Source organism: Cyrtonyx montezumae, unplaced genomic scaffold (genome assembly GCF_038088225.1).
Source record: "Cyrtonyx montezumae isolate F1298 unplaced genomic scaffold, pur_monq_1.0 scaffold_7, whole genome shotgun sequence".
NCBI classification, from domain to species: domain Eukaryota; kingdom Metazoa; phylum Chordata; class Aves; order Galliformes; family Odontophoridae; genus Cyrtonyx; species Cyrtonyx montezumae.
The window spans coordinates 2,996,905-3,116,231 of record NW_027072078.1 but is presented as its reverse complement, the minus strand read 5'-3'; the positions used below and the strand labels follow the sequence as shown (position 1 = coordinate 3,116,231).

At 44.4% G+C, this 119,327-nt stretch overlaps 2 protein-coding genes across 5 annotated transcripts; one reads left to right on the top strand and one right to left on the bottom strand.

The window, feature by feature from the left end:
- Positions 1–16,812: 16,812 nt before the first annotated feature.
- On the top strand, positions 16,813–32,878 carry ATIC (5-aminoimidazole-4-carboxamide ribonucleotide formyltransferase/IMP cyclohydrolase). Its single transcript, XM_065750269.1, has 16 exons — positions 16,813–16,900; positions 17,034–17,160; positions 17,668–17,744; positions 18,550–18,616; positions 20,330–20,418; positions 22,646–22,797; positions 22,931–23,087; positions 24,262–24,387; positions 24,532–24,639; positions 25,175–25,260; positions 26,024–26,113; positions 27,640–27,768; positions 28,492–28,584; positions 31,470–31,652; positions 32,256–32,411; positions 32,516–32,878. The coding sequence occupies exons 1-16, from the start codon at positions 16,879–16,881 to the stop codon at positions 32,633–32,635; spliced, it is 1,782 nt and encodes a 593-aa protein (XP_065606341.1). The 5' UTR covers positions 16,813–16,878; the 3' UTR covers positions 32,636–32,878.
- A 1,875-nt stretch (positions 32,879–34,753) lies between these two features.
- On the bottom strand, positions 34,754–80,009 carry FN1 (fibronectin 1). Of its 4 annotated transcripts, XM_065750967.1 has the most exons (46): positions 79,807–80,009; positions 79,521–79,649; positions 78,026–78,163; positions 76,716–76,847; positions 76,469–76,606; positions 74,747–74,905; positions 73,271–73,471; positions 72,638–72,817; positions 70,990–71,166; positions 70,327–70,479; positions 68,385–68,513; positions 66,700–66,843; positions 64,609–64,730; positions 63,281–63,458; positions 62,971–63,147; positions 61,700–61,828; positions 61,499–61,588; positions 60,775–60,969; positions 59,325–59,597; positions 56,202–56,468; positions 54,684–54,778; positions 54,066–54,234; positions 53,733–53,819; positions 52,990–53,181; positions 51,665–51,937; positions 50,485–50,667; positions 49,472–49,561; positions 48,632–48,901; positions 48,333–48,449; positions 47,907–48,071; positions 47,026–47,181; positions 46,664–46,777; positions 44,916–45,185; positions 43,196–43,383; positions 42,115–42,202; positions 41,748–41,927; positions 41,337–41,426; positions 40,958–41,137; positions 40,321–40,410; positions 39,032–39,498; positions 38,394–38,532; positions 38,060–38,224; positions 37,403–37,528; positions 36,813–36,919; positions 36,521–36,631; positions 35,811–36,158 (listed from the first exon to the last, which is right to left on the bottom strand). In XM_065750967.1, exons 1-46 carry the CDS (start codon positions 79,958–79,960, stop codon positions 36,084–36,086), a joined length of 7,452 nt encoding a protein of 2,483 aa, XP_065607039.1. In that variant the 5' UTR covers positions 79,961–80,009; the 3' UTR covers positions 35,811–36,083. The 4 variants fall into 4 exon arrangements, with proteins under 4 accessions (XP_065607036.1, XP_065607039.1, XP_065607035.1 ...); XM_065750964.1 differs by lacking the exons at positions 35,811–36,158; positions 51,665–51,937 and adding an exon at positions 34,754–35,235; XM_065750963.1 differs by lacking the exon at positions 51,665–51,937.
- Positions 80,010–119,327: the final 39,318 nt, after the last annotated feature.

Below are 119,327 nucleotides of genomic sequence, written 5' to 3'. Positions count from 1 at the left end.
CCAAGTAGGCATTAACAGATACAACACATGGTAAACTTTGCTCAAGAGCCTTGCTTTGAAAGGGCATGCAGATGATACCTCTGCCAGTTTCATTACCATGTCCTTTAACCTTTCTTGCTGATTACTAACAATGTTCAGATCAGATCTAATACCAAGGCTTGCAATGAGACATTAGACAGCTACCAGCATCCAAATTCTGTGACATTTCCCATTTGTTTTCAAGCACTCGGCCAGCTTCCAATCTGCGTGGTGATGCTCAAGTCCAGTCACGTGAACCTGGACAGCTGACAGATGGACTAATTAGAGCCCACAGAATTTAAGGAAAGACAGACAGCAAGGTCAAAGCAAGGTCGCTATGAAAAATGGATTTGACTTCACCAAGAACAATGGGTATTTCTGAGGCTGGGAACAACCGAGCTTCCAAATTAAAATATCTAAAGACAGGCTGCAAGGTTAAGGAAATAGAAGAGGCAAGATATGCTTATGACAACAGCTGCAACATGGCTGTGCTGCTCTGCAGGCAATGGAAATGGTCATTTTCTGAAAGATGCAAATTATATAAAGTTAAAAATTAACTGTGGTTGTCTGCACACGATGAGAAGCTCAACTCATAATCATGTGAATTAAGAAAAGGCTTTAGCTCTGTTCCATAAGAAATGCAGGGCTGGCTTAAAACACTGGAAAGAGATAACACTAAGAACGTATTTCCTGACAGATAATGCAACACAGAAAGTGATGCCAGTATCAACAGAGCAGAGATTACTAGTACTGTCTGGCTTATCCAATATCAAGGTGGAAACAACTAGTGAGCGTGCTTAGATAAAGACAGACAGCCTTCAAACAGTATTCAATGGCTTTGACTGTGTGAAAGTCCAGACCAAAGGGCACAACTGAAAAAACAAACGTGATCAATTTACAACAAAACAGAGATAAAGCAAAAGTTGAACCTGCACTTGATTTTATTGAACTATTTAAAAGGCAACCAACCTGCTCCATGTTATAAAAGCAACCAAAGCAAAGCCTTGTCTTGTTCCAAACAGGCTTTGGTTATAGAAGCCTGACTGTACCTGATCTCAAACCCTGTGAAGTCCTTGCCCAAGCTCATGCCTTTCTGGTAAAAGCCTTGAGACTTAGTTGACGTCTGCTGAAGAGCACAGGAGACCAGGAAAAGGTAAGATATCACTAAGCTGCTTTGGTAGGAGATCTTCAAAGTGGCAACAGAAAAATACAAGCTAAGTTTATCACGAGATAACAAAACACATACATAATCTAGTTTGCTCAGATCTAGCAACTGAGTTGTGAGCAATGTTTTTTCCTCATACCATGGATATTCACGCATGCTTCTTTCCATGTGGACTTTCTGTCTCTTACACAAGCATAAGATTACCAGTAAAGGCATTTAAACTATTCTTACTCTCCTACCAGGCTGCACGTTTTTATGAAACGGGCCAATCATTTCTGTGGGATTTATCCATCAGCATAACCTAGGTGAATTTATTCAACAGATTTAGAAGCTATTTGGGTTGGATGGACACAAAAAAATCCCAAAGACTCAATTTCTAGAAGCAAACATCAATACAAAAGAGTATTCCAAGGACAAGCAGTCACTACGCTCCTATTTAATAAGTTTCTAGGATGTCTATCCCTCACCAAGTCACTTGGGTGTTGTTACAAAATCAGCTAATTAGGACCACACCCTGAGATCCAAATGAGTACTGGGAGTGCTGATGAGTAACAACAAATTACACAAGGCCTGTCAGCCTCCTGTAGCTGGGAACTTGCTTGCTTTGGAAGAAAAATATGTGTTGAAATAATCTCACACAAGTACTGCAGTGATGGAGGAGCATGGACAGGAGAGACAAGACAGAGGACGGAGTACAGACAAGTAGGGCTTGCTCCCCTTCGGACTGTGGTTTTGACAGCTCCTTAAGCTCTAGCAAAGCAAAGGTTAAATAACCCCTTTCTCTCTCCAGGTCACTTAGACATGACAGATGTCTTGTCAAAGTGAGGTCGATCCCCTGACTCATACGATGGAAATGGGCAATCTTCACTGAATGGGAGAAGGAATGTGCCTCATCCCTGAGGCTTCAGCCGTCAGCCTGGGAGAGAGTGCCCAGCCCTCCTTTCCCTAATGACAAGCACCCCAGCGTCCTCCATAAGAGTAAACAGTGTAGTCCTTCACAAACAATTCTGGTCTGATTCCCCAAGCTGAAGGCAGCACGATGCACACGAGAAGAACTTAAGATAAGGCACGTGCAGAGATTTGGGCTTGTATTTCTAGATCTCTACACACAGTGTGCACAGTGGGCAGGCAGAGCAGCAGGCGTGGTACACATGCTGGGAAACATAGCAGCTCCCTGGGAGTTGCCATAGGATGCACTGCCACGTACCTGGGCTCAATTGGAGACCTAGAATTTGCAATTACCCAGGAGCCTGCCACCAGCACGCCCTCACTGGCAGTTGCACCATGATCCCTTATCTTGGGAGTTGCCCTGGTTACACACGGAGCTCCTGAGCTACAGCACACCCATCCCTGGGTGACCAAATGGGCAAGATCTCAGGATAGGTTATGCCTCAGATAGCTGTCACTGCTGGATTTATCTATCCACATGCTACAGCTCTAGTTTTCCAAACAGAAATGGTAGAAAGTTAAAGCCAAGAGTGGATATTGTGCCTGTGTTGTCACGTGAAAGCTTTCTTTAGTATGGAACAAATACTGCTGGGCAGCTGCACTAAGGGCACAGCAAAAGGCCCATGGCTATTAACAAGGCTTTTTGATAACCATATTCTGGGTTTCTTTGTTCCAAGTCCAAGATATCCCCCAAGGGATGTGCTGAGTTTTGCAGCAAACAAGTTACAAAACTGGGCCAGAATTCTGGTCACTTCCAGACTGGACATCTGGAAATCCCAAATAAATGACTCTGTTGCTTCTTCTTCACACAGACCAAATTTTATGTGTAGAAAATTTTTGAGAAGATCAAAAAACCCAGCAGATGTGTGTCCTTTTGGGTGTCATTATAACCATCACAAGAAGCATGCTCTGTGAGAAATATACAGCCATGAAATGCAGCTGGACCAGTGCTGAGAGAGGAGACACTGCCTGAGTGTAAAGACAAATGCCTTTTGGCAGGAAGACACAGTCTGGATAGGAAGAGCCTTAAATTTATGGATTCAGAAGTGTTGTTTATGGATAGGAGTGTTATTTAAAATCCATAGGTCTGCCCATTTCCTTCAGGTTGTTTCAACAGACATCAAGGGAGGATCACTGTCTTCCTCTCCACTGCCAGAAGGTAGTAGTAATAATAATAATAATCAGGATTCAAAATGCTTATAAAAACCACTTTCTGATTACTTAATAACAAAACATTTGATGATGCACTGGAAACAACATTCACAGTCTCCAAGAAGACAGAAGTAGGACCAGATGTCTGCTTGAAGAAAAATACCGTGGAAGAGCCACTCTGTAGACACCAATCTGTGTAACCCTTTTAAAGGAGCCAGCTGATGCCTTCTTTTCCAAAACAAGTCTCAGGGCAGACTACCATATACACATATATGTGCATTTCACTTGCAACGGCCAAAAGAGCCTCAGTTTGTGCTCTTCTGATAGTTCAGAGATAGCAGCAAGGACTTCTGAAGGGGAAATGGGATTGTAATACCTATCTGGGATATAACTTCTTCCTAGAAGTTAAACCAGAGCACAAACTGCTCTGATGATACCCAGTGTCAGCCAGATGACATAGCAAGGCATAAACGTTCTCACCAGCACAGGCTGTTTAACATGTATGAAGAAACCTAGAATGCACAAATAACATCTCATGCAATAGCAGAAGCCATCAACCAACAGATCAACCTTCTCCCATAGGAAACAATTCTTCCAGCACAAGAACAGCAATATTGAGGACTCTGTATTATCTTGACACTGGCTTACATGACATCCTCAGTTAATCTGTCTTTCCCCCAGATCAAACCAATGCTTTGTCTCCTGCATTTCCACACAAAAAGCTAGGAAAAAAGCCAGCTGTGGAATAAAATATCATAAGCAGTGCTGTTCTGCATTACTATTTTCATATTGCTTTGGGTACAGAGGTTGACAAAGAACACATCATTCTGAGCCAGGCAAGAGCCATGGGGCTCTGTTAATGTAAAATGCTGTGTTTCTATACCACTGGTATTTACAGAGACTTATTTAGTCCCATATTCTCATGTCACTAAGGTAGTTCAGCCATGGCTGGCATCTGATGATGGACACATCCACACTGCTGAGGTTTAGGTTGGAGCACAGGGAGGTCAAACTTGCATCTGCCTACAAAGGAAGTTAAACCTTAATATAATCATTAGTTAGAACTATTTCATTATTTAAATCTCTGGAAAGCTATGCACTCAGGGATCTTCTTTTTACATGAGAAAAGTTAAAAAATAAAAACCCACACTGCTTTCCTCCTCTGCCCTGGACTGGAAGTTGGGGACTTTCAGACAAGATGCTGCTGCACAGATTGGCTTTGAGCCTTTTTTCCTCATTTTCCAGGACACACAACAAGCATCGCTTGCAGTTATTTTTTTCCAGAGAGAACAATCAAGAGCTATAAAACCAATTCCAAATGCAGCCTGGATCAAGTTTCAAAAAGCCCTAATGCTCTGTGTGTGTATGTGCACAATTTAATTTACTGTGGCTACAGAACTGTATTCGTAGGACTATATTTAATTTTTTTAAACTCCAAGGCAGTTATCTATTGCAGTGAGTGTGTCATAAGGCAAGATCACTTGCAGCAATTGCACAAATAAGCCTCCAGCCCCTTGCCTTAACAAGCTACGCGACCCAGTGATCTTCATGACACTCCTTGCATTTTATTGCTGGCTGGAAAGATTTGTTTTGAGTCTCTTTAAGTGCCAGAGGTCTTTATTGCTAAATAGCCCTGGCTGTTGAGTAATATGAGAATTTAATGTACTCATACTGGAATGCCCACTTGGAAAGTAGTGGCAATTCAGCTTAAAATATTTCCATTCTCTGAGCTTTCCCTTTGCTGTTTGTAAACTGCTTCATGAGCACGCTCTTTATGAAGCAGAGTGTCACCTCAGCCCTGCTTGGGGGGCACATGAAAGAGATGACTGAGAGGAGAGAAGGCAGCAGCAAGTCTCATAAAAGCAGCATCCTACTTGTGCTGCTTTGACAAGACATGAAATAGTCCCATTCTCACTGACCATCTTATGAATAATCAAAATCCATCTGCAGTACAAAGCACTGCTGGTAACATTTCAGCTGTCACTTTGGCAAGATGCACGTGGGGAGAACAGGGGAGAATCTTAAGAAGGACATTGAAGCCTATGTGGAACTGTTTCATGCCTGGAATAGGTCAGGGGAGGTTTTGGGTGGCCAGGCTTTGGAGTAGAAAAGAAATCATGCTTTTGAACATCCAGCATCAGAGTTCTCTTGAACATACCACTGTTGCCTCTGGTACTTCCAGCCATGAAACAGAAAGCTTCTGTGACAGCTACCTGCACTTACAAGACCGGAGCTACATTACTTCTGGCAAAAAATAAAAGAAGTCCCAAGTCCATCAATACATATCTAAATTTTTAAACAAGTCTTTTTGCTGCTTTGCATGGTGCTCTTCAGCAAGCACACTGTGCTTCCAGCAGGAGCTCTGACAGTTTACTGGGAGCAAATCCTGTGCTACTATAAAAGAACATTTGTAGTTTGGTGCTCTCAGGTATTTCATTTTCTCCCTCACATTTCTAGTTATGGGGTATAATTGGGAATATCTTCTTCCCTTAAAACAAAAGCTCTCCACGTAGCCCTAATGACTGAAAAAAATAAAAGATAAGAGGCTGAAAAACGTAAAGTCTACAGACACCAGCATCAGAAAGACTACAACGCAAAGATATCACCATTTTTTTGCTGGTTTGGGGTAGTGAAACTGAGCTTGTGGTTGTCCGTCTGTCCTTTGCACACAAGAAACTCAATTCTAGAAGTTACACTGCCACAATCAGGGGAGAGAAGCACACTAAGCAGCTATCTATCCAGTTAATGCTCTGATTTTGGCCTCTGAATAGCGCAGCAAGCTGCTCTCAAACAAGTCACAGATTCAGTATTATTTGCAGAAATAATAACAACCAACCATTTGGCATCCTTGGAGAAAACTCCTTGTGGTTCACAGTGACCCCAAACAGCCCAAATTAACCTAATAAGGTATTTATGCATCATTTACCAGCATGTGCAAATGTCAGTTCAAGAATGCAAGTCCACACCTGACTTTTAAAGACACTTTTTTTTTTTCTAACAGCTACTTTCTATCAGGCTACACTGGAAAGCAGCTTACTTTTCATCCCTGGGACTGATGAAAACATCCCTCTCCCCCTTAGAACTGAGCATCCTGTTCTGTTAAGGCTCAGCTGCCTGAAAATAGTTCATTTCCCCAACACACATCACACCCGTTGCTAAGCCCTGTTCCTGTGATGAACAACAGGAGGAACACTGTGTCTGCTGAGGCCTCTCAGAACATCCAGCACAGAACTCATCAAGCAGTGGACCACTATTGCAAGGTGATGACAGGAGCTGGCATCTCTGGCAGGTCAGCACGTGTCAGGATGTCACATCTACGTCAAAGCCCATGGATCAATGTGAAAACCAGACATTCCCCAGGTCAGTGCCCTGACGCTGGTGTACTGATGCAAGCAACTGTAGCTGTTAAAATGTTACTGCCTGCCCCACCCCTGCAAAAGGGTTACCATCCCTAGCTATGAGCCAGCCACAGTGCCTCTGCGCACACCAATGGCACCCGCCTCCACAGGCAACCCGTGTGCACTGTCCAGTCTGCAAATTAGGGGCTAGGGCACTGAGATATGCTCCACATGAAAAGGCAGATCACCCTTGGTGCCTGCTCTTGGCAAAATGGGATTATAAATGACCAGCAATGAACCCGTTGTCTGTGAAAGCAGTTTCATTACCCATACATACTGGGACCAGCACATGCAAGGTGGAGGATGTTTTAGTATGGAAGGCCTTTTTCTTTGGAGTATAGCTTCCTCTCACTTAAAATCAATGATCATTTGTTGCATTAATTCAGAGACAGAAGTCAGCTACACCTCATTTATGCTCTTTAATTGTCCAGCTGGGGAAATCAATGCTCTTATTGAATTTACTGGTTGACACTGCAAGCTTTGTTTGATTTCTAAGGTTCCCATGAAATCAGTAGGACACTGTCATTGCCTTTAAGTGGAACAAAGCTGATCCCAAAGTCACACTTGGTGGATGAATCACAGAATCAAGGCTGGAGAAGACCACTAAGACCATCCAGTCCAACCATCAACCCACCCCTACCACGTCAAATGTTGGTGTTACATCCCCATGCTTCTGGAGCACCTCCAGGAACAGTGAGCCCACCACCTTCCCTTCATGAAGGTAATCATCATCATTGCTGTTTTCCAGCCTCCCCATAAAACCAGCCTTATTTTTTTATTATCAGCACAGCTGGCTGGGAAAGCATGATTCAGACATAAATTACCACTTCTATTGCATTCCTTCCCTTTGTCAGCCCTTTTGCTGTCAGCTACATGGGCCAGGACCATTATTCTTCATTGTTTAGCAAACACTCTACACATAATGGGCGATAGTGTAAATAAATGAAAATAAAACCTGAAATCAAACAAAAGCTGACTGACATGACTTCTGTGAAACCACCTGAGTTCTGCAGGTCTTTAATCAGCCGTGCTGCACTGTGCTACGTGGCACTGACAGTGCCTCTGCCTTACTTCTGTCACATCAGACAGGATCACAGGGAGATGTCAATGGAAATCAGGCCTTTAGCTACTTCATCTGTGGCTCTCTTCAATCAATTAAGAGTGATCTGTGCCTCAAAGGCTGAGAAGCATCTCATAGGCATAAGATGATGGAGAGCCCAGCATTTATTGCCTAATCAGAAGTTCTTCCCAGAAAATGGAGGGCAGTGATAGAAATGGATTCTGAGGAATGGCAGTTTGCAGGTGATGTCAAAGGGCACGATTGATGAGGGGGGAATTTCAACAGACAAGTTGGCCCACAGCTAGTGAATGCAGAGGTCCATAAAAATCCCGTGCAAACAAAATTTCATCACATTATAGAGAAGAGAACACGGGGAAAAGACAAGGACAGCAGAGATGAGTAAACGCTGATCTAAGCACAACTGAAAATCAGGGGAAAACATTAACACAAGATCAGAGGGCTGCAGTATTTCAGCTGCCACATGGATGTAAAAAAATAAAATGGCAAGATGAAAACAAAACTGGTGCAGAGTGTAACACAGCACAAACTGGGATATTAAACTAGCCAGGATAATATTACATGGAGACTTGTAGGAGAAACAGAAGGGTTTCTGTGGGGCTAGTGATGAAAGGATGATGCAAGATGTGCCTGAAATCGATAATGTTTGTTCTGTACTGCTTAAACCAAATGCTCAAAACCTTCCAGTTAGACTGAAACTAGCTTGAAAACTGATGAGTTTATAAAAGCACTCCGTGTATTCTAAACATCTGCCTTCTAGTTTTCATCCTTCAGGCAACTTTTCAGTTTTCTTCAGTAACAGAAACTGAAGCCTCATTTTCTGGAAGAAGAAATAAAACCAAAACAACACCAAGAGTCCCATCATATACTCAAAAAAAAAATACCCAAGCCAGTAATTATTGCAAGACCTGCAATCAACGAAAGCTGGCTGCAAACCAAGTAACAATGAGCTGTGCAAAGGTGAAATCCAAAGATGGGGAAGGACTGGAGGGAATCTAGAGCTGGCTGGCTCAGATCAAGAGCTTTGGGTCATGTAACAAAAACGATTCCAGGAAGAAAGGTGAATAACGTGGAAACTTCTTTATGGATTAAACTGGGAAGGCTAAATCTACTCTCTGCTACAGCCACAGGTTATTTCTGTTGTGCTAGGTTACAACCTGCTCCAATTGTCACAGTGGAGATCTGTGATAGAGCTGGAGATCAGACTTCAAATGCTCAGCTTCCTACAGCCCTGTCTTTAATCCTTGCTTCTTTGGGAATACATGGAACCCCATGAAATTCACTATGCAGGGTCTTCTCCATGACCAAGATACTTACAAGATTATCTCCTTGGCCTAAAGTACCTCTAAAGAAAAGATGTGCCCTCTTTCCAGAGGGTGTGATGCTGATAATCTAGTGAAATGAGGGACAATTTAACAGCAGAGGGTTGACTTGGGCAGAGAAATATCAGAAGTGAACAGAAAGGCAGGATAATTAATTTTCCACATCGTTTCTCCAACCTCTAGGACCAGATACAAGTCTCTAAAATTAACCCAGTAAAAGTAAAAACCATTTCACAGGATTCAGTCAGTCAGATGTATTCTTAATGTAATGTGCCCGCTGCCATTCTTTATGACATCACAGGGATTTGAAGCAGCCCAACAGCAAGATTTCAGCCCCTTGCAGGAATTAATATCTTAATCAAGAATTCCCCGTGTTCTATTTAGAGAACACTTATCTGACCTACTGTGATTAAACAACCTCTGGCCTGAAGAAATTGTCCTTCCCCAGTGTGCTTGTCCTAACACTGGTGTGTGCTTGTGGGAACAAAATGACTTAAATGGACACGATCAGATCCAAACAAGTTTTTCTCCAGGGTCTGACAGTGGAAAGCAGTGTAAATAAAGAACTAATCCTATTCCTCAGCTCTCCAGAAACAGCTAGATGTTGCATATTGTCAGCAAAATTTCATGTTTTGGAGATTCTCCTCCCAGCATACTTGCTTTTTCTCAACTACATTAAATTAGCCAATAAAACACAGCAGAATAAACTGAAGCCCTTATTAGTTACCTAAGTCTTACGAGGATGGGATGAGCCCATAATTATGTGATTAATGATATTATCATTAATTAAAAGCCAGTGTTGTAGAAAACATTAGTTAGGTAAAGAATACAGCTGGAAGTCTGTAGCAGTGTTTTGCAGGAGCCCCCATTACATTACTGTAACTGCTCCCTCCACCCTTGCTGCCTCACACAGAGTCCCAGGCTGTTTATACCACTGAACTCATACAGAGCCAAATATTTCATTCCCATGCACTTGTTAATTCCGCCCAGGAAAAGAGCCTTGACTATCTGGCATCATTTGACTGCCTGCTTCTATGGTGCAGTGGTGGATTTTAGAGGCCTACTTCTCCCAACTAGCAATAAAGCCAGTGGTTCCCTCCCATTGCCCAGAGCCATAGTGCAGTGGGAACCAGGTGATGACTAACCTGAGCTCTGCCCTCCAAAAGTAGCTGTCAGCCGTCAGTCACACTTCCTGCCAACTGATCCATGTCACAGTAAAACTTGGTGATAACAGCTGCTTCCTGAGAGCCTGGATATCCACTCCTGCTCCTGCTTGCCACTGGAATTTTGAGTGCCTGTGAGTACAAAACAGCAAAGATGAATTCACTTTGAAAAAGCCAATAACAAATAACCTTTAAAAGAACATTATAAATGCTTCCCCAGGCCAACTCTCCTCCCAGTCAAAGCGTAACTGATGGCCCCAGTGACTCTGGAAAAAGAGGCACACAGCAGAGATGGGCACGGTCACAGTTACAACATCTCTCCACCACACTCAGTTCAGAAGCACTTCTGCAAAGCCAATGCTAATCCTGTTTTCTCCCCGGAGGGGTCGGATGCAGGTTTCTTCTGTGCATCCGAGCTGCAGAAATCAACAAGCAAGGCAGGACACAGCTTGTGCACAGGCAGGAACTGTGAGCATCGCAGCTCTGCAGCTCCAGGGTAATTAGCTGCATGACTAAATCCTATTTTTCTCAAAAATATTATCTGGAAAATTCTATTCTTTATTCCCCAACCAGGAAATATTAATTTTAAGGCCTATTGATCATTTTCAAATGCTTGGTTGTTGCTTTTTTTTTTTTAATGAAAAGTTTGGCTTTGATTTAGGTGAAAAAAAAGAAGGAGGGCTGTTTCAGTGATGTTTTCTAGGGAAATAAACTTCCTTCTCCGGTCATTCCTTGCTGTAGCACTTCAGAGAGACAGTTTTGAAAAGCCAGAATTTGTCTTGTTGTGCCTGGAGACCCGGAGCAAGGAAGGCCAGAAGCAAAAGACAGAGTCACAGCTGATTATGAATGCAGGGCATACAGGATAAAAGCATTTCAGAAAGCACAAGACACTCCTGAGGAATCAAAAGCCACTGAGTTTTGAACATTAAAAAGAAGAAACATCGTTTGGTTTTTGTGGTATTTTTTTCCCTTTGCTAAGGATGTTACTCATGCTTCTAAAGCCAAAATGCATTGACCTGGTCCAGTTTCCTGGGAGATTAAAAAAATAAAGGTGATTTATGAAAATAAAGCTTCATTCTCTCTCCATCCTCCTGCTTACATGCAAAATCAGCTAAATCTGAAAAAATGGAACTAAAAACATCTATTATAAAAGCATCTGCCAATTACAGACTGCTCCTGGTTCTCAGCAGCTGTGGCACTGACTGCTATATGATGCTGGACACGACACACATACGACTGTCCTCTCCCATCCTGCTTAGCCATGTTTCTATTGAGACCACAAGGCACCGTGGCAAGACCTCCTTACACTGTATCCCAGCTCTCTGGGGTCCAGATCACAGCTAGCTCTATCTAGCACAGCACACATCAGCAGCCTCCTATGGCTGCATCTACAGGGCAGCTTCCTGCTGCCTTTGGCCAGCTGATCTCCATATGCTTCCTGACACTTTACAACCAGCCCTGACACTATTTGTATTGTGTGCTAAGAAGTCCCTCTGTGACAATCTGCTTTGCTTTTTGCTGCACATCCCCCTCACTCTACTGCAGACGATGCAGGGTGGACAGAACTGTCACCTCTGCCTTCAGGCTCTCACCTCACCATCTCCCAGATCATGTCTGAGCAAATTCCAAATATCTCAGGAACCACAGGGAATTAGCACACCAACTGAATCCTAGACCAAGATTTATCCACTGTCATCTGTATGTACTGGATTGTAGATCATGGAACAAATTATACTCCAGCAAGCTGATTAACTAAACATGGAACAAACTAGGTTAGTAAACAAGGGCTAGCATATAAGAGACCTTGGTTCAAGTATGGGCTGAGGCAGAAAATTCTTGTGTGATGCTGGGAAAGTATGCTAGGGGCAGTTCTGAAAGGCACAGAAGATAACAAGAGGCATGAATGAGACCTTGAGGTGGACTCCTGTCCTTGTTGACATACACAGGGCTCTACAGACTTGCTCCTCCACAGAGCAATAAACTAAAAGAAGGTGACTGTGAGAGGAAACAGATTAAATAAAAGGCTCGTGAACACCTCCCTGCCACCACTGCGTGGGCTGCAGCCTCCCACAGGATCCACAAACCCAAACCTCAGCACACTCAGGCAGCTACTCTGAGTGCTGGCTTTGCAGCGTGCTTCACCCTCTCCCAGGTGAAAAGCTGCAGCCAAAAGATGGGGAAACTAATCACACCCTCAGGTTTAAAAGCAAAGGTGCCGTTTCTTACAGGCATATTTACTGCTTCCATTCTGATCCCAGAACACCGTCCCCATTTTAACTGCCCTAGCGCGCCCTAGTGGGAACCCACACCCTGCACACCTCCGCAGCAACCCTGCAAAAAGCAACTCAGCTCTTCTGTGAGACACTGCTTTGCCCCTTTGCTTACACATCACAGGCTGCTTCCTCGCTCTCTTGTGCTCTGGGATTCATTGTCTCACTGCATGGGAGTTCCAGACAATAGAATACACAACAATTTGCCAACAGAAGAAACCATTTCTTACTCATTTTATTATTATTATTCTTTCTATGCTTCGATGGGAACAAACCACTGCAAGGAAAGGAATGGGAACATTCAGAAAATAAATTGTTGTTTGGTTTATGCACCTTTGGGCCTCATTCATAATCCAGGGCTTTATGAGAATAACTCAGGCTGAAATCTGCAAAATTTGTTCTATTATGAGGAAATTGTTTCTTTGCAGGAAAAGCATTAGAAAGTAATAGCAAAGCTTTGGGAAAACCCAACAACTTATGTTGGTGCTTGAAATGGAGACATAACCTTTAAAAGCCACTGTGCGTGCAAAGCTCTTTGGTGTCTCTGAAACTTAGCATCAGCTCTGCATCTCTATGAGACAGTGATGATGGATTCACAGACAGCACGCCCATCACCAGGTAGGTGATTTAAATGGGACCTCCAAGGTGCACAGCTAAAGAAGAAGCACTCAGGGTTCACAGATTCACAGCATGGCTTGGAAGAGAACTTAAAACCAATTCAGTTCCCCCCCTTGCTGTAGGCTGGCTGCCACCCACTAGACAGGACTGCCCAGGGCCTCATCCATCCCAGCTCTGGCTACTGCCAGGTATAGGACACCAACAGCTTCTCCAGGCAGCCTGGGCCAGCACAAGGGTTGAAAAAGCAACACAAAATGAGAGCTCTTGAGTCATTGCAGAATGCCCCCAGCTAGTCCATTCATCAGCTCAGCTCACAGATTTTGTAAATGGTGGCAAGTGCCCTGGGCAGTACGACACAGCTTTCGATCACGATTCAACACAGCAATACTTAGCAGCTCTTTTTCTCCTGGAATACCCCAAAAAGAATTCACCCTGCAGGTCTCACAAGCTCTTAAAGCAAAAAATGTAGGCAAACAAAAGAAAATGGATATAGTACTAACCACTGAAAAACAACCTCTATTATGCATTCCATTCCCGTCTCTGCTGTTGTGTTATATTTGAGACAAGGCATTAGAAGCCTGCTTGAGCAATCACTTTCATGAGTTCTTAACTCCATGATATGTAATCTCATAACACTGAGCGTAGGGATATGTACAAATACTAGCAAAAATAAGGTCTCTGATGGTAAGGCACCTGGAGAAACTGGGGTCCAACATATGGCAAAAAGGATCTCAAAGCAATATACCAAATACCAGGACAAGGAAGATAGCAAGAGGGCTACTTTGGATGCAACACCTTCCTCACTTACATTTCCGTAGCGTGATGGAAAGCAGCAATAACAGCAAAATAGCAAGGTCCCAGGGTACAGCAAGCAAGGATTTACCCACATACAACAGCAGCAGGCACAAAAAATAAAGAAGCTACTTACCTTCAGAAGGCCTCAGGCGTGCAGAGATCTCTAGCACAATACCCTTGCCACTTATCACTGTACCCTTACCACTGCCAACTCTTGAGGAAGGGTTGCATGGACTCACACTTTGGTTCCTACACTCGGATCAGGCCTTTCCTAGTTTGCTGCCAGGCCAAGCCCACTCTTCAGCCAGCCCCCAGGCAGCTGCAGTGATAGCTGGAGAAACCCAGGTTGGCCTCCTAGACTAACAAATTAACATACGGCCAAATTAAACCTGCTTTCTCTATACTCTTCTCAGCATAGATAAAGTAACAACAGAGAATGAGCTTACAACAGGGACTCACAGCCAAGATGGTGTATGGGAACTGCTGAATCATGGCCTGAACCACTGACTGGTCACCTGAGGTGAGCACCAAATCAGCCCTAGGCCACAGGTGAAGGTGATATACCTGTGTGAGTGGAAGGGGTGGAGCCTGGTTCCACCTCTCCCAAACCCCATTTAAGGGCTGACCACCACCAGGGAAGGATCTCTTCTTGGAGATCCCTTCCACATGGAGTCCCCTGTGAGCCTTGTCATCCTAAAGGTGAGTCATCCTAAAGGTGAGCCATTTTCTCTTTTGTATTATCTGTATACTGTTTATATAGAACTACTTAAAATATACCATCCCCTATACTATCTCTTTGCAGAGTACCATCCTTGGGAGCTATTTACCTCACAGACAGAAAGCATTGCTATTATTCCCTATGGTCTCAAGAGAAGGGAATCTAGGGTAGAATCTAGGGTACTGTCCTGACAACAGCAAAACCAGGAATACCATCCCTTTTGTATGACTCTATTCAACTTCACCTTCCTTTTATTCCTCTTTACTAACATAGCAGAGTGCATTGCTAATTAAGCTTGAATTTTTCTCTCCTGGATGTTGTCCTGGCACAATTTAGAAGTAACCTTAATTTAGTATCTCTAATTTTAATAATTAGGTATTATTTAATTATTTATCTAATTTTAATATTTAGGTAGTATTTACCTCTTCCTGTGATTTCCAGTATGATATTACTGCACTCTTGGCTCAAGGTGAACTTCTGTAATGGTGTGTAACACCAGAAAAACTTCAGTCAGACATCTCTCCAGACATCTCTCCTATCAAATAAATAAAGGAACGTGAGCAGAGCACAAGATATTTGAATATCCCGTAAATATCACCAAAGAAAAACCACCCCAGTTAATTAGTTAGGCTCTATGAAGCAAAATTAAGCATTTTGGGAGGCAAGTGATTTATTTTCTCTGTGCAGCCACCCCAAAACCAGGATGCTTCTGTCACATCCAAATCCACACACAAGAGCACACAACCAGGACAGCCCTTCTCAGACATCAGTCCAAGGGGACACAGTGTAAATTCAAACCTCCCCCAACTCCTACATACAGGAGCTTCACCTCAAGGCAAGGGACAGCAAACTGCTGGACTAGCAAAAAACCCCAAATGCCAGTATTTATGCTGATAACATTCCTCTGTTTGTCTGAAAGTAGTATCAGCTCTGTCTTCCTGTGCATAGGCTGACATGGCCACCTGCTTGCACCTACAGCATCTCTCCAAACACCCTGCTTTGCAAGCAGCAAGCGCAGCGGTCCGTGGTGTCTCAGATGCTGCCTCAGAATATGCAATTGCTCTCCAACCCCAGATAAATATGCAGAACCCCATCAGATTTTTCATTTTCACATCCATTCATCATCCCCAAAGCCCACCTCGGCTGCATGGCTCTGCGCTCCATGTACAACTGCAGTTCTCTCCAAGGTATGTATTTTCATAATGATGGTGCTCATGTACCACTTAGCAGTATATTTTCATTTGGCCCCAGCCACACTCCTGAGCAGTAATTTATTACTGCTTGTCACTAGCTGCTACTCACAGTAATACATACACCAGCTTTATTTAGTGTTCTGTATGTCTTGCTTGACTCTTTCTTACACAGACAATACCGCCTGAGCCCAGAATCACAGGGGTTGGATGGGACCTCTAGAGATCGAGTCCAAACCCCCTGCCAAAGCAGCTCCCTACACCAGGTCGCACAGGTAGGTGTGCAGTCAGGTCTTGAATCTCCCTGCTGAGCTCCTCTCCAGCAACTCATCCCCCAGCCTGTACTGGTGCATGCAATTATTCCTGCCTAGGTGCAAGACTCTACACTTGCTTTTGTTAAATTTCATCCTACTTCTGACTGCCCAGCTCTTCAGCCTGTCCAGGTCTTGCTGAATGGCAGCACAGCCTTCAGGCATGTCAGCCAATCCTCCCAACTTCGCATCGTCAGCAAATTGCTGAGGGTGGCCACTATCCCCTTATCAAGGTCACTGATGAAGACCGGACCCAGCACGGACCCCTGGGGGACCCACAAATCACAGCAGCCCAGTTTTCTGGGTGCACTTCTCGGCAGCATCAACAAACTCGCTCTGATCTCTTTCCTGCTCGCAGGGCACGGCTCTTTGGGAGATCAAAACCCAACAGACGATCAAAACCTTGGGCTAAGAGATAACGGCCTTAAGCTGCTCCAGCGTGAGGCTCAGCGATGATTTCTCCTCACCAAGAGCGGTGAGGCCGCCATCTGTGGAGGGGCTCGAGATGTGTTGGCACTGAGGGACGCAGAACTCCACGCGATTGGGGCCACGCGTGCAGGTTCAGGCCCGGCTCCCTGCAGCAATGTTTAACCCGAGCTCGGCCCCTTCCTCCCCGCCCTCCCGGCCCGGGGTGGGGCGGAGGCTCCACGTGGTGCTGCTGCGGGAGCCCAAATCCCCTCAGGCCGCCTCTGATCGCTCCTTTCCTTCTGTGCTCCGCCCGCAGTGCGCGCCATGGCCGCCCGGCAGCAGCTCGGTAACGCCGGGCGGGAAAATGGAGGAAGTGGGGGGGGGGGAGGCGACATGGCGGCGGGTCCGTGCTGCGGGGTGGGCTTGTACGCTGTGCAGCTATGAAGGGCTCCTCTCACCCCAGCGTGGCCTTTCCGCAGCTTTGCTCAGCGTCTCGGAGAAGACGGGCTTGGTGGAGTTCGCCAGGAGCCTGAACGCGCTCGGCCTGGGGCTCATCGCCTCGGGAGGGACGGCCAAAGCCCTGAGGGATGCGGGGCTGCCCGTCAGGTACGCGCGCATCTCGTGGGGATGCTTACGCTTTCTCTGCTCCTCAGCGAAATAAGAACGTGAGGTGAATGCCGTGGGCCCCGTGCACGTGGGCTAAGTGAGCTGGGGGATCCTTTCCAGTGCTCTCTCTGCCCCAAAACACCTGACCCCGGTGCAGGCTTTAGGGTCTTCTTATCTGGAAGGTGCCAGCTGTGCTGGAGATGTCCATGTCCTAAACCATGAAGCACTGATGCTCAGTACTCCTGTCCATATTTGTTTGGGCCAGGAAGGCTTTCAAAGCTTGCCATTGCTCTAGCACTACAGTCTGAACTTTGGTGAAGGTCTGCAACCTTCTGCTCCCTGAATAAAGCTGAGAGGTGCAGCCGTGACCCAAAAGGTCGCATCTGAATGATGTGTCTTGTCAGCGTGGCCAGTAGGTCTAAATTTCCCCTAATGGTAATTAAACACTGAAGTGAAGTCATTGTGGCACTTCAGTTTTCTCATGTGCTGTCTTTTCTCAACGACCAGAGATGTTTCAGACCTGACAGGGTTCCCTGAGATGTTGGGAGGACGCGTGAAAACTCTTCATCCTGCAGTCCATGCTGGTACGTTTCTGCTAGCGTATTTTCAGTCTGCAAGAGAAATCTGTGGGCAGTGAGGGTGGAAAGAAGGAATTGATGAACGTGTTTTGAAGGACTGTGAGGAATAACTGAGAAATGAGTACAGATTTGCTCTAGCAGCAAAGGTATGATGCACGAGGTGGAGAAGAAGCATGTGGTGGCTGAATTACTTCCTCTGTTGCTGTGCTGGCATCTCTGCAATTAGAGCTTTTCATCCCTGGAGCTAGAAGTCATGGGGCTCCTCTGTAAATGCACTTGTGAATTCTTTGCTTAGGCAATTTCAGGCCTGTTCAGGCAGAGAGCTCTGCTGATTTTTAACCTGTGGGTGAATCTGGTGTGCAGCATAAGGAACATGACAGCATAGTCTTTAGTGGGTGATTTCTGTGTGCTGTGATCTTTTCCTGGCTCCCAGGCTGCAGCCAGCTGCCTGTGCTGTTCACTAGAGGCACAGCCTCTTGCTTCAGTTGTTTTATAGACTTTGCTTCTTTCTTCTCTCCCTGATCTCATGTCAGTTTTAGTGTTTCCAGGTCACCAAGGGGATGCTTATAAAGGATAGCTTTAAGGTTGATGTTCAGCACTTGGAATCTTCCAGGATTTTTTGGGGAAAAAAATCTGTTAATACAGAATTTTAACAGCTAAAGAGTCAGGAAAGTGGAAGAAAGGCTGAGGGCCATTTGAGCTGGAGTGAGAAAGCTTATGGACCTGGGGAGAAGTGCAGTCTGAGAAGTGCTGAATTAAGAAGATGTTTGTTGGGGCTTCAGTTCTTTATTTTTGTACTCTTTGTAACTAGGCATCTTGGCTCGCAATACTCCGGAAGACAATGCTGATATGAACAAACAAGATTTCAGCCTTGTAAGGTAAATTCTGGGGAAGGTGAGATGCAGTTCATCGGTCATCAGAAATGAACTCTGCAGATCCATCAACACTAGTGGATGGCAGCAGTGGGGATCTGCACACCAGAAAAACAGCAGTCTTCCTTCTCCCTCTTGGGAAATGTTATGGTTTTAAAGAGTATGATTTTCTGCAGTTAATGCATAATTTAAACAGTTACAGCGTGCTTTCCGTGGAGGTTTTAACTTCTTCTGTTTATCTGTGAATTTTGATTCTTGTTGTTGGGCCTTATTACTTTTACTGCAAAGTTGAATTCGGTGCTTTTGGAGCTGGGTGTTTGATCAGGTGGCAATTCCTGATTTTGAAATACTTGCCTGGTAAACATACCCTTTGAGATTTGCATAATGTTGACTGAGTTTCAACACGAGTAAAGACTAGATATGCAAAGCAGATCAAGAGCATGCATCGTTTGTGCAGACAGAATACAGATACAAACCAGAAAACTTACTTGGCCACCCTGAGAAGGAGTTGCAGCCAGAAGATGGAGTAACACAGTTCATGCACTGATACATACTCGAGATGTTTTTTCTGTTTTTGTTAGAATGCATTCACTTGCTGTTCTTATGGAGGGCAGTTTGGGACTGTGTTTTAGCTACCTAGTGATTGTGAGCAACCTGTTTTGTCAGTGTTTTAGATTGAGAAATAAATGGTTGAATCAAACATAATAAATTGTAGCTACAGCCAGGACAGAGGGCTATGGATTGACTATGGTGATTAGGCAGGAGTCCATCTTTGTTTTTTTCCAAAAGTGATTTTAAAAGCTCTGTGCCTAGGATGAATGGGTTTCCAGGCTGAATTTGAAAACCTGGAATTTAAAACCACAGGAGTCCTCATAGATGGCTCCACAGCGGTGGCTCTTCAGAATGCAGTGTCTTAAAGCAGGCTCTGCTGAGTTACAGGACTCCTGTTTTTACAGCAGTGACATCAAATCATGCATTTGCATCAAAGTAATCATTTGGATCTCTTGTGTAAAGCAGAAGGAGCTGATCCTCAGCAGGGGGGCTTTTGAATAGTTGCATTAAGTTTACCTACTACATCGTGCTAGGAAGCCTTGATGTTATCTTGATTTCCACAGATAAAGGCATTAGCAGTGCCGAAGTCCACAGGTCGATGATGGTCTGCAACAGGTCAGGGGCATGAGTGGGTAGGAAAGAGAGAGTACTGTAAACAAAACTGGCAAAAGTGGCATGCAGGCTGGCTTCTGCTCTTGGAAAAGTTGTGGAGAATTAGATTCCTTGGTTGTGCTTTATGATGCTCTCTGTTACGTGAAAGTTGATAGATGCTTATGCTCAGTAGTGCTGAGAGCCCCCTCTGAAGTCCTTTGGAATGGCTCTCTTTGTGCACCAAGAAGACTAAACATTTAAACACAGGACCATGCATTTAAAGAAACCCTTAGCTAACTTCTGCAAACTGTGGCACTGTAACAGTGTTTAATGCACAGAGTTAACTTGTATGTGCCTATGCCATCACCATCCATGGTGTTTCACCACTTGCTTCATGGCTAAACACCACCAGTCTGAAGTCTTCTGGAGAAAGAAGCCTTGCCTATAGGATCTTGTGTTGATCACAGATCTCAGAAGCAAGACCACAAAAACACTGCTAATACTTTGTGCTTATCAAGTCAAGCTTGGCCTTTCAATTTCTTGCTGAGTAACTCTGCTTTTCCCCTTCATTCTCAGAGTTGTGGTGTGTAACCTCTACCCCTTTGTGAAGACTGTATCTTCTCCGGGTGTAACTGTACCAGAAGCAGTGGAAAAGATTGACATTGGTAAGTTCAAGGAAAAATAAACCTATTCTTCAGGCAGACTTGATGCTTCTTTAAGTGATCTCAGTCCTTTTTTTTCTTGCACACCTGTAGGAATCATCAGACATCTGTTTTATGTGGGAGTGAGTTTATAACTCTTTGGGATGCTCTCTTGCTGGAATAAAATGCTTTTGCTATACTCCTTTACTAAGTTATGGTCACAGGAACTATTTCTGTGCTGTGGCTGAAGGGAGGAGATAGCAAACCTGGTCCTGTACCCTAAAATGTTTGTGGCCTCCACATGAGCTGGCCACTTACCTCGTGTGGCTTTCTTGCTCCTAGCAATAGTTGCCAGGTCATCTGTGAACATTTTGACAGTGGCAGGATTATTCTCATCACATGCTCAAAACATCACATCTGTGGTAGTTTAGCAGATGAAAATAAATGAATGACAACCAAGCCAGGCTGTGGTGTTGTATGGGAACTGCTGAATCATGGCCTGAACCACTGACTGGTCACCTGAGGTGAGCACCAAATCAGCCATGGGGCACAGGTGAAGGTGATATACCTGTGAGTGGAAGGGGTGGAGCCTGGTTCCACCTCTCCCAAACCCCATTTAAGGGCTGACCACCACCAGGGAAGGATCTCTTCTTGGAGATCCCTCCCATGTGGAGTCCCCTGTGAGCCTTGTCATCCTAAAGGTGAGCCATCTTCTCTTTTGTATTATCTGTATACTGTTTATATAGAACTACTTAAAATATACCATCCTCTATACTATCTCCTTGTGGAGTACCATCCTTGGGAGCTATTTACCTTACAGGTGTGTTGTGGGAATATCCTTCAAGAAGGGAGTGCATTGCTGAGAATTTCTCTTTCAGGCTCTAGAAGATGACTGTGTACAGAAATGACCTGCTGGTAACTTCCAAACTAGTTCTGTTGGCAGCTGATCTCACCTTGAAATGGTGTAGTTTACTGAGCATCTAATACTGTAGTAAATCTGCAGTTCTTAACTACAAGTGCCTCCCTCAGGGAAAGAAAGAAAGAAGAGCAGCCACAAATTCTGTTTCCTGTGTCACTTCCTAAGAATGGATTAGTTTTCCTGGTGGCTTTTCCCTTTTGTCCACTGAAGTCAGTTGAGGGCTACAAGGAGGAGTCTGAGAGGCATAGCTGGGTAAACCTCGTTGCTCTTGAAAACAGCAAGAGGTTGTTTTAACACTGTGTGAATGGGGCAGTCGTGCACTGCTCAACATAAGGGGCCTACAAGGAGAGGGAATGTGGAGTGTATGTCCTACTGAGAGCTGATTAAATCTCTTTTAGAACCTTTGGCAGTCTAATAAAAATAAAAACCAGCTTTGGAGAGAAGAGGCCGAACCAGGAAGACATTCCAGGGAAAGAAGTTGGTCTGCACGTGCAGGAGGGTAGTTAGGGATCTGAGCTTAGAAGCATGGATGCCTATGTTATCAGCAGTTCTGCTCTTAGTGCTGTTTATTAACCCCCAAAGACTTGCCTTTGCTTCACTGCAGCATCTCTGCATGGCAGCTGTGCACAGTGCAGGCACAGTTTTGCGCTGTGAGATTGGATTGGGATTGAATTTTCTTGCAGTAGTTTACTCCAAATGATGCCCAGCAGAGCTCTCTATTAAATGTTTTATGAAGTAGTACTTGCTCTGTATGTAGCGATGCCAGCCTCTGCTTTTCTGTTGCAACAGCCTAGTATCCTGTGTGATTTAAAGTGTTATAATCACTGTGCAGAGTCAGATTTAAGGGGGAAGCATGGCATTTTATCCCACACAGAGGACCTGCACGGTATTCATTAATATTTGCAGAGAGATTTGAGAACCTCAGTTGCTTGGTAGAGTAAAAATAAATCTTTCTATAGACTCCTCCCCAGCCTAGCATTGCAGAGGATGGTGTTCAAGCAGTATGTGCAGGTAGCTGTCCTCTTTGGGATGTCGCTGTGCTGCTGGAAGGCTTTCTCTCCTGAGGTGCTCTGCACAGCATGGAACTCCTTTATTTTCTCATCCCTGCAGCTGTGCTTGTTTTTTGCACCTTCAGCACTAGTGTGAATCATCCCAGCTGATTGCTGTGTGCATTTTCAAGATGCTGTCCCTGTTTCCTAGCAGAACCTGGTGGGCACATCCATCTGGCACAGATGATTGCTTGTTGCACGTCCCTTCTTGGCCTCACATGTGGCTCTTGGTTATGCTGTGTCCAGATGAGAAGTGCCTCATGCCTCCATGCTCCTCTTGCAGGAGGAGTTGCCTTGCTCCGGGCGGCTGCTAAGAACCATGCTCGTGTGACAGTTGTGTGTGATCCCTTGGACTACACTTCAGTAGCTAAGGAGATGGCAGCATCGAAGGACAAAGACACTTCTGTGGAAACCAGACGTCACCTTGCACTGAAGGTTGGTCGGGGTTGTGCTTGCACACAGCAGAGGGCAAGGCTGGTTTGCCTTTCATTTATTCATTTTGTTAAACACCACATCATTTGTAAGTTGACGTTTGTAAGCTGACAAGCGTCCCTCATTCTGTTCCCAGGCTTTCACCCACACTGCACAGTATGACGCAGCCATCTCTGACTACTTTAGGAAGGAGTACAGCAAGGGGGTGTCCCAGCTGCCCCTGAGGTACGGCATGAATCCTCACCAGAGTCCTGCACAGCTCTACACCATGAGGCCTAAGCTTCCCCTGACAGGTGAGACCCTGGCAAGGGGGAGCCCTGGGGCAGCAATGGAAGAGGGTGGGTGGGCGAGTCATTGCCTTTAGAACTGAGATATCATAGTGCAAGGAGTGCCTGGGGGCATCTTATGTTGAACCACTTTGTGCTGAGTGGCACTGGCTTTGCTGGAGGGGTGCAAAACAGAAAAGCTTGTCTGCTGACCCCTGTGAGACTTAATGGTAGCTCCACGTTCTCTCTTGGTGTAAGTTGTGTGTCCATGCTGAAGATGCTGCAGGCAGAGCTACATAAAGCACTTCCTGCTTGACATCAGATTAAGATTTTTGCAGAGGAAAAGTTGTCATCGTTTCAAGACCCTTTTCTCCTCATTTTCTGCATTTAGTACCTGTCTAATCTTTTCATGTCACTGTTTGCTGTCCAGAAATGATGCTGTTCTTCTCCAGGCTTGAATGATTTGTTACTTTCCTTTCTGTAACTGTTTTGAGCAGAGGTTTATTGCCTCAATTTTCCAGAGTGCTGTTGCTGCTAGTGGTGGCAGTGGCAGGGAATACCAGTCCTACTTGTGAGAGTTGAGCCTGGCCTGGTGTTCTCCATTTTACAGGGTGCACCCCACCACAGCCTTAGTGCCATGGGGGAATCTCTGGTTTGGAGAGGAGGAAAGTTTGGCTACTTTTGTTCTTAGGATCATTGTTAGTGCTGCTGAAAAGAAGCTCTGCCTTGCATCTCCTAGGAGACTTTTCTACTCCTGCACTAGAAGCTGATTTGCTTTCAAGTCTGCCTCTCAGGTTTGGCAGCAGAACAATATTGTGTTCACCTGTATGGCTACATACTATTGTTTAAACAACTCTTCTCTCCTGAAATGCTTCTGAAATGCTCCCAGTCCTGATTTATCAGTGCTGATCTTGCAGTTTTACGTGTGCTGGGGCAAAAGGTTTTCAGAGCACACTTTCAAAGGACTTTTATTCTTGGTCCTTTCATTAGAAATCCGTGCCGGATCAAGCGCTTCGATAAAAGCGTGCCCTAAACTTTGTGGCTGTGAATGGTTCTTTTGATGATAATTGGAGATGCTATGTATTTAGTTTGGCTAGTGTGTGAGTACTTTGTTGAGTCATAGCCACCCAAATTTACTAGATTTGTAAAGAAATCTAGCTCATCTTGCCTGCTTTAATCTGTTTGTACTCTACATTTGCAGTGGTGAATGGCTCCCCAGGGTTTATCAACCTGTGTGATGCTCTCAATGCCTGGCAGCTGGTGAAGGAACTCAAGCAGGCATTAGGGATCCCTGCTGCAGCCTCCTTCAAACATGTCAGTCCTGCAGGTAGAGTGGCTCCTTGCTGCCATGCTTTTCTCTTTGAACTCTTGGCAGCCCCTGCCAGCAGTGTCTGTCTTTTAACGGGGCCCCAAGGGGCAGAGCCCGAGGAAGGGTTCTGGTTCGAGTGCCCTGGCTTGTGTTTCCCACTAGGTGCTGCTGTTGGAATACCTCTCAGCGAGGAGGAGGCACAAGTCTGCATGGTGCATGATTTACACAAGACCTTAACACCCTTGGCATCTGCCTACGCTCGAAGCAGAGGTGAGAGGCCCAGAAATAAACTAACCTGTCTAAAGATCTCTGCTTCAGGCTCTACTCTACTCTGGCTACCTTTGCTAGCTCTCCCCTTTCTGCTGTACTCCTCCTCTTTAGGTTGTTTTTTTGTTTTTCCATAAGCAACTGACTGATGAACTGCCTGTGTATTAGAAATTGCTCTCCTGGTGAGCTAAGCTGGAAGCACACTCAGACTTCAGGTGATTTGTAATGCTTTTGAAGTTCAGAGCTTAGAAAAAGAAAAAAACACCTATAAATCAACATTTCTTCCTTGGCTTAGCTGAGATACTTTGCTAATTATCTCCTTGTCTGTGGAGGAGTGTCTGAGCTATGAGAGCGTTTAAAGGTGCATGTGATTGAGGTAGTACTTTTCATTCTTGTTGCTCTTCTGGCCTTTTCTCCTTTTTTTTTCCTATGAAATTAACTACTGTCTCTTGTGGAGGTTGGCTGGATTGTGGGTGCAAATGCTCTTCTCAGTGTTCTGCTGTAGTTGGATAAATGACTGGAAAATGTCACTTTGCAGGGGCTGATCGGATGTCTTCTTTTGGTGACTTCGTTGCCTTGTCTGATATCTGCGATGTGCCTACTGCTAAGATTATTTCCAGAGAGGTTTGTTAAACAGCAGTAAATCATTTGAGGGAAGAGAGAGCATCCCGCTACTTGGAATTGTTGGTTTGTAGCAGCCATTTGTGTTTGGATTTGACCTGTTTAACTCAAGGGTAATTCAGTATCTGGATGCTAGGAGCTAATGCTTTGCTACTGGACTCTCATCCTCCTCCGTGTTGCTTCTGATTTTCTTGAGGGGAGAAAGCACAGTGCAAGGGGCTGTCTTGTACACTGCACACTGGAGATTTCAAACATATGAAGGATGGTATTTGGCTGGTTTGTGAGGACATTTGGTACTCCATTAAAACAGCAAAGCAAAAAACCCATTGTTAGGTGGTGACTGTGTGAATGAGATCTACGTAAGCCTCATGGCACTGATTCATGTGAACTCGTAGCTTCAACACTGCTAAGGCAGTGTTTTGTTGACATTTTGCCTCATCAAGAGGGTCACTGTTGAAATAACTAATTTATATATGATTATTTTCTTAGGCATGTTGGAGATGAGAATAGTTTTACCCCTAGAAGAGTATATTAGTTATTCTGTTGTGTATAAAGTGAGGCTTTTCTTCTTCCCCAGCTCCTGCTGAGGGCTGAACAACACTGCTTTTTCCTGTTTCAAAGACTGAAACAGATGCTGTAGTAGTGCCTTCGTAGTACTTACGAGACCTCTGAGAGGTGAACCATTGCCTTTTTGGATATGGCAGGGAGAGTTTTCAGTATTAGCCCCTCTCTTTTTGACACAGGTGCTGAGATCTCTGTGTTGCAGGTATCTGATGGTGTGGTAGCTCCTGGCTACGAGGAAGAAGCTCTCAAAATCCTTTCCAAAAAGAAGAATGGTGCTTACTGTCTCCTCCAGGTTTGTAGTCCTGCTGCCCTAGAGCCCTGCAGTGCTCTTTCCATACCAGATGGTAGTGTCTGGACAGTGCCCACACTGGACCAGGGGGTCCAGGCTGGGGATTCCCATGCAAGCAGGAATTCCAGCACCAGTGCTGTGAGCACATTTATCCTATAGTTCTCAAGTGGAGCATTTTCATAATGCCTTTCTTGACTTTCAGAGTGACATGGTTTTAAAGTGACTGACCATGAAAGAAAGAGTACGTAAGAGAAACACAACTTCTGGGTGCTCTTTCCATTCCCTGCCAGCCTTCCTCTTGCTTTTCCTGAATTTGTTTCCTCCCTGGATTCTTTTCTTTTAAGATGTGGGGTCTCAGTGATGATGTGAGAGTCATCACTAGGAGCAGCCTTGTCTGAGCATGTGCTATTTGTAGGGCTCCCTGTAGGATAGTTAGTGATAAGCAGCACAGGTGTAGTTTGCACTGGGGATAACCACAAGCACTGTGATTCCAGTATGGAGGGAAATATTAATGTAGTGTGGTCAGGTCAGTGTCAGGTTGCCTTCCTGGTTCCTGCAGTGTTGGCTGGGAGTTGAAAATCATCCAGTTTTGATGTATGGACTAATGGATTTCATAATGCTGTCAGAACAGACAAACATATCCTGCTTCTGCCTGACTCTGAGCTACCGACAAGCACAGCACATTAATGTTACAGAAAAAATCCAAGGCTTAGCTGAAGTTGCAAGTGCAGTGTTGCTACCAAGGGAACTGTGGCTCCGGAGCTTCAGGCAAGCAGGAATGAAATTGCAGACAATCCTGGCAGCTGATTACCTCCTGAATTCAATTAGCTTTGCAAGGATGAGGTTGTGTTGGGTAAGTCTGTAGCTTCAGGGCCTGTCTGAACAGGGGTACGAAGGAAAGTTGATCTGAACTAACTTAAAGGGATTAGCAAAACCATGCCAAGTGCATACATACTTGTATTTAGAGCTAGTAGCCTTAATCTGGATTACTTCATGTCTCTGTTAGCTCACCGGGGGCTACCAGAACTCCAAACCCCCTGTCCATGGGTAGACCTTAATGCAGTTTAACTTGGCCCTGTACACTTGTGTGGCTTAACTGTGCTGCAGGCTTGTATGGTTGATCCCCAAGGGAAGTACATTCACCAGTTTAATGCTGAAGGCACTGGGAGTTGTACCTTAAGGCACATACCAAGCTCCAAGTATTTCTACCTTTGCGATGGGAGATGGGAAGAATGTTTGTGTGTGGATGTTTTTACCTTTCTGTGAAAGATGGGAGCACTCAGAATTTTTTTTGGCTTTCAGCATGGATGGATGTGAGCATGCAAGCTGCTCTACCCCTCTTCACCCTTCCATTGTCGCCTCCTGCTGTTGAGATATCAGTGCTCCAGTGATTCTGACTCCTCCTGATGTTCTAACACTGCTTTCTCTATACAGTTCACTTCTGGATTCCTCCCAGGGTGTTCTAACCTAAGCTGTTACTCGAGCTTTGAAGGGCTCAGTGTTTTATCACCCTGTCTGTTGGCTTTTAGATGGACCCGAATTATGAGCCAGATGACAACGAGATTCGAACCCTCTATGGACTGCAGCTCATGCAGAAGAGGAACAATGCCACCATTGACCGGTCGTTGTTCAAGAACGTTGTTACAAAGAATAAAACTGTAAGTGTTAAAAGATAAATGAGCTTAAAAAACTGGCACAGCCGATCGATGTGCTTTCATCAAGGAAGTCAGTGCTGTTCTAAGAGCTCATAATGATAAATGTATTTCAACAGAGTAATGCAGCAGTGCTTTTCGGTCAGAAATGCTTGGTAGCTTGCTTTTGTTTTGATCCTTTGTGTCAATAAGAAGCTGGGCACTGTCCTTTATCTCAGATGACCAAGATATAAATAAGAAGTCACTTTATTTCATTTCTCATGGTGAAACGGTGTGTTCTAGGGATCCACTGTGATCTCACTCTGATTCACTGTGTTGTTCTCCCTCTTATATACAGCATGTAAGCTCTGGCCTTGCTGATGTTGCTCATCACTTAGGGTTCACATCATCAGATAACAGTTATTTCTGTCTCATCGTTCTCATTTAAAAAATAACAGATGTTAATGAGTATGTTATTAGTCACAGGATCCAGAAGCAAGCACAGACCTTGAGCTAAGTGAAGTTGTATTAATAAATTAGCAACAGAGTGTACTCAAATCAACATTTAAAGCAGATATGGTAAGCTATTGTTGTGGTGTGAAGTTGAATAAATGCTTAGCTTTTTGCCTGTGAGCACTTGTGAGGACAGGAAGCAAATGCAGAAGACTTAGCAGGATTAGGGCCAGTGATAGAACCACCTGGACCTGGTAAGATTGAGTCAGTGAGACTGACAGTGGCATTTTGTTTCAGCTGCCTGAGTCTGCTGTCCGAGACCTGATTGTTGCCAGCATCGCTGTCAAATACACCCAGTCCAACTCTGTTTGCTACGCCAAGGATGGGCAGGTAACCAAACCAGACAGCTCTGGGGAGCGTGCATCCGAGCCAAGCTGACCAGACTTCCTTTGTAACTGTTCTCCCCTTCATCATTTTGTGAGGGCACATGCATATGCTGTGGTCTGTTTAGAGCCTTAGGAAGTGACAGTAGCTTTCACAGTTGGACTCTGACTGTCCAAATGGGTCTTAGTTTTATTTTACTTTCATTCTGATGCCTTTGGGACATCAGAAATCTTCTGTGCTTCTTGGTTTTTAAGAGCTTATGGTGGATGTTGGAGTTCATCTCTCTGGGGACCTGGTGTTTTGCTTTGCTTTTCCTTACTGTTTTTTTTCTTGCCCTCGAATGGATCTCTGTCTTCAAGAGCATTAGTTCACATAGCATCACCTTTGTTCTGGGGGTGTCTTTGCTCCTTTTCCCTTAATGCAGCAGCAGTTTCCCTAGTGCTGCTCTAAATCTAGACTTAAGTTGTTGGTGCAGCTGGCTCTGAAATGTGTGTGGTCATGTGTGCACCATATGGAAGGAAGAAGGTATGAAGGAGGAGTGGAAGGTGGTGTGGGCAGGGAGGGCTGCATGCAGCCTGGCTTCCCTGATGCTTTGTGTATTTGCAGGGATACGTTTTAACCAAGTATTAATGTGCATTGTCTTGGTTTGCTGTGTATGTGACAGGAAAGGCAAAGAGGCAGAGATCAGAGGTTTGTGTGCTGCACTCTGCCTTGTAAAGGTCAGCAGCCATTCCAGTCACTCACTCACTAAGATGGCAAATCTATGTTGGGCCTTTAAATCAAAGCTTAATGTCTTCCTAATGAGACTCATTACAGTCCAAATGCAGAAATAGCAGTGTAGCATGATAGAGGTGATGATGGAGGAGCTCAGATTGCAGCTGTCTCCCAGGTTTAAAGTGTTGAAAAAGCCTCTTGAGACTTTTATCCACTGAGACCGTTGTTCCCAAGGTTCAGATGGGCAGGAAATCAGGTCCACAGAAAATCAGTCTCAAGATGCTGGTGAGCTCAGCTTCCTTTTGGCAGTGCTGTGCAGAACAAACTACCAATTGTATTGCCTACCAACGAGCCTTTTTGGCAGCCTGGCTTCCCTGCTGCTCCAGCTGGGGCTTGGTGTTAATGAGTCCTAGGGAAGGATGCAGTGGGAGGAAGCATTAATGGACCTGAGTGTCACTTAATTTGCAGGAAGTCAACTGCCCCTAATTGCAATAAACACTTCCACTTGTTTTGTCTGACTTTCAGTGCAGCAAAGCCAAAGCCTGCGACATACTGGCTTACACTTTTTCCAGTGATGCTATCACATTTGACATTAGCAATTCAAAGTGATTCCTTCTTTATTCTCTGCAGAGTGGGATCAACCAAACCTGTTAATTTAGCAAGGTGTTTTCCACCAGCGCTGCATCTGTTTGTCAGTTCTTGCTTTGCTTTGTCCTCTCAATTGTGAAGCCTTTAATTTAATGTTTATAATCCCAAATGTATTTAGGATTTCTGTTTTCACTCGTTAATCAGAGTAAATCTGACTAAATCCAGGCTAACCTGGCTCACTTTGCAGTTTCTTTGGGCATTACCTGTCTCATCCACTCCATGCTTTCACACCCTGTTCCACCTGTGGGACACGTTTGGCTTTGCTCTGAGCCCAAGTGAATAACTTCCAGGCCGTGTTATTTTGCTGAAATACTGTCTGGTAGTCTTAGCTGCAACCCCAGCTATGAACTTCTGTGCTGGTCTGACCTGCCTTAAAGGCCAAGTGGGTTAAGGTGTGTGCTGTGTGATGGCTGTGATCCCTCTTGGCTGTGTAGGGAAGGAGAGCCTCCACTGATGGGACCATATAGCTACGTGCAGCTGGCACTGAGCTCCCTGGAGGTGCAGAATCTCATGCAAGTTTCAAGGTCAAACAGATGGAGTGTGAGAAGCATAGGTTAGACATCAGGGAGTGTTTCCTTGGAGGGGGGGAAATGTCCCTATGGCACGAGAAGCAATGAATCTGTTTAATATTTACAGTAATACCAATATCCTTCTGAATTTACTAAGTGCTGATGAGTGTTCAGTTATAGCTGAGCAGATGATATTAGATAGCAGTCCGACTCTTTCATTTGTTCCTTGAGGGAACAGTATCCAGCAGCATGCTTTTATGGTTCTGGTAAGAGGTGAAGTCACTGTGTCTTGATTAATTAAAGGCAAATGATTCATTCCTTTGAGGGCAGTGCTTGACTTACAGCTTTACCATCTGCTGCAGCCTGAGCTGGAAACTCTGAGGCAGTGGCCAGAATTGCTGGCTGCAACACAGCATCCCTGGAGCTATACCCCATGCAAGCAGTCTGGTGAACAGTTCAGCTCTGGCTTCATAGGGGCAGGGAATTATGGAAGCGAGTCTTGCTTTCTGACAGATCTCTGGTATGAAGTGGCAGGAGCTCTCCTGGATAGGATGCCAGGGTTTGTTTGCATTGAGCATTGGGCTGTGACATGTGGCTTCGAGTTACCTGAGCACCAGACTCGGAAGTCTCCGTGTATTTTAATCTGCAGTGCAAAGGAATTGCTGGAGACTGAATACATCTGATGAGAGCTGGGCTTCAAGGCAAGGTTGTCTGAAAAAGTGAATGGAAACTGAGCAAAAATACATTTTCATTGAAGAGAAAAGTCAGATTTTGGGAGGCTTTGTTCCCAGAAGCAGGATCAAACCCAAGTGCTATTAAATAAGGTTAGCAGGCAGCTAGTTTCAGTATCCCATCACTGCTGGCAGATGGCAGGGTAGGAAATGTGTCGGTAGCTCCAGGGCTTGGATAACTGATGTTCTGAGGTGGCCCTGCTGGCCAGCCAGGAGCAACTAATTAGTGGGAGGCCTTTGCTAATTGCTCAGAAGCGGAGTGTGATGGTGCTTTGTGTGTTCTCTTCAGGTCATTGGCATTGGGGCTGGCCAGCAGTCCCGCATCCATTGCACGCGCCTGGCTGGTGACAAGGCCAACAGCTGGTGGCTGCGGCACCACCCTCGTGTGCTCTCCATGAAGTTCAGAGCGGGAGTGAAGAGAGCAGAGGTCTCCAATGCCATCGATCAGTATGTCACTGGCACCATTGGGGAGGTAAGGCACCACTGGAGGGGTAGGATTGCCTCTCTCCCTGACGTACTGGAGCCCACTCTGCACGTTGGTGCCCTTGGATGCTTCCCTCTGGTGTTAAGGCAGGGTTAAAGCCTCAGTTTTGAAGCTCTCCCTGCCCCATCGTGCCTGCTGGCTGTTCCTTCTGATGCTTTGCTGTTTGCTTGTGTAGCATTTTGGATTCCCAGAATTGCTTTGACCTCCTCAGCACAAGTGAGGCAGGAAAATAGCATGCCCTTTTTAAGTATTGAAAGCCAAGAGCTGGACTGGGGGCTGAATGAATCATCTCGGAGTGGCTGCTAGTTTAAGGGGATAAGAACTTCAGAAGGTGAATCAGAAACCAGGCTGCTGTTTGCCATTCATGAAGTCATCCCCCTCACCCAGGTGGTGTGTGTTGGCACTGACACAGAGCAGCACTCTGCAGGCAGGCTGAATCTTGGGGCAGATTCCTCCAGGTTTGGGGTGCGGAGGGGAACGGAAGGTGTTTAAAGGGTCACAGGGATGTCATCACTCATCCTGACGTGCCCCTAGTGGGTACTGCCAGGAGCTGGTGCCTTGGGGCTGAGCTGGCACTTCTCATTCCTCCAGGATGAGGACCTGGTGAAGTGGCAGGCCATGTTTGAAGAGGTGCCCGCACAGCTAACAGAAGCTGAGAAGAAGCAGTGGATTGCCAAACTGACCGCTGTTTCCCTCAGCTCCGATGCATTCTTCCCTTTTAGGGATAATGTTGACAGAGCCAAGCGGGTAAGGTGTTACCATGGCTGGGCTTCCTGCTCGAGTGCTGTGCACGGCCCTGGGGAGCTCTTTTCAGCCCTCTAATCCCTCTGCTTTTCTCTGTCTTTGTTCAGAGCGGAGTTCAGTTCATCGCTGCCCCATCCGGCTCTGCTGCCGACGAGGTTGTGATCGAAGCTTGCAATGAGCTGGGAATAACTCTTATCCACACCAACCTCCGGCTGTTCCATCACTGAGCTTACCACGGGCTGGTGTGGCCCTGTTTGCTCACAGTTTCACCAGCAGCAGTGACTGGAGTACCACCAGCTTCACAGGGAGGCGACTGCCATCTGTGCTGAGCAAGTATTTGTAAGATCTGCAAATGAGGCCTTTCCCTGCACCAGCAGAGGTTAACAGAGCAGGTGCTTGAGCTCTAATGTAGGAAATGAGTCTTTTGACAAACATTTCTCTAACAAATAAACAAATGGTTCTTAGCTATATGAAGATTGTCTTTCATGTCATCCAAATACTGCATCCTGAGCTTTATTTTGGAAGTAAATCTTAAAGCACACGTTGTGATCTGACTTTACCAGTTCATTAGAAGGCCACTGGAATGGTATGAGTTTGGTTTATGGCCAGCTTATGAAATGGATAAAGGACTGGGTTGGAAACTCTGCTAGCTCCAAAGTAGTGGCTCAGCTCATAACTTTTCTCTGTGTGCTTCTGATCCATTGTGGGGCGAGGGAAGTGGATCCTTTGTGTGAGTTCAGTGCTCAGCCCTGCCCTGGATGAGCTTTTGGCTGTAGGCAGGGTCAGGTTGGTGTCTTGTAGGAGTGAGCTCCACCACCTTTCAGTTTGACTTGCTTGTTTGCAGGCACAGAGCTCAGTTCAGAGTTCAGGCACCCATCTGGGAAGCAAGTTGCCTGAAGCTGCTTCCATTCTCTGCTCTGCACAGTTGGTATTAAGCAGATCTGAAGTCTGCTTAGAAAAACAAAGTGAAAATCTGGAGCACAGTTGAGTAAAGCAACAGCTCCAGCATGTTTTTGCTGGCAATCAGTGACCGTTTCAAAGGGATTTTCTGGTTCCCTTTTATAAAATCTGTTCAGTTTTAGGAAGGAGGAATCCACAGTGTTGCAAGAAACAAATCTGTCCTGGCTTTGATCTCTGGTGGTATGGGGATGGGGGGGTGTATATGTGTTTCAGCTCTTTGCTCAAGCCACTGTAGGGGCATCTGGTGAGACAGGGCCCTGGGAGAGGGGAAGGCCAGGTCCTGCTCCTGCTTGTGCTGCTGCCCTGCCACGGCTGTGGGCATGGATTCTGATTTACTTGAGGCAGAGACCGTGTGACAGTAAGGGCTGCCTGTAAGGTGGTCAGACACAGGACCTGGGGCTTTGTTCTCGGGTTGTGCTGTTCCAGTGGTGTGGGGGAAGACCACCTTTGTCTTGTGTCAAGCATTTGCACACACCTGCATGCCTGTATGTGTGTGTGCTGTTACCTAGCCACCTCCCTCACCTTGCATTACCTTGTCCTCCCCATACGCCATCAGACCGACACAGAACAATCTGATGCTTTCTGAGCTGCAGTCCTGCCTCTCTTATCCAGAACTGAGCAGTGCTGAGAGGCTTGAGAGCACCAGATGAAGGCAGCAGCCTGGTAGCATTACTCAGTGCACAGAAGCTCCCTTGCTGGCTCTGCTAAGCCCCGCTCTAGCCATGTTTGCTATGCCATCGCTGCTTGTGGAGCAGTGCTGTTTGGAATCCTTGAGGTTTTTATTAGCATGTATGTCTAAAAAGTTGAGTTTGAGGCTTCCCCTTCTGCTGTTGCCTTTTCTGTTGCTGTGTGCACGCCATCGGGGTCCCTCTGAATCCTGATCTCGAGCACCGAGGCTGATAGAAGCATCTAGCCAGCTCCCGTTCTGATGCATTCTTTTTGTGGTCCATTTACAACTGCTGTGTCAAGGAGCCGGGTCCTGTTCCCATGCTTTATTCAATCCAGAGAAACACACTGACTTGAGCAATACAGCGCTGCTGGAGCCAAGCGAGGAGCGTGGCCGAGCAACAGCAGCCTGTAATTCTGCATTGCAACGGCCGTACAAAGCACTGCAGGGATGGCAGCAGAAGCTGAAGCGACTTAGTGCTCCTTTTGTTCACTGGAACCGAGATTAGCTTTGCTTGGTTGGCTTTTATAAAGTGCTTTCAAGGGAATTCTGCATAGCCCCCACCCCGAGGTGTAGGTGCTGCCTGGCTTTCTGCAGAGGTAAGGGAAGGATTTCTGTCACTCTCTCACAGCAGTGCCTGAGGGCACGCGCAGTGGTAGGTAAACAAAGTGAGCTCTGGGGTTTTATTTACCACACTGTGCAGTGCAACAGCTGAGATTTGAAAGAATGAAGTGACAGCCCCTGAAGATGGTCATAGTAAGTCATCCTCCATTGCACAGAGCTGGGTGTTGGGGTCTTTCACCATCTCTAGGGGAAGAAGTGGACCAGGGGCAGTGCTGGCACCTCAAACACTGAGACCATACTCGATTCTTAGCTATTTTAGGTCTTGAAAGCATCTGGCTGGAGCAAGGACCCTCTCTTTGGCCTCCCTTCGTGCCCAAAGCAGGACTTAAGTTTCCTCTGCCCCCCAGCTTCCTCTCTCCTCCACCTGTTCCCACAGAGCTGGCCGCTGCATCCTGCAGCACAGCACCCACAGTGAGCGGGGCCCTCAGCCCATGGGCAGGGCGTGCAGCTGGAAGCCTTTAGTTATCAAGCTGCTCTACAAGCATTCTCTCGAGGTATACGTCACGCTTCAGTGAGGTGTTTGCTCCGTCTCGTTTCAAGGCAATGTTACTCCAGATCAGAATATTGGTCTTCTTCCTAGAGTCCACGGCAGCAAAGAGAAGCGCTTCAATGCGTGCCTGGTTTGTAAATCTTTTTATTAAAAGAGTTGCTTTGTTGTTGTTGTGTTTTTTTTTCTTTTCCACAGTAGTAAAAGCTTTGGCACTTACAGTATAAAAATAATCACTGATCATAATTACACCAAATTCCTCTTTGTCAACGGCATACTAAGTGTCTTCGGTACATTTTATTCCCATATAAAAACACTCGAAGGTCAGGGGAACAAAACTGATAAATAACAGTATGAGATACAAAGATACAGCTAGAAAAAAATACTAGGGTCATGGAGAAAGAATCAGGACTGTGCATATTTTAAATATCACAGTGATGGGATTTGCTGTTCCTACCTTATTGCTGGCTGCACGCTTATGTGAAAGCAGAAGTGTTTGGTGGACTTTCCTATCTTTGAGCACTGGGAACGTTGGACTCGAATGCTGTTTGCGTAGTAAGGGAACCTCTCATTTCTAACTCTCTCCCTCCCCCTCAACGTTTTGATTCCCCCACTGGTTTGTGATTTGGTATCTCCCCCCTCCATTTTTTTCTTCCCCCCACCCCTTTTGAATTTGTAAATACTGACTGGTGTTCAACACTCTGAGCGAGAACAAGACCGTTGCTACCAATCGTGAGAAAAGCCTGAAACACTCCAAGAGTGGCGCTTGGAGAAGCTGTGAGTTGAGCTTAAGCTGGGAAAATGGCTCCGGAGCAAAGGGCCATTCTCAAAGATGCAGTTTTGCTAGCATCACTCCAGTTTGGATGGTAATCGTGGCAGATAGGTATTTATGCTTTGGTTTGTCTGTTGCCATTGCCGCAAGGAGTCTTGCTGGATGTTACTTTCCCCGTGGATGTTGTGTGTCTGCCTGTACATCTAGGGGCATGAAACACTCAATGGGGCAGTTGACGTTCTGTCAGGAGGGAAGGAAAGCAGTTAGCCTCGTCCCATCAGGGCAGACACTTGTGTGCTCCCAGCACAAAGCTGGCTTGCAGCACTAGGTGACAACTAGGAAACAGCTACGTGCACTACGGGAGCATGCAGGCACCTCCCAGCGCCACTGAGTGGGTCCCACTGGTGTAAAAGTGTGAGCTCAAGCGTGCGGCCTGTGCTGCACAGAGCAGTGCTTTGCTGATCACAAGTGTGCGACGGCTCTCCAAGCGCAAAGCTGCACCTCACCCCACAGCTACTCTCACCCCTCGTGCCCTGCCCAAACCCCCCCACTGCCCCAGCCCAGACCCGCAGGAAAGGAGGGGATGAGGAAGGGCTACTCACGGTGTTCGTGGCCTGGTGGTATCTCTGTGTGAACTGGGTGTAGGTGTGCCCAGCTGAGCCTTCGGGGGCCACCTCCACGCTGGGCCTGCGGCAGTTGTCACAACGCCAGCCCTGCAGGGAGAGAGCACGCGTGGCCGGTGAGGTGACAGCGCTGCAGCTGTACAGCACCAGCGAGTCCAACTCCCTGCAAGCACTTGAGCTTTCCTAATTAATTTTCTTCTTGCATTAAGCCAGCACCTGACTCCAAACCCAGCACTCCTCGTCCCCTGCATGCCAAGGCCCTCCTGCCTACCTGCTGTCCTCCGTAACAAGTGCAGGAGCAGATGGCCCCGAAGTACTCCTTCTGCCACTGCTCTCCAACTTGGTACATCTTCCCATCGTCGTAGCACGTGGTCTCATCTGCGGAGAAACAGGCAGAGCTCAGCTGCACGGCCTCAGCTCGGCTACAGAGCAGCACAGAAATCAGAGCAGGAACCTCCACGCAGTGGGCTCCCCTTGTCTGACCCCGGGCTCACAGGCTGGCACTGGTAAAATCCATCATTTCTGTAGCTCTCCATCCACTTTCAACTAGACCATGAAGGCATTTCCCTGACAAAAGCAATGCAGTTAATGCACACTGCCTTGCCTAAAGGCTCTCCAGGTGCCAAGCCCTGCAGAAACATCCTGTGCTTCTGATCAGGGTAACCTACACCACTTAGTGTGGTGACACACCCCCTGCAGGGCTGAGGGCAGTTCAGGTCACTGCACACAGCATCTCACAAAAGAGTTATCATTTCAAGATGAGACATGGCGATACTAGGCATGCCATCACGTCAGTGCCAAAAGCTACTGGAAGAGCCTTGAGGGGGATGATAAAACTTTCCAAATCAGGAAGCAACTTACGAGGTTCGCACTTGAATTCTCCTTTTCCATTCCCGAGGCAGGTGCAGCTCATCATCTGCCTGTTCTCCCCCTGCCGGTCCCACTTCTCCCCGATCTTGTAGTTCACACCGTTATCGTGGCACCACTCTGGAGAAGGCAGAGGAATGACACAGGGAGGTGTTATCCTACAGGAGTAGTGACAGAGGGGGAGGAGGACAGCTTCAGGTTGGCTCAGGAGGGGCAGAAATATTCAGAAGAATATTTCTTCGGCTCATCTAAGTCCCAAGGGAGAGATATAAGGTAGGAAATGGGGTAGGAAAGGAGATAAAAATATTTTACATGCATTTTGGGTTGCTTTTTTTTGTAGCAAATACCCAGTAGAACTATGACAGAGGCTGCAGAAATTCAGTGGGTGAACCACGTGTATCAACAGATGATTAAATATAAACACTATAAAACAAACGTCTGCCCTGCAGTCGCTCTTCTGCATCTCCTCACGTCACAGGAATGGCCTGTCTGCCCTGCCTCACTCTGCCATTTCAGAGCACTGTGTTGTGTTAAGCCACTCAGTCAGACTTTTGTTGAGTCTGCATCAGGTTTGGATCGGGTGGGTGCTGCCAAACAAGCGCTCGGGTCGGCGGGGGGCAGGGGGTGGGTGGTCAGAAGCAAGCTACTCACTAGAGGAATCGCATCTGAAGTGACCGCTGCCGAAGCCCAGGCACTGGCACCAGAGCTTAAAGCCTGTTTCGGATAATCGCTCCCACTCCTCGCCAATGGAATAGAAGGAGCCAGTGTAAGTGTCGTAGCAGGTGTCATCGCTTGGCTGGTTTAGTCCTTCAGACACTGGAATGAAAAGAGAAGACACAGGCATCGCACGTGGCAACGGGAGCTACTGAAAGACAGAATGATTTTCACTGAATACACTGAAAACCACCTGGCGCCCAGGCTGGAGTAAAGAAAGCAAGGCAGGTATGGCAAAGGTTCACCTAGACGCCATAAAGCTTTCACTTACCAGTATTGCCAACCGTGACCACCTCCTCCAGCACCTTCTGCCTCCGGTGATCCTTCAGGGCTTCCACTATGATGTTGTAGGTGGCCCCTCTGGTGAGGCCAGTGAGAGTAGCGCTGGAGGAAGTGCCAGGAACCCTGAACTGCAAGAACAGGCAATGCCACGTCACCGGAAAGGGAAGAGGCACTACTCCTTAGGTGTCACCCCACTAACAGGAAAGACATGGTGCCTAGATTGACTTCTGTGCTCTGCACTGCGATGCAGCCATCTATTCTGGGGTCTTCAAACACTGGGTTAAGTTTAAGTGCTGTGGACTGTGGTTCACAATTGTTATTGGCATTTCAGGGAGACAGAGAGAAGTAAGAAAGACTTAAGCAAGTCACGGAGAAGCAGCACTTCCACCTTTGTAACTCACCATCAAACTCCCAGCTGTCTCCCTGACTACTCCCTCCCCTGGTGAGAAGCTGATGCTAACTAAGCCTTTCAAGGGCTTTCTGTTTTGGCACTTTGATCCTGTATCCTGCTCTGTGAATTACAAGAGAGATGTTTCCCCTTCCCACTCTCTGCTACATGTTAATACACTGAGCCACCTCAGACTGCCACCAAAAATCTGGAAGCCCAAGGGAAGACAGTTCAGTTACCTGCAAAGTATCTTCATCCTGGCTGACGGGTTGGCATGAGATGATGTACTCGGTGCTCTCCAGCAAAGGCCTCCAAGAGATGGTTGTCTGAGAAAGAGCTTCTTGGCCCGTGGTGTCGTTGCGCCTGGGCCCACGGGAGTGGGGGTACGAAGGTTCAACTATGATTGGCACTTGGTACCCTGGGATTTCAATTGCTTCATCTACGTTTGGTGGCTGCCGTCTCGAGCCAGGCCTAAGGGGAGTTGCTGTAGTGGGTACAGGCCGCCTGTAGCCGTGCTCCTCGAAGAAGACTTGCTGACCTTGGTGTCCTATTGTCTGTGGGTGCCCTGAAGTGCCTGGAAGTTGGATACCGTTTCCATTGTCGTACCTATTGTTTGTGAGGTAAGGGGTCCCCTCGTCAACAGAGGGTACGTCGAGAATGTCGGGCTGGTTGGGGTGCGGTCCAGTAATCAACGTGGGCAGATCATCTAGCCAAAGAAAAGTCAGAAGCCATAAAGCAAAGCGTGGCAAATTAACAGTGGCTAATTAAGCAGCTAGGGGGGATGCTTTACACTGATCCAGGCAAAGACTAGCAATTGTCCCAAGATGCAACACACTTTTTACGAGCTCATTCTATTACAAATGCACCAATTTATCTCTCTCTATGTATGTTATATAAATATATTTATTTCCTCCATAGGCATAAGAAGTGTGTCAGTATGAATTTTTCATACAGGTGAGAAGCAGTTGTGAACACCGCCTCCCACAGAAGCTACCAATGCTCTAATTGAGAAGATGTAGTTAAAAGAGAGATTCTGTTGTAATCATGTTAAGATAACCACTCGGATGCAGGAAGAAACTAGGCCTGAGACCACATTTGGATGTCCAGCTGGTATTTTGCTTTGCTGCAGGTCTAGGTCTCTGACTGTGGAGGGATTGGAATAAGAGAAAGGCGACAGGCAACCAATGAATGGATTCTGCCTTTGATGGCATGACAGACTACAAGGAACTATGAGCGTTAACCTTAATTGTCAATCAGGTATGAAGGCAAGAATCCAACACCAAGCATGTTGTTCTGCCTGCAGCATGCAAACACAGTTAAATATCATTCAGGTCACTTAGAAATCCTACCTCTTGCATCCTAGGAAAAAAATCCTCCTTGCAAAGCCTATTTGACTCAGAAAAGAATGGCTGAATGGTGTGTGTGAGCAGCAAATGTTACGTACTATCATCATTTCAATACTGAGAGGATATTCATCAAGAGGAAAACATCTCCTGTTAGCACTTAACAATCCACAGCTTCGTTTTACCTGTCCTCTTTCGGCCAATCAGTGGCTCACTCTTCTGATTGTTCTTGACAGCAATGATGTAGATGGTGTATTCAGTTCCTGGTTCTAAGCCTGGGGAAAGACATAAAAACAATCTTATATTGGAAGGCCTAATGATAAAATGTGATAGTGGTCAGCTAAGATGATTTTTGGGTAGTCCTGTATGGAGTGATGAGTTGAAATCAGTCCTTACAAATCTCTTCCAACTCGGGATATTCTATGATTCTTTGCTCTTTTTCTAATGCAAGATGGTGTTTTTTAAGAACACACCTGCCCCACAAATACAAGATGAGATCTTTCTGCTGTGGGCAGGGAGTAATTCCTTGGTTCCTTTTGTGCAGTAAAGCTGTCCTTCACTGCGCTCACCCAGCTGCATGAGCTATTCACATCTGGAAAGGATGGAGCCTAAGATCTCCCAGCTATCTGCCTATACCTACTTAGGAGGAGAAACTCAAGCTCTGCTCACTCTGCTCCCCTCAGCACTTAATCCAAAACACACCTACTCACACTGTAGCCACATCTGCCTCTCATTGCACCTTAGATCACACCCAATCTTAAAAGAAAGGCAATTCTCAAGCATTTCAAATGAAGAGCTCCCAAAGAAAGCAGAGATACAAACCAGTAATAGTAGCCTCAGTGGTGCCAGGCCGAGGCCGAGGCTGAAGCTCCTTGGCTGGCGAGCCAGGTTTCTCATATCTGATGATGTAGCCTGTGATCTTGGCTCGTGGAGGCTGCCAGGTAGCCAGGAGGGAGTTGCTCGTGGTTGTAAGGAAGCGCAGGTTGGAAGGAGCATCAATGGCTAGGTGGAAACAAGGGAAACGAGTCAAATGCAGTAAAAGGCAAACATCTTTATGCAAGTTGTATATTCTGAAGTCCTGTACACACTCAGGAGCAAAGCATGTTGCTGTGAATCATAGCATTACACGTGCTCACATATACACAGCTTCTACCTGACCCAAGGCAATTGCATGTGCAGAGAAATCAGACATTGTCATCACCTGTGGAGGCATCAATCACTACTGGAGAGCTGCGGGCATTCTCATTCAGGGTGTAAAGGTAGATCTTGTAGTCATTGCCAGGCTGCAAGCCTAGAATGGAGTTAAAACAGAAGGTCAGCCTTTCTTGCAGAAACAGGACGAACATTGCAATGCACCACGGGCTGCTCTGGTTAATCCTGAAGGTTCTCTGCACTGGGTTTTATTTGTTGTAACATCCATCGGAGGAAGCCATCTAAGATAGGCACCAGAGTGTCTTTCAACAATTTCTTGGAGACTTGATGCCATGACTCAAATATTTTTTTCCCATCTTTTTTTCTCCTCTGTTATTGCCATCCAGGAAGTTCTACTACAGAACAAGAACCCAGCATTCTCACTGATGACCACGGAAGTCTGCTGAAGCATCTCACTTACCAGTGATAGTGTAAGCCCTAACGTCGGGGCTGATGGTCCTTTGAATGGGGTTCTGGCCACTTGCAGCTGGGATGGCATCAATTTGGAAGCCAGTGATTGTCTCAGTCTTGGTTCTCCAGGTAATGGTGATGGTCGTCTCTGTGGCATCTGTCACACGGGCCCTGCGAGGGGGACTAACATCTGCACCAGAAGGAAAAGATCACCATCAGTACCACAGGGATTGTGAATCTTACCAACAAAGAATTTGTGAAAGCCTATGCTGGAGCTTTGCATAGAGCTCTGCTTTTGACAGAGTCAAAATCTCCATCTCTGGGCCTCATTACCCATCGCAGAACGAACTGGTGAGTTGGGAAGGATCACCACTTACTCTCAAGAGTGGTCACCACTCCCTGGGCTGGTCGGCTGGTCAGAGAGTCCTTCAGGGCATACACACTCACTTCATACTTGGTTGCCACCTAGAACAGACACAGTTGCAGCACATTATGGCAAGGAGGGCGGGAAATGTCTTTGTTCTGTGGAGCCACATTCCTTGGTGACAAGTTATTGAAGTATGAAACCTTACAATAAATCACTGAGGGTTGATGGGATGATTCTAATGATACTGAGAGTACTAGAAGTGTTCATGTGGCTGAGGACGTCCTGGAAGAAGTCTGCCATCCCCCATTTTGGGATCTCTGGGCTTCAAAGCTCCCTCTTCAGGAAAAGAGAATTCATATCCTCTTTTTCCTGGGGTTAATGGATGCTATTTGCTACGATAACTCTCCTGCTGTAAAGAAAGGAGAATGGTGGAATTTACAGCTTTAAGCAAGGTCTTTAGTCCTTGACTGTGCCTGATCAGGAGTCCACTTAAATTAGGATGCATTTTAAGGCTCACTTTCCAAAATGATTCATAAAACTCCTTGAAAACAGAGGAGTAGCTTTTTAAGATAGGGACCACAGATTTTCAAGCTTTTTCCAGTACACAAACTACTGAAATATTTCCAGTGGAGAAGATGGCTTTATAGCAAATTTAAGCATGCCCATGAAAGACTCGCATTTCTTACTTACATTTTGCAGATGCCTTAGAAATAGGCAGCACTGCCAGAGCTCCCATATCACAGCTTGAAAATCACTGCATTAGGTCACTTTTATCTGACTGCTTTTGTGAGAGATGAGTAAAAGCATCCTAGTGGGTCACTGTTGACTGTGAACCCGATTATATGCATTTGATTAAAGCATCCACCCTCTGTGCAAAATGAGGCAGGGGGAAAGGATGCAGATCCATTGGGCCAATTCACTGCATTGTAAGAACTCTGCTAACGAGTAGTTACAGCTGACAGCCAGACTTCAAACACGGTCAGACCCTTAGGGGCTGTAATGAGGCTCCCAGCCCAGGAATTTTCTATCGCTTTGGCTTCTACCGTTTCCTTCCTACAACACAGTCTGCATCACGCAAAGAAAAGAGTTACCATCAATCCCGACACGACAGCAGACGTGCTGTCTGGAGAAAGGTTGATCTCTTTCATCGGGCCGGTCTTCTCTTTGGGGTTCACTCTAACCCTGTAGCCAGTGAGACGAACGTTTGGCGCGTTCCAGTTGACGGTGAGACTGGTGGGAGTTACCTGAGTGAACTTCAGGTTGGTCGGGGGTGGAATTGCTGTGAAAATCAGGATTGGCACAGCATTAGCTTGAAGAAGGTGACAGCCTTGGGTACAACAGCATTCTCTCCTGAACACGAGGCTGTTTTAGGCCTGAAATATGCCAGTGGGAAAGCAGCGTGCCTTTTGCAAGCACGGGCGCAGAGCACTGTGGAAGGGGTAAGGTGTTCAGGTGTTTCTTTTCTGGAAAAATAAGGAGATATCGTTGCTTCAACCCTGAAGTTAGGTGAGCAACAGCACCAACTGTGGTACAAGGTGAATGCTTTGGGAGGTGCTCACATCTGTAGCAGGCCCACTTGTTTTTATTCTTCTGCCCATCTCTGCTTTTCATCACACAGCTAATGGCTTAGTCCTGCTTCGCTTGCCCATCTCTGTTCATTTCTACAGTACAACTGATGATTTTCATAAGTAGGTGTAGGAAGCAGGCTCGGGGATTGCAAAGAGGATAAAAAACACTGCCAAATGCAGAGGGGAAGCATTTCACAGCCACTTACATGAGTGTAAATTACTACACAGAGAGCAAGGCAATGGAAAAGCAGAGCTGTGGTGGCTGTAAGGCTCATCACGTCAGAGGCTGTTTGTGAGCTTATGTATCTGTTACCTTTCAAAACAAACGCTTGCATAATACAAGAAGCACCCACTGCAACATTTTCTTGCCTTACTGTTTGTAATCCTCAGGCTGTAAACAGGTAAAAATAGGCCTTACAATAGTGCTCACTATTAGCATGTTGCTGTGAAGTTTCCTAGTTTTATGGACTGGAAATAAAAGATGATTCTCCCTTGCTGCTTTGCTGAAACAGACCTCAATCTCAAGGCCGTAAGAGTCAGTGGAAAGCCTTTAATGACTTCATATATGCTCTGAGCAGCCCTCAAAAGGTAAACCACAGAGTGGGCTTTAAAAATGACCCTATTTGCATTTCTGGCAGGTAGTCAGCCAGCTGTTTCAATCCTTACAACACCTTGCTTCAGTTTAGTACAGCAATCTGTACACCAGTAAACACTGCCTCCACTACACCCCTGAAATTAGTAGTGCCAACTTTTCACCCACAAATGAACGGGAGACCTTTATTACAAAGGTGCTACCAAGTCATGTCAGGCAGCACTGGAAGCTTTAAAATGAATTCCTTATTGCTGGGAGTGACTTTATCTCAAGGAATAGTTTCCTTTTCCTTATTTAAATGTATTCTACATAGAGTTAGACCAGACTGGCACATAAGGGACTGCAAGCCCTTCTCTTGCTGAGGTAACGTGGGCATCCACGTGGACTGTGGTCCTTAGGGCAGCGCCAGTGAAGGATCCAGAGGCTCTGGGAGACCTTGGAGTGGAGAAGCCTCTCTGCCTTCCCTACAGCACACACGGGCTGACTGTGCAGGCAGCCAGCTCTCCAGCACCAGGTCACTTCACGGGAGCAATCACATCCCCTTGGCTGCCTCCCCAGCGCGGAGCAGCAGCTGCGCAGCCGCACGCTTTACCCAACAGGGCAGAAGCCGCTGCTGCCGTGGCCCTCTGGGCAGTGTAGTTAAAGGTGTACCTGTGGACTGGGTCCCAGTGAGGGGCAGGCTCTCCATGTCATCATATATGGCAACGATATTGATAGTGTACTCAGAACCTGGCCTGAGGCCATGCAGCTCAGCAGTGTCTTCTTCGCCACCTGGGGCCGGCAATAGCTCATGGATTCCATCCTCAGGGCTTGAGTAGGTCACCCTGTACCTGGTGACTTGCCCCTGCGGGCTTTCCCAAGCAATTTTGATGGAATCAACATCCACCTCAGTGAATGTTAGTCCTTTAGGGCGGTCAATGTCTGTTAGGCAAATTAATGGTAAGAGGTTAAGTGATAAAAAGCAGGTCGTGGGTGAGGAAAATAAAAAGCATCTGTATTACATGCAAAGCAGTTTTTGGTTTTGCACGGGGCAGAGGGCACTTGATTCTCCTCTGTGCTGCACCTTGCACACGTACTTACAGCTGTGCAGAGCGAGGCTGACAGTTTGCTAAGTGCCAGACAGCAGCATGGCAGTCTCAGCCTTGCTGAAAGCACAAGAACTTGCATCAGCACCTTCAAAGCAGGCAGGACACACTCTGTGCCTGGATCTACCCCTTTTGTACAACTCTAGCAAGCATTAAGCTAGCTGAAAGTGGTCGAGAAAAAAAATGCATGGCCATTAGACCTGTTTCCACCAGAGCCAGTCAGCAATACCTCGTGCTTGAGGCAGGCAGACAACTCACACCCAGCATGGAAAGTCTGGATTCATGCTGCCTTTGCTTTTCACTATTTCAAGCTGCTGTGCAAAGCACCAGACCGAGGAGAATCAGTCCCACTCTTTTCTTTCATAAATTAATATCCAATTAACACACTTAATCAAGAAAGCAAATTACCCAGTAAATTACATTTTAAAACCCATTAAAAACAAAAAAGCAAACTTCTCAGCTTTGCATTGCGTGCACAGGGAATGTCCACAGGTGCAACTGTGTGATACGCACGCTTCCCATTAAGACCAGTTCATTGGATTTTCCTACTAAGGTCAGAGCTCTTACTGCAAAGTAAGAGAGCCTTACTCCACAGAAGTCTACTGCAGAGCTATACCCATTCGTAACACATAATGGGAGGATAAGGATAATCTTTTTTTTTTTTTTTAATGACAGACCTGAATTATGCTTTCCTACAAGATTCCAGTTTTTTTCATTTGCCATGTTACATTAGTTCTGAATTTCCTAGTTGGCAAAGATGATGTCTTTCCAGGAACTTTTCAGCTTGAAATTGATGCGAGCTCTTTTCCCACTTCTGAAAAGTTTCAGAGAAGCGTCTGCTGTCTTTAAGACAGTTCTGTAACTATGTGGGGCTGAGCTGTGGTTTCCAACACAAGCCTCAGCAAAGGAATAATAGATGTGAAAATACCTACCCCAGAGGCATATGGATGATTTACATTGGAGGCAAATGCTTCCAAGCCCAGCCCAGTCCTTTAAGAGCAATCATCTTTGCCACCTAGCTCTGTATAAGAAATCTTGGCACATTTTTCCCTCTGATTGGCTAAAGGCAAACAAAGCCCCAGCAGACTGTGCAGCTTTAGTGAAAGAAAATCAGAAGCGCAGCATTTTGTGGGGTGGAGAGAAGAACTGCATTCCTGCCAGCATCTGCTATTAGATGCCACAGGGCAGGCCACCTCGCATCCTCCTGGGAACCAGGGACCTGCCACTTGGTTTCACTGGGGACATGACACTGCTCAGCAAATCCAGACATCAAAAGATAACATTTGTTGTGTTACCACCGAGTGAAATACATACTGGTGACAGCTGTCTCGACCAAGGGGAGGCTCTCTCCGTTCTGATTCTGAGCGTAGACACTGACCATGTACTCAACCGTGGGCTGCAGGCCTTCAATAGTGACTTGTGTTTGATCTGGCAGAAAAGAACAGTGTTAGAACACAAAGCACTTGTGAATGAAGGGTCTGTATTGTTCATTTCATGACTGAACATCATTAAAATGAGGTTAAGTTTGATGCATGAGGTTTAATGACTTCTTGCACTGTATGTTTACCTGAGAGCAACCAGGTTTCAAGTATATATCCGGTGCCTGACAGTGCTGATTCTAGTAGCCAAGTCATGTGCTCTTTATAGACATGCTGAAAGATTTTGTGTACTCTTACCTGGAGGGACATTCTTAGTTTTTGTGGGTCCATGTCCCTTCTTGGGGACAGCTGTCACCCGATACCCTGTGACTGGGGATGATGAAGGGAGCCATCTGATGCTGATGCTGTTATCCTGGACATCAGTGACTTGCATTTGGGATGGTGTGTCTATTTCTGGGCAAGAAAAATAGGTTTTGAGTACTTTGCTACAGGAAACCCTTCATCTATGGTTAGCTCCTTCCTAGCTGGACTGTGCTCTGCTTTTTCTTTTCTAGGCTGTGCTTCTTAGAACAGAAAATACAAACTGCTGATTATTTATCCCTCACACCAACACAGAGCAAAAAGGTCTTATCCATGCTGCGTGGGTGGTGAGTGACCTCTTATCAAGGTTACTTGAACATTTCTGTTGTTTCAGAGCTTACAGGATGCCTTTATCTGAAAGCTACAGTAGCAATAGGATTAGGCTAGGTCCAGATCAGGAGAAGAGAGTCCTGGATAAGAAATCCAGGGCTTACTGGAATCATAAGCACTCAGAAGCACCAGAGCTGAGCCAGCAGGTTCTCCTGATAGGGGAGCCAACTCCACAGCAGGCAGCTATTTATTGCTTGCAACCCCATCTAGACTCCATTTGGTCTCCCTCCTCCAAAAGTCCAAGTCCATGATCCCCTTCTGCATCATGTCATTATCGTGCTGGGCCACCACAACATGCAGCCCCACTGAAAATGATGAGCTTAAAACACAGCTCATGACTTGAAAAGAAACCAGGGTTCACTAACACAACCTTATGGGGTTGTTCTTCTTGAAAGAAGTTCTCTTCTGGGGTTTTGCCAAAGCAAAGCCATTGTGGGTTTTTTTGTGTGTGTGTGTGTATGCTTGTTTGTTGTACAAAGAGATCTCACCTGTTTTGTAGGTGACAGTAACTGGCTTGCTGCTGGCAGGGCTGTCTCCACGACCAGTTACAGCATACACAGTGATGGTATAGTCCACTCCGGGTTTGAGGCCAGTGATGGTAGCACGAGACATGGTGCCAGGCACTGTGAACTCCTGCACAGGGCTACTTCCACCTGAAGAGAGTGGGGTGGAAAAAGAAATGTGGCGTATCTCTTCAAGGATGCATTTACATCATGACAAAAATACAGGGCAATCCTATCCGCATCCGACTGAAGAGAGGAGCCCTATATTGACAATATTCTCTAGACATGATGCAAGGATCTCAGAGATAAGAGAGGAGATTTTTGTCTGTTGCCTTTGCTGTTTGTTGTAACTTTTCAATGGCCTCAGACTAGAGCTGCTAGGCTGCAAGTGTCACAGCCACCTGCCCTCACCTGTTTCACCGTAAGTGATCCGGTAGTATCTGACTGTCACTGCAGGAGCATCCCAGGAGATCTCAAGGCTGGTTGGGCTGGTGGGGTTGACTTCCAGGTCCCTCGGAACATCTGACACTAGAAAAACAGAAACAAGAGTTTAAACAGGGTTAATGCCCTACCTCAGTACCACAGAGCCTTTACTCATAAGCAGTTTCACCAGCTGGCAGGGAAGATCTGGTTTATTAACCATCAGAGGACGCCAAAATCCTCAAGGTAACTTCTAGTTTTAGTCAGCTGAGCCATCCCTCAAGGCTTACCGGTTGTTTGCTGGCCAACCAAGGGCACGCTCTCCTCCCTGCCGTTGATGGCGATGATGCTGACCACGTACTCAGTCCCTGGCAGCAAGTTGGTGAGGGTGATGGAGTTCCTTGAGGGGGGCACACGGTCCTCCTTGGGCCTGCCAACACCATGCTCTGGGTGATGCCGGATTTTGTAGCCCGTAATGGTGGCACGAGGAGCGATCCAGTGGACGGTGAAGGAGTTAGCAGTTATATCCGAGAAGTCCAGGCCAGTGGGGGAATCGAGCCCTAGGTGTTTCAAAGAGATGAGTGAGCTCAGCTTTTCCATCGCTTGCAGTACCGTGTCCCTGCCATATCTTAAGCCAGATGTTATAAAGCCATCAAGCTAAACGCAGGCATGTTTCATGATGAAAGCAAGATGAACGAGTGCTGGAAGGCAGTCACAGGAAAGAGTGCATGGCAAGTTTGGTCAGCAACTGGAGTCTTCTCTAAAAGAGCAGTCTAGTTTGTTTTCATATTTGCTCTTACACAGACAACACACGTGACCAGCAAGCTCTGTTACAGTTAGAAAACAAGAGAGACTCAGTGATAGATACAACAGGCTCTGCCTAAGCTCACTGTCAGGCACACTATTGGTACATTCACACCAGGGCCTGCAGTGCTTTATTTATAACCAGCAGATCTGTCTCAGACATGAGATGTTTGGTTTCCTAGTGTTTCCCAGGATACAGATGTGCATTGCTCTTTGATATATAGCTGATGATCTCTTAATAAGATGACAATAGACAGGATCAGCAAGCTGAAGTTAATAGACACTTGATGGTTGACAACAATTACATCTCAGGCTTTGTCTAGTACCTGTTTTCTGGATTCCAGACAAAGGTGCACTCTCATGTTGCTCAGAAACACTGTAGACTCTCACCAGATATTCAGTACCAGGGAGCAGATCTGTGGAGTTGAAGTAAAGGGATTTAGATGTACTTCTTTACTAATGGCTTGGAGTCACTTAACAAACCCGCACAATTTCAAACAGTCTTTCTTAAGGGAAGTATTCAACTTTTGCCTGGTGGAAGATCTGAGCCTCCAGGATAAACTTACATCAGCTTTTTTTTTGTGGTCTTACAGTTACTAGAAATGTTATCCCTTTGTGGGGACTGGCTAGAAGTTTTCATCAGGGTCCTTTCTAGCTATCTAGTCACGTGCCACAGCAAAGTTCTAGTTGATACAAACTGGAATAGGGCCAAGGATTTTCGACACAGCTCTTTCAACTCACACAAGCTTCAGGTCTGGTCCCATATTCTGAAAGCATGTATTGTCTTTCACTCAACAAAACTGCCTGCAGGATGGGGAAAAACTTCAAACAAAACCCAGCTTTTGCACTATAGTAAAAAAAACAACAATGCCCACTTTTTGAAAACTGGCCAGGATTTTTTGCTGTGTTCTGTGAAGTCCCTAACAGTATTTATTTTCTGACACACAGAGCACAAGGAGCAATGACCTTTTGCACATTATGATCATCTCCCTGGGCCCCCTGCACTGCAAGCCCTTGACATCTCCGTCAAACTAGGAGAGTAATAGGTATTTACTCTTAATACCTAACTAGGCTGCAAATCAAAGCAATTGCCCCATACTCTGATTCATCGCTGTCCTTGGACTGATGGGAAAAAGCTCCCGTGGTTTGGTTTTAACTTGGTTAAAGCTAGTGGCCAAAATTCACTTGCTCTAAGTTTGCATGAGACTACTCTGACATCTGTTTAAATGAGCTGACAGTCCGGCCAGTTTTACTTGGAGCAGCTTCTTTTGCCTCCTCTTAGGCCATTTCTCCATATAAGGGGTCTCTTATATTTGTCTTCTGGACATAACCCTCTTACTTGTTAAGACCACCATGTTGTCTGAGGGTGAAATTGTCAGCTCTGCAACATCCTCCTCCTTCTTCACGGGTGAGTAGCGCACCAAGAAACTGCTCAGCACGATGGAAGTCGGTGCTGTCCATGTCACTCTCATGGTATCAGGCCCCACGTTAGTGAAGCGGAGATCAGTGGGAGGAGGCACGGCTACACAGCAAAGAGCAAACAGATCTTAATCTTCTACAACATGTAAAGCTGATCGAGACAAGGAAACCAGAAAAAGTATCTCATGCACAACAAACTACTGTGTCAGACCCATGCAAACGGACTTCTAAACTACAGTTGGTTCCACTACAGTTAAGAGAAAAGTATGCCTGTACTGCTGTCAGGCTCCTCTACCCTCTTGGCATTTCCCAGAACTTGAAATACACCTCGTGGGACTAATTTGAAAACAAGATAGCAAGTTTCAGTAACGTGCTTCTTGCAGCTGGATTTCGTATTACAGATGTGGAGCCAAGAAAGGTTTAAAGTTGCCATACAGCAGCTCACAGATGGAAAAGTCATCTTGTCTAGAATTCATACATGCACACACAGGAGAGAAGAGGGTATACCACTAATTTCCTACGACTCTACTTCTACTGGTGTTGAAGGATTTACAGCCTCAGGATTTTCCAACACAATAGGATTTCATGCAAGAACCAGTTTCCAGCTCGCCTTCTGCCCATGCACTACAGAGCCCCTCGACGGTGTGACATGGCTGTCAATGGCATGTACTCAGGGAGTGGTGTTTCACCTGCATCCTTTAGGGCATTGTGGAAAGAGTGGGGCCGCCACTGAAGCAGGCTGCTGGGAGCTCAAATAGCTCCCAAGGCTAGGGATAAACTGCAGGGTGCCTGCTGAACTGCTCCACCCTTTGGCACTTTCATTTTGGGGAAGAGCAGCTTAAAAGTCTGCTCTCAATTCCAAGTGGATGCCAGAAAGCTGAATAGCAGAACGTGACTGAGCCTGGCAAGTCCGCAGCCATTCAAATCAGAAAGATGATCAGTGCATATCCATCCCAGCTGCCATGCAGAAACAGGACTGAGCTGGGACTGCCTCAGTGTGCGGCTCGATTCCTCTTTGGACAAAGCCCCATCATCCCAACAGCTAGTGACAGCATGAAACACCGTCCGTGTCACAAAACACAGAAATGTTCAACATTCACCCGTTTGCTGTGTCAGAGTGGCAGGGGCGCTCTCTCCGCCATTAATGAGTGTGATTACACTGATGTCGTAATCAATGCCCGGCTCCAAGCCTGTCACTGTGTAGTATCCTACTGAGGAGTCCACAAAATCTTCAAAAATAGGGACACTCTCTCCTGCTGCAACTACTGTGATGCGGTACCCAATAATGGTGGAGGCATTTAACGGGGTCCACCTCAGGCCGATGCTCGAGTCAGTTATGTCAACAAAGCTTAGGTCAGTGAGTTGGGGCACCTCTAATGAGTTAAAGAGCAAACAGGAAGGGCAAAGACACAGAGGCAAAAGAAAGACAAGGGAGAAAAAAGCAGTGTTCATCACTATTGACATCGACAGAACTGTAGAAGCAACTGTGGTGATATGAAAAATTTCTCCTGGGGCTTGGGGGGGAAAATGGAGAATTTTGGGGAGGGTATCTTTTTTATTTTTTGTATTGTACCCTCTATGCAGTCTTCAGCTGCTCTCTGAGCAGACAGAAGCTAAAACCTGGATCCAGATCCCCTAGGACTTGCATTGAGTTGAACAATGATGAGACAAAGAACCATGCTCTTCTGAAGATAATCGAAACATAAAATACACCCAATTTGTTTTTCCAGGTAAAAACAAGGGAAGAAAAAACAAGAGAATTAAAATATAAGCAAAACAAGCTCCTCTGAACCATTAGTGATTGACCCAGATTTTTTTGCCTCGTTCAAATGTCGTCTGACTTTTATCACTGGGATCATAGAAACATCAACCCATCTGAAGAGACTACATTGGCTTGTGCCATAACAGCAGCTATGTTCTATTTTAATGTTCTGCTGAGGAAAAAAAACAAACTTATTTTACAGGATAGATGCCAAAAATGCCAATTTTCTGTAAAAATCATTGTTAATCCACACAGAATATGTGTACCATATCACCTTTAAAGAGTGCTGAAAGCCAGAGACACACATTCTTAGCTCTTGCTTGCACCAGAAGATGGCAGAGGGCTAAAGCCATCACTGCTTTAATTATGCAGTATCACGGTATTAGTTCACTTCCAGATTGCATACAGCACTTCAGTGAAGACGAGACATTTTAAAGCAGCGTTACGAGAGCAAGCAAACGCAGTAGCTGGCATCACTGCAGGGCTGAACAGAAACAAAAACACACAAACAAAGCCCTCACAAAGAAAAACGAAATGAAACCATCTGGGGAGATGGGCATTAAATTTCTGCTACTGCTTTATGCCAGGATTCTAGCTGGAGTCCTGCAACGTAGAGCTCTCTGGCTCGATTTCACTTTGAGTGGCTAAAAATGCTTTCATTACCTTGTGTGATGGTTTTGGAGATGGGGATGCTCTCCTGGTCATCTTTGACTGCGTAAACGCTGACGTTGTACTCCACACCAGGGTTTAGGTTTTCAAAGGTGCAGGAGGTCTGATCTGCACCTACTACTTCCTCCAAGGTTGATCCCTGCTGCCCATCTGTAGGAGCAGTGGTCACTCGGTAGCCATTGATGCCTGAAATACAGACATCCAGCATTATTTCAGCTCCGAGACCTTCCCAAGCTGAAAATCTCATGACACATCAAGAAGATCTGAGAGCAGAGCTTTCAAAAGCCTTTCAACCCTTATTTTACAGAAAACCACTGTACAGCTCCCATCAGCTTCTGTGGGAAAAGAATTCATCTTGAATGCTTTCAGAAATCCCATGCATATTCTCAGCTACATGAACTCATTCTTCACTGTCAGAAGTATTTTTGTAGGTCTAGTTTGCTTTCCTGTTTTCACACCAGTCGGGATGTTTGACCAAATCCTCCAAATCCCTAAAACAGCTGAAATATTTAAATGTATTTATACTCCAAAATACCATTCTGTATAAATTGCAAGTCATGAGAAGTCCTGTGGCAACCTGCACTTAACTGTGAATTATATATTTGAACATAACCCACTTTTTTTTCCCCAAATGACTCCGTACCAAGCTTCCCATCAACGTGCAAAGCACTATAGAATAAGTGTTACCATGCTGGTACAACAGAAGTTTCAAGATCAGCGTGAGGTCATACAGTTACCTGGAGTTGTGCTCCTGTCCCAGGAGACTATCAGGATCCCAGTATCAGGATTGGGCTCCAGGTGCAGGTTGGTCGGTGGAGACAGTGCTGTAAGCATTCAGATAAACGGGTCAATTCTGGTTCTGAAAATCATGCTAGCTCCTTCAGCATCCCTTCTTCCCAGATTCTACTGTCACCCTTCAGAAGTAGCTAACACTACTTCTGAAGCTGTGAGCTAGCACTACAGTCCCCTATGCATCAAAAAACTGCAAGAGACTTCCAGAAGACAGGCATTCATCTGAGTGCAGAAGAAGCAAATGGAAGAATAGCTGAGGAAAAGCAAATGTGCCTTACGTGTAGTCACTCTCCTGATGATTGGGGCTTCTCTCTCCTGGCCATCCATCAGGACTGTGAGGCTGTAGGTGTACTCCACACCAGGGGTCAGGCCAGAAATCACAATGCTGCCAGAATCAGAGATGACCTCACGGGGAGCCTCTCCACCTTGGCTTGGGCGCACACCAAGCTGCAGAGAAGCAGCAAAGTTTCCTCTTCAGTCTCAAGTATTCCTATCCCAGAGAATTATCAGCATTTTGCCTTGTCATCCAACGTGATGGATACAGACCATGGGTCTGTATGCTCCACACCAACCATTTATCCTGTAACTTGTTTTGGATAGCTGAAGCTCAAGCTGAGTTGTTTCACACCCGGTGTGTGCAAACCTAAGCTGTATAGGCCCTCATGGACCCACCATCACATAGACTGTGGAGAAACAGCCACAGGAGACTGTGAGACCTGGAAATAACATGTCCTACTGCTGAACTTGACCTGAAACCTAGACAGCACACCTGTATTAGTCTCAATGATTTACACCTGCCCACCACAAATAGCACGTTTTCTGCATCTCTTTCCTTTTTGCTGTCTTCACTGTAGTCTGTAATTATCAGTTGTAATTGGCACTTTGGTTTCTCCTACCTTGAAACCAATCCTTGGGGCAGGTGTCCAGGTGATGACAATAGAAGTCTCAGTCACTTCTGTGTTAAAAGGAGGAACAGAGCCCACAGGCTGATCTGTGAAGAGAATTAAGAGATGAAATCTGGCTGCTGCAGTGATGAATAGTTGGAAAATCTGACCTATGGCAGTCCAAATACTAAAATCTATGTAATAAGATGTTGAACTGTATTACTTTTGAAAAGCCAGTGGTTTGGGAGGGATCTGAGAGATGACCTCTCCTATGTCCTCTATCCATCCAACCCCAACTTGCTGAATACTGTTTTTGGCATGATATCTGAAGAGCTCTTCAGAAAGCAGGTTTTTTAACTTCAGCCTTTCATTCAATCAGCAGAACACTACACCCTTGTCTGTCATCCAGCTGTCCCAGCAAGGACTTTTGCATCCCTCACTAACACCTTCAACCCTTTTGATGTCAGTGGAGTAAAAGGGAGCTCAAAGTCAATCTGAGGGCTCTGTGGTCTTGTTGATATCTGTCAGGATCATCACACAGAAGCCAAAGTTTCTGCTCATCTCAGAATCAGTCTAAATAACTCCAATGAGTTTAATCTGAATTTATTTCATTAATAATGAATAGATTTGGTTTATTTATCTATAGACTCAAACTGGAGTGGTTTCATTCACATCAGCTAGGACTCGAAGGCAGTCTTTATCTAAGACAGACAATGTAATTTAGAAAAATTTATAGATAAAGCTGCCTGTCAGCAAAAAAACACATTGCCAAGGTCAACAGTGTTCTTGTGGTGATAAGTTTAAACCCATTTTAACTTCACATTGTTATAAAAGAAACCACACTCCCTTTTGAAAAGAGGATGTGGTTCTGGGCTCGGACGACTGAATTTTGTTTGTTTGTATGACTACTTCTTCATTATTTAAAAGTACATCTACTTGTTCATTCCAGAAGCACATGTGGGTTCCCACAGAACTGTCTCAACACCCAACATTTGCTGAGTATTTCTTCCATGCAAACAGCACAAGTGTAAGTGACTGCAATGAAATATCTATGTATCAATAGCACGCAGTCTTTATATTATCTTCTTAGCTGCCCTTGAGCTGCCTTAGACAGTATTGTTGGGCTTGAGAAATGACTGCCTTCAGCTCTGTACAAATCACATTCATTACTCCTTACTCATTTTAAGGGAGCTCTTTGCTTGCCACAATTAGCCATGCCAAAACCAAACAACTGGAAAAAGCACATAAAATTAAGTTCCTTTGTCATTCAGTTAACTGAAGTCCCAATAATAAGTTTTCACTTGTGCTGGAATATGTTTTACTGGAAGCTTTTCGATGCAAATCACTCTCTTACTGCCAAATAGTTCAGTGAGAAGAACAGGGAATACTTCCCAAGCAGTTCTGCTGGAATGCTACTTCAAAAGGGTTCTTCTGTAAACCAATTCACAACAGCCACTTCCAGCACAAGCCTACAGTTTTGAAGAAGGGCCAGGGCATTAGTGAAGAGGAACATGTGCCCGTTATACTTACAAGTTGTGAAGACTCCAGTCTCTCTGGCACTTTGCAAGTCTTCTTTAACTGCCACGAGGTACACTGTGTACTCAGTGGCAGGCTGCAGGTTCCTCAGGAGGTACTTAGTGGCAGAAGGTCCCACGTTGTATGTCCGTGGCTGACCTCCCCTTGTGGGACCTGCAGTCAGCCTGTACCCTGAGATGACAGCGCGGGGCCGTGTCCACAGCACCAACACAGAATGCTCCGTGGTGTTGATAAACCTCAGGTTGGTGGGGGCATCGAGCTCTGGGGAGGAAAAAGCACAGCATGCATCAGTTTTCCAGCTTAGCCCCTACTTCACCTGGACTTCCACAGCACACTCATGACTTTGTGTTAAAACACGGGTGGAAAGTGAAGCTGTTGAGCCTGTAGTTCTCACTTAGGGTATGTGTTAGCAGCAAGGAAAAGGAGGGAGATAGAAACAGAACTGACAACTACATCCATGCCTCAATGCTATCCAGTAATCTGCACCTATCCTGCTTTGGCTGCCTTGATTTAAGCTGCTGCCATTCATGCCATCCCACGGAGGCAAGACAGATGAACCCAACAGCCCTCAGGAATTTCAACTGTTTCTCACAAATGCTGAGCATTTTTCAAAAGTCAGCTCTATTTAGAAGTGCCAGCATTAGCAGAGAATCCTAACTCAGATAAAAGTTATGCTTTGCCCGGTCCTACTCCCTGCCCTGCTCAAAACCCCTTCCCAAAACAAAGCAGCACCCCCACCTTGTCATTTTAATGACTAAATAACCAATTCAGCAACTTTCTGGAGAAAACCAGTTCCTAGATCTCCTTAAAACTAATCACTCTGTGGAACTAACCAAACAACAATTTGAAGCATGCTCATTGCTCCCATGGGGCTTGTGCAATGGCTCTTATCAGGCTTCCTCCCCTGTTTTATTACTGCCTCTGGGAAGCTGCTGAGACTGCTAACCCAGAGAACTCCATAAACAAGCCTGAAGTGCCATAGCTTCTTAAGCACTGCACAAGAGTCCCCAGTGAGTGGCAGAGATGTCCCTACCCTGGGTTGAGCAGCTCTTGGGACAGAATGAGACTCAGAGGAGGAATCGTACTTAAGCAATTCACCCCCATGCAGCAAGCAATGTGGCAAAGAGCTATGGGGAGCTATGTAGCAAGTTTCCCCTCTTCCCAGCACCATGCTGAAAATGAGACAAGTAAAGACAGCTTCCGTCAATGCTCTGTTTTGATGGCAAAAGCTTCCCTCCCAACAGCCTTCAAGTAAATAACTTTTTTTTTGTGACAAATTAATGTTTTCATCACCTTCCTGTTGACTCAGTGAAAAGCAGGTTTTGCCTTTTTGTTTCTCTACCTGTTTGTTTTCTCTATTTTTCTTGAAGAGGGAGGGAAAGTGAAGCCACTACCAAAGATGGGGAAAATAATTCTAAGGGACAAAGAATGAATATGACTCTCCCTAGACCCATCTCCAACCAACAGGTGCAGATTCATCCTTATCTTTTCTTGGTACCTAAGTCTGTGTTCAGTCTTATCTGACAGGGATTGTCTCTTCATCCTTTTGTAGTCTACATTTTGTTCCTTCCTTGCACAGTTTAATTTGTCAGCTCTGTTAGGCTTCTATCATTTCCTCTTCCCATACTAAAGAAAAAAGGGGAAGATAAAAAGCCACACACACACTTGAGTTTGTTTGTAGGCTGCTTTTTAACAGAAGGCCAAGAGAATCATATTTACACCGTGGGAAGATACTGTTGCTGCAGGGTTTTCCTTGGGAACTCCCACCGATTTCTATTTCCCAGGACTTGTGATTACAGGATGCAATTTATACGAATACTTTCTGAAATGTGGCTTAGGCAAAACAGTTAAGTGGATGATCACGGCCCATGGAAAAGGATTCCAGACATGTTACTAGCCCTGTGCTCTCTGGATCTCATATCTATGCTCTGACGTACACCTCTAACTGAGGCTCTACACCTAGCCAAGACTCCTGAGAACAACCACCAAAAGCTCACAGATCCAAGGAGGGGACTGAGCTCTTCTTGTTCTACAATGTTCAGATGCTGTACTGAGGGACATGGTTTAGTGGGACTCCTAAGTTGTATCCTTGCTTTTGAAAGACGTGCTTTAGAGAGGAGAAAGGTTGTTCCCATCATCTGTGTGACACTACAGTTACACCAAAGGACAAAGATTCTATTCTCCATGCACAGCCAAGGGAGATGGTAAGAGGGAGAGGCACAATTCATGGTTCCTAACTTTATGAATGCAAGTAAATAATATTTCCCCAGAAGTATGGCTATATTCAGATAACTTCATTTCCTTTCCTTACTTCTCATCTTTACAGGAGTCCAAAGCTGCTCTCAGTTACCAAAAAGTGTCAGAACACTATCCAACGTGCATAGCTGAATTTTGGTCCTTGGAATAGCATGACCCAGCTGTAGAACAGCACAATCCCTGATCACTCCTTACACTGCCCAATAAACAGGACCCGTTCAAGCAAACCAGGTCCCAGGCTCTGTCTGAGCTGCCTGCTGAGAACCTCATAAGCCAGTTCATCAGGTTTCACTGGGATGACAGTGAAACTGGGGTGGTGAGCCAGGCTGTGGAAAGCCAGACCTGACCTGGCAAAGCTAAGATGCAGTCCTTTTAATGACAAGGCCTGCCCTCACATGTGCATCAAAGAATTCCTTCCGAAGACAGTGCAGCCAAACAGATACGCAGCTGTCAGATGGGAGACAGGGATTTTTCTGAGCAGTCTCAGCAAGGCTCCTATGTCATGCTGAAATCTGCCCTAAGGTGTTCTCCAAAAACATCACAGGCTGTGATCTGCACAGCAAAAGAACTGCAGGGCCCATCAATTCTCAGCCAGCAATAAAAAAGTTGAATTCCAGCCATACGAAATTGTTTTAAAGTGCCACGAGAGTTAAACTCCCATTGGAAAGCCCTGGAGGAAGATAAATCTGCTGAAGAGATCATTGTTTGACTGAATGAATTCCCTGCCCTGTCATCCTAGTTATGGGATACCTCCTGGGCTACAACTGTTGCAATTTAAGTGCTCTGTTTATACATTTCTCTAAGCGACAGAGGTATAAGCACCACAAAAGGCTGAGAAAAGCAGGAAGGAAAGGTACTTACTGGTGGTTTGCTCCCCAGTCAAAGGTTTGCTTTCCCTGCCATGGCTCACGGCGAAGATCTTAAAGAGATAGGTCGTTCCTGGGAGCAGGTCAACAACTTCAGCAAAAGAGCTTCTGGTAATGGGCAATCTCTGGCCGTGCTGGCCAGGGCGATTGACAGGGATTGCTTCCACCCGATATCCAGACACCTGGCTCTGCGGTGGGGTCCACATGATGGTGACCTTCACGTCAGAGACCTCCACAAACTGCAGATCTCTGGGCGAAGGAACTTCATCTGAGAAGAAAGAGGCAGAAAGAACGGTGTTAGAGGGAGAGCTTAGCAAACAGTAGAAGAAACTATGGGGTTATATGGGAAAAGAAGTGAATTCTGACCAAGAATATTCACCGACAAAAGATGTCATGGTAACCCTACATACAGGACCAGAAGCTTGAAACACAAGAGCAACAACAACAAACCAAGTCCAGAGGTTGGACAAAAGATCCTCCTTTTAAAATTAGGAGAGAGTTTTGAAAATCTACGGCACGTCCTGAATGTCTACAATTAACTTCAACATCAATCTTTTATAGCGAAACAAGAACAGGGGCTGATCTGGCTTTACTGTAGTTAAAGACAAAATCCAGTTCCCTCTGTGTTGGCCAACAGTATTGCACCCTTGAATCCCTACGTCCAAACTAAGTTTCTTTAGGTTAGGAGCCCAAAGGTTAACCAACACACATTTTGAGAAGATACAGATGCCAAACCATAAAGTCGAGCTGAGTTCCTTCCTGGTAAACTCCCATTTGCCAGCACATATGCTTGCAACTTGCAGGACCATTGCATTCCACTGTTACCACATCAGGTCCCTATTTTTTCACTGCTCTTTCTTTTGGTTTGGCTATTCAACCCAACTGATAGTTAAAGATCTCTGCTGTTTTATTTTTTAATGTGGGTCCCTCAGTTTTAGATCGCACGGTGTTATTTTGGCTCAGCGACCAATGCTGAGCAATCTCCATAGGCTGCAATGGAAAGTAACAGTTAGGACTGGAAGGGAAATGGAGTCAGGTGAACTATTTAGATCTGTGTTGCTGTGTCTGAGTACATAACCTTAAACATCTGTAAGCCAAGTACTGAGGCAAAATGACTTACCAGGCTCATAAGATCTCCCAGCAGAATCCCCATAAGACAGCTTAGGAAAAACTGCTCTCTCTTTTCCACAGACACAATGCAAGACTAACCTTCTGACCTGCCTGCAGCCTGATCTTGAAGAACTGTAACACTGCTGATGCAGTGTAGTGGTTTGACTGTGCCAATCCATGAGTACAATTTTACTGCAGAACTTCAACATCTGACACAGCTAAAAAGCCAACACAACAGCAATGGCAAAAGCAATATTAAAAGTCTGTATAAGGATTGACTGGCAACACTCATTTAGTTACAGCAATAAGAGCTTGCATTGTCTTCCGGCCACTACCTGTGCGTGGCTCGCCCGTGGTTTCCTGCTGGATGAAGACAGGAGTACTCTCCTGATGCTCCTCCACTGCATAGATGCTGATGTTGTACTGAACACCTGGCATCAAGTCACTGAGTGTTACAGAGGTAGCAGTATCAGGCAGGTTGAGCTCAGTGCTGCTGCCTTCCACAGAGGGTGTGTAGACAATTCTGTAGCCTAAAAAAAATAAGAGAGGTATACGTAAAATGGTCAGGCATAATCAATAAGCCAGCACAAGAAATGATGGAAAAGTGAACTAAACAAATGTCTTTACTGAGGTTTCACAAAGTCAGTCTTGAATGTCAATAGCACCAGAGGCTTGCTTTTGCTGAGTTCCACCTACAGCTGGTGAGTTTGTAATGACCTACACCACACTATCTGACCAGTGTGCACATCTGTTACAGCATGGTCTGGTTGACAAGTACAGAGAAGGTCACAGGGCTTGATATTTTTTTTTCCCCAACACAAATCCAGGAGGAATCATTTTGCATTCAGTCTCCTGAATTGCATGGTTCATAAGGCTAGATCCCTTCAGCTGTACATGCAGCAACACGAAAGCTAAACTTTCTTTGTGCCTTCCAGCTGGCCTCTGAGCCTAGGCAGAAGGCACTAACCCATTGTTTCGGAGCTATACTTCATTTTTCTTTCTACTGAGATTTCAGATTCTATCAGCACTGTGAAACAGACACACTCCAATTAGACATACCTGTGATTGGAGCCTGTGGCCTGCTCCAGCTAATGACAATTGATGTGTCATCGACGCTTTCCACAGTGTGCTCAGGAGGTGCATCAGGAGCTGTTTAAAAGAACATAGGAAGGCAGCAAGCGTGAGGATGCGAGGTACCAAATGTCCACAGCAAACACTAAAAACAGCTTCCAAAGTGCAGCAACACCCACCCACACATACCTGTTGTCTGTGAAGTAGACAGGATCAGATTCTGCTCGCCTTCTTCAGAGATCTGATAGACATTAACGATATACTTGCGACCAGGAAGCAAGTCAGGGATGTTGACAGAAGTGGCTGTGCTTGGAAGATCTAAAAGAGGCAGGAAATAAAAATGGCCTTAGAAATTCCACCTTGTTGCTTTCTTACCAAATGACATAGAGAATTCTGTTATAATCCAGGCTCAATCAGTCTTCCTGCAGTAAAAAAATTGCTCTGCACTGTGGCTTCAGTTCATAACAGGGAAGTTATGTGGAGAGCATCCAAAGGGAAACTGGGAAGCACTTCCATTTGCCTGAAGGCCTCTGTCTGTAGACAGATATGCTCAGGAACTGTTTCACAATGGTAAGCCCATGTGCCCAAGTGTGTGAGTTCAGGGGGCAGCAGCCAAGGGAGAGCCAAGGTCAGAGGAGTACTGTTCTTTTTCTCATGTTGCTCTTTCACCACATGCATATGTCCTAATAGCTACTGTAACCTCAAATCCTTGCTACTATGATCGTTAAGACAGAAAATTAAGTTATGTATGGTGAGAGAGGCTCCAAATCAGATGTAGTAAAAGTGAATCCACTTCCTGGGTCTAAGTCCAGTCCTTTTCAAAGCTTCCCGGCTTAGCTGAGTTATCACATTATCAAAGCCTAGTAAGATCTGATCCAAACTAAACAACAGAGTGGTCTGGGACAGACATCTATGAGATCATGAGTGGCCAAGAGGGGATTTGGGAAAGACTGCATTCTGTTTTGAGAAGACAAAAAAAAAAGAAAAAAACAAAAAGAACCATAGAAGTTAGCCAGGTGGTAGGCTCAAAGAATAGATTTGCTTCTCTCCCCATGTTCCTTCACAACACTGTGGAAGCTAGTAAGTTTAGGTAAGTTTAAAATAAATTAATAATACCAAAATGCTGAAAAGAATAGTTCCTACACATAGCTTTCACACATCTACTACCTCTGGCTCAGTGAGTTTTCCTCTGCTGGATCCTATGAGAGTATTCTGAGGGACTGTTGCTATACACCTGCCCTTTTCTCATACTTTCCCTTGGACTTGAGCTTATGGCCAGTGATGGAGAAAAGACAGTCAACTAGGTGAGTCTGTAACCTGTGCTAGTCCTCCACTATCACATCCTAACTGAATAATACTGAAAGACAGCAAGATCTTCACTATTTACACCGCTGACTGGCACAGAAAACAGTGATGTTGTAAATGATGCTTGGATCTAATAGACTCAAACACTGTCTCACCAAGATACTGTGGCTCATCACCCTCCTCACTCAGTTCATACTCAACACGGAATCCAGAAACTGTGTCAGAAGCAGAAACCCAAGAGACAACAAAGCTGCTGGCTGTGATTTCAGTGACTGACTCTGAAGTAGCAACCATGGGAGGGAGCAGAGTTGTCTCTCCTGAAACAGTGTTGCCTGAAAAGAGAAGAAAGAGGTTTAGTCAATCACTGTCACTGTGTTAACTGGGATATAGGAAATAGTCTTCAGGCTGTTCTCTCGGGACAGCAGGTTGCTCTGGATGCCACTCCAGCCCTACTGTTGGACTCACTTGTCACTGCTGTAGTACTAGTTGTGGTAAAATCAAAGCGTGTGACTTCTTTGGGGCCATGCTGCTGAACACTGATGAGCTGTCCTTCATATACCACACCAGGCTTCAGGCCTGAGATGGTGTAGGAATTCAGGTGACCAGGGATGGTGGCTTCCTTCCAGTGCCTTCCAGAGTTTTTCTGCAAGAACAAGGATACTTGTTGATATATAGTGAGAGACTGCATAGCCTGCAAGCGGGCCTATCTAGTAACCCAACCTGTTGCATGGTTACTAAACACTGTGATATTGGATGATATTAGCATGTGCATGCCTAATGAACAAAGAGATGGCAGAAATGCATAATAACTTCTTGGGTGACAAGTTTTGCTGGGGTACACTGAAAAGCAATCTAGCTTTGAACCTTCTCCTTTAAAACAGACATTCTTTGTTACATACAAAGTCATTCCTTTATCAAAAAGACAGTAAGGCAGGAAGGAATGGTTGGGAAATGCTTATTCAAAGATTGTTCACAATAGCACTCCAAGCCATCATCTGAAAAGAATATACCAAAATGTTTGTCCCTTCTACCCTGTGCTTGAACTCTATGGGAAGCTTTACAATAATGCCTCGTCCTCTGAGCTTTGTATTCCAGTGCATTAAAGCCATTTCATTCAGGCCTTGATCCAAGATACACTGAAGTCAGTAAAAAATACTTGAGTGCTTTTAATGGCTTTGGATCAAGGCCTTTATTGTTCTCTTAATCACAGGCAGCATTGAGGTACTAGTGTACTTAATCATTAAGTGGTCTTTTGTGAAGCTATACTCTGGGGAACTGTAAAACTAACTGTATCATTCATTAGAATGAATCATTCCCCAAGTATGAATGAGCCAACAAGCAGTGGTTAACCAGCTTTGCTTAGCCCTTGCAGAAGATGGGGGATGACTAATTATTTAATTCTCTCCTAGCTGTTATTAACTTTGTACCCTACTCATTACCTGCTCATTAGTTGCATATAATGCACTCATCTCTGGATACGAGCAGAGCACTAACACACTGAGAAGGAGTTTACATTGCTTAAAGTGAGGAAGGATATAAAGTTGTCTGCTGCAGTGGTGCTTTTGTTAATATGATACTACACAAGCACAGTGATCAGTAGTAATGTTTGGGCATGAAAACAGCAAGTGTTTATACAGCAACAGGTTGTTAACAGTTGACCTCAGCAGGACAAGGACAACGAATCAGCGCTCTACAGTAACAACACCCTCCAGGTGAAAGCCTGGAGCTTTAAGGAGCTGTGGGTTTCTGGAGCTCCCAGTACATCTACAGGTCCAGCTGAATGAGATACTCACCGGTCTCCAGCGCAGAATGTACTTGCTGATGTGAGATGTTTTGGGAGCATTCCACTGGATGGGATGGGAGTTTGGCTGATTCGTACTCTCTGTTATAATCACCTGAACAGGTCCAGTTGCCCCTGAAACAAAAAAAAGTTTCCACTTTTAACACACTGGGAATTTTTTCCCCCTTAGTTGTTGAGCCATGAAAAAGTCATGGTTTGGGCACTACTTAATACACAGAAAACAAGTCAGACTATTTCTCTTTAATGCTTTTAAGTAGAAGATGGATGAATTAGAATACGTTCTGTGGAAAAGTTAGCATGTGGTGTTTGGTTCAATTTCCTGTGTCATGAAATAGCAAACTGGAACTACCCCATATAGAAAAAGGAGGATTGGTGCAACAAATCAGGTCCATAAACTCATGAAAATGCAAGTTCAGCAGTGCTCTAACACTTAAGACTATCAACTTCTCATTAACACGTTCAGTTGGATCAGGCTCAGTCAAAACCCCTTCACAAAGGTCTTTAATTGAGAAGAAAAAAGGTTTTAGGATTTGGTAGCTCTCTTTTCATTATCTCCCTGACCTGCTGGGGAGGTCGCACTGAACACTCAGCAACACTGTACTTGTGTTAGCTGTCAGAAAATCCCATTGCAGAGCAGCCTGGAATCTGCAGGAAAGCGTGTTGTTTTAGCCATTAAATACCTACACCCTTCCCTCACTCCTAACATTTCTATTTATAATTTATTTGGACAACTGTGTGACATATATACCTGCTACATATTTAACAGGACTTCCAGGCAAACAAACCTGTGCCCACACAGAATTTCAAAGCTCCCCTAACCCCAACCCTACCTTCAGAAACATTAGATCTGGTTTATTTACACATTTGCAGTCACTCCTGTGTCTACAGAAAGCCTAAATCCCTGGTCTCCAGTCTGGAGGCATGCATATTTTACATAGCTCAGGGAGATGTTTGTTTAAGCAGTCTGACAAGAGTCAATGAAGCTCAGCAATCCCAAATAAGAAACTGAGGGGAAAAATATAAGAGGAAAAGAAGCCCAAAGAAGGCCAGCTTCCTATTTGTGCCATGCTCAGTCCACTACCCCAGAGAAAAGCAGCCCCTAGGTCTGCCTGCCATACAGCTAGTAAACCAGAAATGAGGCAATAGGACCCTTCTCCTCTTCAGGTTCATATTTCCTTTCTGACATTACAGGGCACTTATGGGATAAATACATTGCAGCTACTGAGTGGACAGGTACTTCTACTGTGTCAGAGGAACAGGGAATCAGCTCACACTGAAGCTGGCACATCCAATTTTTACGGAGGGGTTGGGAAACCCATGACACAAGTATAGCTTCCTCCCAACAGAACAAGCACAACACAGCATTAATATTCCATCTTTTTCAGACTAAGACAGTGACAGCTGCAACTTGAAACAGGCAGGTAAAGAGGCTCCCCTTGTTTGAGAGAACTGAAACAGAACAGCCCAAGTGACAGAGCCGCTGTCCATCTGTATGAAGACTTCCTGGAACTGACTAGGCAAACAAAGTTCAAATATTTCATTTCTTCAGGGCACTGATCAGGGAAAATGCTCATTCTCTGGTGGATTTTGCTACTGTGGTGAGTGTAAAAGTCAAGGCTACAGTTGCAAGTTTTAAGCAGCAGAATCTGAAGGCTGGATTTGTGGCACTGCTAAGCACCAAGAGGTGCTGAAAAGCAAAGTTGTTGTGTGATAGTTGTGTTTTAAGCTAAGCCTGGCTTCAGGAAAAGCTGTTAACAATCTGGCACCCTCTTTATTATCATAACACCTCCTTGTGTCTGCCAAGATGGTGGGGGGAAAACGTTCTGCTTAAGAAGGAAACCAAAAGGATCTGTTGAGCAGTTAAGGAATACCTCCCTAAGGCTGTGAGTACCTGCAAATTATAAACCATTAGCAGGTCTTGAAAACTACATAAATAAATTTTGGGGCTTTTTGATATAAAATCACTTCCACTTAATACGACTTGACAATGATGCAGAATATGTACAGGAACCTGAACAGGTAAGGGATAGACAGATTGCTTTCCTTATGTCTTAGCAGAAGAGTCATTTGTTGGGCTTCTTACCAGCATAGGCTTGCAGGGGCTGGCAATGCCATTCTCCAATACCACGACCGTAGCAATAGCACTGGTATCTGACACCATGGACATACTTCTCCCAGGAATCTCCAATTTGGTAGAAAGTACGGGTTTCAGAATCCTGGCACTGATCTAAAGGCACAAAAGAGACACATAACTGCTGTGTGATATCAAAACGACTGTGAAAAACCCACCTCGAACAGAAGAGTAAGTCAGAAGAAAAATTTCACAGAAAATGCAACCACATATATACAAATATTGCTGCAGGAAGAGCAGGTGGCAACAAACTGAATCTTGAATCAAGGAGGCAAATATCAGGCGGCTCATTCCAGTGTGATGCATTTCTTAAAGTACTGTTCACATAAGCTGTCCACCTGGGAAGCTTCCTACTGAAGTCAGTGCAGTGCTCCTTCAAGGAAGGATTTATTTTGTGCTAGCTATTGTGGAGCCCTATTCTGCTTCAGTCAGCTGAGTCCATCTCTAATCCAAAGCTAAACCATGTTGCTCTCAAGGAAATCAGTGGCAAAATTCCCACTAGCTTAAGCAGAACTCAGTCATATGTACATCTGAAGTGATCCATTAAAATTCAGAAGTCATTCCAGATTTATCATCAGATAAACTGAAGAAGGACAAAGCAAATCTGAAATATGCTTAAGCTAGTGGGAATACAACATAGTAACAATGCTTCAGTACACTTTCTAGTCTGAACTCTGCCTGTGTTTCTGGCTGAATGCAAATTTTCAGTGAGAACTAACATAAGGCTTGCTTTAGTTAACAGGAGCCTTGTTTAGAGAGAGACAACTATCAAATTCCACCTTCACAGAGAACTGAAATCATCTCTTCTTTCAAAGCAGTGGATTTACAATCCAAGTTCCTCCAGCAAAACTGCATACATATTGCTGTAAATAAAGTAGAATTTAACCACTGCTTCTTGCTAATAGATTTTCCTGGCAATAGTTCAAGGTTCTCTAGATTTAGTAATTGCAAATCAAACAGTCATGTCTTATCTTCCAATCCTGATTCACTACAGGAGAGGGGAGATAGAAAAGATGAAATCTCTTCATTCCCACACAGAGCCATGATGGTTTTAGCTAACCTCCAGGGTGCTATTAACACAGGTTCTCATCCTGAGCTAGCTTTCTTTGCCATAACAAAGGGCATCCAAAAAAATCAATTTAGTCTGAGGTAAGTGAATATATGCTGGTCATGCTCTTCTCCCAGTTCAATAAGGAGACCTAAAGATTTTAGAATAGAGAAAGGAAAGAAAAGCTGCACCTAGCATCACCACCTACTTGCATATTGATTTATCAGTACTCAGTCTGAGCACCCTGCATGCTAACAACCCAAGTACCACACTTCAGCCAGTTCAGCCCAGTCTGGGGCTCATATGCCCTGTTACCCCAGCTTGAAGAGTGCTGGATTTTAAAAGATATGCTACTACATGATGGTATTATTCTAAGGGCGTGCCTGATAGCCCAATCTTACTTCCCTAAAACCACAAATGCCATCTCACACGCCTCCAACAAACACAGCATTACTTCTACTTTCACACTTGTGCAATAGAAGGCAGAAAGTTGGCAAAGGCCGACTCCAAATTCACACATCAGTTTCACCATACTGAAATCAGCTCTTGTAAAACACTGGCCGTGCAAGTGGGGACAGCTGTGACTTACCAACAGGATCACACTTCCATCTCCCACGACCTTGGCCAAAGCACGTGCAGTTCAGCATGTGCCCCTCATCGTGACGCTTGTGGAACGTCTGGTTCACATCATAGGTGATACCATCCACAATGCACTGGTCTGTTTGAGAAAGAGCAGAGATATTTTGTCAGCAATAGCTCTGAGCATTAAGACAAAATCCTTCTGCTTGGCACATATTTCCCTCCTCTTGATCAGCTTACAGAGACTAACCCTGACAAGCTCCATCCATGCAAAACGGAGCCCTTCTGGTATCTGTGATCATGGCAGATTAATGCTGCATACACATCACTGCTCCTGAGTTCATTTATCAGCAGCATGCAAACAAGCACCACTTACAGAAAAAAAGGTCCATAGGATTTTGTCCAAAGCAGGATCCATCACTCACTATGAAACTGCTTTATGACAGATTCCACGTGTGAAAGAAACTAAAGCGTCACACTCTTTCACTACTACCTCTTAGAGAAGGCTAGACTGGAAAACCTTGTCAAGTACTGCCTGAAATCCTCAGAACTGCACAAGAAAAGGACTGCTCCGAGTTCATAAAGATGCCAGGCTGAGGTACAAATATGCAACAGAAAAAAAATCATAAGCATCTTCCTTACTCTTTGTAGTAAGCTGAAGACAGAAGATCTATTATACATCCAAGATGCTAATGGTGCCTGCTAAACTCCCTCAAAAGCACAGTAACAGACTCCATGCTAAAATACAGTCTATTAGGTTTAATGGAGATATGTCAACCTGTGACATGGCCCAGAATTCCTAAAGCCAGTCTAATCACAGCAAGGAGCAGTAAGACAAAACAAATGATAAAACCACCCCAGAAGCATGTTGTTTTTTTAACCAGGACCCAAGAGATCCAAGTTCAGTTCTGGACTCAGTCACAGACCATCTGTCCTCGGGGAAGTGACTCAGTTAATCCCAGGCCTTCTTTCCCCATCATACTTTCCCACAACACAAGCATGGCATCAGGATAAACCAAACAGTGGTCAGATCCACCAATGGACGCTAAGGACCTCCTCCAGTTGCTATGTTTTAAAAGTTCTACTTAGATAACCTTGGCCTTTCGAAAAAACAATATCCATGTCGTTGTCATCAAGAAAGACCCCTTCAACTTGAGGAGCAAACAGCAGAAAACTAGCCATGCTTCTGGAGAAAGGAGTTTCACAGACCAGAAAAACTACTAGCAGTGCATTTCTCACCGTTCTGAAGGAAATTCATAAAAACCCCTCCCAAAGCCCTCGAACGGACCTTTCCCTATAAATTACATCCCATTTCAGCAGTGGTATTAAGAGTCCTTTCTTGGCTGCTTGTCAGCAACCCCCCTGCCTTTTCCAGACACGAAGCCAATGCTGTGAGCTAGCCGTTAAGATGATCAAATATCTGTGCTTTTAAGTCTTTTTTTGGTATTGCTTAAGCACTTCTCCACTTGGGCCACTTATTTATATAAGTAAATAAGAATAATCTCAGTGCTATCCTGCCAACTTTTCGTATAGATTAGCTCACAAAGGGATTTATCCAGCAGAGGAACTGAACATTTCACTGCAGAATGATAGAACAGGATGGTTCTGCATTCAAACTTCAGATTAACCGGGGGCTGTCTCTGTTCTTGAGAGGTTTCTGCTGAGATCTCTCTAAAGTCTCAGTGGCACTGACTGCTAACCATAGACAAGAATAGGTAGAGCTGCATACTGATCAAGCTAATCAATGTTTTCCCTGGCTTGTTGGCCCACAAAGGGTGAAACAGTACTTTTTCAGCACAGAATCAAGACAAGAGCTTTACACAACCCCTCTGATTCCCTTCAGAGTCCAAAGAAAAGATCAGCAACATAAAATGGGAGTCTGGGCTAGAAAACCAATTTCTCCTGCACACTCAACACTTAGACTAAAGCAGTAACAGCACAAAAAGCAGTACCTCTGAGCTGGGAGTATGCAATGCAAGTCCATTCTCCACGGCCGTTTCCTACACAGGTACACCTCATCATGTGGCCCATGTCATGTTGTTTATCCCACTGGTCCCCAACACGGTACATGATGCCATCATTGGTGGTGCAGATTTCTTCATGGGCTGGTTGAGAAGAAAGTAAGAAAATGCTTTATGTGGTCGTAGCAACAATGCATTGAGGGCTTATATTATTTGCAGTGAGATGTGCACGGACTGGAGGAATGGACCACAACATTGTACAGACGTATTCCTAACCACGCACCAGGCAAGAGGAAGGGAGAGCTATGAAGGAGAAGCTCTGGCAGATGCAAGATAAAAAAAACTCACTTGCTAACAAGCAACACAGTCCAGTGCTTCTTAATGAACCTACATCAGTTTGCACTGGCTGAAAAGCATGCCAGGCTTGCAGAAAATGAGTAACAAAAATAGCCTCCTCATGGCACTGCCTGAGTCTGTACTACAAGGTATTAGTTGGGGGGAAAATAGGACAAAAAAGCTTCAGAGACTCCTTAAAGGTTTCTGAGCCAGCATGGAAGTCATCAATAACTGACCAATGACAGACAGCTCCTTACTCTCCAGCTCAAAGAGCTACTTGCAAGCAATCCATAATCCCTTTCTGGTTCTCATTCTTACCAGCCATAGGGCAGAAGCCAAATTTCTGGTCAGCATCGTAGTTCTCAGTGGTTCCACACCACTTCATGTTGTCTCTCCGTCCCTCAGAAGTACAGTCGGTATAGTTGCGGTTGTTGTACAGGAAGGGGAAGTGGCACAGAGCACCATTGGAATTGCCACCACGTGTCTGGACCAAAACTGGAGATGAAAAGGAAACAGATGCAAATCAAACCTACGCTCTCCCATAGCATACTGAGAACAGCTTTAAAAACAAACTGCTAGCACTATTTTTCTCATGCATACCCTGTATGGTGTTATTCACTAGCCTCTTTTATTGGATTTAATTAATTCAGAACTGGAAATATAACCCTTGCATAAGGTCAGTTCAGTTCAAAGATTGCTTTGGAAAGAGCTGCTGGACCCAGCCATGGGATTTCCTGGGGAATATGGAAAACTAAAGCTCACTGTGTTTGGGAAGTGGCTTTGCAGACCCTTTGTACCAGAGTCTAGAGAATCAAATAACATCACAGTTCTCAGCATATCTGTATTATCTCACTGAGACTATTACTCAATTGTGCCCTTTGGCTTAAAGAAAGACCTTGGATGTCAGGAAAGGGTTACAATTCATTTACGAACAAGTCAAAAACTCTGCAGGTTGAAAGCTTCGTGTTTTGGAAGCACCGGTGGAAAGAGGGCTCTAATCTACATAAACTATTCACCTCTTGTACAACTCTGGTTTACAAATCATGGAGAACAAGGAGGTTTTTGCTTTTAGCTGTACCAGTATTTCGTAATCCCCACAGAATATCACTAGAAGCCTCACTAAAGCAAGAATGTGTGTGCACATACACGTGTGGACGGGAGAGTGTGTTTTTTTCTCTTTGTATTTGTTGGGTTTGTTTTGCTTTTTAAAAAGAAAGAGTATTTCTGCGCAGAAAGGCTTGACTTATCATTAAAAAAATGAGGCAGAAGAGCAGTTAAAAAACCTGCGCAGTATTTGAAGCAATATTTTTGTGTTGGAATGTGAAAAATTCTCTCTAAGGTCAGACTACAGAGAAGCCTGACTGGATACTGTTCCAGAGATGCCTGATGGGCTCTCCAGGAAGTACAACCACACAGGTAGATCTGTGCTGTGAAGGGAACGCTGACCATCCACAGACAAGCAGGAATGCTGCTGCATTAGTCATGCACCAGCTCTTGATCACAGTAATCACAAATCACATCAAGATTACTGCTATATATGGCAACCTGGCTAGATAGCCAGGAGCGAGGCAGTGACAGAGAGCTGCACAAGTTGTACTCTATGGATATCCTCTTCTTCACAACCTAATATGGGCAATGCTGTAGCAATTTAGCCAAGCAGGGACAAAGTCCACATATCCTTTGGGCCAAAGCTCTGTCCTGACTACGAACTCGTGTACTATGGTAGCTTGAAGAACAGAGAACAAAACTCAAAGGCTACAGCTGTGTCATCTCAAGCACCCTCCAAAGGTGCCAAAGGTGTGAATATGCCCTGACTCCAGACAGCCCTCCATTCACACAGCTGCCTTGCTGCTGAGGCATGCCTAGAGTCCCTCCAAACTGCCAGGACTGTTCAGACAGCTACATGCTTTTGCTCCTTCCTCGACGAAGGCCATGTGTGCATGAACACCCTCTGAGAAGAACTCACCGTTCTGCTCAGTGCAGAAAGAGTATCTCCTGTCCTGCTCAAAATTGGAAGTGGTGCTGCACCAGAGGTGCCCATCCGTGCGGCCTTCAGTGGTGCAGGAGTAGAAAGTCCTCCCGTTGTAGGTGAAAGGCAGAACACAGGCTTCTCCATCAGAATTGCCACCGTACGTTTGAGTCACAGCTTTGAAATAAACAAATCACAGCATTAGACTCCAGCTTAAAGCAATCCCCAAATCTGAGGGCTCTAAAACAGCAACAGCCCCTCTGGGTCAAATCACCACTGCTATGAACCACACTGACTGCCATGGACTTGGGCCAATACACACCAAGAGAAAACTCAGTCCCACAGCTGTGTCATTCTTTCACATTCTTTTCTAAACATATATTACTGCAGCTTGGTTTGAATAAAATTATGAATGCTGTTCCCCACGGGCCTCAGCAATGTTATATATATAACTCACTGGGAAGTATTTCTGCCCTACAGACCCAGGCTGCAAGTAACCAAAGCAACTATTTATTTCTTCACCTCTTGCATCTTTTTCCAGGATGTCTTCTTTAGCAGACATCCGATACACATACAAAGGAACTCCCCACCAAAATAAAACCACAGATCTCACTGAACAAAAGCTCATACCTATTTCCTGGCAGCTGACTCCATTGCCAAGACAAGTACAAAGCATTTGCTGGCTGCCCTGTGTCTTCAGCCACTGCATACCCACAGAATACACCACTCCATTATCAGTTAAACAGTGGCCATGTGGTTGAGGCTGGGGCTGCTGGGGCTGGGGCTGGTACAATGCAGTCTGCACATTTGTGAAGCTGGGAGAGCCAGATCCTGCAGCAGAACATGGGAGAGAACCAAGACATCACATGCAGAGCTGAAGAACAGAATGCTTCAATTAAATGCTGAACTCTTCAGCTCTAAATCAGATTGAAGACATCACTCTTAAACTCTCTAGACACGTGTTAATTATTCCACTTCGTAAGCTTCAAAATTAAAAGAACAACTCCTTCTTCTGCTAATGATAGCCTCTGGTTTCTACCACCATTGAGTTGCTTTAGGAAGGATTAAGATCACCACCAACTGCATTCCTACATAGGAATTATTTTAAAACAAAGGCTTTTTTTTTTTTTTAAACAGAAATATAGAAAAAAAAATCACCATCAATGAGAAGGCAACAAAGAAGCACTGTAAGTAGAGGGAATGCAAAAAAACAAACAAACAAGGGTAGGATTCACTTTGAATTTTCAGCTGAAAAAGAAAATAACACTGGCTGTTTGCCCATATTATGGATGTTTTGCTAAAGGTCCCCACAGCAGGTCTGCTGAGGTGCAGCAAACAGAACACTGACACCACTGAAGTGATATGACTTTTGAAGTTTGTACTTTCTGAGAGTTTGAAGCTAAGCTGCCAGTGCTAACCACTTAGAAGTCATTAATCAAGAACATTTCAGTGTAGCTTCTGCAGAAAAACAGAAGTTTTACTGCATACACCAAAAGAAAATGGCAAAGAAAAAGAACTTTGAAGGTAAAGACTTTGATAAGCCTTGGGCAGGAAATAGGTTACACATAAACCAGGTAATATTTCATACAAAAATTACAAACTATCTGCATGTACTAAACTGCACTGTATACACACTTTGGCATTTCTGTTTTTTAAAGCCTAACCATTAGTAGACGTATTTATCTTGTCAAAGAAACCAGATGGTCTCAGTGGAGTTTAAATTAAGGGCATTTCAAGGCAGTTACCCTGAGGCAAATACATCAAATTCAAACACTAACTCAAAATGCTGCGTTTCTAAAACAAAGCTAGCAGATATTTCCTGGAGGTGCATGGTTCTAGATGTGATTTACTGCACTGTGATGTGCAGGCAATCACATCTGTATGTGCAAGCCCCATCTGTGCAAGGAAACCAAGAGTAATTAATGTTATCTACACACGCACAAACAAGGAGCATCTCCTGAATTCTAACCCTCTGTGCTGCTGATCTTTCTCTGACAAGTTTGCTACGTGCCAAAGTTAGGGTGGTGCCATTCAGCACCAACTCCTAGTCATTCCAAGTGTGCCATTCCTTGCTCCTAACTCTACTTTACACCACGCCCAACTTACCAGTGCTAGTTGTATGCAGGGATGTGTGCCTTTCGCATTTCCATTCACCTCTGCCATTACCAGTACAGATGCACTGAAGCAAGTTCCCCCGGTTATCCTTCTTGCTCCAAGTGTCTCCAATCCTGTAGGAAGTCTTGGTGTCTTGGTCATTGCACCTGTCTGTACAAGGAACGTGGCTATTAGATATCTCTGCATCGGATGGCTTCACTGTGCCATCTATAGAACTGAACCATCAACACCATCAAACGAGTTTAAAACAGCTACTGAGAGCCAACCCTCCCTGCAGCTCACTATCACAAGCCCTGTGTACTTTAACACCTGTGTTAAACTGCATAGGCTGAGAGAGAACAAAAATTCTGATGGTAAAAAATAAATCAACTTGTTTCTTGCCTTGCTCAGCAGCAATAAACCAAAACCCATTTGAAGGCAACATGTTAAAAACCACTTTTTTAAAAAAAAGAAGTGTCTGAGAAGTTGTCAGTAAAGTTAATACCAGCTGCTCATGACATACCAGGAATATCAGACTTTCTAAATCTCCCCGTTGTCTTTATTAACTCATGGCCCCCACTGAATTGAATAAACAGGTTCAAAGGACAACATAACAAACTTCTTTCGTCTGGATGCCAGACACACACGGATCAACTGGTTCCTCCATTACAATGTTTTATGCTCTCATTCAAGGAGAACTTGATACAGTGGCTCAAATATAAACATGGATCAATGCACATGGATTTATGAAGAACTGTGGAAGGACATATGCATCATCTCAGACTGCCACTAAAAGAGCACTCAGAATAAAATACTGATTTGGAGAGCATGTTCCTTATTCACAATGGTTAAAATGACCAAAAACTGAGTAATTTGCCAGAAAAGTGGTAAACTGGTGTCAAGTATTCAAAATGTAATTTAGCAAATGTGTATGTGGGGAAGGGGTTGGGGGTGCAACCTGTCTCACGGACATCCAGATTCTCACAGTGAAAAGCTCAAACGTCTCCCCAGAATTCAGTGGTGATTCTAGAAAACTCTGGCCATAAAAGATATCTAACAGCACGCACGCTGAAGCATAATGACACTTTCTGGGCTACAGCTATCATCTTACATACAGAGATTCAAATTTATGTATTTAATTACATTTGAGAAATAAAATGAAAAATGAACAGGCCATTATATTATAATTTCCCTACGATGCAGCAATGCAGACCTGAGTTATGGGGGGAAAGATACTGCCAAATCATTTTTATTAGTAATAATACCTCCTCAAATTCACAAACAACACATTCTGTTTTATTCATTCCTGTTTGACAGTTAATGATTTTTCCCCATGTGTTCTAACAGACTTAATATTGAGAAGGCTGGTTCGGTTTTTACAGCTTATTTCTAGACCAAGGCTCTCAAGGTACTGCATTTTAATCCCAGCCCTCCTCAGTTTTAGTTCTTTGCAGGTCTGCTGTTTACATCAGCAGAAAGCTATTATCTGTGTGTCCCAAGGCAACTAAGAGGCAATTTAAAGGCTCCTCAAAGCTTGCCCAACAAAGGTGGGAGGTATGAAGTTCCAGTTTTCTTCAGGAAGCTGCTGCCAACTCATAGCTCCACAAAGGAGCCTGTTCGTGGCAAAATTCAAACAGAAGGCAGACAAACCAAGGGGGTTTGGATTTTACAAGCCCTGTCAGCCTCGCAAGTGCTAATGCAACAGAATATTCCCAGTAACGCCGTTCATCTTACTTCTGGAGGTGCAGGTGATGCGGCCGCTGCCCTCCCCCAGGCAGGTGCAGTCCACCATCATCCAACCCTGGTAGGGCTTCTCCCAGGTCTCTCCCACCACGTAGGACGTGCCGGCCGTGTTGTCATAGCACCGCTCGGCTGAGGGAGGAAAAAGGGTCAGCGTTTGCGTCCCACATGGGACCAGGTGAGGAGGGAGAGGGGACTGCTCCCCAGCCGAGCTGAGGAGGGGGAAAAAATCAACACATACCCAAGGGCTTGCAGGTCCACTCGCCCTTGCCATTGCCCAGGCAGACACACTCCAGCAAATACCCGCCCGTCTCGTGAGGCCGGCGCCAGGTATCGCCGATCTTGTAGGACTTCCCGCCCTCGTGGCAGCGATCTGAGGGCGGGAAAGAGGGGAGCTGAGGCGAGGAGCGCCACCACAGCAAACAAGATCCTCTTCCAAGGAAAGAAGCACACGTCCGGTCATTTGTTAGGAGCCACTAAAGTGTTTTGCTGGCTCATTTATGAAAGCAGGCAATCTAAGAGTTATAAAGATTGATTCAAATCCAGTCGCAGCCCATGAGACTCTCCAGTGAGCCCTAAACCAGGCTGATGATGAAGAAATGAGACTGCTCTTATGTCTGCAATTTCCTTACTGACTCTTTCTTTTCTTACAACACTTATCAACCCTACTCAATAAAATGCCATTAAATTCAGAAGGGCTCCAGCTCTACTTGCTATATTTGATGCATTTCTTTCCATGCTATAATGATGGCTGGCTTCCGAGCCCTCCATAGCAATGCTCTTGGGCTCAGCACTGTGTCTTAAACAAGAAACTGAACAGTTGTAAGAAAGACTTTTCCAAAGGTGCCTAAGGGACTTCGAAATCTCAGTCTAAAAGACCTGACACGCAGCAATCTTCATCTGTGCTCACAGAAAGTCCAATCATGAACTGGAGGGAAATTGTGAACAATTCAGTGACTCAATAAGGAAAGGATTTCCAGACAGAGACAGATGTGAACGGGAAAGGCAGAAAGAAACAAGCATGGGACAGACAAGTAAAAATGGTATTTCAGAAGCACAGAGCTGGCTCAATGGATATCAAACCCTTGCTCCCTTTGAGGCCAGGGTTGGTATGACATTTTTACAGGCTAACGGGACTGGCTCACAAATGGTCAATATTTAGAAAATTCCTATTAATGTTTACAGGGTAACTTTGATTTAATAGCAAATGAGACCCTGACTGTTAAGCAAGTGCATTTTGACTGGAAAAATGTGTATGTGAAGAGGGAAAGCATTCCTATATATACTAAATAAACTAACATGTATGGCTGGACATTAGCAGTCATCCTGGCCTATGTTTTTATACAAAGGACTTTACCCTTTAAACAGAGGAAGAATTTGTTTTTTAAAGTGCACGTACATGGGGCAAGGACTTACGCTTACAAGATTTTAATGTGCTTTGGACCAAAGCCCCCTAACTCTAGCTAACAGGCACTGGAAGAATCGTGAAAATGGCTCTGGAAAATGTGACAAGAAGGAATTAGCTCTAGTCACAGGCTCTCCGTTACATACTGGCAATGGTGCAGCTGATTCTCCCACGTCCAGCTCCAATGCAAGTACAGTCCCAGATCATGGAGTCCTTGGGGCGCTCGTAAGTCTCCCCCACTCGATAAGTGGATCCGGTATATTTGTCAAAGCAAGTCTCTTCAGCTATAAAAGGAAAAAAAATGAACTTCATGAAATCACACCAGTCACGTGTGCTCAACAAAAATGCATGTTCTTCACCTCCACACATAGATGCTCCTCTTTTTTTTTTTTTTCTGGGGGAAGATCAGACTCCTCATTCTTCTTATGGTGGAACAACAGAGAAGAAGTGGGGTGAAATTAAACCCCTCAGGGTCCCCATGCTGCTGAATAACCACAGCTTCCCTCCCACAGTGAGCCAGGGGTTGAGCATGGCACCTGGGCTGGTGTGCCCTAAAGGGTCAACCCCAGTTGTTTGAAGTGCAACGGTACAGAACTCAGAGGGGAGCAAATATTCCCCAGAAGCTGTGGGTTTTGACATGCTAATCTACCTCTTTTGAGTGTATTAATCCCCAGTTCTGCAGCAGCCCTACAGGGCCACTTGGTGACTTGTTCACACTTGCACAAGTGGATGTGATTACCGATTCTGGACCTCACTACCAGACAAATGAAGCTAAGTGTGCCATCATATTTGCTACTGGACTTTGGAAGTGTAAGACTTGGAAATAGCTGGGGAGGAAGAAAAAGTAGAATAAACCCTTTCTTTTAATGGAGGAGCAAGGGGACAGAGTACTCCTTAAAACACCATAGCGCTTTATTCAAGTCTTGCCAAACAGACCTCTGGGATGCTCCCATCTGTCTTACATGTACATTTATCAGCCAGGAAACCAGTTTCTCTCTTGCATCTCCAGAGCAAGATAAAGGAATTACAGCAAACCAACAGCTTAAGACCAACAAAGACAGACAGCATGCATCTGACTGTCTAAACCACACCGCACTCCAGAGAGAGATGCATCCTCCAGCAGACATGGCGTTTAGAAGTTGTTTCTGTTACCTCAACTTTTACTGCAGAAGACTAAACAATCTCATTTTACACTCAGAACGCTTGCAGCACGGCTGGGGGGCTGTGGAAAGCTGTAAAGCTGAAATACGTTTAAACAAGCTGACGACACCGCGCAGCTATGAGAAGTTGGGGTGAAGTGATCGAACTGTACGGAGCCAGAGCTGCAAAGTGACTCCAGATTTGAGCTTCCCCACGTGAGTGGAGTCAGTTCAGTTTGCTATAAAGAAGAGGTTGGCTCCAAAGTTAACGTTTAGATCCAATCCTCCGGAGAGATGAGTGATGTTTGGCTTGGGCTTCTGGTGGCAGGCCCATCTCTAATGAAAAGCATTTCTTAAAATCCCAAGCCAGATCTTCAGTGTAATTGAGAGTAGATCCGTTAGGTTTGGTTAGTAGATCCCTAAGGACCAAACTCCAGCTAAAAACCCGCTGTAACTCACTAGCTTCATCTGCCCCAAAAGGGCAGCTAAAACGCCAACTTACGTTCGGGCTTGCTTTCGCAGTTAAACCCTCTGCTTCCACCGTAGCAGGTACAGACCAACGTGTTCCCCAGGTAAATGCGCTCCCACTGCTGATTGATCTGGTAGTACCGTCCATTGTCAAAGCAGGTCTCTGCGGACGGCGCGAGGGGGGGGGGAGAGAAAGCAAAGTTTCATCTTACCGACGGCGCGGGCAGAGCACGAGCGATCCGAGCAGCACCGCGGACCCCCACCCGCCCACGGAGGCGGCCAGCCCCCGCTCCATCCCCGCTGCCCGTGCCGGTACTCACGCTTGCCCTGCGCCGGAGTGGCCTGCGGCACCGAGGCAGTCTGCGCCTGCCTCCGGTTCTTCCCTCCACGCCGCTGCCCGTCGCCCCCTCCCGCCGCTGCCGCCCCCAGGCAGAGGGCGAGCAGCGCCAGCCGCAACCCGCCGCGGCCCGGCATCCTCGGCACGGCTCGGAGAACGGCGCGGGGATCTGCGCGGGGAACGGGACCGCTCGCAGGCAGCCCGACGGTCGGGGCAGCGCCGCAGCCCGGGCGCTATATAGGGCGGGAGGCGCGGGGGGGAGCAGCCGCCGCCGCCCCGGAGCCCATTGGCCCTCGTAGCCGCCGGGGGAAGGACGGGGACCGCCGCCGCCCCGCCGAGCTGAGCCCGGCGCTGCCCTGCCGGCAGCCACAAAGGGTCGGGGTGCGGAGAGGGGGAGCGGGCGTGCCATTTTGTGGGGCGTTTGCTTTGACAAAATGGCTTTCGCCCCCCACGCACTCTTGCTGAGAACTTTTCTTACTTTAGAGACGGTTTTTGCACCCCTTTGAATTACATAGTTTCTTTGCCATTACTATCTAACATCAGCGAGTTGCTTACGGACTTTGCCACTCTTTTCCCTGCTTCGAAGGGAAGGGACAAAGCAGAGAGCGTGGCCCCAGAGCAGCAAGCTGCTGGTGGGGGGAGCGCACAGCACTCCCCATCCTGGTGCACTGCCTGGACCAGAGCTCGAGCTCAGATCATATAGGAAGGTCACATTGCTGACTGTTTTCGTGACACTGTCTTTGCAAAGGAATTGTTGATCTAATAGTCATCCCTGTTTCCCGACCTATTAAAACAACTGTGACAAACATGGGCTTCAAGTAGTGTTCTTAAGCTGAACATTCCTGGGATCTCCATGAGAGTTCTGCAGCAAGCTGGGCACCAAGCTCTAGTTCCACTTACAAGCTAATTGTGTGGTCTGCACTGAAAAGCAAGCCATTATCTGTTTGGGATAAAGATATTCAGTAGGCAGCATACATCCCCAGCACATGCTTTGTTCCCAGAAAGCACTCAGTTGGAATGGCAGGTATGTGTTCTTAAACAAATATCTTTTCCACTCTGTGACAAATGTCCACAGATCCATTAACACGAGCTTCCCTGCTGAAGGCTTACTGGAAATTGAAACATGACCTGGCAATTGAGGTGAGCTGTGGCGAGCCAATTCCCATCTTTTCTAATTTTTATTTTTAAATCTCCTGTGCTGTTTTTTGTTGTTGTTGTTGTTGTTTGAGACTGAAGATAGAAAGTGGGGTCCCGTAATGACAACAAAACCAACCTAGGGAGAGCACTGTGAGAAGGTATGATTGTTTCTAATTGGGATGTGCTTCTTCTGGACAGGGAGCGTGAGCAAGTCCCACTGCTGAGAGCTGCTAATTAAGTGGTTAAGGAAAGGGTGACGAGGAGTCTTCAAGCCCAGGAGGATTACAGTAAGTAAAAATCACTCCAGGAAATCGGCTCAGGATGGAAGGTAACACAGAATGAACTGGCTATGGTAAAACAAACCAATATGTGGATGCAACCAGCAGTCTTCCCTGTGGAGAAAGACCCTCCCTTGGTGGTAGGTGCTGTACAAACATAACCAAAGGGCACTTTAGGGAGTTTCTAACCTCTGAAGGTCTGGGTACGTGGCACCTACCAGCTCTTCTCAGGCATAAGGAAAGGGTCACTGTTCCAAAGAGATGCATCTTCTAGATCCATTTCCAGCATGCTGCTTTTAGTGACCCAATTTCCAGCCTGCTGCTTCGAGAGACTGTTTTTATAATGCCATTTAAAATGTGTATATACTGGATATACTCCGCATGGTCTCCCGTTGACCTCATTTATGTCTTTTGTCATTCTGCATTGCACCTAAGCCTTCCAGGACAATATGAGTGTTTACATAGAAATGAAAAAGCAATTCAGTCCGAAGACTGAGTGAGAAACAGTGTTAACAAGTGTGTGACTGTTTCTAATGCTTACCACAGCACAAGTTAAAAAACAGGGGAGCAAATGTTAGAATCTTATTTAGAAAAACATTACTGGAAGCACACAAAACAAAGTAATGAGTTTCAGTGATTCTCAAATTAGTTTCTTGCATAGCCATCATTTATTAGCAGCCAGAAATAATCCAAGGAGTCGTATTTCAACAAAATTTGAAACAGTCTGGTTTCACTTCTGAAGGAATCTCTGACAGTAATTATGACACAAACATGCAGTAGTCATTATATTGCACGCTCTTAGACTTTCTGAGATGTCTCTTAAGTTATTTTGGGAAATGGATGTGACTCCTTTGTCTGTCCTTCTGTTAGTTCATCCCTTGAGCTAACAGGAATGAAAGAAAGATTCACCTGAAGTCTTCGGATGAGATCACTCTGAATTTATAACAACCTTTCCATGGTTTCTGCATCCCAATAAGAAATAAGGATGTTCAAAACCTCTGCTTCAGCCATGGATATTCTGATTCAATTCTGATTCATGTTCTTGGTCTTTTTTTGTTCATTCTGAAATCCTAACTTTTCACTCTTGGCTAGAAAAGGCACATGCCCTTATAAGGTCCTCCTGACTTCTCTTGCTCCGCATACTGCTGTGCAGATAAGCCTCTCCACTGGGTTGGCTTGATTTCCAATACTGCACACACTGCCTGGGGGCTGCGGATGTGCCTGGGAGGATGGTCTGGCCCTGAAACCATTCTCCTGCCAGTCCTGATAGTAGTACAGAAAGCACCAAGCCAGGTCACTTGTTATTCTTTTAGCAACCTTAGAAGAATGGCCACATGGACTTAATTATCCCCTTCTAAAATTATCACTCATAAGAACACGAATCATAAAGACAACAGGTCAGGATTCCTTTCCTTTACATAGAGAGACCATGAAACGCTTCCTGCAGTTTCCAAATATTTTGCAAGAGCTCCTGGTGCGAGCTGAAAATTTCTGAATCATCAGAATTTCGAGTCTGTGGTTTGCGTTAGGTCAGAGCAGAATTCATTTCAAGGCTTGCCGACGTTCTGCTGCACAGTGCTCCATTCACTCCTGAGTGCAGCCGTCCTGAGAATCTCATCCAGGAATCTGGAACATCACTCCTTAAATGAAATTCATTCCTTCTGCTTCTTACCAGCGACTTCAGCAGTATGTAACTTTATGCCGGCTCTCGGCGTAGGAATGAATTTCAACGTGTATAAATGGTCCCTAACATGGCATTCATTACGTCTTGGCACTCTCGATGGAAATTCCCTGCTCTTCTCCCTCCTCCCCAGTCTTTCATAACTAAATGTTCAGTGTCATCAGCACTGAAAACGCATTTCCTTTCCGTAGCTGTCTGCAGATTATGTTACTCTACTTGGTCACCTGAAGTACTGTAGTTTGCCAGTGGTAAGAGGTTCATAGTTGCAGCTCTCACTTTGGGGTCTGCAGAACAGTCAGCTCCAGGCATTTAACCATTCATGAATCTAGCCCTGGAAAATCAGGTGAGGAGCCTGGGGCAGGAGGATTAGAGATTTTAATTCTCTTCCAGGTACAAGGCTTCTTTTGGAGTTTCAGTTTGGTTTTTCTGATTCTGCAGGGAGGATTTACATCACGTATGAAACAAGACTGGAATGGTAGCTGAGGGTTTGATGTGCTTCTTAGTGCTAGAACTTCAAGGAAAATGAGAACTTCTATGAGACCTGTGGCAATGTGAACTGGCAGGCAAGCAGCACATGACAGACCCTCATCCACACAGCAAACTAATGGAAGAACAATACCAGCTTTAGAAGAGCTGAAAACTTACCATAGAATCACAGAATCATTAAGGTTGGAAAAGAAGTCTAAGATCATCTAGCCCAAATGTCAGCCCATCCCCTCCGTTCCCCCTAAATCTTGTCCCTTAGTGTCACATCCCCATGTTTCTTAAACACTTCCAGGTATGGTGACTCTACCACTTCCCTGGGCAGCCTGTGCCAGTGGATTAACACTCTTTCTGAAAAGGCTGTTGTGAGCCTTCTCTTCTCTATGGAATCATTTGAGTTGGAAGGGACCCTTTAAGGTCATCCGGTCCAACTCCCCTGCAGTGAACAGGGACACCCACAGCTCCATCAGGTGCTCAGAGCCCTGTCCAGCCTGACCTTGAATGTCTCCAGGGAGGAGGTATCTACCATCTCAAATGGGATCTCGCAGCTTCTCCCCAAAGCAAAGATGAGAGACCTTGAAAAGGCTGAGAAGTGGAGCTACTTGACAAAATACAGCAAAGATTTCCGAGAGGGGTCTGGACAGGCGCAGGGATGACTGATGCCCCAGTAGGAGCCAGAAACACTCTCCATGTTAAGCAGGCAGGATAGCAATGCCCATGATCTTGTGCAAACCTGTACATGTGAAGCATGGATGAAGGAAGGAAAGAGCTTACGACAGCTGGAAGAGCATAGTTTCTTATGGCTGTTATTTTCTTTGTAATTTTTGTGTTTGGCCAAAATCCCACTTGGTGCTGGCGATGGGGGAAGGCTCCTAATTACAGTGGCTGCCTTTATTTCGTATTACAGAACTCTAACAACAATTTCACTTTTGAATAACAGAGTACTTTCTCTTTTAATGGAAAGACAGTGTTATTGGAATAACTTCTGTTTCCCTTAAATCTCAGCAGAAGAACTGAAACCTTCCCTTTTCCCACAGCCTAAAAAGTCCTAAAAAAAGTTAAGTGATGTTGGTATCACCACCAAAAGCATGAGATGAACTTACCCACAAACTTTGGGGTTTGTGTGCAATTGCTTTTATTCTCTCTCAACAAATATGGCAAATGATACCAACATTTGTTTGGTTTTAAGCAGGCCTGGTCAAAATCCAGAAAGGAACGCTAGTGCTGGGTTGAACTTGGCTTGTTTCAAGGAAGTTGAATATAGTGAGCAAGCAAACAGCTATTTATTGTGATGATTATGGGGAGTGCGTAACGGGTTGAAATTGAGAGTCACAAAGGCCTGGACTGAGCAAGCAGCATCCAGAAGGAAAATATTTTGGCTCCAAGCTGCATTTTGTCCCCTGTTTCCTTCTTACCCCTTCCACCCAGCCTTACATGGAGCCAAGGAGCGTGGATAGCTCTTTGCTGCCAATTTTGAAAGTTTTTCTTTTTAATTTCTTCTTTCACTGTTGGTAACCTGGTTTTTTGGCTGCTGTCTGAGATGAGAAAACCTCACACTTTCACTTGTTTTTCAGCCCTGACCAGAAGTTCTTGTTGGCTGCTTTTTCTGCTTTCCAGCTTCTGGGGGAGAACTTAGGTCTTCTTCCTGCCTTCGTTGTCATTTTCCCTGCTCTTTCACCATCTCCCTTCTGCTACTCCAGGTCTCCTGACAGCAAGATGCTCCCTGATTCTGGTTTGTTTTTTTTTAGCTCAGTTGTTTCCTGAGCCTCAGCAATAGCATCGCTTCTCCTGTGGGTCTTCCCAACTATTTCTCTTCTGTGGGTGGGAATCCAGCCCAGAGAGAGGCCCAGAATAAGGAAGAAGGGCTGTTTCTGACTTATTCAAACCCTTTTTGGAAGACAAAGCTGCACTATCTTGCTCTCAGAATGAAATGTTAGTGAAGCAGGGCTGGATGTCATTCTATATCAGTCGGTTGCATTCACTCACAATGGATAGGTGTGTGGCTGCCTTCAGGTTGGTGCAAGGAGATCACTCAGAGCCAAGGAGTTTGAAAAGTGTGTCATTCAGCAACATCTGCATCATTCAGTATCCTAACTACATCCTTATTCAACTTACAGTTTCCCTTACAGGTGTGGTTCTTAGCTTATGGTACTCAATGTCTGATGATACTGAATGCAGTTTTTTGGCCATTTGCTCTGCTTGAATGCTGGATCTCACACACAGGACTTTCTGTACTGACTCATGATTTCTGCTCTGTCATTAATCCTTTGAGTAAATCCTTACTTTCAAATGTTGATTATAGTGAGCTGGACATTTTTATTTTATTTTTTTTTCACTTTTGCTGGCATTCAAAACCATTAATAGTCTGCATGTGTTTTTTTATTATAGTCCTTGTTCTGGTTTTGGGGTTGCTGTGCCTCATGGACTGCCTTGGAATTCATATTTTTAGCCTGTACTGAACTGTGTATCCATGAAATCATACAGATTTGGAGTTGATGCTTTCCAACAGTCATCACTTCTTTTACCTTGCTAATAGTATGTGTGGAATTTAAAGTGTTCCTCATTCTTGGAATGATGAATTATCTCAACAACAATGAATAGATAATGATTTCATGAGCCATTTTACATAATGCTTCCTGCCATCTACATTGAGCTCATAATGCCAAGCCACAGGTGTTTCTATATGCAGGCAAAGGTTTTGTTGCTGGTAGCATTTAGCCATGAATACTTGCACAGCTGGCTTAGCAGATATGTTGCAAGAGAATTTCTGCTAGGACGCCACGAGTGAAAATGATTTGCTTTGCCCAGAACAAGGAGTGACACCCAGTGCTTTGGAAATTCCTCCTTCCTCCTCCAAGTGCTCATATAGCACTTCAAAGCTTCACTGTGTTTTCCATGCAGGTTGTCCATCAGAGCTCCTAAGGCCAGTGATTTTGACATATCCCTTGTCTTGCAGAAGTCTCTTCCTGAGGCCAGCAAGCACCTCTGACAATTGTGTTGGGATGGGATGGCCTTATAATTAAACCCACACATTCCTGCCTCCACATCTCCTGGATGGGCACAGGAGCCATGCACTTAGGCAGGTAGTGGATGGAAAACTAAATCCCTGATGTGATTACATGGTGATTTCAGTCCAACCTGTTGAAGTGGACAATATAATTCATGCTTTTCTTAAAAGGAGCAGCATTTGGGCTTGTTAGCATGTTGATATAAGGATGTTCCATATGGGATAAATATTAACAGAAACAGAAGGTAAAAGGAGGGGGTTAAAAGGAAAGAAAACCTGAAGTAGCTTGACAAAAATCTAGGGAGGAAAGTTTCCCATTATGCTGTCCAGAATGGCTTCTTTCAACACCAGAAGAGCTGAGCATAATTGTTGAGTGAAGTAGGAAATTTTGCTAAGATGCATCACATCTTGTGGTCATATACTAAAAACAAATATCCCAAAGCTCTTGATGATGCATCTGGCATTTGTTCTCATTGAATATGTCCCAAGCCAGCCATATTTATTAGAGGCACATTCTTCCTTAGCCAGGTCATGCAGAAATTAAAACAAACATCACCTAAATAAGTATCATCTAATGGGGGTATTAATCTGGCTAAATTAGTTTAAACCCACTTGCTGTCTGTAGCCGAACTGGAAGACTTTTAGATGCAGATAGAAGCTTCAGAGTCTGGAGATATACATTACTTCTGCATTTGATTATACTCTCTAAATTTACTCACAATTTGGAGAGAAATCATAACTTACTTTCCAGGAACAGCAGTCATGTTTTCCATACAGTACATTAGTATAAAACACAGATTATATCCACATTAAATAAAGGGCAAGTTTTTGATAGAATGTCTCTTCAATTCGTTTATAATCAGAAATATCACATGTAACATTGAAAGTAAGTCCTGCACGGAGCATTCCCCTCCTGACTGATACTTCCTCTTCATGCTTTTTCATGTTTCATAGGTGTTTGGGGATGTGGAAATGTGAAGCTGTAAAAGATGTATATAAGTCTGCTGTCCTTAGATAATGTTTTAGATAGTCTCTTCTGAAATGTAGCTTCTAAAAATTACTCTTTCTTCCTCTGGCAAATATAACAGCCTGAGGCATTTCTCATCTGGAAACCCCTGAAGGAGAAAACAAAAAGGTAAAGAGGGGAACGTAACTTTGATAGGGTATTTTTTCAGAAGATGGAGTGTCTGTGAGTGGCAAAGAAGTATTTAAGACAAAGAAATTGTAATCCCGCTCCTTCAAAGATTAATTAAAGCATCTTGCTTTACTCATTGCCATAATTCCACCGTTTGATTAACCTTAGCTGACACCTGAATGGAGCTAGGGGTGTGCATTGTCTCTCCAGAACCCACTGCTCACAGCACACTGTGAGCAGCACTTCAGTACATCGGTATCCTCAGCCTGGCCACTGGGAAAGTATGGATGAATAAGCTGCACGACAGGGTCATAAATAACACAGAGAGCAGAACAAATCTTGGCAGCAGATCACAGCTGCTGGAGAGACAAGAGCTATGGTAGACACATGAGAAGAAAAGGAAAGGAAGAGTAATATTTAAGAGGAAAGTAGAAATTTGACTGCTAGATTCTGTTCCATGGAAATGAGACCATTTCTGAGCTTGGTTTCTTTGTGAAAACCAGCTTGGGCTCCTGATTTGTTAAATGTTTTTCTTTTTGCCTAACCTCTAGGGGAAGGACTGATGCTTTAAAACCAATAGAAATTCTGCTTCTCCTTATGGAAAGTCGAATTCAAAACTATAAGAGGCAATGTGCTTTTAAGGAGGTCTCATCAATCCCCAGAAAGCATGTATACTGTACCTGCATGTCTCTAAATCCATTAAGTGCATTTTTATCCTTTAATCTGTGTGACCTTCTGTGGAAGGCAAGCCTAAGAGATTTTTTCAATGTCTTGTGTCCATCACAAAGTCCATTATTGCATATAATTCTTTCTTTTTCTTTGAAATTTCATAACCAAGATCTCTTCAAACTGTGCTTTAAAACTGTAGCGAGTCTTCAAGACATGTTTGGAAAAACTTCAGACAATTACAAATATGCACACAAAAAATATGTGCTTAGATGAGGTAATTCACAAGAGGGTTTCCAAGTGGCCTTTTGTAAACCAACCATTTTATGTATAAATGTCAAGATTAATTAAAAATCAACAAAAAACAAGAAGTGAAAGCCACAACGCAGTATTTGTTATGAATATACCGATTAAGCTCTCTCCCATTAGTAAGAGTTGTCCTTGGAGGCAGTGAAGCCTTTTGAAAGAAAGGAACAGATATGGAGGATGCAGCCCATCCGATGATTTCATATTGAAACAAACACAAGGAGAACAATTTTCAAGGACATTTTGGGTCCTTCTGTGATGCCTGATTAATGATGAAAATGGCCTTAAAGCCTTTGGCAGCTGTGAAAATCACTCCCATGATTTAATCGTGTTGTCCAAAGTCCCCTCCCTGGAGGGCTATGGTTGTCCGCATGGGCTTATACCATGAATCAGTGAGACGTTGTGAGTTGATATTTGTATGTTTATGCTAAGAGCTGGCTTTTATGAGTGTTACTAAATGGCTCTTTAGTCCAGTCCTTGAGTAACAAAAATGTGCCTTCCAACACTGCTGCGTGAATCCAAGCTGGTGGAGGAAATGGCCTGAGCTTAACCCATCCTCAAGACAACCTTAAAGGATTAATTTGCAGTTGTCCATGAGTGCCACGCAGCAGGTTTCAGTACTACTGAGTTTTTTTTTTTTCCAGGAATCTGCTTATGTATTACTGCTTTCTGCGTTGCTGCATTTGTTAGGGATGGAAGTATATGCCAGTTCATGACACACTTTGGTGCCTTGCTACTGTCATACACACTTGATGGCGTTCCTGAATCATAATATTTGAAAACGGAAAATATACAACGGTAAAAGAAATGTCAAAAACGTGTCCCATATTTACTATGCCATGTGTGCACCTGTCTGCGTCACCTGTGCCAGATCCTGCAGGAGAATATTGTAGGAGACAGTGGCAAAGGCTTTGCTGAAGTCTAGGTAGACTACATCAACAGTCTTCGTGATAACTTCACAAGCATGTGACTGAAAGCGTCCCAAAAGAAAGATTTCTGTAGGGAAATCATCTCCATGGATGCCCATAACTGCATGGAAATGACTAGAAATCAGACTTCAGACTCTCCTGCTGAGAGGGAATCTGAGTGAGGCTGCAAGCAAATACGCAATCCCACAAAGAAGAAAGGAAGCTTTTCACCTGTCACCGTTTGCAAGTATCCAGAGGCAATGAAAATATAAATACAATAACTCACTGCGGTAGCAATAGCTTTGTAATGAACTGCAGAGTCACCCTAAACCCCCTGTTATACTGTAAGGGTATGCTGAGCATGACAAATGCTTCTGGTTTGAAAAATTCCAAAGAGAGCATTTTTTATCTCTCTCCTCTTCCAAACTCCTACCAACTGTGCTTGCATGTAATAAAATCCAGATGCCTCTCCAAATAAATTTGCTGCTATACTGGATTGCAAAACTTAGAATTAAGGTTGGGACATTTTTAGCAAATGCTCCCTTTTGCTGTAGTGGACCCTGAGTGGGAAGCAGTCGGTTTATGGCAGCAAAATACAGAAAGAAGGTGTTTATTCTTATCTGCTAACATGTATTATTGCTCCGTGCTGCTCTGGTGGGCAGTTTCTAACACAGCTTGTATCTAACGTTCAGACAGCTAGATCTTGGAAAAGCTGTTTACTGAGAGCAAGTTCTTCTGACACAGAGTGTCCTTACCTATATGCAGGTACCTGGCATCTGCAGTCTTGATGATCTGGGGAATTAGAAGGGCAAACATAAGCAATTTGGAAACATACTTCCGCAGCAATGCGTTTTTGGATATTATGTCAAGGAGGGCTTTGAAACTTCTGATTGTTTGCAACATATTTCTGGCAGAAGACCAAGCTGAAGAAGAAGTGAACTTGTATGACTCTATTAAGATGCAGTAACAGTCATTTTTTTAAATGCTGGTACCACAGCCTGTTTTCTTTTGTTTAAAAGAGCAAAGACACAAATTTTGTGTTGCACCTGTCTGTCTTCAGTTGCTTTCACTGCCACTCCAGTAAAATATTTCAACTCCTTGTGTATTTTGCATTGCCTGGGATCCCTGTGCACAAATACTCAACTCTTGCAGGAACCTCAGGCTGAACATCTCCCTCAACCATTTCTCTGAAAGGCACAGATTGTAAATCAGTCTGATGCCCACAAAGGTTCCTATTATCCTGATACTGACTTGAAAAACAATATTGAGGGGCCTTGAGAAGGAAATCTGTTAATGCAAAGATTATTTCCTGCAAAGTCTATAAAGGAACCATAAAAAAAGCTGTCTGTTTTGGATGTTGTAAGTGGGAATGACGTCAGATACAATAAATGAAAGAAAAGATGGAGATGTCAGCTCTGTAGATCTTAAAGTCAGCCACTCAGTCTGCTAATCTGTCAGTATGCAAACACATGCTAGTTTGTTTTAAATAGATTATTGTACAGAAGATAAAGAGCATTCAGTGCCTCTACTGTATTTAGATTCATAAAAAACTCGTCCTAGGAATGAACACAGAAGATGAATTGAGTTATCAATACAGCTCATTACATTCCCAGGAAACACCCCAAAAAAACCATATCGATTTCTTTTCAATATCTGTCATTTCTGTCTCTGATTAAACATATGCTGGGCTTTGCTGTTGAAACGCAGCCATGTACAGGTGGACAAGAGTCGCACCTTGTATTTCATATCAGCCAATCTGAGAAGTAGAACTGACCTGCAAAATGGTAGACCAACACACTTAGCAAGGCTGTGGCAGAGAAAACAAAAGTCCATAGATTTCACTGATGTGTCCTTCAGTTTCACATTGAAGATGTCAGGATTCAAAAGATCACATGGACCAGTTCTGTGCTTGAGTGTACCAGACGTGGAGGCTACTCCAGCCCTCCTGGAAAGGAGATGGTTTCAATTATTCTTCTCAGGGCTGCACCTTCCTAACTCAGAAAGCTTTTCATAAACCACACAACTAAAATCTATGCTAAATTTTGTGTTGATGTTCCTGGTGGCCTTGGAGAAAGACTGATCTCATTTTTCATGCTTTGGTGCTGCAACGTGGTGCATTTCTCACATCGTCTTTCTGCTTTCCTTCCTTCCTTCCTTCCTTCCTTCCTTCCTTCCTTCCTTCCTTCCTTCCTTCCTTCCTTCCTTCCTTCCTTCCTTCCTTCCTTCCTTCCTTCCTTCCTTCCTTCCTTCCTTCCTTCCTTCCTTCCTTCCTTCCGCCCGCCCGCCCGCCCGCCCTCCCTCTTTCCTCCTAACTTCTTCTTCCCTATTTCTTCTTCCCTATTTCTTCTTTATTTCCCTTTTCTACTTCGTTTCTTCTTCCTTCTAGATATAACCCAGACTCTTCAGTCTCTTCATTTTTGTACTTGGTCACCTTTTAAATCTTTCTTGTTGCTCCCTTGAGTCTCTTCCTAGTCTTGAAATGCTGGAGCACTGTAGCAGTGGTGGCATCATGATTATCAAGCAGAGCATGGGAATTGTCCTCTGAGTGTTGCCCACAATAAGCTTTTCCCCACTAATGTAGCTTAAAGTGAGACCTGTCATTTTTTATTTTTTGCAACAGCAGTTGATTGTTTTTAATCTGAGATTTTCATTACCTCTTAGTTCTTTGCTGGAAGTGATGCTGCCAAACCACACAGGCTCCCTTTATCCTTGGGCAACCACTACTTGTCTCTATCAGATTTCAGATCTAACGTCAAAGTCACTGTAGATTCTGACACCACCCTTGAAATTCTTGGAAGTTTTTGTAACTTTTGGCCAGAAACATTTTCTGATTAGGTTCATCTTATCCTTGACATCTGTACGAGGGATCAATGTTTTAACTGGAATAATTGGAATATTCAGCCTAAAGTCAGTCCCTGAAAGAAGAATGTTCAGGACTGAAGAAATTCTGAGTGTACTCTTATTTACAACAATCCTTATCCTACCTTATCTCTTCCTTCTCTTGAATTTTGAAAGAGATCAGAGAAGTGATTTGTTTACAGTCTTTGTAAATTAGATTACAAAGATTACATGGCAAATGCTGCTTGCTTTCCATACATTCTGATTACTGTGGATGTAACATCCCAATAAATATGCAAAGTTTACATACAGAGTAACAGATGGAACAACATCCAGCAAAAAAAAATCCTTTCTTTCTGGAGTGTTGTATGAAAACAGCAATTCTGCTCCTAATACAAGCTGCCCTTTAAGTGCCTTGTGTACATGTGCTTGTGTATATGTGTGTGTTTTGAAAACAAACTGTAGTGAATCATGTTGGAAGAGCTTCACAGACACATGTTGGCAGCCTCTGGAACTACAACCTCATGGAAAAATCCATTGCCGGCAGGCAGGTAGAGAAGGCAATTGTTTCCTCACTTGGGTAAATCAGGTTTTTTTTCATTCTCTCTATGTTCCTAACCTGTTGTGTCTGTTTCTGCGTTCCTGTTGGTATACTGAGGGCTGATGTTGTCCTTCCATCAACAGACTTTAAAGCATAGATCCAGGAGTGCTGCTGGTTTGCCTGCACTCTGTGTTGCAGCCATGAAGAACAAGGGACTGCTTGGCAGATCCTCCATGGGGTGACAGCTTTCACTTGCAAGAACACTCAGGTTGGATATTAGCAAAAGTTTCTTCTCAAGGATAGCAGTGAGGTGTTGAAACAGGCTGTCCAGGGTAGTGGTGGAGTCACTGTTTCTGGAAGTGTTCAGGAAAAGGGCAGAAGTTACACTGACATTGATAGTGAGCATGGCAGGGACGGTTGGACTTGGTGATCTTAGTGGTCTTTTCCTGCCTGAAGGATTCCATGATTTGATCAATTTCTACCAGTGTTTCTCCACTTCTGGGGTACCTACAGCCACTGCTAACACTGCTGCTCCTTCTGATGGCTTCAGAATAAATTAATACCAGCAAAACTCATGGTATTGCCAAGTCTGAGGCACACACTGAGTAGGACAATGCTGCAAGACATGCACTCAGCCTTGCCTTTGGTAGAAAAGCTGGCTCCAGGAGGCTTTACATAGAGCTGCTGCCTCACTGCTCAGTTGTTACCTTTCTGGAATGACAGAAATCACAGGTTTTGTTTTGTACCAGGATGCCTGTAGGGATAAATCCTCCATCATCTGGCTCACCCCAATCACCTCTGGCCACGAGATCCTGCTTTGTCCAGTCTTTAGGGCCACACTGTAGAGCTTATAGCATCATATCCGCACAACATCCACACGCACAGTTCTTACAAGAACAAGAAGGAAACAGCATCTGTCCTGGCTGAAACCACAAATGCAATTATAAGTAGGTGAAATCCCATTTGAAACTGAGCCAGGGCTGTGGGCTATCACTCCTACTCTTGTGGCAAACGTAATGGGGTTTTTAGTGGTGTGATACAGTCTATGGTTTGGAATGATGCCTCCTGTGAGAAGGAGTGCGATTCCTTTCCATCAGCACACAGTACATTGCCAGTGGACTTCGTTCTGTGTCACTGTCATTAGGTGACAGTCATCAAAATTGCTGTGCAATGGCTTGGATGCCATTTAAGAATCTGTTTGTTTCTCTTTTCAGATTCCGATGTGAAAGATGGATTGCAGGTCTATTAGCTCCAGCACAGGTCTGCACTAAGCCTATAACTTCACCTCTCTGCACAAATATTTCCCTGATGCCTATTAATTACTTCTTCTGTGCCTCAAGGGAGGCCACCAGATGACAACAAACACCTATTCCCTGTATTATTTTCAGGCTTCTTGGTTCTCTGTGATTCCACACTGTATTAAATACAAGTTTTAACATGCAGGATAGGGCTGCTTCTCTTCAGACTTCTGACTGTAAATACCTGCATGGAGTATATCAGCTCCTGTTGCATTTTGAGCATGGTCAGATGCCTGGCCTGGCTACTTGCTAAACCTGCTGTATTCCCTGCTCTGGGAAGCAGCTGGCAGGTCAGAAGTGGCTGATTTGAAAAATAAGGATGGAATGTGCTCTGAGCTGGAGTGGTGGTAACATTGGTTTGGATTGGAGGCAGAGCAACTTTAACTTCTTAATCATCCCATGCTTGCTTAATTATCTCAAAGTACGTCTTTCATTCCCCTGCCCCCTTTGAGAATGTGACGCAGATTTGTTTAAGTATTAGGAAGTATGAAAAGTGAATTTCTCCTTAATTTCACTTATTTCCAAGTTGTGCACTCTCCCCCCAGAACACAGCTGCTTTGACTGCTGTTTTTTGTTTGCTTTCCTTCCAGCAGTCTTGCCTTTCTTTGGCCTGTTTTTCCATCTTCTCCTCCTCCTCTTCTGAGTCATATGTTGACACAACCCTGGGTTGGCCATAGTTGTTATACTGCAGGATTGTTGCTGTGTATAGGTACAAAGAAGGATTTCTTTCGTGCTAGACATGTGAATACCAATTCAAACACAGACATGTGAAGCTCCCTTCAATCCTTTTTCTTTAAAGTCAGGTATGTGTGAGTTTGCTTGCAGAGAGCTGTTCCAGTGTGCACACGTTGAACTTGATGGAGATGATGGCCATGGTATGAATTCATTTTCCTTGTTTTCAGATGGGACATCCCTTGTCTGAAGTGATCTTTGTTCACCCCCCAGATTGGACTGGTACAAGTTAGCATCATAGCTTTGAAAGGTTCCTTTTACAGAGGTGTCTGATTACCCAACACAACAGTATGGCACAGTGCTGTGGCTGTTATTTTTAACCTCGGGTTGCTGTTGTGGGAAGAGGATCATTTGTGCATCCTATGCTGGGGCACATACAGTGTCCTGGAGCAACCTGAAGTTTAATTTATTTTTTCCAAAATGTCATCACTCTCCTCTGTAGCCCTTTTGTTGTTGTTGTTGTTCTTGGACTTGATTGTTTTGTATGACTTTAATCCCTTTAAGCACAGGAATGCAACTAGATCAGGCCGCTCCTGTGTACAGGGAAATCCTCTCCTTACCTCCTTCCTGCTGCCTTATTGATAAGAAGGTATCACTAGCAAGAAACTGGACTGATGTGTTTACAAAATAGCCCTTAAGATTTCAGAATTACCAACAGTTCTTCAGTGACACAGAGATGTTCTACTCCAAGAAATTGAGACTGGGGAGCTGTCACACCTGTACTCTCTGCAACAAAACAACTCCTTGGTGCCTTGATCTTTTGTGCCTCTTGCCTTTCATGCCAAAGCAGTACATGCTTCAGGACAAGGAATTTCTTATGGCTTGCTTTACAGAATACACTGCATTACAGTTCTTGTTCACCATTTCAAACCTTATGATGCTAAGATGAGAAAAAAGTGATCACTGCTGCCTCATATATTAGAGAATGTACGTTGAGCAGAACGTGTTTATTTTATTTTTCTTCCCATTAATGTTGTTGTAGAAAGATTTCTGCCCTTTCTCTTCTAGTGCTTTTCTCTGTACTCTCCCTTCTCTGGGTGTCAGTTCAGTGTTGCATAGCTAGCTGGCCTTTGCTCTGCTCAAAAGGCAACGTGCAACAAATTCTGCTTGTGACTCTCTGATAAAGGTAGATGAAGCTCTGTTTATTCTCTAAAGGAAGCCATGAACCACTTCTCCAGCTCAAAGCAGGCCTGATTTTGTTTCAGTGGGTTTTATGACCCCTTTTCTTTGTTTTCTGCAAACATCTGTCCAGCCATATTTTTTTAAGATATATTCATGGAAAAGAGCAGGTCTCAAATATGGAAAGGAAAAAGTGTGGCACCCTCTGAAAGCATTTACTTGTCTGTTTTGGAAGTTTTTTGTGGGTGTTGGAGTGTTTAAATCATTTGGTAAAAACAATGCCATGTAATTTAGCAGGTCAGAAGCCATTTACACAGCCTACTCACTATTCTAAGGCTGGAATCCATTCACCTACTCTTGAACACCAAGTCCTTAAAACTGGCTTTATGAAATTGGGTACTTTCATTAACATGATTTCTAAGAGGAGCCTTTTCTGAGTAGCACACTCTCATTCAGAAACATCCATAAAACCTCTTTTTTTCTTTCCTCCTATGGGTCTTTTTAATAACATGTTGTAAAATGCTTTACCATCACTTCTAATGAAGACTAATTTAAAAAGAGTTTGTTACAGAGGAAGTGATTCAGTAACGGGATATCATCCCAAAGAGATGGACCCACACTAACGAAATAGCAATCCTCCAATGGCATGAATAAGGGAGAGCAGAAGTACAAATGAGAGTAATCAGATGGTCTCTGGGGGACTAAGTTAGAGTGAGATCAGAGCAGTAGGATGAGATGAATGCTCTGGAGAACCCTAAATTCCAGGGAGGGACTCTTAATTGGATTAAATGCTGGATGAAGGTTTAAGAGTATAAAGCCAGTCAATGTGTCTGAAAATAGGAAAGATTTACTCCCATTTCTTGTAGCATGGGATCTCTCTGTTCACGGATCTGGGATTGTCACAAGTTTCTGAGAGCAGGGATTTGAGAATTTGTCTGTTACAAGGCAGGGTCAAGGTAAGGACAAATGCTAAGCACTTTCAATTGCTGAAGATGGGCAGAATTGCTGGAAGGAAAGAAAAAATAACAACCAATCCCAGATAATAATACCTTACTTTCCAACCACAGGAGATTAAACAAAGAGCTTAATTAGCTGGTGTTCACAGAAGCAAGTAGGGTCTTATTCAAAAAAGAGTATGGTGAACAGAGAAAAGACTGGCTATGTCACTCCATAGTGAGACATCATTTGGACACAAAGGGCAGTAGCAGCAGAGAGAAAGGAGAGCATTTTTGCTGAGACGAATAGGTGGTGAGCCCAGTGGAGCTGAAAACAGTCTTGTTTTAAAACATGACAGAGCATCTAGACTTAGATAGCTGCTTACGAAATGCTACTTCCTTGGAAAGCTAGTGACAAGAATCTCTTTAGCAACAGGAAACCAATGTATAAATCACCATAATATTTATTTTTTAATTCAGTAGTACATGGGAATGTCTGCTTTCATGTTATGTCTGTACTTGATATATTAAATAAGTAGTCATGCTCTCAGCAGCTGCTTTCTGTGCCTCCCACTTCTGAGTGCAGAACTTGACATTATCTCTCTATGTACACAGGCCATGATGTTAAACCATAATACGTTTCACATTTGACACTCTGTGTGATAAATTCTGCTCACAGTTTCAGCCTTGCTACCTTGCAAGGACAGACACTTAGAGAGAACTCAGGTCTGAGACCAACGAGCATGGTTTACAAATTATAAGGCCGTTTTAGCTGTGTTGCCTAAAAGTTGTTCCCTTACGTGACCATACTCCTCTCCCCTCAACTTCTGAACCCACTGACTAATGCCATCCAACTTCACCAGCAGAGGAGAAATGTCAGAGATAATTATGTTCCTGTAAGCATCTTGGCAATAAGTTGTTGAGTAGGAGAAGAGAGATCTTGTGACAGAAAGGAAGGATTGAAGTGTGAGTTCAGGCATGAGTGGGTCTGACTATGCCCAGGAGAGATGTTATGAAAGCTTTGCTAATGGGGAAATGATTGAAAATCCACACATCCGATGTGGCTCAGTAGCAAAACAGCTTTCACTGTGTGTTGAACGGGTAAAATTAATGGGGGGTGCTTTTGACTTGTGGCCTTTGAATTTGTAAGGGTCTCTGTTCTGCTATTCTCTGCAACCTAGCAGGGTTTTTTTTTTTTTTTACATAAAAGTCAGTGTTGTCTTACAGCTCTGTGTCTCTAGAAGCTGAACTGTTAAGAAAAGTGCCAAACACATTGAGATGAATGGTAGAATTAAAAGTGGTGATGGCACAGTAGAGATATCTTTAGATTCTCATATTATAAAAGTATGGAGGCCCAGAGCTGACGTGCCACAGGAGCTACACAAGTCTATGAACTGTCATGAAACAATTTCATGACTGTTATGCTAGGTAGGACTGATAGAATAAAATTTGCCTTTGTATGTACATTCATTTCCCTCTGCCTTCCCACAACCAATTTCTGTTAACTCCCTAGATTAACTTGGAAGTCTCATTGTGTTTCTTGAAATAGCACAAGAGGCTTTGGATGTATTCAGAACTTGCCCAGACAAGGCTGCAGCCTAATCAAAGCTGTCTGGTGTCAGAAGAGGGGACAGGCTGCACCAGATGACCTCCAGAAGTCCCCTCCTACACCTTTTGATTAATGAGCTTGATGCTACAACTATTCGGCCCAAATCAATCTGCTGAATTAAAGTGACACTGCTGGCTCATCATGGAGCACCCTCTCAAGATGTTCACAAGCTATGCAGTCATCAAAAAGAAAGCCATCTATTTCTGCCAGAGGAAGCTGATATTGAGAATCCTGATTTTTAAACTTGATGTCACTCTGTTCCAAGGCAGGTGTAGGAGAACTGTTAGTTGAGGGCTTGAAGTGGTGATGGAGCACCTGGTGAAGGGTGGCCCGGGGAGCACAGGCGAAGTGTTTGCACCTGTGCTCCCCAGCTGGCCAGAAGGGGCGGGCCCATGGGGAAGCCACCCTGGGCTCATATCAGGGGCAGCCATAGAAAGGAGAGCACTCCTTGGACCTAGGCTGCTTCTTGAGGAGTGCTGTGTGCCCAGATTGTTCCTTCGTCAGTTGGGTGAGTTCAATTCTTCATTCTTAGGTGGTGTGCAGAAGCTGGAGATTTAAGGAAAATGAAATGTTGAAAAATCCTTTAAGCATTAGTGATTTATTTTTTTTTACATGCATTTGTTTTTCCTGGTCTATAAGCGTGACAAATGTGCCTGTGATGGTTTAATTATAATAGTGAGAGAATGCCTATTTCAACCACAGACTTCAAATCTCTTCCATGGGGTGATGGGAGTGTTGTTAAAACAACAGACTCTTCCATGGCATGTGGAGGAGCAGGCAGGCTTTTGGTGGCTATCAGGAGAGCTGACTTGGGAAACTTTTCTGTGTGCTCTCATTAAGCAGAATGCATCAGCTTCTGTAAGTCAGCAATGTTTAATTGCTGATTTGCACCACTGCCTGTTGCACCAAATGAGTCACTGGCTTCAGTTCTCTTGCCATCATCACTTCCTATGCTTTGGAAACAACTGTTATAGCAGGTATGTGGATGAGTTTTTCTTCCAGCACCCTTCTGTGAGTGCTACCTTCCTTTGACTGTTCTTACAGCAGGCTCTGCTTATATTATTTTTGTCTAATGATAAAAGGCAAAAAAAAACCTCTCACAATCTTCATGCTCCCCAGATCCTGGAAAATCTACAGATACTTAAGACTCTCCCTTTCCCATCACCTGACCCTTTCCTTGTAGCAATAGGATACTTAAGGGACCCATTCTGAATACATATATGCAAGAGATGTGTTGCTCCTGGACTGGTAACATGGAGGAGCTGACTGTTTTGCTGTTTTCTTTCATAAATGAGTGATGTTGGTTCCAAAATTACAACTTGCTTTGGCAACATACCTTCTGTAACTTGAGTGGTAATTGAAATCAGAATAAAAACAGGTTGGGATAGAAATAGGAAGAAAGCTTATCTTCCCAGAGGGCTAGGTTAGAGATAAATAATCTGGATTGAAAACAAATAGGCTGGCTTGTTAAATGTAACTGTTTAATTAGATGAGGAGTGGGATTTGAAACTGGAACCTGTTTCATGTTTTGATAATTTAACTATTAGAAGTCTGTGGTGAAGGAGAGTTGGCTGGAAGCTTCTGGACAAAGTAGCATTTTAATGGAAAATGCTAAATTTCCTCAAGCATGCATTGTTTTTACAGACTTGTCTTGGTGCTCATGTGTTAACAAGTTGCAAGATGTAACAGGAGAAATTTAGGTTTTCCATAAGAGCTCTCCATGTTGCCATGCAGGGAAAAACAAAGTAGTTTATAGTACAGATGCTTCATGGCAGCATCTTCATGCTGGTGGGAGATGAACTAATGAATGGTGAGTGGCCATGGAGAAGAGATATTGATCCAAATGCTGGTAGATCTGGGACATGGCCTATAAAATCCTTGATTAACATCACCGCATATACTGTCTTTTTCCCTTTTTTGCCTGGCTGGTAGAGTACATCTTCCTATGTACTTTAGGCAGGTATACAATGTTGGAGAACTTTGTTAGAAACAAAAGATGAAAATCTACCTTGTCCTAAAATACAGCTTTGTCTCAGTTCTGTGACTCTTATGACAAGGAAGAGAATTTCAGTTAAGAAAATCTGTTGGCAGTGAGTAAGTGGTTTATTCTGTCAGTTACACTAATTTCAGTGCTCTTTTCAAACAGTTCCTTCATTCTTATATGGGGGAAAATGGTATGACTTGTTTTCTTACTTGGAGAAGTGCAAATATTGCTGCAGAAAATACTGGAGGTACTTTTGTGAGGGGGTCTAGACAGTGATACTTCCCTTCTTGCTGAACATTGCACAGCAATGCAGCCAGAGACAAAGCCTGGCTTGTTTATAGAGCACAGGGCAGATAGCAGCTGCAAGCAGTTAGTGTTAGAGAAATCCTTTCCTTGCTGCTTTTTCTCCACCCAGACCCAGCTTCTTCTTACACTCCTTGTTCCTAGGGGACAGGCAGGGGAAGGTATTCTCCTAAAACACAGCTTCTTATTTCTGTTATTGTTAACAGGAGTCCATTTTGGGAACTCTTGCTAAACTGAAATTGATAATGACTTGGGAAAACAGTGCTCCCGGAGAATTTCTTCAAAATGTGGGTCATTGCCACAAAGACCTTGATGTTTCCTTATTTTGTAGTCCTATGACCAACTGAAGTGGGCAGGCTTCCTGGTGCTCTTGATTGTGACCCTTACAAAATGTGTTCTGTATGAAAACCAGGTGCTGTTTTGATGTTGGGGGTTCCTAGGTATGTCAACCACCTTCTTTGCAGGTATTGTTGGTTATCTGAGGCGAGTCTGTTCCTTAATCTTCTACTGATGCATCAGTGACGTAGTTCTTGCTCATATGTTGGAGCCATTCTTTAAGAGTAAGAGAAAAGTGTGCTGTTGAGAGCTCAAGCAGTGAAGTATGGAACAAAGGGGCCTGTTGGGTTTCACCTATTTACACTGAAATATCAAGGGCTGTTACTTTTATTGCATGCAAATCCAAATACCTGCCTTTAAGTCAATTGCAACTATGAGTGCCTTAGGGCTTCAGCCTGCTGTTCTCTGCTGCCCTGAAAGGAGCCCTCTGACAGGCTGCCAGGATGGTGGTGGTGGATTATCAGGTTTATGCTATCCAAACAACCACTTGGCTCACAATTTAGGGAGATTGTAGCTTGATAGAAGCAGTTACTAGTAACTTTTAACTAGTTGAGAGCTTGGTCTGGTTTGAGAGACTGTGTAGAGGTTCTGTGTAGCATGGATGGTAGCTGGCTATAGAGTACCATGCAACTGAATTGGAGATTGCACAATTTCTGTAGTGATGGAAAGGGTAAGAGCATGCTATGAAGTCAGGAAGTGTGGGGTGCATGTGTATAAATAGGGAAAGTTCATCTGTAACTTTACAATGGAGGAGAGCAAAGTATCATCTTGTAAAAAATATTCCTTCTCAATTAGATCAGTGTAGGACGTGCTTGTAAAGTCAAGGAACTTTGTCACGTGTATTAAGGTCTTCTGTTTGCTTAGCTACTTTCTAAGAAATTACTTAAAAATTATTTTAGGATCTTCTCCCAGAGCATGGATTTTTGTACTTAATGTCATTGATTGTTTCTTCTTACATGGCTGAAACACCTATGGGAAATGCTGCTGGCTTCAGTGGAGGTGTTAGCCAGATAATTGCCATCCCAGTGTATGACTGGTAGAAACTGGGATTGGAGGCTTTAGAAATAGTGTTACAGAGGTAAGTTTTCCTTCATTTACATGTATAAAAAACTGATGAGGTGGGATAGCTGCCCGAAACTGGGGTTGGAGTAGCAGGCAAGGAAGAGAAGCTGGGATGACTTTTAAGGGGTGTAAAGCTGGAAACTAGCTGATGTAAACAGTGCCCTCTTAACAGTGCTGAGATGCTCACTGCTGGTAGTCATGGCTGTAACTGGATTCCTCCTCCACACAGGCTTGCAATGGCAACTGGGTCTTGAAAGCAGATGTGGTAGGAACCCTGCTGACAAAGGTTCCACACAAAGAGAGTATATTAATCTCAGAACTTCTATGGGAAAATGCTGACATAGCTCTAGCATTGTTACCATGAGATATTTGTCACTGGAGACAAAGGATTTTCTTTCAGAAGAATGCTTTCACTGGAAAAAGTGTGGTCAAGTTTCAAAACACTTTGGAAAGCCTTCACTATGTTACTGAAATAGAATTTTTTAACTCATAAACTTTGAAATGATAATTTAACTGTTGAAACATGAAACTTTCCTAATTTAGGATGAGAACTGACTTGAAGGTTTTCAGTAATATTGAAATGTCCACTAGTATGTCTTTAACTGGGAATTTGGTGCACATCCAACCTATAGAAGACAACTTTGAATGACAGAGTAAGGGAAATGGCAAATCGTGCTCCAAATATGTACCTCTAGGAATGACTTTTGTAGGTGCATCCCTGTGTGGCTGGTAACCTTAGATCATGATGCTAGGGGAGGCTCACAAGAACCCATTAGAAGTTGAAGGAAGAGAAGCTGTAGATTTCTCCTTTAGGAAATCTTGTTTAGGAAATCCGGGGAGGTGACATCCAGTTTTAATCTTTGAATCCTACCTGACTGCAGGACAAAAGCTCTGGCTGTCACCTCATCCCAGAGCAGCTGCCTTTGTTTTGAGGCCTCATGATGAGGGAAGAGCAAACAAACATTTCAGCTGTGTTGACTGGAAAATCTGAAGTGTTGACACTTCTGGTAAGTAGCAGAGGAGACAGGATCCTGACTTTGCAAAACACTCCTGCTGTCATCCAGCTGTTGTGAGTCACTGCTGAGGACGTGATTCCTTTGCTGGCTTAAAACATTCTATAGGGTATATCTGTCTCTTCGGACAGAAATGTGTTTTCTGCTTGGCTTTAGTGGAAAGGCTTTTTCCCCTTTGGACAACTTTCTCCAATAGATAGTTGCATATAGGGTTTGGTAGAGTAAATGCCTTTGGTTCCCAAATGACACTCCATTTTGAGGAATTAAAGCCTATTTTCCCACAGTATTCTCCTAAGGAAACTGGCAGCCCGTGGTGTGGACAGGTTCACTCTTCTCTGGGTGGAGAACTGGCTGGAGGGCCGTGCCCAGAGGGTAGTGGTTAATGGAGTTAAGTCCAGCTGGCGTCCTGTAACGAGTGGTGTCCCCCAAGGGTCAGTTTTGGGGCCCATCTTGTTTAATATCTTTATTGATGACCTAGACGAGGGAATTGAGTGTACCCTCAGTAAGTTTGCAGATGACACAAAGCTGGGAGGATGTGTCAAACTGCCTGAGGGTAGGGAGGCCCTTCAGAGGGATTTGGATAGGCTGAACAGCTGGGCTGAGCAAAATGGGATGAGGTTCAATAAGACCAAGTGCCGGGTCCTGCACTTTGGCCACAATAACCCCATGCAATGCTATAGGCTTGGGGCAGAATGGCTTGAAGAATGTAGAGAGGAAAAGGACCTGGGGGTGTTGGTTGATGCTCGGCTCAACATGAGCCGGCAGTGTGCCCAGGTGGCTAAGAAGGCCAACAGCATCCTGGCCTGTATTAGAAATAGTGTAGCCAGCAGGAGCAGGGAGGTGATCATCCCCCTGTACTCAGCTCTGGTGCGGCCCCACCTCGAGTACTGTGTTCAGTTTTGGGCCCCTCACTACAAGAAGGACATTGAGGCCCTGGAGCGTGTTCAGAGAAGGGCAACAAAACTGGTGAGGGGCCTGGAGCACAAGTCTTATGAGGAGCGGCTGAGGGAGCTGGGATTGTTTAGTCTGGAGAAGAGGAGGCTCAGAGGTGACCTTATAGCACTCTACCACTTCCTGAAGGGGGGTTGTGGTGAGGAGGGGGTAGGCCTCTTCTCCCTGATAAGTAATGACAGGACGAGAGGGAATGGCCACAAGTTGCGCCAGGGAAGATTTAGATTAGACCTCAGGAAGCATTTCTTTTCTGAAAGAGTGGTCAGGCACTGGAATGGCCTGCCTAGGGAGGTGGTTGAGGCACCATCCCTAGCGCTGTTCAAGAAGCGTTTAGATGAGGTGCTTAAGGACTTAATTTAGTAGTTGGGTAGAGATAGTGATAGGAGGATGGTTGGACTAGATGATCTTATAGGTCCTTTCCAACCTTATGAACTTATGAACTTATTTAGGATGCTTTCATGGAAGGCTGGATCTTTTGAGTACACCCAGGTAAAGAAAACAGCTAATAGTGACAAAAATGTGAACAGATTAGGAAAAATAAAGCAGAAGAGAACTATATTCCTCCTTAGAGGTAGTAGTGCATGAGGTAGCCTGGTTACTAGCACAAATTGGAGCAGTTTAGGGCTGCTCTTGTTCTTCTCTGCAGTCTGCAGAAAACCAAGTTGAGATCATAGCTCTTTGCCAGGAGCAGCATGTTGAGGAGGCTTTCTTACCCAGGGAAGTTTATCACCTAAAGCAATATTCATCACCTGCTTTCTTGCTGATGCCAGGCTTTTCAAACAACTGGAAAACAACACTAATGCATCTCACTGATGTCTTGTTGGTCAGTGTGTGGGGGTAAATCCTCTACCTCTGGGTCATATGAATAAACCATGAGCTGTCTCCTTCCCTCCCCTGTCCCTGGCTTCTCAGAAGGAGCTTGAAATAGATAAGAGCTATTGAGGCAGAGGGAGAAGGGTTGGTTTTTTTTTTTTTTGAGCAACAATGTGAGTTGCAAATCCCTGGCTAGAGTTGAAATGTTGCTTTACAAGCCTGTGTCTGCTGTAAAACTGTCTTACAAGACTAAGATTAGTGTGCCCCCAATAACCAATACCCCCAAAGATATTTGAATAGGTACTTTGCTCATTTTTGCCCTGCCTATGCCCTGTGCTGAGTACTGTGTTAACTCTGAGGGTGGGGTAGTTAATGATGCCAGTCCTGTGCTACTTAAGCACTTCCCTGTGTGCAAGGGACTAGCACTTGCCTGGCTCTTGAGTGGGGTTCAGGTCACTGAAACAAATGGCACCAAGGCTCTTAGGGACCAGTCTTGCAAGAGCAGATGCGAGTGTCTGAGTGTACTGAATGGAGTTATAAATGGCCTTAATCAAGCCTTAAATGGTCACATCACCCACAGTCCACTCCAAGCCAGGCTAATTCCTCATTCATCAGCTCTTGCAAGAGCAAAACTCTCACGCAAATTCCTTCCAGATAAAGATGTGTATTTAAGCATTTTGACTCTCTAATATAGTACCTTTTCAAACTGTTCAAAATGGGTGACTGCAGCAGACAGAACTTCAGTAGATAAATATTATTTCTAAGTGGTGTAATGATGGTTTGTTATCTTAACTTTCATGCAACGCATGCTGGTCTACTTGTCTGACAAGTCACTTCTTCCCACTTTAAGTTTTTGAAACTTAAGACTGTTTTTTCAAGCACGTGTGGAGCCAGTTACTTAAAGCGTGAAGTAACTCAGGGCAAAAGACAATTGGACTCATGATTGTGAATGTGCCAGTTTCAGAAGGCAGGTTGGTCCTGCTTGTGTAAGAGCTAATGCTGATTTGGTTTTGGCACCTTCTATGCAAAGTTATGTTCTGGAAATAGGATTTTTTTTTAAGTGGAGGTGATTTTTTTGCTCCTATTTCTTTTACTGGGGGAAACATTTATTGTTACAGCTGTAAATTGATCATCACCTCTCACTTAGCAATTAGTTCTGCATGCAGTGAGCTGTGTAACTCACTGTGTAGCCCAATCTTGCTCAAAAGTGCATATAGATATAAATGGTAGGTTCATCAGCAGGTAGGATTGTGCCAGAGGGGTTAAACAGCACTGGAAAATGCTCAATAGGATGAGTATGAAAAGTTTCAGTGCATCCTATCGGGAGTGCATCCTATCGGGAGCTCATGGAAGTGAAAACCAGTGCACTTGTTTATTGGTGAGGACACTGCTTAGAATCAAATACCACATTGCATGGTGCTGAGATTTCATCTGGTAGATGTTAGATTTGGACATTTTCTGATGCTGAATTTGAAGTGCAGGCTTGAAACCATAACAAAATGTCTGATCCAAAGGGATGAGAGACTTCCTTTTAGGGTGGAGTGTTTACTTTGCTCTGTGAATTGTTTTTGTAGGGTTCCCTTTCCTTTAAATCTGCGTGCAATCTTTTAAAGAGACTAAAGTGTTGTCAGCCTTGTGAAGGGCAAGTCCTGGAAGCATATTTCAAGCCACTTCTGATTCATCCTGCTGGTTCTCCTTCAGCTACCTAATTGAGATACATAAACAGTTTATTTTTAAAGCTTCATGTTCTCTGCTTAAAAGGGTGCTCCTTCACATACTAACAGCTCACGTCCTGTGATGAAGCAGCTTAATTGGCACTGGTGATGTTATATATTGGTGTTTTCTCTCTGTCCAAACATAATACTTCATGTTGAACTTTTCCTAAATGGCTTCTGGCTTTGCTATGTAAGGACCCCAGACTATGTAACTAACTTAAGGGTTGATTTAGATATAATCCTGTTGACACCAAGACTTGTACGTTCAGTCTTATAGCTGGCAAAGCCTTAATTGTCAGGAGCCCTGCCTCCATGAGTTTGCTTTCTGTGATCGATGCTTTGTGAAAGAATATCTTTGGCTATGTGCTGGATTGAGCATTAGGTGCTGGCACAGCTGCCTGTAGAGCTGTGGATGCCCTGTCCCTGAAGGTGTTCAAGGCTGGGTTGAATGGGGCCTGAATCAGTGGCTGGCAATCCTGTGCTGGAACCAAATGGGTTTTGAGATCCATTACTGAAGCCTACAAACTGAACTGTACGACTGGCTGAAGTCTGCAGAGCCTGTTCTCCTGCTGCCTGTACTTTGCCTCCCTGTCTCAAATTCTTCCCTGACCAGATCACTTCCAGGATGCATTAGAGGGGATGAGGTATAGCTGCTTACCAGTCTGACCATACCCAGCTGCTGCAACTTCTTTGTGGGAGTGTAACATGGGGAGTGGCATGTTCAGAGGGATCTTATCTTTATATTAACTGGATTTTAATTTCTTTATATTCTTCCAGTAAATGTATGCTTCAGCATTCTGGAGAGGCTGATCTCTGTCTGGCAATGTCTCCTTGTTCTTGACAGGTAGAAATGATGTTTGGCTCACCTGAATATAGTGCAGGCCTACTAGGGGTGGTACAAACTGGTGAGACTCAGTTTCAAGGTCACCTGGATGTGGCAAGACCCAAGAGAGTGTGATTGTTTTGTAAGCTCAAAGGGATGCCATCTGTTCAGAGCCTGATACTTCCAACCAGTATGTACAGCTCAAATCCACATAGTTCAACTGTGGGCTTGAGCCTGCTGAGCTCCTAGAATCTCTGGGTCAGGTGGTGATGCTGTGGTGCTCAAAGAGCCTGGTGGAGGTGGGCAGCCACTGATACCTGGTGTTATACAAAAGCTAAGTGATTTTGCTGACAGTCAGGACAGCCCTTCCCTCCTGCATGTGACTGGTCCTGCTAGAGCCTTGCTGACCCTCCAGAGTGCTGCAGAGGGACTCCAAACATCTGCATCCTTTGTCTTGTTTTCAGATCATAATCTTGTACCTTTCTGTTCGTGGAGCTGCAGGGGAGCTCAGCTCTTACCTGTAGGCAATATTCAGGCTAAGATTAGCATACAGATGGTGGAGGGGGAAAACTGGAGGGAGGCTTAAGCAGGCTGAGCTCTTGCTCTGACCCTTGACTTGCTCCATCTGATAAGAGCCAGCTTCCCCCTCCCGCAGAAAACTCAAACAGCAGCTAGTTATACAGTAATGGAGATTAAGGAGAAGGAATTTGAAGAGCTCAATGCTCTGGGAAGTCTGGTTTAATTCCTGTTATCCACCTTGCTATCACAGTTCACTGAAGTCACTCCAAACTAATGAATGTGTGCTGCCAGCTCATGAGTCTCTGAATTTTCAGTCATGCTGAAAAGTGTGGAGTTGATAGTATTCTAATTCTTCACCATGAATGAATATGTTTGGAATATTTGAGATCAGGGCTGCTCGTTGGCTTTGAGCTGTTGGTGACAGCTGACTGCACCAGCTCATGGTGAGCTACTTGGAAGTAGCTACTTGGAACCTGAAGGCTGCACGGGATGCATCTGACAGGCCATAAGTCAAACTTGCCTTTGTGGGTAAGATAGAAGGTATTTTCCTCCAGCTGTGAGGTAATGCCTCACCTTTAGTAGTAAAAACTTGCCCCCTCCAATTTGTTCAATACCACTTCTGCAGTCTACAGGCTGTGAAATATTGCAGTGATTCCTTCCAGCTCTGTGAGCTTTACTGCACGAAGCCTTATCACCTGCAAGAGGTGCTGGGGTCCCCAAACCAGTGATGTAGGCTCCAGGTCTGGTCATGTTTTAACTTTGTCTTATACACGCTGTCTTTGTCTCTTCCTTGAACACTTACTCAAAGGTGATGGCTTTATTTCTTCCCCCTTTTTTTTCCGATGGATAGAGCTGCCAAACTTTATCTTGTCTTTATTTCAGCAGTATATATAAGAAATCTTTTTAATGCACACTCACTTCTGAGAGTAAACTGTTGACTGACTTAAAATAAATGAACAATCTCACTGAGTTGGCAATTATTTCTATGAACAATAATCCCCTGGAGTTTCTTGGGATTTGAATCTGTTCCACATGCAAAGCTCTTCAGGAAGAAAGTTTCTGTAGAAATGGCAATTCTGAGCTTGTTTGTGTTTACATGACTACATTCCTTCAAAGTTAAAGAGATGCCTTCATTTTGTAGCTCAATGTAAATGATTTGTTGCAAGCAGTTTCAGATATCCTGTTCTCTACTCTGGTTTTGATTGTGCAGTTGCCTATAGTTAAAAGGCAGTAATTTTTCCCTTGTTGCTAAGAGAGACACATACAAACAGCAAACCAAACTAAATGCCATCAGGCAAACTATTAAGCAGAAAGCAGCATTGCATGTCAAACTAAATAGAAGCCTGTCTCAATTCCCTCTCTATGCTATGCTTCTGTATTTTGCAAAGTAATTGTAGGTAAGGCTTTTTGGACAGGAGAGAAATTAAAGCAATGCACTTCGAGGCAATGATAAATGGGGTTTATAGAGCTGTGCATAATACCTCAAAATGGTGTGACTGGAGAGCTGAGCAGCTTTAAGTCAGCTCTCATTTATGAGACTATCCCACTTCTTTCACTTGGTGTTTGATACTCTTCCCATGATTGTATCCACAATGCAGTTCTTATGAATGTTATAAGAAACAATGAGCAAAAATTATTCTACATCTGGAATGCATGATGCAGTCATCCACCCCAGTGTCTGTAGTTACACTTCAGACTTCAGTTTTGCAAGCGGCAGTCCTAAAGGCTCAGGGAATGCTGTGTTGAAGTGTTTGCAACCACCAAAACACAGAGGGTGAGGTGGGACTCTCTCTTCAGCCTGACCACCCTCAACACCTCTGGAGTTGCTGTTGGCTGTGGATGTTGGATTGTTAGATCTGGCACAGTCTTCAACACATCCAAACAGCAACAAATGTGAATTACTCATAAGCTGATCAAATACGTATATTAGGATCAATTGCATTGGTAGGAATTCTATAACTGTAAATGAAGCATAAAGAAATGAAGACTGTGATGAATTTATACTTCATGTCTCTAGCTCAGGTAGCATATCATCTTCCCCTCACTGGGGAGAGTTGCTCAATGGGGTCACTGCACAGTGCCCCCAGATGTGTGGATGATATGATGGAGAATGTATGGAATTTATTCTAATTGTAACAAACATGCACATGCAAAAACCTATATAACCCCAATATTCTTTACCCCATGTATCCCATGACAGACACTAGGTAACTCTGACAATGTGCATTGCAAACTAGGAATTTTTTTCACTTGGATTTTGTTTCTGGATTTGCTTCTGTGCAGAAGTTCTTTTGCTCCTGGGTAACCGTCAGTGTTGATTTAATCCATTAATTTAATTCCTGTTGTCCTGTTTGACAAGCCTTTGAGTCACCCTTGCCCAGGACTTCGCACTGTAGCTGCGTATCCCCTGAATGCTGCTCTGCTCTTTTATGTATTGATATTCATTCTCAAGTCAGTCATTAAATGCTGAGTTCTGAGTCTTTCTATGGCTCTGAATGTTTCATGCTTTCAATAAGTAGTCCAGAGATCTTGGGTCTGTTGTTTAGGGTAAATTTATATGAGGAGACAAATAGGAAAATAGCAAGATGCGAGTTTTCTTGCTTTTTTACAATTTGCTTTTTTTGAATATGTTCTTAAAGATTTTAATTCATATCAAGCTGTGGTCAAGTAATCCCTTGTTTCTGTGGATAAACAGCAAATTTTAAGTAGAGGAGCCATTGGGAGATGGTAAATCCACACTTAATCTCCTTTAGTTGCTTCTCTTCCCTTTCTTCTGGGTGATGCTTCTTCTTTCACTTGCTCTAGAAATCCCTTGTCCTATTTCAAAGTTTCTTGCTTTTCTTTCCCAGTCTCCAAATATTTTTTCATTTATTTTATATTCACTAACCTATGTGTAAAGTACACTGTCTTTGATCAGATCCTTATGACTAAAATAATCTCAGTTCTAAAGTCCCATATAATCAATGTACATGGTATGAGTTATTACTTCAGAGCTTAGGATATTAATATATGTGGAGACACTGAGCTATAACTGTAACCTCTTACTCAGAATATTTGGGAGTTCCCACCAAGAGGAATTTCCCTGCTAGTGGTCTAAGCTGAGTAACAGCTGCAGTTGAAGCTTGCACTTTCTCTTTTAGATTCCAAAGCTAATCAGGAGTGAAGATGCTCCGACGCTCACATGGGGGACAGTAGGTGAAAATTGTACTGCATGCCTACCTGGCTTCACTGTTCTTTGAATAGTCTCAAGCCCCTGGATCAATCTTCCCCGTGTTAAAAAGATCAGTTCTGTGCTGTGATCCCTGATATGGGTGAGTGTGAACTAGAGACTCAGGGTTAGGCTTCAAGAAGGATGGTTGCAGAACCCCTAGGCATGCAGTGGGTTAATTCCCCAGGCTTGTGTCTCTACACACTGTTAGAGGTAGTAACACAGTTCTGCTGTGCTAGCCTTTTGTAATAATATTTGATTTGTGTTTTCATGGCAGACAGGCCTTTTTTTGTAGCACTTCTGGTAGATGAATTGTGCTCTCTTCCTATATTCCAAGCATGTAGTCTTTTATTTACAGCAGCTCTGTGCTGATAAATCCCTGTTTGATGCTCAACTCTTAATTAAGAAGGAAAACAGCGTTTTCTTTCAGTAGTGCTGTCAGAGTTGCTGCTTAGCTATACTACTTGCAAAGAAAACTCTGCCAGTGGGTGGGCTAAATAGCTGCGTATGGCTCTTTTGCCCTTCCAGTTTTCTGCTGCCTGGGCTGTGAAAAAGGAGCTGTGCTGCTTATTTTACTTCAGGGCAGTGTTCTGTGCCAGCATGGTCCAACAGCAAGCTGCATCAGACCTTGATGAAACAAGGTGAGGATGGTAAAGATTGCAGTACCTTTTTGACAGCTGGGCCTTGGAGGTTTCTGAATGTACTGGCCAGCATGATGTTTTGTTTTTTTTTCTGGCTATGGTGAATTAAGCTATCTGCCACCAAAATGTTTGGATTACAGGGATGCCATCCAGCTGTTATATCCCTCCTCTTGCAGAGCAGTGTCTCTCCTCACCATGTCCTTTTCTAGTAAGTTAAACAGTCTATGTGCAAGAGCAGCATAAACCTTCCAGATCCCTGTGTTTCTGGGAAGAACTGTTGTGGTAGTACACTTGTATGCCATGAGTACATTCAGAGTCCATAGGGATTATCTGGCAGCTGCCTTCTAATTGGTCTGAGTCTGGGAGGATGAGAGCTCATAGATAATATAGCATGATCTCATCTTGCTGTCATTTCTCTCTAACCCATTGGCTTGCAAAACCTTCAGATAAGGATTACTAAAAAAAACCCACCTCCATGTTATCTTGTAATGGTATGATCAGACCTTCCATGTGAAAAACAAAGCAACCAATAGGAAGTTACAGACAAGTCATTTGATGAACCAGTGCTGGAGTCTCAAATCAGAGACCACTTTAGATTTGTCACAGCAGACTTCCAGACTGGCATCAGCTTTTTACCGACCTTGATTTCAGTTGTGATAAGATGTGGCTGGGAGGTCAGAGTTTGACGTGACAGTTTTTAGTGCAAGCACCATTGTCAAATGCCATACCCACTGAATAATGCAGTATCAGATTAAAGATAAGCCTTGATTTCAGCCTCCATTACTTTTCCTTGAGCTGAGTTTCTGATCTGGGGAGCAAGCAGAAGAGCTGTTGATGCCTTGCTTAGCTAGGAATGAGGTCTTGCTGTCTCTGGACTGCATGGTAGAGTGGAAGACTTGAGTGAGGTGAAACTTAGTGAAATGGCTCTGAAGGAAAGCTTTGTAATTGTTTCACTTTGTAGGAGATTTTTTTTTAAGAATAAAGAGGAAATCCATCTGTCTTGGAGAACAGGGAGTGAATAAACTTGTTCGGTGCTCAGTTCTACCATCCTCTTACACTGAGGGCTGCTCCATGGGCTGAAAGGTGGTATAGCAGATGAAAGCAATCTGCCCATCTGGTTGAGGATATGGGAATTGTTTAGAATCTGGCCAAAAACATGATAATTTTGTCAGAAGAACTTTCCTTTGAATTGAGAAATGAATATCCTCTTGCTTAGCCTCTGTCTAACTACAGCTGCTCCAGTTTTGAGGCAGAGAATAAATCTGGATAGATGGGATGCATTGCAAAGGTAGGTGTCGTAGGCTGAGACTTGAGAGCTGGGCTGATATGAAGCAAAAACAGCTTTGGGAAGTGATGTCTTAGCATGAATTTGACTTTGTAGTGCTGAAAATTCACTACTCACTGGAAGAAGTAAACCTGGCTTGTCCATCAGAATGTGAATGAACATATTTAGCAATAAAAATATTAATGCTTGGTTTATATTCCCTCATCTTAAGTATGGAGAACTATTTTTGTTCACAGTTCCACCAGAATAGGTTGCCCTTCTTGCCTCTTGCAAGTATCTCTTCAAAGAAACTACTAAATTTCTACTAAAATAGAAGTCACTTAATAGAATGTCACCATAAAATGAATTTCCAGTTATATCTTTGTCTGGAGCCTTTTCCTTTGAAGGTTAGCCTGGATTTGAGGAACTAGGAGTCATAATCTATGGGTCTTTCTGGAATCCTTGAGGTTATGGTCTATGGATGACTACAGCTGGAATCCATTCCTCTGTTGAACTGAAGACATAGCAATCTTCACATATGTTCTTTGCTGGAACACTTTTTGGTTCTTACCTGGCAGGTTGTTAAATGCTTGCTCCTGGGGACTAGAATGAGACTTGAACAGTTCATGGGTCAGGGGAGATTTTACCTGAATATCATGCAATTTAGTTGCAGAAGAGCTGATTAACTATGATGTGGTGGTATCAGTCATTCAAGGTTTGAGCCAGGCATTGAAAACAATTGTTAGTACTGGGAATGTCCTTCTCTGCCTGGAAGTAACACCACTCTCTGCTGGAGCCAGGGCGGTGTACTCAGTTTGCACCACTTCATTTCCTACCAGGGACCAGCAGGAGCAGTGTAGTCAGTTGTTGCACTTTGACTAAGAGGGTATTGTGTGCTAATTGGCAGTGCTGATTTTAAAGCATTTTGTTTCTTGCGATTATCTGGTCATGCCAATTTAGTTGTTTTAGCAATTTCTTAATGGAACATCACTGTTTAAAAATCCTTCTATTTGGTGCTTTGTTTGCTTAAGCTGAATGAAACAATGATCACTTTGTTCTCCTAAAAAATATTAGCTTTGAGGGAAAACAAACTTCCCCTTAAGAACACCTCCCATTCCTTTCTATTTCTTTCTCTTTCCCAGTTCCTCCAAAGTTCATAGGTTTCAGAGACCTGAAGTGCTGGTCATTTGGTGAAGCTCTCTATATAGTAGAGAGCTAGGTGGCTGAATGTTGTTCTCTGATCAGATAACCCTTCATAATTAGTTGTTAATCAGAATATTTCTCTTGTTCCCATCTGGGAGGGACTTCTGAGCAGTCATGCCCTAGGAATGTATGGCTGGAGTATTTTCTCAGCTCTGGCTGCAGTGGAGTGGGGCCAGCAGAGCCTTTAGCCCTCTGTTTCTCAGAAATGCTTTCTTGCTCAGATTTAACTGCTTCCCAGAGGAAGGCAACTCCACTCAATGTATTGCAAGTTTTTAAATACGAGCCACATGGCAAAGTACATATGAGAAGTAGCCTTCAGTCACATACCTAATTGCCCTGATGGGTTTTATAGTGCATGAAACAGCAAATAGCATTGCTAACTTCACCCAACTACAAGAAGCTGATCACTCTGGACCTGAATGTGCCACTTTACACCCACTGACTTTTAAGTACATAAAGCAACTTGCATTTCACAGCACCCAAACTGAGAGGTCAGAGGGCTTTTTGCTTAGGCACTGAGAGAGAACCTGGCACACAAAGAAACAAATAGGTGCCCATTGTGCAGTATTCAATTTAGCTGTTATATGCTTGCCTGGTGGTGTGGTGGCTGCTCACAAAGCAGGGGAGCTTTGCCATGCTTGTGCCTTTAATCTGCAACATACCTGCATGATATAAACATCTGTGGATCTTTATTGTAAGTGTCACTTGTGGCTACAGGTTTCTGCACCTGTGCTAGTTGAACAGGAATAGGTCTGCCCCCCAGGTCTGTTTCCAGTACACTGTTATCATTACTGTAAGACACCAGCTAGTAGAGCTGCCATGAAACACCCTGAATATTTTTTTTCTCCTTCTGCTATTTCTGTAAAAGTGGTCTTTGAAGAAAATATCATTAGTATGTTTGAGAAAACCATCTGCTGAGTAGTTATTTACCGAGACTTTAAATACACTGGCTGAAGAATGGACTCCTGTGAAAGCACTGCTGCAGCCCAGGCAGAAAGGCTGGTGTGTGAGCACACAGCTTCCAGCCATTTCCTCCCAGTGCTACAGACAGGCATGTGGATGCTGGGGGAGCTCCTGCTGCCACTCGCTGTCTGACTGCTGGTGCAGACAGCTAGCTGCTTAGACCATGTCCTCTTCCATCCTGGGCACTGTGGATGTGTGCATGTGGGGGATGGCCTCTTGAGAGGCAAGTGCTATGGTGAAACCTGCTGAAGACATTGAGGTGGGCTGGGAGTTCTACCAGATGAATGTGGCAGTGAGCACGTCAGTCAAAAGTGAATCCATACTAATAAAAGACCAACTGTTCTTTAACAAAAAGACAGCATTCAGTGGGACAAAGGAAATATCCATGCAGGTATATAAAAACAGCCATGAAGTTGAGAGATTGGTGATGAAAGATTACTGTGTAAGTTGAGACATTCTTGACCACTTACACATCTTGCTGAGCTTTTTATACGTTAGGGAGCTGTAAAATACCCATGAATCCTGATGACCAACAGTATTTCAGATGTGATGAATAGCCAGGAGTCAGTAAATAGAAATGGTTGTGGTTTCTTTTGCTTGTAGGCAAGATGGATGTTATTTCATCTTATTGCCTGCATCTGTTAAGATGCACTCATCCTGCTGTAGGATACTGGTTGTGAGCAGCTTCAGGGTCTGCTTATTTGAGAACTGGTCAGTTTTATCTTGTTTCTCCTTGCCTAGGAACTGATGCAGCTGCATGCATGGGAGTATAGGGGTATATCTGTATTGCTGGTAGGGAAGAGGATGTGCTGTAGCCAATCCAGATCCCATCTCTATAGCATCTCTCTGCATACTGTGAGTTCTCTTCATGCAGGGCTTATTCTCTTCCCTAGCTTGTCCCCAGGGCTTTTTTTGTGTGAGTATGCTAAATTCTGATAGGTACTCTTTTTAGATGGAGTTGCTATGTTTTTTTGAGCTGTGGGCCATGTTTAGAGCTTATTTTTAAGCTATGATTATGCCTAACATTCACTGACCTTTAAACTAGATCAGACAGAGCTCCAAAGTAATTGTGTTCTTTGGGAGAAAGCTACAACATGCTGCTGAGCTGAGTGAGCAAGTTTTCTTTAAGTATTCATGCCACACAGCAATGCTAAAACTGCAAATGTATTAAGGATCACCTAGACTTTGAAGTCATGGGGAGCCTTTAAAAATTACAAAGAGGAAGCTCTGGGGAGTCCTCATTGTGGCCTTCCAGTATGTGAAGGCAGCTTACATGCAGGAGGGGAGCTGACTTTATTTTATACAGTCTAACAGTGATAAAAGCACAGGGGATATCTTTAAACTGAAAGAGGGGAGACTTAGGTTAGATGTTAAGAAGACATTTACTCAGTCTGTGATGAGGCCCTGGCATAGCTGCCCAGGAAAGCTGTAGATGCCCCATCCCAAAAGATATTCATGGATGAGATTCTGGGCAGCTGGAAGGTGGCAACTGGCCCATGGTGGGTGGTTGGAGCTCTTTAAGGTCATTTCCAACCCAAGCCATTTGTTAGCTCTTAACTTGGTCCTTTGTTCCATAGTCTAAGGTGATTAGGTGTTTGCCCCTGCCTACTGATGCCTAACTTCATTTAGGAAAATGAGGCTCATTATCCTAAATCAAATGATGCTTACTGAAATGTAACTCTAGCTAGATTCTGTAGTAGAAATTGTAGCTGTTCAGCCACCAACTTCCAGCAATTATTCTTTTCTATCACAGATAAACATCCAGTGCTGATAAACCTATAGTTCAGTTCTTAGTTGGCTTGGTTATCTAATATTGCTTTTTTTTACTGCTTTCTCCTATTAATCATGAACTTTGTTCGTTATCCAGCAAGTTTCCTTTTTTTTTTTTTGGTGCTATGTAATCTTAGCAAGCATAGTAGTATATCTGGGCTGTTTTCCCTATTAACAAAGAGGTGCTATAGCAGTGCTATTAACACTTGTACAGTGCCAGAGCAGTGCAAGGTCACCAGATCCTACTAGCGAGCCTTGCTCTGCACGTTAAGTGTAGATAAAAACATTGGTTGTGACTGTTGAAAAGCTGATGGGGAGATCTTGTCAGCTGTAATCACTTTCATGATGATTTTCTGGGGGAAGCTGAAATACTTGGTAGATGTCTCAGTATGTCAATATAGTACACATGTTGAAACTGAAAACCTTCTTGAGGTTTTCTTGAGCTAGATTTGTGTGGGTGCAAACTGCCTATTTTTAACACTCGCTTTGAAATGTGTAGCTTAAGTGTTGGAAACTGTGCCTTTGTGCTGTGTCTTTCATTTCCCTTGCCTCCTAGCCTAATCTGAATATAAACACAATGTTTTAATTCAGGAAGTCAAGATGTAGCTGACTTTGTGTACTTGTCTATGCAGTTCATCTTCAGACCACAGCAATAGTCCAGCACTAGCCATGTGGCAGTATTGTCCTAATGCTATATATAGATACCTCAGTGCCCTTTGTAAGATACCACTTCATCCATATTACGTACATGTAGACATCACTCCAGGTCCACTTTCTCAGTATTTCAGTGCATATTACTGTTTCTACATGTATGCTTCTGCTCCTTAAATGTTGGTGTGCTCAGTGAAGCCAATGTGACCGTGCTGGGGAAATGAGACTCTTTTAATTCTCTTTAGTTACCTTGAAAATCTCTCTTGTATAGTTGTGGCTGTCAAGTCACAGCTTGTGATCACAGGAGACCACAGATCAAATGTGGAAAACAGCAGAGGTAACATCTATTATAGTAGGCATGGAGACCAGGCAGCCCTCCCTGTAGTGTTATATAGGGACATGGCATGAAAAGCCACTGGAACTGCTGGAAGAAGAAATGAAACCATGTTTTTATTAAGCCTCTTGCTCTGAGTGGTAAGGAACAAGCTGTTTCCTGGTCTCCCTAAAGGAAGCTGTGTGATGTATGGGGGAAGAGGATGCAGAAGCAGCACTGGGATGTGGTGATGATTCTTAAAGTGAAAGAATTTGAGCATCTGCCTCAATGCTTAAAATGATGTCGTTTCTCTGGGAAGACGCCACAAGTATGGGGGATGGTCTGAAGGGTAATGTGTGCTGTAGGTTTGTTAGCTTTGGTAGGAGTCACTGACAGATCAAGATAGTAGCTGAATGTTTGTGCTGACTTTCACACATGTGTGGTGTGACATCACCCTTTACATCTAACAGGAATTCTCCTTGCCAAAGGTGGTATATAAGCATACATCTTGAGCTGTTGTTTATTGCTTTGGACAAAACTAAACTGAGCTGGATGCTATATTTAAAGCAGAAATTATAATAGTTATAGGCTTCCCACAGTGCTAAGGAAACACTATAAATCCAAGCCAGCTATTTTTGCAGACGTTTTGTGCTGGGGCTTAGTCTGTATAGGTGGCAGAATTGGAAAACTTCCAGAAAAAGCTTTATCTGACCATTCATTTCTGCTAGCTATTCTCATCTTGAATCCCACTCAAACAGAGCCTAAACCTGCCATGGCTTAAAGTAAAAGAAGAAAAATCCAACACCTTTGAACACCTTTGCTATCCAAAGCAACTCACTGGTTTCAAACCTACCACAGATTAAGACATGTAAGCCTCAGATAAAGACAGAGATGAGCTTTTTCATTATTTCCTCTGCTTACCAGAGCCGAAATCCTTTTCAGAGAGCAAACTGAACTCATCCAAAGGAATGGATAGAAGGAGAATGTGGAGAACTGTGAAGGAAGCAACCAGCCAAACTTATAGGTTCCCACCATTGGCATTGGCAAGTGCAATATTATCTCATCATGTGCTGAAGCCCACCAAGCAGGTAGATGGGCAAGTATGAATTTGCTTGTGGGTTTTTCATGCTTGCCTTCAGACAGCTTGGAGGTGAGAGGCAAGGGAGCTACAATTTGCCAACTCTGCCCTTGATTACAGTTCCTGCACCTCATCTGGGTGACTGGCACTGCTGAGCAAGAGTGCTATGAGCAATTAACAGTCAACTTTGTAATGAATTCTCTAACAAAGACTTCACTGTA

What these genes read in the sequence shown, in the direction of transcription:
- FN1 (XM_065750967.1), bottom strand. Translation starts at nt 79,960, where the DNA reads ATGCCGGGCCGCGGCGGGTTGCGGCTGGCGCTGCTCGCCCTCTGCCTG. An exon ending in CATCAGGAGAGTGACTACAC is followed by an intron (nt 53,820 to 54,065) that starts GTAAGGCACATT and finishes GAATGCTTACAG; the next exon opens with CACTGTCTCCACCGACCAAC. An exon ending in CACTGAGGCTACTATTACTG is followed by an intron (nt 40,411 to 40,957) that starts GTTTGTATCTCT and finishes GTCTTTCCCCAG; the next exon opens with GCTTAGAACCAGGAACTGAA.
- ATIC (XM_065750269.1), top strand. Translation starts at nt 16,879, where the DNA reads ATGGCCGCCCGGCAGCAGCTCG. An exon ending in GCTACGCCAAGGATGGGCAG is followed by an intron (nt 28,585 to 31,469) that starts GTAACCAAACCA and finishes TGTTCTCTTCAG; the next exon opens with GTCATTGGCATTGGGGCTGG. An exon ending in ATGTTGACAGAGCCAAGCGG is followed by an intron (nt 32,412 to 32,515) that starts GTAAGGTGTTAC and finishes GTCTTTGTTCAG; the next exon opens with AGCGGAGTTCAGTTCATCGC.